This window comes from Ovis aries, chromosome 13 (assembly GCF_016772045.2).
Source record: "Ovis aries strain OAR_USU_Benz2616 breed Rambouillet chromosome 13, ARS-UI_Ramb_v3.0, whole genome shotgun sequence".
Lineage (NCBI taxonomy): Eukaryota > Metazoa > Chordata > Mammalia > Artiodactyla > Bovidae > Ovis > Ovis aries.
Window position 1 is genome coordinate 29,670,651 of NC_056066.1, and position 144,179 is coordinate 29,814,829.

The 144,179-nt window shown below is 37.7% G+C and overlaps 1 protein-coding gene and 1 long non-coding RNA gene across 7 annotated transcripts; one reads left to right on the top strand and one right to left on the bottom strand.

The window, feature by feature from the left end:
- Positions 1-15,218: 15,218 nt before the first annotated feature.
- LOC132657618 (uncharacterized) lies at positions 15,219-21,305 on the top strand. Its single transcript, XR_009596042.1, has 2 exons — positions 15,219-18,929; positions 19,012-21,305. It is a non-coding gene; the product is annotated as an uncharacterized LOC132657618 (long non-coding RNA).
- On the bottom strand, positions 17,536-100,192 carry MINDY3 (MINDY lysine 48 deubiquitinase 3). 6 transcript variants are annotated; one of them, XM_012188433.4, is made up of 15 exons: positions 100,126-100,192; positions 87,999-88,078; positions 84,070-84,130; positions 82,261-82,434; positions 78,977-79,028; positions 77,989-78,103; positions 75,426-75,499; positions 74,475-74,554; positions 61,648-61,718; positions 56,460-56,540; positions 36,333-36,405; positions 25,135-25,207; positions 23,179-23,266; positions 21,026-21,097; positions 17,536-18,518 (listed from the first exon to the last, which is right to left on the bottom strand). In XM_012188433.4, the coding sequence occupies exons 6-15, from the start codon at positions 78,043-78,045 to the stop codon at positions 18,369-18,371; spliced, it is 819 nt and encodes a 272-aa protein (XP_012043823.1). In that variant the 5' UTR covers positions 78,046-78,103; positions 78,977-79,028; positions 82,261-82,434; positions 84,070-84,130; positions 87,999-88,078; positions 100,126-100,192; the 3' UTR covers positions 17,536-18,368. The 6 variants fall into 6 exon arrangements, with proteins under 6 accessions (XP_012043823.1, XP_004014291.1, XP_042086519.1 ...); XM_004014242.5 differs by having other exon boundaries at positions 99,883-100,192; XM_042230585.1 differs by lacking the exon at positions 82,261-82,434 and having other exon boundaries at positions 99,883-100,192.
- Positions 100,193-144,179: the final 43,987 nt, after the last annotated feature.

Here is a 144,179-nt window from a genome sequence, read left to right on the forward strand (position 1 = left end):
ACCAGGCCCCCCTGTCCCTGGGATTCTCCAGGCAAGAACACTGGAGTGGGTTGCCATTTCCTTCTCCAATGCAGGAGAGTGAAAAGTGAAAGGGAAGTTGCTCAGTGTATCTGACTTTTGGCAACCCCATGGACTGCAGCCTACCAGGCTCCTCCATCCATGGGATTTTCCAGGCAAGAGTACTGGAGTGGGGTGCCATTGCCTTCTCCTGTATATATAACTATATATATAAATATATATATATACACACACATTATTTTTTTATTTTATATATTCTTTTCCATTATGGTTTACCATAGGATATTGAATATAGCTCCTTGTGCTATACAATAAGACCTTGTTGTTTATCCATTCTGTGTACAATGGCTTATATCACCCCAGCCTCCCACTCCATCCCTCCCTTAACCTCCCGCTTGGCAGCCATCAGTCTGTTCGCCGTGTTCATAGTCCTGTTTCTGATTTGCATATAGGCTCGTTTGTGACATATGTCAGATTCTACATATAAGTGGAATCATACTGTTTGTCTTTCTGACTTCATGTCGTATGAGAATCTCTGATTGCATCCCCGTTTCTGCAGATGGCATTCTTCTGTTCTTTCTTACGGGTGAGTAGTATTCCGTTGTCTTTATGTACCACATCTTGTTTATCCATTCATGAGTCAGCGGTCATTTAGGCTGCTTCCATCTCTTGGCTATTGCTGTGAACATAGGGGTGCATGGATCTTTTTGATTTATGGTCTTATCTGGATATATGCCCAGGAGTGGGATTCCTGGGCCAAATGGGAATTCTATTTTTAGTTTTCTGAGGTGCCTCTATACTGTTTTCCACACTGGCTGCACAGTGTATGTTTCCAACAGCAGTGTGCGAGGGTTCCCTTTTCTCCACATTTATTATTTGTATACTTTTAAGGATGGCCATTCTGGCAGGTGTGAGGTGCTACCTCACTGTTTTGATTTGTGTGTCTCTGATAAGTAGTGATGATGAGCATATAGTCACGTGCTTGTTGGCCATCTATGTATGTATGTTCTTTGGAGAAATGTCTATTTAAGCCTTCTGCCCGTTTTTTGATTGGGTGGTTTTTTTCTGTTTTTGTTATATGAGCTATTCGTATTTTGAAAGTTAAGCCCTTGTCAGTCGCATCATTTGCCCATATTTTTTCTCACTCTGTATGTTGTCTCTTCATTCTTTAAGACTGTTCCTTTTGGCCTTTTCACCCACCCTGCAACACTGGCCTGTGGCGACCATCAACCTGTGTGTTGCACCTGTGAGCTTGGGTTTTTTACACTCACATATAAGTGAAGTCATATGGTATTTGTATTTCTTGCTTGATTTATTGCAGTTAGCGTGTCCTCAAGATCCAGCCACACTGTCACAATGGCAACATCTTCTTTTTTCATGGCTGAATAATTTTCCCTTTAAATGTATACCATATTTTCATTATTTATTGATGGACACTGAGTAGTTTCCACATCTTGGCTACTGTAATAATGTTATAGTGTGAACACAGGGATGCATATATCCTTTCATTTGGTGGTTTCATAAATACCAGAGAGGAATTGCTAACTCATATGGTACTGTAATTCTATCTTTAATTTTTTGAGGACAGTCCATACTATTTTCTACAATGGCTGCACCAATTTAGGTTCCTCTTGACAGTACACGGGGCTTGCTCTTTTGTATGTGCTCACCTACACTTGTTATTGCTTGTCTTTTGGAGGATAACCTTTTAAACAGCTGTGACGGGCTACTGCATTTGATTTCTGCCTCCCTGATGACTAGTGATCTCGAGCACTTTTTCATGTACTTGTTGGTCATCTGTATGTTTTCTTTGTAAAAATGTCTCTTCAAGTCTTCTGCCTTTTTTAAACAGTTTTATTTATTTTATTTATTTTTGACTGTGCCGAATCTTTGTTGCTGTGCTCCAGCCTTCTCTAGCTGCATTGTTTGGCCTTCTCTCGCGGCGGCTTTTCTTATTGCAGATCATGGACTCTAGGCACACGGGCTTCAGTGGTTGAGACATAGAGGCTTAGTTGCTCCGAGGCATGTGAGATCTTCCTGGTCTAGGGATCAAATCCATGTCCCCTGCATTGGCAGGTGAATTAACCACTGGACCACCGGGGAGGGAGGTCCCTCTTCTGCCTCTTTAAACAGATCAGGTTGTTTGGTCTTTTGCTGTTGAGTTGTATTTTGGATATTAACCTCTAATCAGATATGATTTGCACATATTTTCTCCTGTTCAATAAGTTGCTCTTTGGTTTCCTTTTCTGTACAGAAGATTTTAGTTTTATGTAATCCCATTTTTTGTTGTTGTTGCCTTTGAATTTGGTGCCAAGTCCAAAAAAAAAATCATTGCCAAGTCTGATGTCAAGGTGCTTACTGCCTATGTCTTTTTCCAGGAGTTTTATGGTTTCAGGTCTTATGTGCAAATCTTTCATCTATTGTGAGTTAATTTTTGTGTATGGTATAAAATAGTGATCCAGTTTTGTTCTTTTGCATGTAGTGGTTCAGATTTCTCAATACCATTTATTAAAGAGACTACTCTTTCCCTGTTGTATCAATGTATTCTTGGCCTCTTTGCCATAATTGGTTGATCATATATATGTGAATTTGTTTCTGGGCTCTCTGTTCTGTGCCATTGATCTAAGTGTCTATTTTTATGCAAATACCATACTCTTTTGATTACTGTTGCTTTGTAATACAATTTAAGATCAGGAGGCAGCGCGCCTCCAGTTTTGTTCTTCTTTCTCAAGATTGCTTTGGCTATTTGAGGTCTTTCATTGTTCCATATGTCTTTGAGGATTGTTTCTTCTGTTGTGTCTGTGAATTTTTTGTGGTTGGAATTTTGATAGGAATTACACTGAAGTGTAGATTACTTTGGGTAGTATGGACATTTTAATACTGTTAAGTCTTACAGTTTATGAGCCCAGAACATCTTTTCATTTATTTGCATCTTAGATTTCTTTCATCAATGTCTTAAGGTTTTTAGGGTACCAGTCTTTCACCTTCTGGATTAGATTGGCTCCTGGGTATTTTATTATTTCTGATGTGACTGTAAGTAGGATTGTTGTCTTAGTTTCTCTATTATTAGTATATAGAAGTGCAACATCATTTTGTATACTGATTTTTGTATCCTGCAAATAGTGATAGTTTTACTGCTTCCTTTAGAATTTGAATGCCTTTTATTTCTTGCATAATTGCTCTGACTAGAGCTCACAGTGCTGTGCTGAAGGAAAGCAGTGACAGTAGACATCCTTGTCTTGGTCCTGATCTTAGAGAAAAAACCGTAATTTTCATTTGTTGAGTAAGATGTTAGTTGCAGGCTTGTCATATATGGCTTTTACTATGTTGACGATATATTTCCTCTGTACTCACTTTCTTGAGACTTTCCATCAGGAAAAGATGTTGAATTTTGTCAGATCAATCAACTCCTTTCATATATTTATTATACCCTGATACATAAACGGGCCTAACTGTCTGATGGCCAGTCCCCCTGTCTTCCTTTCCTGTAGACGCTATGGAAAGTGACGTGAAGTCGCTCAGTCATGTCCGACTCTTTGTGACCCCGGGGACTATAGTCTACCAGGCTCCTCCATCCATGGAATTTTCCAGGCAAGAGTACTGGAGTGGGTTGCCATCATGAAAAGCTGTCACCATGCGGACTAGACTCTTGTCTTTCCATATAAGAAGAATCATGTCTCCCTTCTGAAAGAATGTCATTTCTCCCCTCTAGATTTTTAGATTTCTCCTGTAATTGGTTTGGTAGACCATGATTCTCTCTTATAATCACATGAACTCTAGTTTTATTTTCAACAATATTTCAGATATGGACACATTATTATCATAATTGTCTTGGTAAATACGATGCCATGAACCAAGATAAAGTCATAGGACCAATAATATTGCTTCTTGCAATTTCTTTCCTGCTACTGCTAAGTCACTTCAGTCATGTCCGACTCTGTATTACCCCATAGACAGCAGCTACCAGGCTCCCCCGTCCCTGGGATTCTCCAGGCAAGAACACTGGAGTGGGTTGCCATTTCCTTCTCCAGAACATGAAAGTGAAAAGTGAAAGTGAAGTCGCTCAGTCGTGCCCGACTCTTATGACCCCATGGACTGCAGCCTACCAGGCTCCTCCATCTATGGGATTTTCCAGGCAAAGTACTGAAGTGGGGTGCCATTGCCTTCTCCAAATTTCTTTCCTTCACCTGTATAAATCTCAAGGTTGCATATATATATATATACCCAGTTTCACTTTCCCTAGCCATCCTGACCAAAATTCCATATTTTGTTGTAAGTTTTCCAGGATTATAGGTTTTGAATCTCAGTCGTTGTCTTTATCATTGTTTCATCAAGTAATAGCTCTTATTTGGGTATATAGATTGAAATTTTGGTAGAAAATAATCTAAAAAGGTTTAACTTTTGAAATTCTGTCTGCAGGAGGTGGTGTGTCTGAGTTATTGTTAATGTGAAGGAATGTCATTATTTGTTTGAACCCTCATCCTTTTTTAAAAGATTTGTTTATTCTTGGCTGTACTGGGGCTTCATTGCTGCATGCGGGCTTTCTCTACCTGCGGCGACTGGGAGCTGCTCTCTAGTTGCAGTGTGTGGGCTTCTCATTGAGCGGCAGGTGGCAAGTCTACCACATCTGGTTTGAGGTTGACTTTGGTTGGTCTCTAGTTCAAAGGACTCTTTGTGACCCCATGGACTGCAGCACACCAGGCCTCCCTGTCCATCACCAAGTCTTGGAGTTTACTCAAACTCGTGTCCATTGTGGTGCCAGATGGCCTTACACTGGAAGGGGTGATAATCTTACCTCTCTTTTCATTCATATAAGGGTAGATCCTATATATCAAAACATCACATGGTACAGCTTAAATAGAAACAGTTTTTTAGTTTGTCAGTTATACCTCAAGAAAGCTGGGGGGAAATATAGATCTAACTTTCCAGTTCTTTCTCTTTGGTTGGATAGGTTTTCTTGGTTTGGTATCCTTTTTTCCTGAGGGATGGATCCCATGTTCATTATGTTTACACATGATTCCCTTTAATTTTACACATGATGGGCGTTCCCTGGTAGCCTAGTGGTTAGGATTCTGGGCTTTCACTACCATGGTCCCAGGTTCAATCCCTGTTCATGGAACTAAGATCCTGCAAGCTGCATGGCACAGCTAACTAAATAAATAAATATCTTTATTCTTTTTTTAAAAAAATAATAATTTCACACATGAAGATGTTAATATTATCTTTTGCTAGCATAGTGTTCATCATTATTTATTATCATTCTCTGAAAATGTTCTGTATACTTGATGTCAGCAGAATATGCTCTTTGCCTTTCTCTTCAATATGGCAAAAGAATTTCCACTCATGCATCAAGTCCTGTTTGCTCACTATGGCTGTGCAAGATGGTCATTTTTAGGCTTAAGATACAGTGTTGAGTATCAGTTTAATATTTGTTCCTGTGTTCAGGAACTTTGGCCACCAATGCAAAGAGCTGACTCATTTGAAAAGACCCTAATGCTGGGAAAGATTGAAGGTTGGAGGAGAAGGGGACGACAGAGATGAGATGGTTGGATGGCATCACTGACTCAATGGAAACGAGTTTGAGTAAACTCCAGGAGGTGGTGATGGACAGGGAGGCCTGGCGTGCTGCAGTCCATGGGGTCACAAAGAGTTGGAGATGACTGAGGGACTGAACTGAACTGATTAACAAAGTAGGTGGGTCACAAGCCCATTTCTACTGAAAACTGTTGCCCCTTCCCATAAAAAGTTGGTTTGGGAGCTGGAATATTTTAAGTGTAGTTATAGCTTTCTATCTATTCCCAACAGATTTGTGCACTGTCTCCTTTAGAAAGTTAGTATTTTCGGTTGATCAGGATCCTGAATTGTTGGTTGGCAAGTGAGGTAGCTGATTATCAATTAAGAACAATTAGAATACCCATCATTGGAAATTCCTGGTGGTTCAGTGATTAGGACTTGACAATTTCACTGCTGGGGCCCAGGTTGAATCCCCTGTGGGGTAACTAAGATCCTAGAAGCCATGGGATATGGGGGATAAAAAAAAGAATACCCACTACTTATTTAAGCCATAAAATTTATTCATAATGTTTAGTACTCTTACAACACATTTCTTGGATGAAGAAACCAGTATGGAAACCAAGGAACTAATTCAATGATTTGTAGCTAGTTGGTGGTGGACATTGGTCAAGGATCTACACTGCCTTCAGAAGCATCCATTATGTCAACTTCTGGCTCCAGCCTCTTGCAAGGAAATAATCTGTATTTTACTTCTTATTGTTCAGTCTCTAAGTCATGTCCAACTCTTTGCAACCCCATGGACTGCAACACACCAGGCTTCTGTGTCCATCACGAGCTCCCAGAAATTGCTCAAACTCATGTCCATCAGGTTGGTGATGCGATCCAACCATCTCATCCTCTGTTGTCCCCTTCACCTCCTGCCTTCAGTCTTTCTCAGCATCAGGGTCTTTTTCAAAGAGTCAGCTCTTCACATGAGGTGGCCAAAATATTGGAGCTTCAGCATCAATCTTTCCAATGAATATTCAGGACTGATCTCCTTTAGGATGGACTGGTTGGATCTCTTTGCAGTCCAAGGGACTCTTAAGAGTCTTCTCCAACACCACAGCTCAAAGGCATGAATTCTTTGGCACTCAGCCTTCTTTATGGTCCAACTCTCACATCCATACATGACTACTGGAAAAAAATAACAGAGCTTTGACTAGCCGGACCTTTATCGGCAAAGTAACGTCTCTGCTTTCTTTTGGAATTTTGCTACATGAGAAAAACATGGTACTGAATTTCTTTTGTTGTTGTTCAGTTGCTAAGTCATGGCCAACTCTTAGCGACCCAATGGACTGCAGCACGCCAGGTTCCTCTCTCCTCCAGTATCTCCCAGCGTTTGCTTAAATTCAGGTCAATTGAGTTGGTAACGCTATCTAACCACTGACTTTCTAGGATTTGTAAAAGCAAGTAAGTAAGAAGTGTAACAGAAAACAAATACAAGTATATGAGTATTAAGTGAAAAGAAACATTTTCTTCCAGAGCAGTGTGATTTTGACATGGCATATTTCCCTATTAAATTTTAACAAGATTATATGTGTGTTTATAGACAAAATGTTTTAATTTAATTCTATGAGACAGCTGGAAATTGCTCACATTTGCTTTTTTGCTCAAAATATTTGTTTGGAATTAGTCAATTGATTTAATATGTAACATCAGTTAGTGTGAATAAGGAAAAAAGTGCAGTTGACAGGGAAGAAAATATTGTTGTATAATGTGACCATTGTGTTGATAGAATGAGTTAGTGTTCTTCAGTAGAGATGTTTAGTGTTAACTCTGATTTGGAATATAGTGGGAAAAGAAACTGTACTGTCAATCTTACAATCAGATAAAAAACCTGCAGAGGGTAACAGGTTTTTTTTGCTCATGCTTAGAAAATTGTTAAGTCAAATACCCTGATATGATAAGTGTGTTCAATCCCTAAGTCAGTCCAATTTTTATGACACCATGGACTGTAGTACATTCAGCTCCTCTGTCTTCCACTGTCTCCTGGGGTTTGCTCAGATTGGTGTTCATTGAGTTGGGGATGTTATCTAAGTATCTCATCCTCTGCCCCTTTCTCCTTTTGCCTTCAATCTTTCCTATCATCAGAGTCTTTTCCTATGATTCGGTTCTTCGCATCAGGTGGCCAAAGTATTGGAGTTTCAGAATCAGTCCTTGCAATGAATATTCAGGGCTGATTTCCTTTAGGATTGACTGGTTTGATCTCCTTGCAGTCCAGGGGATTCTCAAGAGTCTTCTCTAGCACCACAATTTGAAAGAGTCAGTTCTTTGGTGCTCAGCCTTCTTTCAGGTTCAACTCTCACATCTGTACATGACTGCTGGAGAAAATGTAACTTTGACTCTGCTGACCTTTGTTGCCAAAGTGATGTCTCAGCTCTTTTAATATGCTACAATATCAAAAACATTAGAATGATCTCTGTTCATTTCCAAGGCAAACCATTCAATATCACAGTAATCCAAGTCTATGCCCCGATGAGTAATGCTGAAGAAACTGAAGTTGAACGGTTCTATGAAGACCTACAAGACCTTCTAGAACTAACACCCAAAAAAGATGTCCTTTTCATTATAGGGGACTAGAATGTAAAAGTAGGAAGTCAGGAAACACCTGGAGTAACAGGCAAATTTGGCCTTGGAGTACAGAATGAAGCAGGGCAAAGGCTAATAGAGTTTTGCCAAGAGAACACACTGGTCATAGCAAGCACCCACTTCTAACAACACAAGACTCTACACATTGACATCACCAGATGGTCAATACCAAAATCAGATTGATTATATTCTTTGCAGCCAAAGATGGAGAAGCTCTATACAGCAAAAACAAGACCGGGAGCTGACTGTGGCTCAGATCATGAACTCCTTATTGCCAAATTCAGAGTAAAATTGCAGTAATTAGGGAAAACCACTAGACCATTCAGATATGACCTAAATCAAATCTCTTATGATTATACAGTGGAAGTGAGAAATAGATTCACGGGATTAGATCTGATAGAGTGCCTGGTGAACTATAGATGGAGGTGCGTGACACTGTACAGGGGACAGGGATCAAGACCATCCCCAAGAAAAGAAATGCAAAAAAGCAAAATGGCTGCCTGAGGAGGCCTTACAAATAGCTGTGAAAAGAAGAGAAGCCAAAAGCAAAGAAATCTGAATGCAGAGTTCCAAAGAATAGCAAGGAGAGATAAGAAAGCCTTCCTCAGTGATCAATGCAAAGAAATTGTTTTCCTCTGAAAACAATAGAATGGGAAAGACTAGATCTCTAGAAAGTTAGAGATACCAAGGAAACATTTCATACAAAGATGGGCTCAATAAAAGGACAGAAATGATATGGACTCAACAGAAGCAGAAGATATTAAGAAGAGATGGCAAGAATACACAGAACTGTACAAAAAAGATTTTCATGACCCAGATAATCACGATTGTATGATGATTCACCTAGGGCCAGACATCCTGGAATGTGAACTCAAGTGGGCCTTAGGAAACATCACTACGGTGATGATGGAATTCGAGTTGAGCTATTTCAAATCCTAAAAGATGATGCTGTGAAAGTGCTGCACTCAATATGCCAGCAAATTTGGAAAACTCAGCAGTGGCCACAGGACTGGAAAAGGTCAGTTTTCATTCCAATCCCTAAGAAAGGCAATGCCAAAGAATACTCAAACTATGGCACAGTGGCACTCATCTCACATGCTAGTAAAGTAATGCTCAAAATTCTCCAAGCCATGCTTCAGCAATACGTGAACCATGAACTTCCAGATGTTCAAGCTAGTTTTAGAAAAGGCAGAGGAACCAGAGATCAAATTGCCAACATCCTCTGGAACATCGAAAAAGCAAGAGAGTTCCAGAAAAACATATATTTCTCTTTTATTGACTATGTCAAAGCCTTTGACTGTGTGCTTGCTCCTTGGAAGAAAAGTTATGACCAACCTAGATAGCATATTAAAAAGCAGAAACATTACTTTGCCAACAAAGGTCCGTCTAGTCAAAGCTATGGATTTTCCAGTAGTCATGTATGGATGTGAGAGTTGGACTATAAAGAAAGCTGAGCGCCGAAGAATTGATGCTTTTGAACTGTGGTGCTGGAGAAGACTCTTGAGAGTCCCTTGGACTGCAAGGAGATCCAACCAGTCCATCCTAAAGGAGATCAGTCCTGAATATTCTTTGGAAGGACTGATGTTGAAGCTGAAACTCCAATACTCTGGCCACCTGGTGCGAAGAGCTGACTCATTGAAAAAGACCCTGATGCTGGGAAAGATTGATGGCAGGAGAAGGGGACATCAGAAGATGGGATGGTCAGATGGCATCACTGACTCAATGGACATGAGTTTGAGTCACCTCTAGGAGTGGTGATGGACAGGGAGTCCTGGCGTGTGGCAGTCCATGGGGTCACAGAGTCAGACACAACTGAGTGACTGAACTAACTCTACTGGGTTTGTCAAAGCTTTCCTTCTAAGGAGCAAGCATCTTTTAATTTTGTGGCTGCACTCACCCTCTGTAGTGATTTTTTTTTTTTTTAATTTTAAAATCTTTAATTCTTACATGCATTCCCAAACATGAACCCCCCTCCCACCTCCCTCCCCATAACATCTTTCTGGGTCATCCCCATGCACCAGCCCCAAGCATGCTGCATCCTGCGTCAGACATAGACTGGGGATTCAATTCACATGATAGTATACATGTTAGAATGTCATTCTCCCAAATCATCCCACCCTCTCCCTCTCCCTCTGTGTCCAAAAGTCCGTTATACACATCTGTGTCTCTTTCCCTGTCTTGCATACAGGGTCGTCATTGCCATCTTCCTAAATTCCGTATATATGTGTTAGTATACTGTATTGGTGTTTTTCTTTCTGGCTTACTTCACTCTGTATAATCGGCTCCAGTTTCATCCATCTCATCAGAACTGATTCAAATGAATTCTTTTTAACGGCTGAGTAATACTCCATTGTGTGTATGTACCACAGCTTTCTTATCCATTCATCTGCTGATGGACATCTAGGTTGTTTCCATGTCCTGGCTATTATAAACAGTGCTGCGATGAACATTGGGGTACATGTGTCTCTTTCAATTCTGGTTTCCTCGGTGTGTATGCCCAGTAGTGGAATTGCTGGGTCATAAGGTAGTTCTATTTGCAATTTTTTAAGGAATCGCCACACTGTTCTCCATAGTGGCTGTACTAGTTTGCATTCCCACCAACAGTGTAGGAGGGTTCCCTTTTCTCCACACCCTCTCCAGCATTTATTGCTTGCAGATTTTTGGATCGCAGCCATTCTGACTGGTGTGAAGTGGTACCTCATTGTGGTTTTGATTTGCATTTCTCTAATAATGAGTGATGTTGAGCATCTTTTCATGTGTTTGTTAGCCATCCGTATGTCTTCTTTGGAGAAATGTCTATTTAGTTCTTTGGCCCATTTTTTGATTGGGCCGTTTATTTTTCTGGAGTTGAGCTGCATAAGTTGCTTGTATATTTTTGAGATTAGTTGTTTGTCAGTTGCTTCATTTGCTATTATTTTCTCCCATTCAGAAGGCTGTCTTTTCACCTTGCTTATATTTTCCTTTGTTGTGCAGAAGCTTTTAATTTTAATTAGATCCCATTTGTTTATTTTTGCTTTTATTTCCAGAATTCTGGGAGGTGGATCATAGAGGATCCTGCTGTGATTTATGTCTGAGAGTGTTTTGCCTATGTTCTCCTCTAGGAGTTTTATAGTTTCTGATCTTACATTTAGATCTTTAATCCATTTTGAGTTTATTTTGGTGTGCGGTGTTAGAAAGTGATCTAGTTTCATTCTTTTACAAGTGGTTGACCAGTTTTCCCAGCACCACTTGTTAAAGAGATTGTCTTTACTCCATTGTATATTCTCGCCTCCTTTGTCAAAGATAAGGTGTCCATATGTGTGTGGATTTATCTCTGGGCTTTCTATTTTGTTCCATTGATCTATATGTCTGTCTTTGTGCCAGTACCATACTGTCTTGATGACTGTGGCTTTGTAGTAGAGCCTGAAGTCAGGCAAGTTGATTCCTCCAGTTCCATTCTTCTTTCTCAAGATTGCTTTGGCTATTCGAGGTTTTTTGTATTTCCATACAAATCTTGAAATTATTTGTTCTAGTTCTGTGAAAAATGTGCCTGGTAGCTTGATAGGGATTGCATTGAATTTGTAAATTGCTTTGGGTAGTATACTCATTTTCACTATATTGATTCTTCCAATCCATGAACATGGTATATTTCTCCATCTATTAGTGTCCTCTTTGATTTCTTTCATCAGTGTTTTATAGTTTTCTATATATAGGTCTTTAGTTTCTTTAGGTAGATATATTCCTAAGTATTTTATTCTTTTCGTTGCAATGGTGAATGGAATTGTTTTCTTAATTTCTTTTTCTACCTCTGTAGTGATTTTGGAGCCCAAGAAAATAAAATCTGTCAGTTTCCACTTGCCATGAAGTGATGGGACTGGATGTCATGACCATTGTTTTTCGAATGTTGAGTTTGAAGCCAGCTTTTTCACTCTCTTCTTTCACCCTCATCAAGAGGCTCTTTAGTTCCTCTTCACTTCCTGCCATTAGGGTGGTATCATCTGCATATCTGAGGACGTTGATATTTCTTCCAGCAGTCTTGATTCCAGCTTTTGCTTTTCCAGCCAAGCATTTCACATGATGTACTCTACTCATTTATAAGTTAAATAAGTAGGGTGACAATGTACAGCCTTGACATACTCCTTTCTCAATTTTAAACCAGTCAAATACCATGTTGAGTCATGTATTTTCTTCAATTAAATTAATAGTTATTTTTACATTTTCTGTAAAATCTGGAGGATTTTGTACCAGCTGAGCCACCAGGGAAACCCAAGAATACTGGAGTGGGTAGCCTATCTCTTCTTCAGCGGATCTTCCTGACCCAGGATTGAACCGGTGTCTCCTGCATTGGAGTAAAGAATCTGCTTGCAGTGTGGGACACCTGGGTTTGATCCTGGGTTCAGATGATCCCCTGGAGAAGAGAACGGCTACCCATGCCAGTATTCTCACCTGAAGAATTCCACGGACCATATAGTCCATGGGGTCGCAAAGAGTTGGACGTGACTGAGCAACTTTCACTTACCTTCACTTCATAGCAGAGGAATTAAGATTCAAAATATTAAGTGGACTTTATGTCTAGGAGAGAGCTGATGCTTGCTCAATGAATAAATTTAAGTGGTAGAGCCAGGTTTAAAACTAGATTTTATAAGCTTAAGTTCAGTTTTCTTCTTGCTTTATCGTTTATCTTCCTGGAAGGGGCTTGGGCAAACCTAGAAGAACAATTGTGTATTGTGCGATTTATTCAACAATTAATGTTTGCTTTTGAAAGAAGAGAATTATGGTGCTTTCACCAGCCTTTATTTAATAAAGGAAGTATGTGGTCTTCCCTGGTGGCTCAGACAGTAAAAATCTGCCTGCAATGCAGAAGACCTGGGTTTGATCCCTGGGTGAGGAAGATCCCCTCGAGAAGGGAATGGCAAGCCACTTCAGTGTTCTTGCCTACAGAATTCCATGGAAAGAGGAGCCTGGTGGGCTATAGTCCATGAGGTTGCATAGAGTTGGACATGATTGAGTGCTATCATTTTTACTTTACAAAGGACATGTCTACCTTTTGCTTAGCCTATAATTTATACTTTCCTATCTTAAAATTCTGAGATAAAACTGGCACATAGCATTGAATTAACTTTAGGTATACTGATTTAATCTCCATGGTAGTAATGAAGTTATTCAGATTTTCTCTTTCTTCATGATTCAGTCTTGATAGTTGTATATTTCTAGAAATTTCCATGTCTCCAAAGTTATACAATTTGTTCGCCTAAGATAGTTCATAGTAGAGAAGGCAATGGCACCCCACTCCAGTACTCTTGCCTGGAAAATCCCATGGACGGAGGAGCCTGGTGGGCTGCAGTCCATGGGGTCGCTAAGAGTCGGACACGACTGAGCGACTTTACTTTCACTTTCCACTTTCATGGAGAAGGAAATGGCAACCCACTCCAGTATTCTTGCCTGGAGAATCCCAGGGATGGGGGAGCCCGGTGGGCTGCCGTCTCTGGGGTAGCACAGAGTTGGACACGACTGAAGTGACTTAGCAGCAGCAGCAGCAGCAGCAGCAGCCTTTTATGAGTCTTTGTATTTCTCAGTGCAGTTGTTTCCTCCTCCGTTTCTGATACTGAGTACTGTTATTTTCTTAAGTCAAGTGTTGCCAATTTTCTGTATTTTTTCAAAAAACTAGCTCTTACATTTCAATGACCTTTTGTCTTTTAAGGCTGTTTCTTTTTTTAAAAAAATTTAATTGGAGAACAACTGCTTTACAATGCTGTGTTGGTTTCTGGCATACAACATGAATCAGCCATAAGTATACATATGTCCCCTCCCTCTCACTCCCTACCCCATCCTACTCTATTTCATTTCTACTCTAATCTTTGTTATTTCCCTCCTCGTATGAACTTGAGATTCATTTCTTTTTTGTATCTTTAAGGAAAAAAGTTAGGTCATTTTTTTGAGATCTTGTTTCTTTACATAGGCACTTATCATTATGAGCTTCCCTCTTAGAACTGCTTCTGGTGTCCCATAAATTTTTGTATGTTTTATTTCTATTTTCACTTGTCTTAGTTTTTGATTGCTCATTTCCATACCATTGTAGTCAGAAGGAAAAAAATGCTTGATATGATTTCCGTCTTCTTTGTTGATTTGTTTTGTGCCCTAACATCATATATCCTAGAAAATGTTTCATGTTAATAATAATGTGTATCCTGTTGCTTTTGGATGGAATGTTCTGTATATGTTAATTCCATCTGGTCTGACATGTAGTTTCAGTCCAATGTTTCCTTTCTGGTTTTGTCTGTTTATGGAAGTGGATTATTAAAGTCCCCTAATATTATGATGATGTCTACTTCTCCGTTTAGGAGAGATAATATTTGCTTTATATGTTTAGGTGCTCCTATATTGAGTATAATTCACAAATGTTATATCTTCTCATTGGATTGACTTATCAGTTTATAATTATCTTTTGTCTCTTATTAGTCTTCGTCTGGAAGTCAGTTTTGCTTCAGGTTTTTGTCTTCCATTTGTGCAGAATATCATTGTACATCCCTTCGTTTTCAGTGTGTGTCCTTAAAACCTGTGAGTCTGCTGCAGATGGCATATAGATGGGTCTTGTTTTTAAATTTTTTCAGTCATGCTGTGTATTTTGGAGAATTTAGTCCATGTACATTTTAGGTAATTATTGATAGGTATGTACTTATTGCCATTTTGTTGATTGTTTCCTGGCTGTTTTGTAATTCCTCATTCTTCTCTTGATCTCATCTGTGGTTTGATGATCTTCTGTAGTGATAGGTCTAGATTTCTTTATCTTTTGTGTATCTATTATAGGTTTTTACTTATTGTTTCCATGAGGTTTAAATTTATGTCTCTTTTTAAGATAATAGTAAGTTTGAATGTACTCTTAACTCCTGTCTTTTTAATATCTAGAGAATTGTAAGCAATGTTCCCCTTTCTTTTTGGTGTTAATAATTTGTTTTACTTCTCATTTTGTTTGGTGTTTTTATCCTTTTTATTAGTTCTTTCCTTGCTCCCCCGCCTCAAGAGGTCTTTTGGTGTCGCTTTTTTTCATAGTATATAACTGTTGTTTCATGGATTTCTCCTTTTATATTTTTTCTTTCAATTTTGTGACTTTTAGTATATTGTTATGCAACCATCGCAACTTTATAAAATATTTTTATTACCCCCAAAGAAACCCCTATACATTAGCAGTTATTTCCCAGTTCTGTTGCCCTACTCAATCCCCATTCTAGGCATGGGCAATTGCTAACCCCTTTTCTGCCTCTATGGTTTGCCTACTGTGGCCATTTCACATAAATGGAATCATAATACGTGGCCTTTTACAACAGGCTTCTTAGCAGGTGTTCAAAGTTCATCCATGTTGTAGCACGTTTCAGTAATTCTTAATTTTCATATGATTTTTCATTATATGTATATATACTTGTTTATCCACCCATTAGTAAACATTTAGGCTGTTTCCACTTACGGCTAGTATGAAGAACACCACTATAAATATTTAAAGAAAAGTTTTTGTGGTATATATGTTGTTTCTCTTGGGTGTGTATACCTAGGAGTGGAAACACTGGGTCATACACTAATCCGTGATTTAACTTTCTGAAGAACTGCACTACTGTTTTTCTAAAGTGATTTCACCATTTTATATCCCCACCAACAACTGCAGAATTCCATTTTCTTCACATCTTTGCCAGCAGCTGTTATTGTCTAGCTTTCTAATTTAAACATCCTCGGGTAGGTAAGATGGTATCTCATGACTTTTATTTGAATTTCCCTAATGACTGATTTTGTTAAGCATGGTTTCATGTGTTTACTGGACATTTTTTTTTATCATCTTTGGTAGTATCTCTTCCAGTCTTATGGCCATTAAAATTTTTGTGTTAAGATTTCTTTATTTATTCTGGATACAAATTCCTTATGAGGTAATGAGTCTCAAATATTTTCTCTCATTCTGTGGGTTGTCATCTCATCTTTTTGATGGTGTCCTTTGATACACAATGCTTTTAATTTTGATGAAGTTCAGTTTATCTTTGCTGCTACTGTTGTTTTTGGCATTCTAAGAAACACTGCCTAACCTATTGTGATGAGGAAAATTTCTTCTTTTATAGTTTTAGCTTACAAGTAGATCTCTGATCTTTTAAATTTTTACACAGAACATGAAGTAGAAGTCTGAATTCATTCCTTTGCACGTGAATGATTGTTTTTGCATCGTTATTTGCTTTCAGTTTGTTTTTGAGATGAAAGCTTACCTTTTTAATTTTCCAACTTTCTATAAGGTTACATATTTGCATTTAAGCACTGCTTTATTTCTATCCCACAATTTTGCTATCTGCTATTTTCATTATCATTCAGCAAAAAATACGTTCTAATTCCCACTGCAATTCCACTTTGACCCTTGGCTTTTTTAGAAGTGTGCTGCTTAATCTCCAGACTTTTGGGGATTTTTCTAGGTTTGTTTCATGGTGCAGCCTATGGTCTAGGGTTAAGTATCCCACATGGACGTGAAAAGAAAATGTTATCTGCAGTTGTCTAATGTCATCTTAGACAGTTGTCAGATCAAGCTAAGGTCCCAGTCATGGGAGTTAAGGCACCTACACTCTCCTAGCTGGGCCTCCAGACTAAGAGGCAGACAAGCCACTCCCATTGTATTTTGTTCAAACCGCTGAGCCATAGGCTTTATAAAATGATTATGTCATGAAGTTTTCGAATGGTTTGTTATGAAACAATTCTAAGAATAACATATTGTAGACTCAATGTTTATAAGTAGAATCTATGGTTTTTCATAATCCTTATGGAATTTAGGAGCAGAGTTAGAGAACTAATTCTAGCATAGTATTTTATATCCATTTGGAAATAAGCAAGATTAACCCCAAATACTGACATTTTACAGCTGTAATTGTAGTAGCTAGTATCACACTCCTAATACAGTGCTACTGAAAGTTGTTATATATAAAATTGGGGGTTTTCCTATGCTAAAATCTACTTATCATTGTCAATGTGTACAAAAATATAAATAAAACCCCCAAGAGATTTATAGAGGAAATACATGTTATTGAAGTAAAAGTTTAGTTCTGAAATTCATTATGAGGCTGTCTTGTCTGCCTTAAGTGAAGTATTTTCTGGGTATTCACATTTCAAATTATTGGGCAACAAAACTATTGAAATAACAGTAATTGCTCTCAAAAGTACACAGGACGAGGCTTCTGTAACTTTGTCTACTGACGAAGACAGCTGTCCCCCAGGTTTTGGTGCTTCCGACCATTTGAGTTACTAAGTGCAAGGTTTGGTCTCCCTGTTGAGGTGCTGTGTGAGTCCAACAGGTATTTGTTCTGTGCTCTCAGGCCTACTGAGCAGACTCATTTAAGAGTACGTTATTTTGAGCTATGAATGTAAACAAATCAAGGGTAAAGTTAAAGAAAAAAAGTGTTTATTTAGGCCATCGACTAGGACCATAATAAATAATGCGATATACTAATGTAATAACAGATGTTCTCATGCATTTATCACATTTGTAAATATACAAGAAAGCTGGCTTACAGGGCTGTTGGGACAAATTTGGAAATGTGTAGTTGGCAATACAGTGAAAGTTAACAGTGTTAAGACTATCAAACAGATTCTCTTTCCTATCATTTTTTAAAATACATCCTCTATATATCTGTGAATAAATGGTAATGTTCCCTTATAGTTTCTACTTTTTTATACACATGCCAGAGCTAAGCCAATTGTCAAAGATTCAGGTTGATAATTTGTTATTTATCAATATTTCTAATGGAAACCAGATTTAAGAAATAATGAAGGTAAAAATTCTTTTGCATTTCAATGTAGAGGCTGATGCATTGCATGCCAGAATCACTTAAACAATAAACGGTGCCTGAATGAAATTAAATCCCAAAGTAGAAGTCTATAAATAGTAACCTTGATACTCAATATAAAAATGCTATTATGATGTCTGTAATTTGGCAAATGACCAAATTATCTGACTGCAACAGTGATGAACTTTGATTAAAGCTTAGTTTTGCTAGTAAATTTCACATAAAGAATTTAAATAGGGTAACCTTTAACATAAAGCTTTAAAACAAATAATTTAAACATATCTTAAACACTGAAAATGTGTCTTTAATTGTTATTTACAGATTATCAGTGATACCAGTGTATAGCTTCATTGGGCCACTTGCCAGTCTTGCATCCTTTTTTTCAACATCTGCTATTACAATCTTCTTTATAAATACTTAGGCGAATCAGTTTAGTGAAGGTGAGCGATCTGTGGTCCAGAGTAATTCAATGTATGGCCATTTGGTTTGGAGACAGCGTTTAATGGGCGTGTCATCTGTCTGTAGCAGGGGGTCTTCAAACCCCATAACAACTGCGGTTCCTTCCACATACATTACCTATTGAACAGAAGCAAGCCACTGAGGTCAATCAATCTTAGCAAAGAAAATTCACTCTTCAAATGTTGCCTCATTTCAGATAAAAAGCTGTGATAAAAATACAGCTATATATTCTGAGAAGGACTTATAATGAAAGCAGAAAATAAAGTGCTGAATTTCCAGAGCTGGAAGCAAACTGGATATTTGTCAATGAAATTTTCTGTTATTGCATTAAATACTTCTGAAGTGCTCTTCATTTTGGTTTGGCACAAAAAATCATGGAGAAAAAAAGACTTCAGTCAGAAAGAGAAATCAAATAGCAGGAAAAGGTTGATGGATAAAAAACTAGGTAATTGATATGCAGTGGCAGGTGGACGGACGTCAAAAAAGGTTTCACTCTAATTTAAAAAACTTTTAGACATTATATATGAAGTAACATACTGACAATAAGTTAGCATTTATAAGCACTCACTGTATACATGAAAGCACTGTCATTAATTTCTCTTGATATCAGAATATTCTAATTGCATAATTTGAAAGACAACAGAATAAGCCTGCTGTGTTGAAAAAGTATGTATAATGATTTTCACACTCAGTGGCTGATACACATGATTATAATTATGTTCTTCCAAGATAAAAGCTATAAACTTAGCCTTAAGTTGGAATCTCCTTAAAAAACATTAACTACAGGAGTGGAGTATTTTCTATTACTAGGTCAGGTACTTTGGTTTCTTAATTAGGTTCTAGTTTTGATGGAGTAACTTTACTATTAAAACCCTAAGTAATCATGCTTTTTAGCTCTCTAAAGCAAAACAACTTTTTCTCAAAAATTGTCCACCAAGCATATAACAGGTTATCATAATGAACAAGAAAGACAAGACCTCTCTTCCATGAAAAACTTTCCTTGGCCACAGTGTTAGAGCAGAAGTGCTCAGGGCTGAGTACCATGATCTCCTCTGTGGCCTCACCAGCCTGGGCTGCGCTGGTGGGTCAGGCTCCCTTCCACTTGGCCAGCCTTCTCCTGCTACCTGTTTCCTCAGGTATTTTTAATAGTATCTTCTATGCGGTCTACTACATTTCTAGCTCGTATAACGTAAGTAACTTTATGTTAAACCTTTGCAGCTTAATAGTATAATACATGCTTTGCATTCTAATTCTTATGTCCTGTTGTCAGGTTAATAGGTCATCTTTGATTTCTTTTTGTTAGTCATGTCAGACACTTTTACTTGTTATGAGCGTGACTTAAAAACTTACTATACACATATAGCGTGGGCAGGCAGACCAAGGACAGAACTGGGTTTCAGGAACTCAGTTCCAGTCCCTGCTCCCCTGGGTGAGTCACTAATCTCCCTGTCCCAGAGGCTTCATCTGTAAAATACAGATAACATTTGACTGATCTACTTTGCAGGGATTGTGTAGGCAAGTAACTACTTTGTGACTACAAAGTACCTTCTAGTACAAGGCTACACAGAACTTACAACTAGATGAAGTGCTCATTAATTTACACAGTAGGACCGAACATACAAGTTCTCTTTTCATTGACAATTTCTATTTTTCACAATAGATATCAATTATCCTATGAAAAGATCTTTGGCCCTAACTTAGTAAAAGTTCTAATTTATATTTTGTTATAAACAAAAGTATATTTTAGGGGCAGGTTTAGATGTGCCCTAATGCACATGACGATCTGTTTTCTGTAGCCATCCTCAGTATATCAGATACACATGAAGTCAGCACAGGTACTTCAAATTAAAAAGGCATGTTAGGCCTTAGTCCTTCTAATATGAGCTATATCTACTGTGACTCTTAACTGGAATAAATGCAAACAGAGTAGATCAAGCTCATTAATCAAAGAGGGTGAATTGTCAAGACCAAACTTCTGCTGTAGAGTGGGTGAGTACATCTGGAAGTGAAGCACCCATGGGCCCTTGTCTGAGATTCAAGAAGGCAAGATCAGAGCACAGCAGGTGAACCACAGGCTCAGAGGGAGACACCCTTCGCTCCAGCTCTGCTGTCTCCTTGCTGCCTGACCTTGGTGAACTGCTTCCTTCTCTGTGCCTCAATTTTCTCTACTGTAAACGGAGAATATGCAAGAATACTTAGTTCATGAGGTGGGGTGAAACTTTGGAGAAAACAAAGTGCGATGACAATTCTTGGGACATCCTCAATAAATGCTCGCTGTTATGGTTATTAACTTAAATCCTTTCAAAAATATACATATTTTTAAATAAAAAATCTCCCTCTTGCCCCTTCATTCTTCATTTAAGTGGATCAATAACTTCCGTGGACTAAACTTGATTTTGTAACAACAGGTATGCAGATGAGTTACCTTGTTATAGTGAAACCACTGCTCCAAAATTCCAATGACTCTCTCACTGAGTCCAGGTCTATGATAAGCTGTGACAGTAAAGAGACTCCTAGAATAACTTCCTTGCTTAGGCATCAGGTTTATGGGACTCAGACATTGTAATACATACTCCTGTATTTTATCAACTCAGGTGAAGACAAATTACACTGAGTTATCATACCTTTTCATTGTAATTTGACTGTTTCAATCCATTGTAGTGGTAGACAGTAAAAGACTCTGGACCACTGGAACCCTATATTATAAATAACCAACAATTAAAACTGTATATCAGGCAATTTCTAACTAGCAATTCAAAGTAAAATGGAAGCTTCTTAATTCCACAGCCTTTGATTACGGAATCAGTTGACAAAGCAAGACACTTAGATTTATGTACTTAGTGTTAGATAAAAGACGACCAGGACACCAAAAAAAAAAAACAACTGTCTAACAAGCTTTTTAATGACGAAGCGCTACCCGGCAGGATTCCTGGACCCAAACGAGGCAGGTCGAGGAAGTCCGTGCCCGGCTGTGTTAGAAGCAGCTTATATAAGTTTTTTGCGAGGGATGGTCAGGTTAATGGATGGGGATTTGGATAGGTCATCGGGCCGAGGTGTCACGGGCTGATAGGTCCTTCTACGTGGCTGGGGTGGGGCGGATTTGGCGAACTGTGCTGTCACTGGTCCCCGGGATCTGGGAGGCTCCTTCCTTAGGGACTTCTCCCGCCAGCGGGGAGGGAAGGGGCGGCCCATCATGGCCCCCGGGGTTCGACCTTACACTTAAGTACTATAAAACCTAAAAGCTGAAATAGTTGCATCTGGGGAAGAGACTAGAGATTGGCAAAGCAGTGATTTTTATGATAAGTTCTTCTACAGTAGTTTATGGTTTTAAATATGTGCATGTATGGGGGTGGAGATGAAACTTGGCCCAGTCCCAGAAGCTCTTGGAACCCACCTTCCGGGCACTGCCTACCTCTTCCATCCTTCAAGTATTCTGAGCTACTCCTTCCTGCTCATGTTTAGTTCATGCTGGGATTTGTAACCAAGAATCCTAAAAATGTAGGACCTAAACTGCTTTTCCAGGCTTGTCCCCAACCACTCACCTTTCTCAGTTCTCTGAGACAAGCATATTCCTCATCTTCACATGAAAAGACCTTTTGTTGTCAGCTCTGTGCACATTTGTGATTTTTTTTCAACTTCTCTTCTTTTAGTTCAAATCTTAATAATTTGTGCATCATATTTTAAAAGAGTTCATATTTTTAACTGTTTTTTACTTTTCATGTCTAGAATCTACGCTCTTTTTTGTATCCCACTCAAAAGCTTTAAAAGACATATCAACCATCTTATTTAAACACAAGTCAGTGCAATTACTTAGATAAATGATTTGACTGGATTTTCAGAGTTACTGTATTTTAACTTACAAAATAAATATCTTACTGCAGTTCTGGTAACAAGTGGTATAAAATAAATAGCAACAAAAGGTAATGTAACCGCGCTAAAATGCTTTGTCTCTGGGCTTAGACAACCTACACTGGATCCTGAATTGGCCTCGTGCTAGCAGTATAACCTTAAGCCATTTTTTTAAGTTCTCTAATCTTCAATTTCCTCACTGGCAAAATTGGGGAAAAATAATATGCAATTTAGAAGGTACACAGTATCTCATGCATAGTACATGCTTATTAAATGGTAGCTGCTTCTGCTATTCTTACTGTAAACTATGCTGGTATCTGATGAAATCACAACACACCTTGCTAAATAATTTGAGGGAGTGGTAAAACCCTGCACTCCGACAGGAGGAAAAGTTAAGTGTAGGCTGTAGAATTAGCCAGTGACATAGACATGACCCAACATGAAATAGTACGGTTCCACTCAAAGGGTCTCCTTTAATGCAACTAAAATTCTCCTGGGACACAGGAGCACCGGTAGGAGTTCGCACTACATACAGGATCCTTAACCTTCTTTGCTAGCATTGAGAAAGTTCTAAAGATACATACCAACCTATTGACAATAGTTACCTGAAGTTACCCAGGGGCAGGAGGGGATTAAGAGAATCTTTCTGTTTTTATTCCACGTATTTCTGAATTTGAATCTTTCTTTAGAAAACAGTATCAGAATGTCTATATTGGTGTATATACTGGCTTTCACCACCTCTGTCCTTTAATCAAAATTTTACATTATTGTATTGGAACATACATGCCCTTCTATCCTCTTGGTCTGGGCAAGTATTTACATAATAGTGCTTTCTTAGTCTAATATCTGCATGTCAGAACATGTTTAGTAGGGAAAAATGCTGAAACAATCATAATATGATCATCCCAATAGAACAAAACAATGTTACCTGATCAGGAAAAAATTCTTGAAGAAATGGACCCAATAATATGATTCCTAATCCTTCTGGATCTAATTTATTCTTCATGAGATTTATACTATGGAGAGAGAAAAAAGAAAAACAGTGGATACCACAGGAAAAAAAAGCTTATTTTTCTTCTTTCATGATTAAATTACTGGTACTGCAACACATTTGACTGCCAAAAATCCTGAGAGCTGTTCTTTTTTAGACCCTTAATGACAAATACACAGGAATGACATCTAATTTGCCAAAACTTGGTTATTTTTAAACCAGAGTAATCTGTTACTATTTAGAATTTAAATTATGATGATGACTTTGGAATATTGTTCCTTATTAGGTAAAGTAACTTAAAAACCCAGGCTTATAAAAGCAGGCCTATAGCCTCCCAAAGGCACATTCCCTTTGCTTCATAGGTATGCCTGAATTTAGCTACCAAATGAGGCATTTAGGCTTAAAAATAAACATTTTTTTCTTTTACGTTAGAGAGAAAAAGGAACAGTGTCAAAGGTAGCAGTACATCAGATAATCAAAAACATCTCCTGAAAAGCTCACTTTCAAGAACCAAATGAGATGGAGGCTTAAAATTCTTAGACAGTGTAAACTGAAGGTTATGAAAGGTAAGACAGTTCTCAAAGAGCTAATAAAGTACACTGAATTTCAGGAAGTGGCATGACTGTTGTTCCAGTAGCGGTCTGGAGTAGCGTTTGGCAGAGCCCTTACCATTTGGTGTCACTGAGGTTGCTGAAAGGTATCATGTATAGAAAGAAGGCAGAGAAGAGTGGACTGCAGTTTAAAGAGTTTTAAAAATGAAAATGGTCTTTTTAGAACATCTTTTTTCTCCATATTACCTCTCAGGTTATAAAGATAACTTTTATACAGTTGACCCTTGTATAACATGGGTTTGAATTGCCAGGGTCCACTTACACAAACATACACATGTATTTTTCAATCAATATAAACATATATCATAAATAAATTTCTCTTATGATGTTCCTTATGACCTTTCCTTTAGCTTACTTTAAGAATACAGTAATACATATATATCATGTTATGAAATGAAACAGATGAAGACACAGTCATATTTACTATATTAATCCTTGATACGGTCCAGTTAGCTTATGGCCATCGAACATTATAAATGGACTGGACCAAAGGACCAAGTGAGTAACTGTCCAATCTTTCAGCTATTTCTAGAAAAACAATTCGACTCATCTGTGCTAACTTTAATAACTGTCTTTTTCTTCCTTCCCATCTTAAGACTTCTTAGTAACCAAAATTATCCGAATTCAAGTCTCTTTCGCGTATTAGAGCAATATAAACAAAAAGGTCTCCACTTGGTAATCAGTTGAGAAGAAATATGGTAGTTACTATTATACCATTTATTGGACTGGTTCAACTGTCTCTGAATTTCTCCTCTTTAAGTTGGAATCACCAATTATGTCTACTAAGAAAGGGTAACATCCCAGCTCTAGGTGGTGAGATTGAGACATTATTTCACATGTGGTTAGTTTGCTAATATTTATACATATTTCATACTTTCAAAGAAAATATAGCCAAACTAACTGAAAATAGAATAGTATCAAGTTCTAAAAACTGTATACCAATATGTTTTGGGATGCTTTTGCTGAATCCTTTCCTTAAATGTTTGTTAGCTAAAGCTTTTTCACTGTCAGATATACTTTCGGAAAAAGGAAAAAAAAAAGAAAATGTAGACCAAAGGTGATTTTTAATAACCTATATTTGATCAATATATTATGTATTTGATTAAAAGATGTGTCCACCTAACTAGAGAGAGATTTTCCCATGGATAATAAAGATCCCACATTTATAGAAGTTATAGATGTAATGATATACATTATTAATGAAGACAGTGGCCACGTGGGGCAGTTAAAAGAGTTCTCCCACCCTCCCCCCTCACTAAATAACACTTTGTATGTATCTTACTATTCAGGATCTGAAACAAGGTCCAAGGCTTTCATCACATCTTCTAGAAGTGAGTCAGGTATGAATCCATTATCTGAGAAAATATATTACAGAAACAATTTAGACAGCTTACTTCAAGAAATGCTATTACTGCTGATCACAGACACCAGTGAAGTCAGTAAGAGGGATACAAAGAGTTAAGGAATAGCATATTCAGCTTATTTTGGGCGCAATGTCTATTATTATTAGGTTCTTTTTTTTCCATTAGTGTTCTTGAGCACATAGGCAAAGATTTATTTTCAAGGTTAGTTTTTAATACAAAAATAACCACATGACTTCTACCTGAGAACACCAAAGAAACCTTAAAGCCAAATTACTTCTTAAACAGGCTTACAAATTTAAATGATACAAGTTTTTTCTACTTAAGTTTATAACAACTATTTATTAATTAGGTTTATTTTTCAATAAATAATGTAAACCTTTAAATTCCCTTTAACAAATCCAATTTAAATGATCCTTTACCAATAAATTCCTCTTGTCACAATGTTATGTACTTTTTTGAAAGGATTTTCATGATCAATTGCTATTTAGGTCTCTAATAATATAAGATCAAGAAAAGATACCTCTTGACTTAAATCAACAGACCTGACTTAAATAAAAGCCAAAGATTTAACAGGAAAAAAAAAAAAAGTTGGGACATAGGGTAGACTCAAATGTTGATGAAGACTAGTCAATAGAAAATACTCCTTTTCTAGGGCTCAATGAGGATGGGAAATGGCCCAAACTCAGATGATGCAACAGAGCATGACACACAAAAAAAGCTTCTGGGCTGTCTGAAATCACAGTGCTTTTAAACCAGCAAGTTGTTGATGCCCTTAAATGTCCAACACTCGAGTTCCTCTACCCATTTACTCATTTCTGAAGACTGTCTTGGCTTCCGATCAGCTTCCAACATGATACCCTTTTTCAGGGATTAGGATAATAATAACACCATACCCTTTTCAGGGGTTAGAATAATAAAAATAAAAATCTTGTCTTGGAAAACGAGGTGTCCAAAAGTCCTGCTTCTGTCATCAAACCACAAAATAAAGCATAGCTGCTCTTTCTGGACGTAGTGTGTACTCTGTCTCTACCAGAAAGGAAATAAAGAAGTTATGATTCTTTAAAGTCTTTTCTTAAACCTCCTAAGCACATGCTTATTCATATGAAGACTGATTGGCCTTGACTAAAAGGCTGAGAATCATTTAGGATAATTAAAAATTTTCCTAAACATAATTTTATAAAGTGGGGGTTTAGAATAATTCCAGTTTGTCAAGCTACCAATAATTTACAATATAGAGAATAAAGCACTTGTTTTAAGGCACCTGTGAAAATATTCCAGCTTTGTAAGCCTAACTTGAGTTCGAAAGGTAGAAAAAAATTACTCATTTTGCTTAGTTAGGTCACAGCTAAAAGCTTAGCATCTCATAATGTAAAACAGGCTTTATCAGGTCACTGGCAGACACAAACAGTTCTGTGTTTATGGGTTATCGAATGTATCACTCGACACAGGCAGTGTGTATTACAATATTCTTCAGAAGCACTGAATGGCAGGCAGCCTTATCTCTTCTTACTGTAACTGAGACTCTGCTCCCATCCTCAGAAAAAGCTAATTGGCTGTATAAGATACAAACAACAAGCAGGAAAATAACACAATGACCTCGTTAACTCAAACATAATTTACCTCAAAATGTAACCACTCCAACAGTTTTCAAGCAACCTATGAGATTTACAGCTTGTAAACACGGAGCACAGCAGTGACTATAAGCCAGTGACTCTATTTTTTAATACGTACAGTATAACTAGAGACTGGAGAGCGTTTTTTCAATACCTCACAGACTTTTAATATACCCAAGATCAGAAGAGGAGATTTGGAATTACCTTTCTGAAACACTGATTTTGAAGTTACTTTATTCTTTAGCAGTTATTCGTATCAAGACAAGTTCTTTAGAAAAAGAAGCCTTAAGTCTAAGCAGATGAAACTCATGCCATCTAGGATTTGGTTGGTTCCACAGAGAATATGGAAATAGAGACACAATGATAAGATGACCTCAATATCAACAGCAGAGGAAACCTGAGAGTCAATTTGTTGACTTCTCAAGCTATCCTTGCCTGGAAAATTCCATGTACAGAGGAGCCCAGTGGGCTATAGTCCATGGGCTACAGTGCTGGTGGGTTGTAAAGACTGGGACACGACTGAGTGAGCACGTGTGCACGCACATGCACACACACACACACCCACACCCACACACAGAGGCAGGGCTAAGAAACACAAAAGGAAAAAGGAGAATGTGAATGCATCAGTAATTTAACCACATGAATATAAAACAGACTCGTGCAGGCGTTCCACCTCGGAAGAACAGGGAGGATAAGAGGGGGCACTGTGTGTGTGTGACAGTGAGCTGGTGAGCAGCTACAGAGCCAATGTTCACATACAGTTAAGTTGTGTTTTAAGACATTTGAAAACGAGGGGAAAAGCTGTTTACGAATTTGAAAGAGTTTTGCTTTTTCAAAACAAGTAAACAGATGGTAAGAAGTGCCCAGCTCCTAGAGTGTGAGAGGAGGGACACAGCGCAGAGCAGTGCAAGGAAGGAGTGTTGACAGTGGAGTGAGTTCACAACCTGCTGGGTACGACGAGAATTCATGAGGAAGAAGAAGTCAGAGCTGGACATGAAGGAAAAGGGAGCACCTACTGTGATCCCCACTGGGAAAACCTGGGGAAGACAAGGGGAACCTGGCAGGTCTCTCTTAGCAGAGGCCGCAGTTGATGGAGAGCTGCAGGAGAAGAGCTGTGTCAGGAGTTCAAGCAGGTGAGGGAGAGCTTGAGAAGAGGCAGGACCCAGCATTGGGACTGTAATATATTCAAACCTCTGTAGATGAGAAGAGTAAAGTTTCTTAGGAACAGAGGAGAAAATCGAGAGCTAGTTATTGTTTATTCTTTAGTGGCCAAGTTGTGTCTGACTCTTTGCGACCCCAAGGACTGTAGCCCTCCAAGCTTCCCTGTCCATGGGATTTCCCAGGCAGGAATACTGGAGTGGGTTGCCATTTCCTAGAAGAGATCTAATTGAGGAGAATGTAAACACTGTTGGTCTTAGTCAAGAAAATAATAAATTATTTTTATTAAATGTTGTATCGTACTTTCCCTATTATTATTATCAATACTTTAATAACATAAACAATTTAGTAGAACTCTTAAAGAAAGTGAAAGTGAAGTTGCTCAGTCATGTCCGACTCTTTGCAACCCCGTGGACTGTAGCCCACCAGGCTCCTCCGTCCATGGGATTCTCCAGGCAAGAATATTGGAGTGGGTTGCCACTTCCTTCTCCAGGGGGATCTTCCCGACTCAGGGATCGAATCCACGTCTCCTGCATTGCAGGCAGATGCTTTAACCTCTGTGACTTTGGCCCTGAGGCAGGGTCCAGGCATTTTTGTGGTTGCTTTTGCCCTGGTCTCCTGTCCCATGTCTCCCTGCTGCTTTGCTTCTCTGGCTCCTGGACGGCAGAGAAGACACAGCCCCAGGACCAGCAGAGGGCTTGATACAAGAGGCTGCTCAATCACAGTTCTGACAATTATTCAAGCTAACCCTAACTTTAGACTTACATAAACTGCTCTGTTCAGGCATTATGGTTCAACCAAAAACAGCTTTGTGAACTGTACCTATGAAGTTTGGAAAGAAATGAGAAGTTGATTTCTGGCTTATCTTGCAGAACTACTTCACCTTATGTGATGGGAAAGTTACAAACCAAACCAAACATGGTGCAGAATACAGAAAAGAGTACTATGGTGGGGGTGGGGATCAAATTAGTAATTTAGTTTGTGACTAAAAATGAAGAATTTTCTATTTGGAAAACTCAGCAGTGGCCACAGGACTGGAAAAGGTCAGTTTTCATTCCAATCCCGAAGAAAGGCAATGCCAAAGAATGCTCAATCTACTGCACAATTGCACTCATCTCACACACTAATAAAGTGATGCTTAAAATTCTCCAAGCCAGGCTTCAACAATACGTGAACCATGAATTTCCAGATGTTCAAGCTGGTTTTAGAAAACGCAGAGGAACCAGAGATCAAATTGCCAACATCCGCTGGAACATCAAAAAAGCAAGAGTTCCAGAAAAACATCGATTTCTCCTTTATTGACTATGCCAAAGCCTTTGACTGTGTGGATCACAATAAACTGTGGAAAACTCTGAAAGAGGTGGGAATACCAGACCGCCTGACCTGCCTCTTGAGAAACCTGTATGCAGGTCAGAAAGCAACAGTTAGAACTGGACATGGAACAGACTGGTTCCAAATAGGAAAAGGAGTACGTCAAGGCTGTATATTGTCACCCTGCTTATTTAACTTCTAGGCAGAGTACATCATGAGAAACACAGGGCTGGATGAAGTATAAGCTGTAATCAAGATTGTTGGGAGAAATATCGATAACCTCAGATATGCAGATGACACCACCCTTATGGCAGAAAGTGAGGAAGAACTAAAGAGCCTCTTGATGAAAGTGAAAGTGGAGAGTGAAAGTTGGCTTAGAGCTCGACATTCAGAAAACGAAGATCATGGCATCCAGTCTCATCACTTCATGGCAAATAGATGGGGAGACAGTGGAAACAGTGTCAGACTTTATTTTTTGGGGCTCCAAAATCACTGCAGATGGTGATTGCAGCCATGAAATTAAAAGATGCTTACTCCTTGGAAGGAAAGTTATGACCAACCTAGATGGCATATTAAAAAGCAGAAACATTACTTTGCCAACAAAGGTCCGTCTAGTAAAAGCTGCGGATTTTCCAGTAGTCATGTATGGATGTGAGAGTTGGACTATAAAGAAAGCTGAGTGCCAAAGAATTGATGCTTTTGAACTGTGGTGTTGGAGAAGACTCGTGAGAGTCCCTTGGACTGCAAGGAGATCCAACCAGTCCGTCCTAAAGGAGATCAGTCCTGGGTGTTCATTGGAAGGACTGATGTTGAAGCTGAAACTCCAACACTTTGGCTACCTGATGTGAAGAACTGACTCACTGGAAAAGACCCTGATGCTGGGAAAGATTGAAGGCAGGAGGAGAAGGGTATGACAGAGGATGAGATGGTTGGATGGCATCACCGACTCAATGGACATGGGTTTGGGTGGACTCTGGGAGTTGGTGATGGACGGGGAGGGCTTGCATGCTGCAGTCCATGGGGTTACAAAGAGTGGGACACGACTGAGCAACTGAACTGAACTGAATCCAACTTCCTAGAGTGGACTCTATATAGCTAAACAATAAACAGTGATACTCAAATGAGAAAGTGGAGTTCATTTTCTCCATGGTAAGTAAGCTCCAGGAGTTGGTGATGGACCGGCAAGCCTGGTGTGCTGCAATCCAAAGGGTTGCAAAGAGTTGGACAAGACTGAGCAACTGAACTGAACTAAAGGTTAAGTAATAGAAAGACACAGCTCTAAGATGACTGAACAAGTTTTGTTTACTTCTTAACTATCAGATTATAGTCCTGCTAAGTCGTCCCACATAAAACTATACAGATGAAAACTACTTTATTTAATCAATAATTTTCTCTAATTAAAAACATAACAAATTTATTTTCCTATGTATTCCTGAGGACTCAATTCTGAAAAACTGCCAACAATCATAAATTGTGTTTTCATATTGACAATAAGACAGTCTAATTTTCCTTGTAATTCAGTAAAACCCAATGGAGTCTGCTACCTCATTAATGATGGAAAAACTTGAAATTGTAAAATGCAAACAAATCTACTACTTGCGACTGTAAGATACTAAACATTAGTTTTAGTATCTTTGTATTCCTGATAGTTCCTTTAGAATATAAACCAAAACTCACCTTCTAAATCACATTAGGCTTTTCAAGTCCAGATCTACTCCTTCTTATTCTGAAGGCATTTCTCTACAACTCTGTTCATCGTCTCCTAAAATACTGTGTTCAGTTATCTCCTGAAATATTCTGATACTTTCTGTGCACATTTCTTTTCTCAAACTCATTCACTTATAATTTTAGGTCTCAGTTTCTCACTAAGGAAAGAAATATATAAGTATCCGAAAAGGCGCCGTACAGAAAGGCCATATGTTTGCGTTGAGAGTGGTTTGTGTTGGTGGTTACACTGGGATAAGAGTATGTTTGACATCTCGGACCATCAATTCAAATCAAAATTACACAGCACTATAAAGAGCTGACTGGAAACCCTGGGAAAATACCCAGTTCATCTGTCAAGTCATCTTACCTTACTATAATGCATTCCATTCCAGAAGGAATCTACCTTTCACACAGTGATTACTATCAATATGGGTAGAAACATGTCACCTAATATGTCCTGAAACAGAGCAGGCATTTTACATGTGTATGTGTGTATACCACTCCACACTCACTCTCCACTGGGATGTGAGGTATAGAAAAGGCAAACATCTAGAAGAGGGGTGAGAGATGGAGGGAAAAACAAAACAAACACCTTAAAGCCTTAAGAGGAAGGTACATAACAGAAAACTGCTCGACTCGTTCTCTGAAATATATTCTTTAAAACATAAATCCTCTCGAAGCTCCAAGCTGAGCTTCCTGTGCTATACAGCAGCTCCCCACTAGCTGGCTGTTTTACACATGACAGTGTATATATGTCAATGCTACTCTCTATTCATCCCCTCCAGCTCCTCCCTGCCACCCCTGTATAAAAAGTCCATTCTCATATGTCTGCATCTCTATTCCTGCCCTGGTGCAAGAGCGAGGGGATGTACGTATACATAGCTGAAACAATGACAGCACTGTAAAGCAATTACATCCCAATAAAAGAAAGAGAAGGAAAAAAAAAACAAACCATAAATCCAAGCCTTGACCATTAATTTCTTACCTTTGGCATCACTTCAGTAAATACTACATGATTATTTTTCTTGTGCCCTGTCTTTGCACTCCAGTCAAACACTTAGCTGGCTACTGCCTGCATGTAAATTGCTATTTCCTACCTTATGTTCACAGATATCACATTCTCTTCTTTACGCTATTTGCCAGCATGACCCTCCCCACTCAGGTCTACTTGATGGCTCTCTAGCTAATCTCAGTTCACTTCAATCACATTTCTTTTAACTTTATTTATGTCAATCTTATTTTCATTTTAACTTGCTACAGTTTCCAAAAACTCTTAAGTTTGATCCCAACTCCAAAGATACTAAAAGCATTTAGGAACATAAATTATTTATTTCCCATCTTTTCCATCAAAGGATTCAAAGAGGTAAGAGGACGCTTATTTTTGTCACCCTCCACGACACAGTTCAATGTGCTACACATAACCAGTGATTCCAGTTGAAGCTGTTAACTTATTAATACTATAAAACTGATTTCATTCAGTGGTGGGAAAATATAAAGATGTAAATTACTTTTACTTCTAAAGACTTAGAATGAAATGTTACTGGAAGTTTAAAAGATTATTAATTCCAAGAGGAAAGAAACTTCTTTTTTCAAGTTAATAAAAAGGTACAGTAGAAGAAACTAACTGTAGGTAAACTCACCAGTACCAGCACTAATTAACTTGAGGTGTAGAGAGAAAGGAATCACACTTATAAAATACCTACTACACATTAAGCACTGCAGATGCTTTACACAACATCATTCATTTAATCTTCATAAGGACTCTTAAACAGGCTATTATATGATACATAAGAAAGCAGACTTATAGACTGAAAGGTAACTAAAGTTATATGGGTTACCAAGATTCCTAGAATTTGTGTGACTGAAAGAGTACATCTCCAAGAACAAAAAAATTTCAAGACAGAAGACAATGAATTTATAAAAATAACTGAATGCTTTCAGCAGTTGATAAGGACTTCTCCAACAACATAGGTTCCTACATGGTAATTTACAAGGGAACAGAAGGCACGACTCAGTTTTAAGGTTATCCTGGAAAAGTCAGTGAGTTAGTCGTGACCATCACCTAACTAAAGTACATAAATGCAAAGGTGATCAAAAGCACCTAGTTAGCAATGATACAGTGGACAACAGAGTGATGTCTATCTATCTATGAACTTTTCAAAACAACCTCGGTTAGTGTGGTAGAGAAGCTAAGATCTGGCTCAAAAACAAATCATAAAGTTGGTTTTTCTTCTTATTTTCTTGCACAATATTACACAGAAATATTCTGGGGAGTGGTATCAGCAAGATGGAGGGCTTGGAGACCCCAACTGATGTCTCCTACACAAAAACCCAACAAAACAACAAACAACTACAAACTGAAGAAAACAGTCCAAGGATAGCACCGGGCTATGAAGCAGAAGCAACAAACCCATGGAGTTCCAAAATAGATTGAGGATAGTGGTGGAGAAAAGCACACCACTTTTTAAGAAGTACCTACCCCCAGCCAAGAGCAGCCTGACACCAGGATGGTTGCCCTGGGAGGAAGTTCACCACCTGGGGGAAAAGGAAAACCCGTGCAGGGCCCCCCCCCAACAGTTGCGGGGGGGCACGTGCAGCCCCTGCTGCAATGGTCTCCTACTGTCTTCATCAGCGCTGCTCCTGCACCTCCTCCAAGAAGGTCTACCCCCGGGTGCCCTGCCTTGTTTTTAGGTGCTCACCTAAAACAGCCACACAGATCAATGGAACAAATAGAGTCCAGACATAAACCTACACATAAACAGACAATTAACTTACAACACGGGAGTTGTGACATACAATGAATAAAGACCAGTCTCTTCAACAAGCGGTACTGTGAAAACTGGGCCACTTGTCTTACAACACACACATCATTTGATCCACTTTGAGTTAAGACTTAACTGTAAGACCAGAAACCTTAAAATTTACTTATTAGAAAACACAGGTGGTAAGCTCCAAGACACTCTTGGCATTGATTTTTTTGGATGTGATATCAAAAGCAAAAATAAACATGTGGACTGTATCAAACTAAAAAGCTTCTGTGTAACAAAGGAAAATGAAAAGGCAACCTACTGAATGGGAGGATATATTTGCAAATCTCACTTCTGATAAGGGGTTACTATACAAAATATGCGAAGAACGCACAGAACTCAATACAGAAACCCCAAACACTATGATTACAATAGAGGCAGAAGATCTGAATGCACATTTTCCTATGAAGATATACTGATTATATACAACAGGTACATGAAACAGTACTCAACACTCACTAGTCATCAGGGAAATGCAAATCAAAGTCACAATAAGAAATAGCAAGTGTTCGAGAGGATGTGGAGAAAAGGGAACCCCTGTGCACTGTTAGTGGGGATGTAAACTGGTTCAGCCACTATGGAGTACAGTAGGAAGGTTGCTCAGAAAGTTAAAAAGAGAACTACGACATCATCCAGCAATTCCACTTCTGGGTATTTATTTGAAGGAAGAGAAAACACTACTTGAGATGCATCTTCATGTTCAATGCAGCACTGTTTACAAGCCAAGATACTGAAACACTCTAAATGTCCATCAGTGGATGAATGGATAAAGAAAATGTGGTATATACACTAAATGGAGTATTATTCAGCTAATAAAAAAGGAAGGAAATCTTTCTATTTGCCTCAACATGGATGGAACTTGGGGGTATTATGCTAAATGAAGTAAATCAGACAAAGACAAATACCATATTATCCCAATTATATGTGGAGTGAAAAACATCTATTTCTGCTTTATTGACTATGCCAAAGCCTTTGACTGTGTGGATCATAATAAACTGTGGAAAATTCTGAAAGAGATGGGAATACCAGACCACCTGACCTGCCCCTTGAGAAACCTATATGCAGGTCAGGAAGCAACAGTTAGAACTGGACATGGAACAACAGACTGGTTCCAAATAGGAAAAGGAGTACGTCAAGGCTGTATATTGTCACCCTGCTTATTTAACTTCTAGGCAGAGTACATCATGAGAAACGCTGGGCTGGAAGAAGCACAAGCTAGAATCAAGATTCCTGGGAGAAATATCAATAACCTCAGATATGCAGATGATACCACCCTTATGGCAGAAAGTGAAGAGGAACTAAAGAGCCTCTTGATGAAAGTGAAAGTGGAGAGTGAAAAAGTTGGTTTAAAGCTCAACATTCAGAAAATGAAGATCATGGCATCTGGTCCCATCACTTCATAGAAAGTGGATGTGGAATCAGTGGAAACTGTGTCAGACTTTATTTTGGGGGGCTCCAAAATCACTGCAGATGGTGACTGCAGCCATGAAATTAAAAGATGCTTACTCCTTGGAAGGAAAGTTATGACCAACCTAGATAGGATATTGAAAAGCAGAGACATTACTTTGCCAACAAAGCTCCATCTAGTCAAGGCTATGGTTTTTCCAGTGGTCATGTATGGATGTGAGAGTTGGACTGTGAAGAAAGCTGAGCGCCGAAGAATTGATGCTTTTGAACTGTGGTGTTGGAGAAGAATCTTGAGAGTCCCTTGGACTGCAAGGAGATCCAATCAGTCCATTCTGAAGATTAGCCCAGGGACTTCTTTGGAAGGAATGATGCTAAAGCTGAAACTCGAAAACTTTGGCCATCTCATGGGAAGAGTTGACTCATTGGAAAAGACTCTGATGCTGGGAGGGATTGGGGGCAGCAGGAGAAGGGGATGACGGAGGATGAGATGGCTGGATGGCATCACTGACTCAATGAATGTGAATCTGAGTGAACTCCAGGAGCCGGTGATGGACAGGGAGGCCTGGCGTGCTGCAATTCATGGGGTTACAAAGAGTCGGACATGACTGAGCAACTGAACTGAAGTGAAATAAGACTGAGCTTACAGATACAGGAACAGATTGGTGGCTGCTAGAGGCAAGAGGTAGGGGAGTAGGTGAAAGGAGTAAAAGAGGTCAGAGGTACCACCTTTCAGTTATAATATGAGTCATGGAATGTGATGTACAGCATGGTGACTAGAGTTAATCATACTGTATTGTTTATATGAAAGTTGCTAAGAAAGTTTAATTCAGAAGTAATATTTTTCCCTGTTTAACACCATCAGAAGTCAAGATTCAAGTAACCATAGTTAAGTACCATGTGAAACAAAACCCTTCTACCATGTGAAAATATGATGATCACTTTTTTTTTTTGGTTCTCACTTCCACTGTTTCTTATTTAAAACTTTCAACTAGTACACGATAGATTTCATTCAGTAATCCAACAACTCTTTAAAAATAAAACTCAGGAAAGGATCAATGTATTTTAAATACATAAAGATATAAAACAATATTAATAAAAAATAAAATCTTTTACCTTCTGGATCATAAGTTTGAAAAACTCTTCTGGCTTGTTCTGAGGGAGCCTCAGGGGCAACTAAGGCCATATCCTGAAAACATAAAAAGACATGCTATCAACAAGCTTCAATATCATGACATTAAAAACAAAATAAATACAAGGCTAGAGAAATGAAGACATTTGGAATCAAAATACTGTGTGTTATGTTAATATTTATATCATAGCTGTATGACTCTCTGGGCCTTAACTTTACCTCTGAAAAATGGCAATACCACTTCAACCACAGAGAACTGTTGTTGAGAATGACATATAAAATTTTATATAACTCTTGAAGAGGTCTAATATTGTATAAGTAATTACTATAAAACTGAATCTGTAAAAATTAATGACATTTTTTGTTGTATAGTAATAGCCAATGAAAAATAACAAAATATACTCTAGTTTTCAAATATCTAAAAATTAAATCCAGACATATGATAACAATTACATAAGAATTCATTTGAAATTTTTTTACTTTAGGAAGCACGTTATATCAATGACCTAGGGACAGATCAATAACAACTTTAGCATGTTCAGAATTTTAATTTTTATTAAAGGAAATATCCAAAAGGCAGGGTTTTTTTTTCCCTATAAAACTTATTCTCTATCATGATGAATTTCTTTAAAAGTAAGCCACGTTACAACTTACCAAAAATAAGCACATAATTCAATGTTATCCTGGACTCTTCACAAAGCTTTACTCCACATATTTTAGCCATTATGAAATTCTACACTTAACCAACATGAAACTAGAATATAGGCTCTAACTGTTTTCCTCTATTCATATATCTGGTCCAAGCGTTCACTCAGACAAACCTTATCAGAGCAAGTTTCCCAAGCTTCCCTTTTTACTATCTTGATTCCTTTTTGAGGAGTAGATATAAAGGGAACATATCTCAACATGAAAAATGCTATTTATGACAAACCCTCAACCAACATAAAACTCAATGGTGAAAAGCTGAAAGCTTTCCCACTAAAATCTGAAACAAGACCAGGATGTCCAGTCTCAGCTCTTCTAATCAACATAGTATTGAAAGTCCTAGCCACAGCAATCGAACAAGAAAAATACAGGGATTCAAAATAAAAGGGAAGAAGTAAAATTGTCATTATATGCAGATGACATATATGTAGAAAACCCTAAAGATTTCATATGAAAACTTCTAGAGCTGATAAATAACCAACAATATAGCAGGATACAAAATTAACATACAGAAATCTGTTGCAGTTCTTTACACTAACAATAAAATATCAAAAAGTAAAAAAAAAAAAAAAAATCCCTTCTAAAATCACATCAAAAGCAATAAAATACCTAGGAATAAACCTGGCCAAAGAAGTGAAAGACTCATATGGTGAGAACCATAAAACACTGATGAAGGAATCTGAAAATGATTTAAAGAGACAAAGACATCCCATGCTCCTGGGTTGAAAGAATTATTATTAAAATCTCTATACTACCCAAAGCAATCTATAGATTTAAAGCAGTCCCTATCAAATTACCTATGACATTTTTTACAGGACTAGAATAAAGAATCCTAAAATGTATATGGAACCATTAAAGACCAGAACTGCCAAAGCAATCCTGAGCAAAAAGAACAAAGCTGGAGACATAACCCTCCCAGACTTCAGACAATACTACACAGCTACAGTAATCAAAATAGCATGGTACTGGTACAAAAACAGACATACAGATCAATGGAACAGAATACAGAGTCCAGAAATAAACCCACACACTTGATTTACAGACACATATAAACCAGTGAATTTAGAATACTTACCTCAGTACCACACACAAACTCAAAATGGCTTAATGACTTAAATATAAAGCATGACACCATAAAATTCCTAGAAGAGATCATAGGCAAAACACTCTGACATAAATTGTAGCAATGTTTTCTTCGGTCAGTCTCCCAAGGCAATAGAAATAAAAGTAAAAATAAACAAATGGGACCTAATCAAACTCTTAAGCTTTTGCACAGCAAAGGAAACTATAAACAAAGTAAAAAGACATCCTGAAGAATGGAAGAAAATATTTGCAAATGATGCAATTGACAAGGGCTTAATTTCCAAAATATCCAAATACCTCATAAAATTAAATAAATAAATCAAAACTACAATGAGGTATCACCTCACAAAGGTCAGAATGGCCACTTCATTAAAAAGTCTACAAATAACAAATGCTAGAGAGGGTGCACAGAAAAGGGAACAGTTGTACACTGGTGGCGGGAATGTACATTGGTACAGCCACTATGGAGAACAGTATGGAGAGTCTTTTAAAAGCTAAAAATAGAACTACCATATAATTTAGCAATCCCACTCCTGGGCAGGTATCTGGAGAAAACCATGGTTCAGAAGGATAAATGCACCCCTGTGTTCACAGCAGCACTATCTGAACAGCTAAGACATGAAAGAAAGATGTGGTATACACACACACGAATATTACTCAGCCATAAAAAAGAATAAAATCAAGCCATGTGCAGCAACACAGACTGACCTAGAGATTATCATATTAAGTGAAATACACCAGAAAGTCAAATACTGTATGATATCAATTATATGTGCAATCTAAAATATACAAAAATGAACTTATTTATAAAATGGAAACAGACTCACATAGAAAACAAACCTATGATTACCAAAGCAGGGAGGGGCTGAGGGAGGGATAAATTAGGAGCCTGGGATTAGTACATACAAATAACTATATATAAAATAGATAATCATCATGGTCTACTGTACAGCACAGGGAACCATATACAATATCCTGTAACAAACCAGAAGAGAATATGAAAAAGAGTATATATATTTGTATAACTGAATCACTTTGCTGTATAGCAGAAATACAACACTGTAAATCAACTATTCTTCAATTTTTAAAAAAGTGGGATATAAATGTTAAGTAGAATTTAAATCGCTATTTCTCCATGCAAACAAATTTTTTAAGAAATGCACTAGATAACTTTTGTCCTAATCATCTTGCCCTTATCTCAAAGATGAAGGAATAAACTCTTCAGGGTCAGTTAGAGTAGATCTCACTTGACCATGTCTGAGCACCTTAACAGTATGTTCCATTAAATGGGGAGTAGGTATCAAATGGGTATGGGAGTCAAAACAAGGCAATATATACAAGCCCCTACACAGTTTTAATGTATTAAATGATAAAATAATTTTTAAGAATCTTGTTACTTTATAATGTAGATCTGGTAATGTACAATTATTTCCCTTTTACCTCCCTTGATACCAACTTTTAGGGTGCCCTTTTCTTGCATTTTCAGTGTCATTTTATAGATAATACACATGTCAAGGGCCATGCTTTCATCTGGTTGAACTTTCAATGCCTTTCTGATTTTATGATCCCGTCCTTTACTGCTGGATACTTGGATTGTGCGTAACATTTTACCATACCCACTGCTGTACCAAATAAACTGGAACATGTGATTTCATACGTGAACAGTCATATCTATAGGACATGAACAGTGGTATCTGTAGGACAGAGTTCCAGAGCAGGATCATTGAGCCAAAGGAAAAAGGCATTGCAGTTTGGTACAGATACTACCCGATTCTTGGGTTAAATGTGTTCATTTAACCTAGTCTGAACAGTATTTCTTAAAATGCTTTCTCCTTTCTCTAATACATCCCCAGTACAGCCTTAGCTCTACAATCACCTTTGTATCAAGGCTAGGATTGTAGTGTGGGTTCTCAGATTTAGGGAGCACTTAACAGCATTGAGACTACTGTTATTATTCCTTAGCTTCCTTTACCACTTCCAAACCTTTACTGCAAACGTTTCTACATGTATTGCAGAATAAGCTTTCACCTCCTTAACTGTTTCCAACTCTCCTTTCTTTTTTCAATTGTCCAATTGAGAACACCTGTTGGAATTTGTGGAGGCGCAAAGTCACTGAAACGCTGGTGGAGAAAAAGGTATACAGCTGTAGATGAGCTCTTATGCAAAGGGGAGGGTCTGGAGGCACAAGACGAAGATAAAGTCATTCTTCCTACTCAACACCTGTTGCATTTCAACCTTTGTTTCTAGTAAGTGATCAGGCAGAGCTTGAAATGAGTTTTAACACATTACTTCAAAATTTCTAAATATTAATTAAAACTGTGATCTAAATAGAAGGAATGGGCATAATGTTTTTCTTGGTTAAAAAACAAACAAAAAGAATCTTTTGGGGGAAGAGGTGGCAGAGAATATAAATGAAGCATCTTCTAAATCTTTCTACAAAAGTGAAGTTTTGGGAAACTGCCACCGTTTAAAGTTTGGGGAACAAGGAAGATTCCAGTCTAGCCAGAGGAAAAGGTTGGCATCAAATTCTCTGACATTAAAGATTTCAGAAAATAAGGGAGTGTGAAAAGGATTTATTAACTACCTGATGCCTCATCTCTAAGTTTCAAGTGCTACAAATAAAGAAATACTATGCTTATGTAAAAAAAAAAAAAAAAAGAAAGAAAGAAAATTAAAGTAGACTTAATAAAACATTCACTGCTTATCTCTTGCCTCCGGTTATAAACATATAAACAATTTAGGCTTTAGAAAATGTGTGCTTAATTCTTGTTTGGACAGGCATGGCCTAATATAGAAATATCAGATGAAGCCTGGGCAAAGTCCTGGTGTACTCTGGTTTAACAAGTGTTCATTTGGAGTAAAGGTTGGCAAATTTTTTCTGTGATGGGCCAGACAGTAAATATTTTAGGCTTCACAGGCCATAAGGTAGCAAGATAAGACAATGTGTAACAGCAAGATAATGTAATACATAAACAAGAGCACCTGGTTGTGTTCCAATAAATATTTCACAAAATAGGTGTAGGGCTTGATTTAGCCCGTGAGCCATAGTTTACCGACCCATGATTTAGAGAATATATTATATTTTTCCCCCTCAATGCTCTAAGCTGTAGTAAACATGCCTTCTTTTGACATATCTGGGGACATAATGATGTCTTAATCACCTTAATAAATTTTACAAAGAAGGTACTTTGGCTCTCATGTGGAACAGAAAAGAGGGTAGGAAATTCTCTCTAGCCAGAATGGAATCATCAAAGGCAGAAACGTGAATGAGCACAGCACAAGGGAAACTGAAAGAGCTGAACAGGATGGAGATCTGTGAGAGACAGGGAGTGGTTAGGCAGGGGAATCAGCTCTGATGGAAGAATAAACGAAGTTTGGAGGAGATGGTTAAAAACTCAAGTGGAGCATGTGGCTGTCTTAACACTGTGCCATCCAGCGGTTGCCAGTTGTAGGCCTCTCACAGGCCAGCAGAAAAAGGCGATGAGGACTAAAGGAGATCAAAGCTGGAGAGTCTGCCAGGCAAAATATGGAAACAGGTGAAAGGAGATTATGGCAAAGATGTCAGAATAGAGTATTTCCAAAAAGGAATTTAGAGAATTTCTTGTTTGACGTTTAAAAGTTGAAACAAGTATCTCAAAACGCTATGAGCAGACAATGAAAAACCCTCAGAAGCAAACTACCAAAACAGAAATTCCTTTTTCCTCTTAAAATACAACCCAGTGGCAGTGGTCATGTTCCACACAATAAAACCATCAACTATGACTGTCATTACTAGTGAAGCAAACTGTGTCTTGAACGATTAAGAGAAAAAAATCTTGTTTTGCTCCTTTGGTTTCAGTGATATACTAATACCTAATCTGCCAAACTCCTTAGGAATTAATTGTTCTTAACTCATATCACTGATTTTAAGATGTGTTTATACTACAGGGGGGGAAAGAAAAACACAAAGCCCCCCTACCAAAACCACGAAAGATTACAATAAATTCTAAGGAAAACATTCCAAAAGTTTTCATCCATAAATTAAAAACAGTCTTCTAAATTGATTGTTGCCTTGCTTATTTTGAGTGTTTACAATGCTTTTTAGATTACTATAGAAAAAGATCTCTTAGTTAAAGCTCGTTTAAATTTATGTAAGGTTTACATGTTTATAGATGAAATCAGGACCAGTTACAAAACCACCTTCTATTCCCATTAAAGTGCTTCATGCTGAACTCCAAACTTTTAACTTTCTAATCTGGTTTAAAATTACAAATTCCAACACTCATTTTTACCAATTTATTTAACTTCAACACTTCTAAACAAGGTTCCCTGTGTAAGACCTGGAGTAGGATGGCCTATGTAGTAATTTCAGTGATATGGTAATATTACATATATTTCATATCTGCACAGCAAATCTGAACAGCAAGTGTAGAATTTCATTAATTGAGAAAGGGTCCTTTTCAACCTTTTAGTGAGATCTAACTGCCAAATTTTTTTCACTGCACATAAAGAAAATGATTTAATTAGAAAGGATAATTTAAAATAGAACTCTTATGTAAAAACTGTATAAATGTGAAGAACAATATGACGAGGATCCTACCCTTAGATTTTCTATATCTAAGACAAATGTGGCAATAGTTTTTAGACTACATATTTAACATATTTTCCCCATATAACTACCTACATACCCATAATGTTTTGAATACCTGTCAAGCCTATTAGATGAGATAAAGACATCACAATCTAATAGAAGAGAGAAAAATATGTTCCTATATGTTCCATGAATATTATTAAAATTCTCTTAAAATTACTTTCTAAAATAAAATTCAAACACACATATCCCCCATCCTCAAAAAACTGCTGAGTTGCAAATAAATAGATTCCAATGATGTAATTCCAAATTATCTAAGGCAGCAAGGATAACTGGGAGCATTTTTTTTTCTTCCCCAGTTGCAGTACTTAGGAGAAAATTTCAGTGTGTACTGCATCCAAAACTCTTTAAGGTCCTCCCACAAGAGAATCTAAACCTAAGAGTCAAATATTTTAATTAGCAATACTTTTAAATTCTGATTTATCATCAACATTAACTTTATTTTTAAAGTAGTTCTCTACATTAGTTAAATATCATCAGATGCTTTAATGACAGGAATATTATAGCAAATAACTTCTTAGCCAATTTACTGGTCAACAGAGACTGCTAAACAATATAGCTTTTAAAGTTATCTGGTTTCATCCAACTTTCCTTAACTGGCAAAGTACTATAAGAGAAAAGGGGAAAAAAAACCCAAAACCCTGAGGTGTAATGGGACTATCTAATATCCTAGAGTCATGAAACGAATATCTCTTTTTCGTGTAGCTCTGTCCACCATAAACCTTTTAAAATGTTGTAACATTAGCTATGCTTCTAAAATACCTACAGAAACATAAGGAAGGCCAGTGTTCAGTGTGTTAGCTAGATGTAAGTATGTAGCTCATTACCAGAAAGGTCTTTAAAGCTTATTTATTATACCTTTCATCATTATCAAGAGCAATCTGCTGTCATGAGTAATCAAAGAACCCCTGAGAACCTTATCTATTTTCAGGAATGATCACGCACATATAAATTACATTCTAGCTTGCAGACAACATTTTATAGTGTTATGAGGAGTCCTTCCACACACACACACACACACACACACATACACACAGCTAACTGGGATATAATTTCCCTTTAGACTTTAAGTAAAATTTTGCTTTAAAAATCACTTTATTGTATGTTCCATATTGACTTTGCTCATGAACTACTTAAGGAAAATAATTTGGGAACTACTAAGAAATAAGATTTTAAATCAGTTATCAAATGCTCTCAAGTAGGGAATTCCCTGGTGCTCCAGTGGTTAAGAAACCGCCTTCCAATGAAGAGGACTCGGATTCAATCCCTGGTCAGGGAACTAAGATCCCATATGCGGCGGAGCAACTACTGAGCGCCCACACACTGCAACTATGACAACAAAAGATCCTGCCTGCCACAACCAAGACCCAATGCAGCCCAATAAATATATAATAATTTTCTTTAATGGTCTTTAAAGTAGGTAGGAAAGTGGCCTTTCTTCTCACTCTTCCATGATTGCTCGAATCTGCAGCAGTCCCAGCTACCCCACAATAGCTCACTGCTGTGTGCTGACCTGTGCTGTGTCAGCGGAGAAGTCAGAGTAGGAAATACACAAGCAAAACCCTTCAAGATTCTTTCTGCACAGAAACATAAACTCTAAATGTGTAAACAAAACCAGGCATTGGAAGGAAAGTCTTCGATATGACGCGCTGCAATCCTTATGATGATTATATTAACACTGGTTGGATTCTTTTTCTCCCTATCGTTATGACTGTACCACTCACTGCAGGGATGCCTCGCGCCTTCTCCACTGCTTTATGCCAAAGAATTCATCCCTCAGGCCTAAGGTGTCCTGCTCTCCTGGACATCCAGAATAACTTCTGGTTTCTCTTGTTTACTCTGAAGAACTGAGCCAAGAAAAGCTCTTTGCCCCTTTAACTACCGTATGTCATGAAGAAAACCGCTAATACAAGCTGTTACTCTCTAGGCACAAGGATACCTACAAAACTCAAGAAAAATGATTATCTGGCTTTTTTTAAAATGGTAGATGTTCATATTATATCAAAAATCAATCTGACGGTCAAAAATTCCTCATTTCTAGGCTAAGACTCTTTATATCCTTTAAACAAACTGAAACTCTGTGACATTACCTGGCCCCACAGTAGCCCAGGGTGGTAGACAGTACAGTCGATGTCAATTCCTTGCTCTTCCCTGTGAGAGTATAATCACTGCTTGTTGTCATGGGCTCTGCAGTACCTCTCTGTGGCAGAGATCTACTCCTGAGCCCCACTGACATCATGATTTGGTTAGGTGCCATTGTTGGCCAAAGAAACAGAAGCAGAAGTGACATCCTGCCAGCTCCTGGAAGAAGCTGTGAGGGCCACCTGTGGCTGTGCCAGGAGAACTGCTAAGTCCTCACGGCAGGAGGCAGGCACCTGCGGGACATGTGTAGCCACCCTGCAAATTAAGAGAAGCATCAGGGTGTGTGTCTGGGGAGACGGTTAGAGTGTGCCTCAGCACAGCAAAAAGAGGGGACACTGTCCGCAGAGTTTAAACATAATAAAATGGACTTGGTCAAATTCCTCTTTATTATTGTCATATGCAGGCAGTTCTAGACGATTTCAGTAGCCAAATGCCTGCTCTGGCCTGAGGTGACTGTTCTCACTGCCCCCACCCCACCCTTCTTGAATACTGCTGTGTGAACTGTTCAAACTTTAGGATTAGCTATGACTTCAGGAAGCTGGCAAAAGGAATTAAACCCTAACATTCTGGCTGAGGTTTTAGTTTATGTCACATGTATAATATCTGCTCGTCCTGTTCATCCTTGACCTGCTTCTTCCTCTTCTATTCCTCCATGCTACCCATCGACGTGAATTTTAACCATATAAGCAGCACAGAAGGAATCTCCATATACATATATATACACTTCCTATGTTTCTTGTGAAAACAGAAGCCTAGAAAGATGACTGACACTATAGTCCACACAACACTACACTGGTTATTTAAACTTCGTAGTCCTGGATTAGTGTGTAAGTGCAAAGTAAGGGACATCCCTGATCCTAGATCCTCCCACATCCTCCTTCCTTTTCTACTATTTTAAACAAGGTTTAAACTGTGAAAAATACTGACAGTACTCAACTTCTAATACTCTGTAAGTTTCATCACAGCTTCAGAGAGAAAGTTCTTAAGAAGGCTGTTCCACTTCCATGAACAGGCTTTACATTCATGACCTGGATGCTCATGTTTAGCCTTTCGTATCAAGAAAGCATGCACAGCTTATCAAGATAAGCATAGTACAGTGAGATGTCAGAGGAGAAATGATTATGCCAGCTGGTACTGATTCTAATCCCAATTTTTGCTTCCATCTTATCTCTTAGCACAATGAATATAGTTAAGCCATCATGAGCCAACTATTATTCTCCAAATACAGCACAGAGCTTCATATCCCACATCTCTTTCTGCTTACTCTTTTCCCAAGCCTAGAGCACATTCCTCTTTTCATCTAATATACATTATGTCCTTTAATTCCAATGCCATCTCCTCTGCACACCTCTCCCCTCTTTCAGTCTCTAGTTCACCCTAGTCTAATAATTTGTTTTCCTAAGGAACAGAAGTATTTAAAAGCTCAGTGAACAGAATTCATGCTTTAGCCAGGAGGTGTTATTTCTCACTGGTCCCAGACTCTAAAATGTAGATGAAACCAGTACTTATTTCACAGGGTTGCATAGAGGCCTGAATGAGGAGTGCACATAAGATGCTGACCATATAGTTCTCATGGGGTTGCAAAGAGTCGACATGACCGAGCAACCTTCAATTTCACTTTCATCATACATTAAATATATGCTAAGGCCTTTTCTGCAACCCACTCTATTTGCCACAATTATTTTCATCAATTCTAGATGGACAGGTAGAGGTACAGACTTATCAATGCTGATTCTAAATGAAAACTCATAGACTTTACTCATAACAGAATGCCTTTAGGCATATATCAGCAGTACTGTATCTTGTATGGACAATTATCTGGGTTCTAATGTAACAAAAAGCTACAAGACACAAATTCAAATGGAAAGAGTTTACTAGTTTCAGTAAACTGCAAAATACCACTGACATGACTGAGATAATAGAAAAAAATTCATAAAAAACAATACTAAAATATGACACAAAATTATGATTTATGGACTTAAACTACAAACAGTAATGATTATGATTTAAACTACAAACAATAATATTTTATGATTTAAACTACAAACAGTAATATTTTAGCTCTTAAATCCATTATCCTTTCTCAGGCAAATAAGGCATGAAATTTAAACAAATGCACAAAACTCTAATATTTATTTAGGATAAATGGATGACTAAACCATATTAATACATAGGAAAACCATATTTAAAAATGCCCAACTGTGAATCTGATTATATTGCAAGTCCTAAGACTTTTATCAGTAATGAAAGATACATAGAAGTGAATTTTCTTTATGAGAAATAAAATCTATAAAGCATCATTTTGCTTCTTTTCCTTAAAACTGTGTTAATACACGTAGAGGAATATATTCATGATAAAGTAGAACTGTTCAACTTTTGAACGCCCTAAAAAGGGTTCTAACATGTAACTGCAGTAGTCCTGCTAATGTTACACCAAAGAGTAGGAACACAAAAAGAGCATGCTCTGTATAAAGAATTCTATCTCAATTCCCAGTAACAGATACCACTGTAAGAAGAGTCAGCTCATGCAGGAACAATTCAATGTTTTGTTTCTCCTTTGCATTAAATTCAGTTTCTCCATATACTTTGCATTTAAACAGAGATGTGTTTTCATGTGTACTTATCTAAAAGGAAACCTGTTTTATCATAGGAAAGGTCAAAGGCAACACTCTGTACACAGTATACAAGGAGTCCTTTTATAACCACAAAAGAGAACAAAAAGGAATGTAAAACTCATCTTCCTGGCTTCAAAAGAAAGTTGGAAATGGATTATCAAGGAAATTAGTCACTGATCTTCTGAAGATGAAGCTAGATGTCACAGGTAGGTTCCAACTATTTTTATGTTCAATCAACAGTTTCCATTCCAAAGATTTAAATGCACAATGAAAACAAAAACACTAAATTTATTTGTCTATCCTTTTATAAACATAATTCTAATACTATTAAAGTATCATATTGTCAAATTTAGAGCATCATCTTGAATCCGCATTGAAAATTAGCTCCATAATTCGTTCCAATTCAAGAAGAAAATATGAAAGTGAGCTAAATAATTTTAATCTGTGACCACCAAATGTAAAAAAGGAAGTTAATGAGCCAAAGGGAAAACTGATGATTAAAGAGAAGAAAAAGCAAGAAAGTTCCAGAAAAACATCTATTTCTGCTTTATTGACTATGCCAAAGCCTCTGACTCTGTGGATCACAATAAACTGTGGAAAATTCTGAAGGAGATGGGAATACCAGACCACCTGACCTGCCTCTTGAGAAACCTATGCAGGTCAGGAAGCAACAGTTAGAACTGGACATGGAACAACAGACTGGTTCCAAAAAGGTAAAGGAGTATGTCAAGGCTGTATACTGTCACCCTGCTTAGTTAACTTCTATGCAGAGTACATACTTCATGAGAAACGCGGGGCTGCATGAAGTACAAGCTGGAATCAAGTTTGCCAGGAGAAATATCAATAAGCTCAGATATGTAGATGACACCACCCTTATGGCAGAAAGTGAACAACTAAAGAACTTTTCGATGAAAGTGAAAGTGGAGAGTGAAAAAGTTGGCTTAAAGCTCAACATTCAGAAAATGAAGATCATGGCATTCAGTCTCATCACTTCATGGCAAATAGATGGGGAAACAGTAGCTAACTTTATTTTTTGGGGCTCCAAAATCACTGCAGATGGTGATTGCAGCCATGAAATTAAAAGATGCTTACTCCTTGGAAGGAAAGTTATGACCAACCTAGACAGCATATTAAAAAGCAGAGACATTACTTTGTCAACAAAGGTCTGTCTAGTCAAGGTTATGGTTTTTCCAGTAGTCATGTATGGATGTGAGAGTCCTAAAAATATACTGTTCATCTCAAAAAGAAAAAGAAGTTATTTCACTGAATAGAAACAATTTTCTTATCCATCCTCAAACCATGAAGACAGACTTTTAAATGATTATTTATGAATACCCCAAGTTTTTTTATTCACTCATCTGGAGAAAGAATCTGTGTATGTATGTGTGTGTATTTAAGTTGATCAGGCCAAAGAGTAAAAGTAAGTTCTATTTTTGTCTCCATATAGGATACTGCAAGCATTAACAATTATTTCTTGATTTCAAGCTTAGGGATCTATTGAATTCTTATGATAAAAAACAATTTAGCATATTCAGCTCCATTTTCCCCCTTTATCAAGTATCAACATGGTTACATCGCAATGTGAAATAAATCTTCAGTGTATTCTGCTAATTTCTTTCTTCATCTGTTTAACAAAAATCTATAGAGCATGAACACTGAACCTGGCACTGTTCTAGGTGCTAGAAACAGGAAGAGACAAAGTGGACAAGAATTCTGCCATCTTTGAGCTTACTAGTGAGATAATACCTAAAACAAGTAAGTAAAATATATGTTATGTGCCTAGTAATCAGAATATATTAAAAAACCTTACAATTCAATAAAAAGACAAACAGCCCGATTCAAAATCAGGCAAGGGACATGAATAGACAGTTCCTCAAAGAAGACATACAAATGGCCAAAGAGCACAAAAAAAGATGATCAACATCATCAGTCACTAGGAAAATGTAAATCAAGCCACAACCACGACTGTACACCCACGAGGATGGCAATACTAATAATGGGACAGTAACAAGTGCTGGCAAAGATGTGGAGAACTGGGAACCCTTGTTTACTCCTGGTAGGAATGTAAAATGGTATAGTTGCTGGGAAGCAGCTTGGCATTTCTCCAAAAATTAAAACATGAAACTGCCATACGACCCAGCAATTCCAGTTCTAGATTGATACCAAATTCCCAAAAGAATTGAGAACAGGGACTCACACAGGTCCTTGTGTAGGAATGTTCACTACAGTACTATTCGCAGTAACCACAGGAAGAAACGAACCACACATCCACTGATGACTGGACACCCTGTGTTACATGCACACAGTGGAGTATCATTCTTTCAGAAAAGGGGCTGAAGCACTGAGACAGGCTGAAATAAGGATGAGCCTCAAGACACAAAAGGTGATACGCTGTATGATTCATTTACATGAAATATCCAGTATAGGTAAACTCATCGTGACTGAAAGCAAACTGGTGGTTGCTAGGATTCCAGGCAGGAAGAATAGGGAGTAACTGCTAAGTAGGTTTGGGGTTTTACTTCAGGGTGATGAATATGTTTTAGTACTAGATACAGGTGATGGCTACACAATATTGTGAAAAGTGCCAAATGCTACAAACGTGTTCATTAAAAATGGTTAATTTTGTTACATGAATTTTACCTCAATTAAAAAATATCTATTTTGAAAATAAGTGGGAGAGAGACTGTTAATGAAAAGGGAGGAGGGACTGAGATTTTTATAAAGGGTCCCAGGGAAGGCCTCACTAAGAAACTAAGACTTGAATCCTGATCTGAAGTATAGAGTTCCATACCAAGGTCACAGGTGTGAGGCCTTGTACTAAGGCCACAGAGTCCCCCACCAAGGTCATCTCCCAGAACTGACTGAGCCCCATAGCAACCATTGCCATGAGTTCCCACATCCTTACCAGCCAGTTCCCTGACTCCGTATTAGGTAAAAATGCCCACTTGAGTCCTCAGCCTATAGCACCCTAACCAATCACCTAATGCCACCCTTTCAGCAAGAATTTTGTCTTGAGGCTATAGAAATTGACTACTAATCCACGAAAGGGGTCAGCTTTCTCTTGAACAGGCCCACAGTTCTAAGTCAGCTCTCCCTGATCTGCCAGGTGGTCAGCCCGCTGTGCTCACAGTGCCCTCATTATCTCAGCTCTTTGTTCTTAATAATAAAATCACTCCCTTCTGAAATGCTCTGTCTGGAGATTCTTTTCCAGCCTGCGCTCGGATTGCCATGCACGACATGAAGGTAGGGAGGAATCCTCGATACAGACGTCTGCTCAAGATCCTAAAGGCAAGAGCAGGGGTGGAGGGCTTGCTTCCCGTTGGGAGGTACAGGAAAAGCCACTGTGGCCAAGCAGGGCAGGAGGGGAGAGGAGCAAGAAACGCGCTTACAGGGTGATGGGGAGTCTGATGAGCCGAGGAAGGGCCGAGGGGGGTCACTCTAAGGACACTGGCTTCTACTCTTAGCGAAAAGGGAGCCAGTGACATGAAGCGACTCCATGTAATGGGCTCATTCTATTGCTGAACTGAGAAGCTATCAGGCTCCATGAAGGGCCACAGCACGGTCGTCAGGAGGCTACTGCCACGACCTAGGGCAGGCATTCTCCAATCTGTCTTTCAGCTCTTTCAGGAAGTTTCCGGTTTCTCTTCTGTCCTTCAAATGTCCTTTCCTCACGGCTTCCACAGTTTCATGGAATTCATCACAAATTCTCTTATGGTTCTTGGTTTTTTGAAATTTTCTTTTGATGCCTTCATTGTCCTACACTGTCTCTAATCTTGTGAGCTCCTTTTCCCTATTTGTTCTGATTTCTGTTCTTCACATTAACATTTCTCAAATGTCTCATGATCCTTGGTGGTCTTTTAATATGTGAGAGACTAAAACGCACTGTCTGTGTGGGCAGGCCTTGTAAACCTCACTGTGGAGTTATTTTGGCTGGGCCGTTTCACTGCTATATCTTGACCTTGTCAATGTAGCCAAAGAAAAATAAATGGCCTTAATCATGAGTAGGTGCATTCGACAAGCACAAAGCTGTGGAGTTTTCTGAGGGTCTACGGTCTAATTAAAAACACACATCTCAAAAAAAAACCAAAACACAAAAAAACAAAAAAAAAACACACACATCTCATTAGACTTCTCACTCCTCACCTATCTCAATCTATCACCAAGTTCTGTCAACTCAGGAATAAATCTCTCGAATTTATATACAGTTGATCCTTGAACAATGCAGGGGTTGGGGACACGGATGCTCAGCACAGTCAAAAACTCACAGGAAACTTATAATTGGCCCTCTGTATTCACAGTTCCTCCGTATCTGTGGTTCTGTATCCACAGATTCAACCAACTGGAGATCCACCCAACCAAAAATTGTGTAGCATTTACTAATGAAAAAAAATCTATGTAAAATCAGTTCAAACGCATGTTGTTCAAAGGTCAGCTGTACTTCTATCCATGTCTACAGTTGTTACCTTGGATCAAACTACCCTTTGCTCACCAGAAGACTACAGGAGTCTTGTTTATCTAATCCCTAGGCTACCCTTCAATGTCTGCTTTCTACAGTTAGCCAGAGTGATTTTTTTCAAAATGTACTTTTAGTCCTGTTCCCTTCCTTCCTATCTCTCCCTCAAACTCCTCCCAACGCTGACTTTTAAACTCTCGCGGCTGCCCTTACTCTTAGAAAAGAGCCGCACAGGCTGTCTGCCTTTGCAGCTTCCTCCTGCCTGCACCTCCAAGTCTCAGGGCTCCCCTTCTTCTCTCAGCTGTTCGCAGCACAGTCCTTTCTTCTGCAGTAATTTGCTTGCTCCAACTATTTCCCTTGTAGGAACTGCTTTTTTCCCTCTCCCTGCAGCTTAATTTTACTGATGCCTCAGGGCTCATTTTCAACATCAATTTCTCAAGGAGACATCCCTAATCTTCCTCTAATCCACCTTTAGAGACCTGTGCTTTGTCAGCACCCATCACAGCTTTAATTTTTTAAGTGTGACTCTTTGATTAATGCCTCCTCCATGAGAATGCACACATCCATAACAGGCGCCTAATCTATTTTTTCCTCACCACTGTATTCACAGCACCTTGCACAATGCCAGGCGCATAGTAAATAAACCCTGTAAATATGTAAGAAATGGGTACATACATAAATGAAGAGAACTGCAACTATAATCACTTCCAGTGTATAAGTCACATGAGAAAGTCTATTGCTTTTCAAAGGCATTTTATTGTGTTGGCCAAAAAATTCATTTGGGTTTCCTGTAACAGCTTATGGAAAACCCTATCGAACTTTCTGGCCAACCCAACATAATGCCAAATTATAGACTGCCTTTAAAATCATGACCTTAAAACATGCTTTTTAAATATTTCATCATAATCAGTACAAAGAAGGCAGCATACACAAAATACTTTTCCTGACAAACACACAAGTTTTGTAGAAAAAGGTATCAATATTCACTTTAAGTTTTGGGGGAGGGAGAGATAGGGGAAATTGTTCAGGTCAGGAACATATGAGTGGGTAAACCTACCAAAAACAAATAAAAAATAATTACAAAAATAAATTCACTGCCAAAATCACTTACTCAAATATATAAATATCCAAGAAAGTGTGACCAAATAACAGATCTTACTGTAATGTAAAAACCAACAAAGTTTACAATATTATCTAAATGGCAAACGCTACATGAATAAAATTTTGAAAAATTTAAATTTGAACCCAGTAAATATTATCAAGTATTATTAATACTGGACTTCCCTGGTGGCTCAGATGGTAAAGAATCTACCTATAATGCAGGAGACCTGGGTTCGTTCCATCCCTAGGTTGGGAAGATCCCCTGGAAGAGGGCATGGTAACCGACTCCAGTATTCTTGCCTGGAGAATCCCCATGGAGAGAGGAGCTGGCGGGCTGCAGTCCATGGGGTTGCAAGGAGTAGGACACAACAGAGACTGAGCACATTATTAATGTCATTTACCATTTACATGTTCTTCCAGCTTTGTAACAGTTTATTTCAAAGGGAAAAATTCTTTACATGTTTAAAGATACCATGCACAAGCAACCCAAATTCAATTGCTCTAAAATTCACTGAAAAAGAAGTATCCATGCTTTTAAGAAGCTTCAGAGTGAGTCATGAAAAAACATTTTTTAGAAGATATAAATGTCACTGGAACCTAAATGTGGAAAATTTGTGCAAAGGCTTTATTCATGAAACTAATGAATTCCCTATACGTTGATGGACAGGGAAGCCTGGAGTGCTGCAGTCCATGAGGTCGCAAAGAGTCGGACATGACTGAGCGACTAAACTACACAGAGGTAACTGTCAAAACAACTAGCACACAATTTAAGAGTTCTAAAAGCAAGATAAGGTATTTGAAATATACAAATTTTATAATTTATAACAGCAGAAGAACCTAAAATCTTAACATAAACTTCTATAATCACTTTAAATTTATATGTACTTTCCTATTAGGATTATTAGTAGTTTTGAGGATGCATATAAATGAAGACAGATTTAAAAACCTTGACTGGACTTCCCTGGTGGTGCAGTGGTTAAGAATCCACCTGCCAATGCAGGGGACATGGGTTGAATCCCTGATCCAGGAAGATCCCACATGCTGTGGGGCAACTAAGCCCATGCGCCTCAACTATCGAGCCTGTGCTCCACAACAAGAGAAGCCACTGCAATGAGAAGCTGGCGTACCCCAACGAAGGGTGACCCCAACTCATCCCAACTAGAAAAAGCCAACATGCAGCAACGAAGACCCAATGCAGCCAAAAACAAACATTTAAAAGTCTTGACTGATCTCCACAGTGCACACTGAGTGTGTTTTGAGGCCTACATGCAACTGGTGTTGCAAGGTCTCTGTGTTTTCTCTATGTATGTACCTCATGGCTCCAATTCAACTTTTCACTGCATGTGGCTGAGGTCTGTGGATAAGAAAATCAGTGAGTCCCTGCCCTACACAAGGCTCACTACTGACCAGGAATCAAGCGACAAAAGGCCTGAGAGGAAGAATTGTGCATCTTGGGAACAACGAAGGGAACTTCATTGGGAACAATGAAGCAAACCAGGACAGGTAGGGGGCAGTGTGTATTTCACAGAAAGGTGCATACTCCCATGACACTCTCGACATACCTATTATCAATGCTTGAAAACAGAATTTCTGCACTGTTACATAGCTCAACTGACACTGTTGCTTGTATTAATCTCCCATGAAATCTTTTCTGCTGTTTTGACAACAAAATCATTTCTTAAATATCACTCATAAAACTTAAGATTTAAAACAGTTTTATCTTCAAGGTCCTACTGTAGGGCCTTGGTCCTACAGGAAACTCTGTAGGTCCATAGGAAACTCTGCTCAATGCTATGAGGCAGCCTGGATGGGAGGGGAGTTTGAGGGAGAATGGATACATGTCCCTTTGCTGCACCCCTGAAACTATCACAACATTGTTAATCAGCTATATACTCCAATACAAAATAAAAAGTTAAAATTAAAAAACACATTTTATCTATTTCATAGAATTTAATAGTTTTCCTAATGCTAAAGAATAGGGCTGTGATAAAAATAATTAATAATTGGCTTGATAACACATTTCTGTATGTGAACTGGAACTGATTTCCTTTTCTGGAAATTTATAACACTTGACACTAAAATTAGTCAAATGATGAAATCTTCAGTCAGGGAATTAGGTGTTTAGTTTCTGCAGGTTACACTTGCTTTTGACTTCCTCCTCTCTACTTCAGGAGGGAAATGAACAGCAAAAACTGTCAGATGAAATACAACAAATCAGTAAGGCCTGTACTTTTCAACTGTATTTATAGCTTTCCCTGTAAGGAAAGGTTAAGCCTGTATCTGCCACTAAACCCACTTGCTGGATGTTTGCCAGCACAATAAAAGTAAATACAGTAATAAATAATGAAACAGATCCACTAAAACTCACACTGTCACTTTAGTCTTTAGTACAATTTATATAATTCATACTTCTTACAACAGACACAAATAAAAAACAGTAACAAGTACAAGCTGAAAGAGCACGCTGAGTAATCAGCAAAGTGCAACAGGATTAAAAAACATCAAAAATAGAATTATTTATTTTCTCCTTTTAGTCCAACATCTAGCACGTCTACACAGGCATACCAGAATAATGAAAAAGGCAATGATGATGATGATGACGACGACAGCTAAGATTTACTGGGCATTTAACATGTACTAGGTTCTGCTAAATGTTTTATATTTAAGCCTGACAACAATCCTAAGAACAAGATCCTATTACTAAACCCTATTTTAAAGACATGGGCGAAGAGGCTGAGCCATGTTAGGAAGTGGCAAGGCTGGGATGCTAACAAAGGCTTCTGAGTTCAAAGCTCTAAACCACTCAATTGTGGAAAGAGAAAGATTATAAAACCTTTGATTTAGCAACAGTTTTCTGGGGGCAAACATTTTAAACACATTCAAATGTATTTAACCTAGTTCGATATTGTTATACTATATACACTAAAACTGTGGAAATATTCCATTCTGAAAGAGCAACTGACTTCTAAATCATTGAACTATTAATAAATTTCAAAATATTTTCCTAGATGTTGTAACTAAAACTATTTTATATCACGTAAATTCAATTTTTATCCTCTAGAAAATAGTAACTCAAAACATTTAATTTCAATTATTTTCATCATAACACAGTGATTTCTAAAAAAAATCAGAAGTCAAACTTGTATAGTTGGTAAAGATAAAGAAATTATAACTAAATCATGACAGACTTGACTGAAATGACTCCAAAGCTAGAGCAGGACAATCATGGAAGCAGTACGATCTTTAGTATCGCCTTTTTAGATTTTGAAACAATCCACTGAACTCTGTATAAAAGATTTAAACTAAATATGGACGTAATATTACCTGTTTGTCTGATGTCAAACTTAACAACAACAACAACAAGAGATCTTGCAAAGCATACCTTGGCAAAAAATACGGTGAGGTGAGTTTCACTGCCAACAATCCAAATAGGGAATTTTGGAGATTTCAAGTAAGAGCCAACCTAGAACAAAGGTAGTAAAATAAGAAAATGAAAATTTTATATTGCCTGTTAAGTATTTACCAGCAAATCCTTGAAGCATCACTAAAGTGCCTAATTCATATTTAAATGGAATAATGGATTATGCCAGAATGCCTTACCCATAAAGGTCAAATGCTAAATGTAAAAATGAGTGTTATAAAGACTGTCAGGGCAAAGCTTATACTGCATCTTTCCACCATAATAATAATAATACAGAGTTAACAAAGCAAAAAAGAAATTAGTGTAACCCTAAGAATCATTCTCATGTTTCACTGAAGATCCTAGATAAAATGGCCACTTCTAGAATTTCAGCTTGGTACTTCAAACTCTAAAACTATAAATCTGAAGGTAATTACTTTATCAGGAAAATAATCATAAATTAACGAGTGAGTAGATACATGAATAAATAAGAGAAAAAGCCTTAAGAACATCTTGTCTTTAAAGAACCTAGAGCAATATAATAATCTCTCTAAAGCAAAATATATACTTCCATCTAGGAATATTAAAGAATCTTTCACTTGACTATGGCAGGAAGTAAACTCAAAGTTACACAATATTAATTCTAAAATATATTAAAAAGTTGTACCTTATAGCCTGCCTTCAAGGTTACACACTTAACCTATAAAAGCAACAGCACCGAAAATTTAAGGGTATCATTTTTGTGTGACAGAGAAAAAGCAAGCTTAAAATTCAACAGGTTAAAAACTGACTTGTGAAATCTGACCATGTTCACATCAGTCATTCACACTGTTAGATGGACAAGGACTCTTAAAAAACAAGTAACCTTACCAATAACATTTGCTGAGTTTTCTTTTCTCACAAAGACCTTCACCCATGCCCCAACCCCCACTGGAGCTGGGAAATCCCAAGTGGCTACTTGCAACAGTCAGGGTCAACTATTCATCACTAGGCAGCCAAAAGCCTTGCTATGGTGTCCTGCTTTCAACCACCTTTGAAATTTATTGTGATCATTAGGAGGGCAGTGGGATAGTAAAACTATCTTTTGACCTGTGATGGGAGACATGAGCTGGATGTGCTAATCGCAATGACCAACCAGTAGAGGAGGAAGGGTGATCTGAGGACAACAAAGAAGATAACAGCAAAAGGGCAAAGGAGAAGACAAAGCTTAGCAGAGATTCAGAATCGAGGGATTTTAGAGGTTTTCGGCCAAGTCCTTCCATTCTACATAAGGAAACCAGAAGACACACAGGATCAGTGCCTGGTCTGAATTCAAACAGCTAACTAGTATAGAGTCAGAATTAAAACTCATGTTTTCTGACACATAATGTGGCAGCTCTCCATTACATCATGCTGCCTCTTGTGATGGGAAGTTCAGACATCGTTTAATTCCTCTTCTAGAAAAAGTGTGCATGTATCCGTGTGTAGGCGTGTGTGTGTGTTTAGTTAAGGTAGAAGTAAAAAAATGAGGATAAAAGCATATACAGTGGGATCAAAGGGTAAATGAGTGCTGAACTCATGCAGTGTTTTGTAATAATAAAAATAAATAAATAAATCGAAAGGCCATAAATAGTGCACCCACTTTGGAAAACAGTTTGCCAGTTCCTCCAAAACTTATGTAGATACCACATGATCAAGTAATTTCATTCCTGGGTACACACCCAAGAGAAATAGAACCATGTCCACAAAACACTAATGTTCACAGTAGTATTATACATTATTATGTTAATATTATATATTAATGTTTATAGCAGTATTATTCATAAGAGTCAAAAATCAGAAACAATTAAATGTCCATCAACTACTAAAGAGAAAAACAAAATTGATATAAATTGATAAATCATACAAAAGAATATTATTTGGTCATAAAAAAGAAGTACTAATACACAGGAATGAACAATGGAAACATTATGCTAAGTGAAAGAAGAAGCCAGACACGAAAGGCCACATACTGTACGATTCCATTTAGATGAACTATCCAGAAGAGGCAAAGCTTCAGACACAAAAAGGCGCCAGGGGCTGACAAGGAATGAGGAAGTGACAGCTAAAGGGTGTAGAGGATCTTCTCGGAGTGAGGAAATGTATTGAAATTAGATAGTGGTCATGATGGCAGAGGCTTGTGAATACACAAAAAACCCCACTGAATTATATACTTTAAAATGGTGAATTTTATGGCACTGGAGTTCTATATTTTTTTTTTTTGAAGTGCACACCCCAAAGCATTCAGAGTCAACCTTTCATCTCAGTACAGTCTGATAGACACATGCACACATGGAGATAGGGGGAGAGAAAGAGAGCCAGAGAGCCCATGAGAGAGACTGTTTCCTTTGTCTTAATGAGTACGTATGATAAACGTAATATGAAATGGATCATTTTAAGTCTAAAGGGCAATTTGCTACACTATCAAAGAAAAGCAAAATGTTCAGACTCACAAAATCCATTAACAACACAATTATTTCCTTACTGCTGTTTCTCTAAATGTTTGATAAAAAGTATATAATTCCAAGTATATATATATTTTCAGAAGGACAGCTATAATTATATACAGATGAGCACCACAGTGTAAGAGTTTTATCTTTCTTCCTTTTTAAATACTTGTCTTCACTTAGTTTTGAGGTCCTCACTAGGGGCTGGTCAGCTTCCTTTAAAAAAGGCAGCTGACAAAGTCCAAACCTCCCTGATACGTCTCTCACCCTCCAGGCCACCATGCATGGCCCTAATCGCCCTGGAGCCCGGTACCAGACAACAAGGACAACTCCCAAGCCCAGAGCCCACTCAATCTATTCAAACCAGCCAGCCCACAGCGGGGCCAGGCATGGGTTGCACAGCCCCTCAGCCAACTCCACCCCAGTTCCCATAGGAAGCTGCCCCTCAGGGCTGCAGCCTACTGGTGCCTTGTCCACAGGTCTCCTTCTCTTCCTATCTTGGAGCTTTCTCTTGTTTAGAGATGTAAGTAACAAAAGTGTTCTGCCTTTCATCTATCTGAGCATCTGTGTGCTGTATCCTACCATAAGAAATATCTTTTAAACCCTAGAAAACACCACAATTACTGCTACAACACTAGACGGGTAATACTAGGGTAGTACTAAGGCAGTAATACTGGGATAACAGGAGAATATACAGCAGCTAATGACTTCCCACTATGATCGTAGGCAGAAAACAAACATTCCTCTGTTCTACCTAACAGTTAAAGAAAAGCAAATGCACGTATTTAGAAGAGCTCACCATTCTGGTGAAACTGTCTGCTCATTCATTCAACAAATGTTTACTGAGCATCTAATATGTAACCAGAAAGACAATGGGACTGCTTTCATAGAGTTAATATTCCATTAAGGACAACAGAAAAATTCAAGATTAAAAAAAAAAGATAACTAAGCCAACAAAAAAAGGTCATTACAAAGTGATTATTCCTACAAAATAATGTGAAAAAGAGTCAGTGGGAAATGGTCCAGGAAAAGGCCTCTGAGGTACCTTCTGAGTTAGGGCTTGAAGGAGAGAGGAGTGATCCATTCAGCTGCAGTATTCCAGGCAGAAATGAAAGAAGTATAAAGATTCATCAGGTACGGGCTTGTTGTCTGTTGTTTAGTAGCTAAGTCATGACTGACTCTCTGTGATCCCATGGACTGTAGCCCACCTAGGTCCCTCTGTCCATGGGATTTCGCGGCAAGAAAACTGGAGTGGGTTGCCATTTCCTTCTCCAGGGGATCTTTCCAACCCAGGGAAGTAAGGGCTTGGCATGTATGAAGAACTGACAGGAGACAGTATGGCTGGAGGACAGAGAATCCAGACCATTAGGGCCTTAAGGCCACAGGGTGAGGATTTCAGAACATTATCACCTTCACTCTCTATCTTCCTGCAAAACACACTCCAGGCACTTTTTAGAAAACAGCTTCACTGAAATATCTTTGACATACAAAAACTAAATATATTTAAGGTAGACAACTTGATGTTTTGATACATGTATATACTGTAAAAAGATCACCACAATCAAGCTAATTAACACCCATTAACTCTATCCAGTCACCATTTTTTAATGTGCATACACAGTCACACTTTTTGGAATAGGAATGGTTGTTTGTGGGTGTGTTGGAGAGGAGACACAGCTTTATTCCCTGGTCGCTAGACTGCCTCAGAATAGCTTTAGCTTGTGTAATTAAAGTCACTAAAAATGTAAGAGTTACTACTGTTTGACAGCACAATTACTATTAATGAGTAAAGGCAGGATGAAATCATCTGATCATCATGCCCATACCATCCCTGTGCAAGTGTCGTCACGAAAGACGAATGTTGTCTGGTAAAAAAGAAAGGAAACAGAGGAAGGAGAGGGAGGGAGGGGAAGGAGGATGAGGAAGGGGAGGCAGGCAGGCAAGCAAGGACTGTTACTGTTACTAAAAATAATCACCACCATTCGAACCACTGCTATGAAACCACCATTCTAAACTGGAAAAGAAGAGGAGATCTACTTCTTTTTCCAAAATCAGAACATTTTATTAAATGCAAATCATTAATGATTTAAACTCCATTTAAAACTATTTGGAATATCCATTGTAATTTCAGACTATGCAGGAAAAGTGATGAGATACATATCAAAAAACGAGAGCTTCATGGCAGCTCCTAATCCTAGCACATGTGTTAAGAGTTTAATGCTGTGAAATGCTTAGGTCTTTCTTCTTTCAGTGTGAAATCATTTTTCAGATGAAATAGACAAAAGTTGGAATTTCAGGCATTTAACAAATTGTTTTACTATGCCTGACAAAATATTTATTACCAGTTGTTTCAGTGAACCATACTGTTAGTATGGAAGATCAAATAGGATATTCTCTCCCCTCAGTTTATAAAAAACTTTATTTATATTCAATAATGGATATCTGTTTTCATAAATTATTTCAAAGTGGGTTCTGTCTCTGACCCTCAAAAGGAATGAGCCTAAAAAAATAGGAAACTCAGCATGATTGGCCAGCTTAACTCTATCCTTGATAAGCCTGTCAGTTCAGAAAGGGTGATGAAAAAGGAATTGAGAGTATACACTATCAGCAGTGAAGTAAAATATGCTGTCATAGGAGAAAAATGCTCTCTGTAACAGGGGACAAGAGAATAAAAATCATTTGAAGTACCTTAAAAATCAACTTACCTTACAGTATCTTAAAGCTTCCATGAGGGTTAAGAATCCTACAGCAGCTTGTTCATGTATACCAAGAAGTTCTGCAACAAGAAAGTCAGCAATGCATTAGCATACAGATCTGAAAAGCACTTCAATATAAATATATTTGTACACATACATATATACATATTCTACACCAAAATGTTTACTTTCACCCAAAATTGTACTTTAAAAGTCTAGCATATATTTACTGTTAAGAGATCACATCAAGTCATCATGACAGTCCTGTTCATTACAAAATACCATTAGATTAGGTAATAGAGCCTTTATATGTACATTAAATGCATTTATAAAACTTTATATTCAATGTTAACTTTTGATAGCCATTTGATATCATCCCTTTCTCCTCTAAATAAACACAAGCAGCAGCTTAAGACTGGGGAAATGATGAAGAACAGAACACAGTACCTGTTTTACAAAGCCTAGTGTTAGTCACTCAGTCGTGTCTGACTTTTTGCAACCTGATGGGCTGTAGTCCACCAGGCTCCTCTGTCCATGGGATTCTCCAGGCAAGAATACTGGAGTGGGTTACCGTTTCCTTCATCAGGGGATCTTCCAAGCCAGGGATCGAACCCACGCCTCCTGCATTGCAGGCAGATTCTTTACCCACTGAGCTACAAGGGAAACCCTTACAAAGGCTAAGAGCTTACCAAAGGAGATAGATGAGAAAACCTGTGCTCTTTATTTAGATGAACACACACACCTTACAGTGGTGTTAAGGGCATCTGTTTACTGTGTTAGGGTAGGTACATGCAAGTGTTAACATCTGAGTTGAATCCTGAAGCATATGTAGGAATTTTCCAGGCCAAGAAGAGGATAAGAAGAAAATTTAAAGAGAAGAAATGGCAAAGAAGTATGAAAAATCAATGTATTCAAGGGGTGAAAAATTTGTCAAAGCTTCCTTAAAGGTTGCTAGCCTGGGGAACCTGATAAATGGTGACTGACCGAGAGAGAGAATAAAGAATTAGGTTCTAAAGTGGTATGAAGAGAGAGCATGAGTTTGGTTTTAGACAAGTCGAATTGAGTGACCTTGAGGACTTCTAGAGAGAGATGGGTACATTACTAGAAGTAAGGTTCAGGAACACAGAAAAAAAGGTCAGAACTGGATGCAAAGCTTTAGGGAATCACCAACATGATCATGGAAATGGATAAGAAAGAGCAAAAAAAGCAAAGAAAATGAAAAGACAGACTATTCCACATCAGAAATGTAACTGTAATGGTAATAAAGTCTTTTCATAGACTACAGCTTTCAGCTAACGTACATTAAGTATCAGGATAATAGTAATTTGGGTAACAGTAATTTGTAATTATTTTTTTTGCATTTCTTTTCCATGGGGATGGTCTTGATCCCTGTCTCCTGTACAATGTCACGAACCTCATTCCATAGTTCATCAGGCACTCTTATCTATCAGATCTAGGCCCTTAAATCTATTTTTCACTTCCAATCATAAGGGATTTGATTTAGGTCATGCCTGAATGGTCTACCGGTTTTGGCATCCGGTCCCATCACTTCATGGGAAAGAGATGGGGAAACAGTGGAAACAGTGTCAGACTTTATTTTGGGGGGCTCCAAAATCACTGCAGATGGTGACTGCAGCCATGAAACTATAAGACACTTATTCATTGGAAGAAAAGTTATGACCAACCTAGATAGCATATTTAAAAGCAGAGACATTACTTTGCTGACTAAGGTCTGTCTAGTCAAGGCTATGGTTTTCCCAGTGGTCATGTATGGATGTGAGAGTTGGACTGTGAAGAAGGCTGAGTGCCGAAGAATTGATGCTTTTGAACTGTGGTGTTGGAGAAGACTCTTGAGAGTCCCTTGGACTGCAAGGAGATCCAACCAGTCCATTCTGAAGGAAATCAGCCCTGGGATTTCTTTGGAAGGAATGATGCTAAAGCTGAAACTCCAGTACTTTTGGCCACCTCATTCAAAGAGTTGACTCACTGGGAAAGACTTTGATGCTGGGAGGGATTGGGGGCAGGAGGAGAAGGGGATGACAGAGGATGAGATGGCTGGATGGCATCACTGACTCGATGGACATGAGTCTGAGTGAACTCCGGGAGTTGGTGATGAACAGGGAGGCCTGGTGTGCTGCGATTCATGGAGTCGGAAAGAGTCGCACACGACTGAGCAACTGAACTGAACTTGTAATACTAATTTGGGACCATACATATTTCTAAAAAGAATCTTTTTTCTAGTTAAAAATTATATCCACTATAAACACAACATATATATAATTCTACATCCTTTTTACTATTTGGTTATGTATCGTCCATTTTCCAGTAGGATATCATGTTTTTATCAATTAATGTAATAATATCAACTTATTTGCTTTATTGTAAATATTAAGCACAATATCTAGATGGTGTAAACCAAGAGTTGGTTGTTTAAGCTTTAATTTTTGTAAATTCAAAATTAATGGAAGACATGTATACACATAGTTTGTATTTTTCACTAGCTTCTTATAGGCACAGAAGAGACATAGCTAGTTTCCAAGTTTTGCTTAGAATTCTCAGGGATGTCTAAGTTCCTTTTAGACTTATTTCTCTGTCTTAATTTTTAACAACCCAAAAAACAGTGATTATTTTCTTATAAACCAAGTAAGCAAAAGCTTTTTTGGATCCTCAATAATGTTTAATAGTATAAAGGTCATGAGACCAAGAAATCTGAAAATCATTGGCATAGCATTCAGATCAAAAAGAGAAAGTGAGGGTGAGCAACCCAGATAGGAAGAGATGGTACCCCACAGCCTTTCAAACTTTTTCTTCCTCTTCATTCTTAAAATTAAGGAATACTAAATATTCTCTGCTGCTAAGTCGCTTCAGTCATGTCCGACTCTGTGCGACCCCATAGACGGCAGCCCACCAGGCTCCGCCATCCCTGGGATTCTCCAGGCAAGAACACTGGAGTGGGCTGCCATTTCCTTCTCCAATGCATGAAAGTGAAAAGTGAAAGTGAAGTCGTTCAGTCGTGTCCGACTCTTCGCGATCCCATGGACTGCAGCCTACCAGGCTCCCAGTCCATGGGATTTTCCAGGCAAGAGTACTGGAGTGGGTTGCCGTTGCCTTCTCTGCTAAATATTCCCAAGCTCAAATAATACATCTTGATGAAAGTGAAAGAGGAGAGTGAAAAAGTTGGCTTAAAGCTCAACATTCAAAAAACAAAGATCATGGCATCCGGTCCCATCACTTCATGGGAAATAGATGGGGAAACAGTAGAAACAGTGGCAGACTTTATTTTTGGGGGCTCCAAAATCACTGCAGATGGTGACTGCAGCCATGAAATGAAAAGATGCTTACTCCTTGGAAGAAAAGTTATGACCAGCGTAGATAGCATACTGAAGAGCAGAGACATTACTTTGCCAACAAAGGTCTGTCTAGTCAAGGCTATGGTTTTTCCTGTGGTCATGTATGGATGTGAGAGTTGGACTGTGAAGAAGGCTAAGTGCCGAAGAACTGATGCTTTTGAACTGTGGTGTTGGAGAAGACTCTTGGGAGTCCCTTGGACTGCAAGGAGATCCAACCAGTCCATTCTGAAGGAAATCAGCCCTGGGATTTCTTTGGAAGGAGTGATGCTAAAGCTGAAACTCCAGTACTTTGGCCACCTCATGTGAAGAGTTGACTCGGTGGAAAAGACTGTGATGCTGGGAGGGATTGGGGGCAGGAGAAGAAGGGGACGACAGAGGATGAGATGGCTGGATGGCATCACTGACTTGATGGACGTAAGTCTGAGTGAACTCCGGGAGTTGGTGATGGACAGGGAGGCCTGGCGTGCTGCGATTCATGGAGTCGCAAAGAGTCGGACACGACTGAGCGACTGAACTGAACTAAACTGAAGAAACAGTTTCACATTTTAATTTCTAAAATCACTTACCACCACCTAGTGTTATGACTTGATTACTACATCACCTATTTCCTTACAGATGTCTGGAATACTATATCTATAATATCATGCTACTAAATACACCAAATCAGCTTTCAAAACTCTTGAATAATGAATTATTCAGATGCAGTCAGTAATCACATGGTTAGCCATGTTGTTTGAATGGTAATATTTTGAAAATGTATCACTCCTATGTACTTAAAATTTTTATCTTATTTTGATAGCTAAAGTGCATCATTAATAATATTTATTATTGTACCATGTTATAATTACAGTGAAGACATACTATTCTCACATATTAAAATTTAAAGAATTTAGTTACACTAACTACACTTTTCTCACTAAGTCTCCAAGAAATCTGTTTAAGTTTGCAGAAAATTCTAATAATTCTGTCATTACATTTCAGAATTTTATTCTTGTTTTTAGCCTAGCAATTAAGACTAACCATGATTAAGTGTCTATCCACCTTTGTGTTCAGTCAGTCAGACTGTATCAAAGTGTAGAGTTTCATATATTCACGAGTTTGCTTCTCTATACCCTTTTCTGCTCCCAACTATCACTTCTCACTACTGTCAGGGTGTCTACAGAAGTCCTTGTTAGGCCTTTCAAACTTGATATTGACTTGGAAAGCACATACCTGCACTATATTTATTTAACAAACACCCCGAGGGCCAAGTATTGAAAAGAACAATGTTAAGCACAATGTGGGAATACAAAGGCATCACCTGGAGTATGAAAACAGAAGAACCTCTCTGCAAACTATGTATCTGATGAGGGGTTAACACCTAAAACATATAAGAAATTCCGAAAACTCACTGTTTAAAAAAAAAAAAAAGTAACTCCCCAAACCAAACAAAATGCTAAACAAAAAAATCTGGGCTAAAGACTTAAGACATTTCTCTAAAGAATACATACAAATGGCCAACAGTATATGAAAAGATGCTGAAGATCAACATCCCCAATCATCAGAGAGGAGTAAATCAAAACCATAATGTTAGGATAACCATTCTCAAAAAACAGAAAAGATTATAAATAAGTGTTGTGGAGGATGTGTAGAATCCTTGTTCACTGTTGGTGGGAATCTAACATGAAAAACAGGATGGAGTTTCCCCCCTAAAATTAAAAATAGAACCACTGTATGATCCATCAGTTCCACCTCTGTGTATTTAATTGAAAAGAGTGAAGTGAGCATCTCAAAGAGATATCCACATTCCCATGTTCACTGCTGCACTGTTCACAACAGCTGAGAAACAGACAAACTAAATGTCTAGCAACGAATGAATGAAGAAAGCGTGCAACATCCATGCAAAGGATTACCATTCAGGCTTACAAAAGAAGGAAATCTTATCATATGTGCACATACATGAACCGTGAGGACCTTAGGCTAACTGACATATGCCAGTCATAGAAGGAGAAACACTGCATGATTCCACTGAGATGAGGTATCTAAGACAAACTCAGAGAAGCAGAAAGTAGAATGGTGGTTGATAGGAGCTAGAGAAGGAGGAAAAGGGGAGAAGCTATTCTACAGATAGAAGAGTTTCAGTTTCAGTTATATAAGACAAGTAAGATTTGCTGTACAATCTCATACCTATAATTAATACCATACTCTAAAACTTCATTGCAGGGGTAGACTCATGTTAAACATTCTTACTACAATTTTAAAAAACTCAAATCCCTCCCCAACAACAATGTAGAATGTGGTAAGTATGATGAAGGCAAAATGCTCAGAGACCAGACAGATGACCAGCAGTTGTGGGACTCTGGGGACTCCTGGAGACAGCACAAGCAGTGGCAGCTGAAGGGCTGGCCAAGCAGAGATGGGAGGGATAGAGGTCTTCAGGCACAAGGAACAGCATGCACGAAGAAATGAAGGTAAGTAGCAGGATTCTGTTCAAGCATTGATAAGTTCACGATGGCTGAAAATATAAGCTGGGGTGAAATTATGTAAGGTCACTGAGTAAAGAATCTACACATAATGGAATATTACTCAGCCACAGAAACGAATGAAACTGTACCATTTACAGAGATGTGGATGGAACCAGAGTCTGTCATACAGAGTGAAGTCAGTCAGAAAAAGAAAAACATCATATAGTAATGCATATATGTGGAATCTAGAAAAATGGTACACCTGTGTCTTTTCTGAAAGCACAACGAGAGACACAGAAGTAGAGAACAAACTTATGGTTACGACGGGGGGAAGGAGGGTGGGATGAATTGAGAGATTGGGATAGACATATACACTACTATGCATAAAATAGATAACTAACTTAATGAGAACCTACTGTATAGCACAGGGAACTCTGTTTGATGCTCTGTGGTGATCTAAAAGAAGGAAATCTAAAAAACAGGGGATACATGTATACGTACGGCTGATTATGATATAGCAGAAACTAACATCACTGTAAAGCAACTATACGCCAATGAAAATTTTAAAAAGAATCTGTTGTTTAAAAATGGAGGGGGGAGGGCTTTTTTAATAAGAATGCTAGAATACCTAAAATTTTAAAAAATACAAAAAAAAGCTTGATTCGTCTCATTTACAGGTAAAGGTACATGCACTTTGAGCCATGAACTTTGTGAAATCTATTTTTGAAGTGAAGAGCTTTATAAAAACCCACTAACTGGTTGTTATATTCCTGAGAAGTCAGGTTGCTACGGAGTTGGCATCTAGCCAGAGTTGCCAATTTCAGCCAATAAGAACACAATATGCCCAGTTATATTTGAATTTCAGATACAAAATAAAAATTTTCAGTATAAGTATAGTCCAAATACTAAACAAAACATACTTCCGCTAAAAAGGACTGCTTATTTGAAATTCAGATTTAACTGGGAGCTCTGCATTTTATCTAGCAACGTGTGTGTGTGTGTGTGTGTGTGTGTATGTGTTAGTCCCTCAGTAGTGTCCAACTCTTTGCAACCCCATGGACTGTAGCCTGCCAGACATCTCTGGAAATTCTCCAGGCAAGAATACTGGAGTGGCTTGCCCTTTCTCCAGGGGATCTTACCGACCCAGGGATCGAACCTAGGTCTTCTGCATTGCAAGCAGATTTTTTTACCATCTGAGCCACTAGGGAAGTTAGAATTGGGATATTAGGTAATCCTTCAGGGAAAAGTAAAACGGTAGATCCCTATCTCATACCACTCATGAATAAATAAAACCCAGATGGGTTAACCGGATAAACATTAAAAAGAAATAAAGCCTACCAAAGCATTTTAAGAAAATACTAGGCAGTGCTAGCTTTAACCTTGAGGTGGGAAAAACACAGAATGGATACAAAGAAAAAAATGTAAACAAAAGAAGCAAAACCCAGAAGCCCTAAAAGAAGAGATCAAATGATTTAATTTCATCAAAAATGAAAGCTTTGGTATATAAAAGATAGCAGTGGCAAAGTTAAAGAAGACAGAAATGGCTGAGAGACAGTATCTACAACACAGATTTAATACATAAAGAATTAAGAATTTATAAAGTACCCCTAGAAATTACAGGTAAAATAACCTCTCCTTCTAAAATGCCAAAAGACAGACAATTAGCAGAAGAAGAAAACACTAAAAGTTGGCAAACATATGAAAAGATGATTAGGTGCAGGTTCAGTAGGAATCAGGGAAATGTGAATCAAAATAGGCTACCAAGTGTCAATAAACTGATGATAAAAATACTAAAGAGTGAAAGTTGTGAGTGCTGGTTAGGATATAGAAAAACAGAAACTACACACTGCAAGAGTAAGTTTATACTTCTCCAGTTGGTAAAGCAAATTTCCAAAGGTAATTTGGCATATGAACGTTTAACAGGTATTCCTCAAAAGGTTAAATAAACAGTTATCATATGACCCAGGATTTTCACTCCTGGGTAGATGCTAAAGAAAAATAAAAACATCTTCTCAGTAACATTTGTACATAAATGTTACTAACCACATCACTCATCACAGCCAAGTGGAAACAAAGCAAATGTCCATCAACTGATGAATGAAAAAAGAAAATGAGAAAATGTGCTATAAGCTATACAATGAAATAGTTTTCAGTAAAATGGAGTGAAGTGCTCTTTCATGCTAAAATATGGATGAACCTTGAAAATACTACACTAAGTGAAATAAACTGGTACAGAGGCTTATATATTACATGATTCTATTAAATGTCCAGAATAGGCAAATCAACAGAGATAGAAAGCAGATTAATGGTGGCTGAGGTGACTACTTACGGGTTTAAGGGTTCTTTTGGAGATGATACAGATGTTTTGAAACTGATATGGTGATGGCTGCACAACTCAAGAACATATTAAAAACCAGTGACCTATACATTTTAAATGGCAGATGTGTAAATTATGTGAATTATATCTCAATAAATCTATTAGTTTAAAAAAAGAAAAAGAACAGAAGCCTAACTGTAACCTTTATTGGTTGGATCCACTCTAATAAATAATCCTATGTAAACTTCATCTCAGCTCTTAATTCTGATTGCACATTTACACATTCCTTCCATAATTCATCTTTATACTCCTTCTTAAAGCAGTGGATGTAAACTCTTTCTCCTTTACATGCCTCTAACTTTGTCCATTCATTGTCAGTGGACAAATTCAAACTCTCAAAAGTTATCCCAATTTAAATATTTGATACCTCAAAATGCCTTTTTCTTTTCTCAATACATTCTTTCTTCTTGTTTTAGAAGAACTGTGTATCTTTCCAATGTCACTGTTACTATCAACTCCATTTACTATCTCTTCTATTAAAAGCAGTTTTCCTCCTAACAGATAATTTAGGAGACTTCTATCCCTTAAAACAAAACTGGTGTATACCATCCCTTGGTCTTATGACCAGGCAACGAACTCCCCTCTTTCCATCCTTTCACCAGCAAAATGTCCTTGTCTACATTCCTAAAATATTTATTCCTTATGCTATGGATTCTATCTCAGTTGCTCTTTTAAGGGAAAGCCCTCATTAACTGCTAAATTCATAGCCTATTCTTAGTCCTCATTCTCCTTGATTGAGAGATTCAGCATGGCTCATTCACTTAACTCTGTATCACACACACACACACAAATCTTTGGATAAAATTCTCAATCTCTGCTTCTCTCTATAAATGAGGCAAAAAATTACCTCTTAGGGCTATTGTGAAATTAAATAAAATGAAATTCTTCTATATCATCTTATATATTTATTTTCACACTGAAAACTCTATTAAGTATGGTTTAAGAGGCTATCATGATGATTAAGTATGCTGGTTGTAAGAGAACCAGACAACTGTGGTTTAAACTCCAGCTCTGTTTGCATGAAATAAGATACTTAATTTGATGCCTTAGTTTCCTTTATTCTATGACCTTCATAGAGTAGTTTTAAGAAAAGAAGTGAGTAAAATGGGAGAAAAGAAAGAGAATCATTAAATATTAAGAACAGAGGTCGGCATTGCTAAGATGATGCTTGTCACTGCTGGATAATGGGCTTTTTGTTGTTATTATTATTTATTATTTATTTATTTACTTGGCTGTGCCAGGTCTTAGCTGCGGCACACAGGATCAGCATTCTTAATAAGTGTCAACAGTTGTTAATGGCCCTTTAAAGAAAATGAAATACCTGAGGACAAGAATTGTTCTCTGGACCCAAACAGTGACTTAAAGCTGACTTCCTATAATGTTTCTTGCACATATTCATTCACTCAATAAACTTCATTTGAAAACCTATTGGTGATTTGTACCTTACTCTTATCCGTCTAATTCACAGCTGAGTTCTACAGATTCTACTTTCCTGGAGGCTCTTTCACAGAAGCAGGGGTCCAGCAGGAGAACATGCTATGGTGGACTGAGCACAGGCCTGGGCTGTGGTCAGAAGCCATGGACGCCTGCTGTTGGACGTGGGGTGAATTACAAATGACCTAAGCCTCGGTTTTCTTAACTATAAATTGAGGTTGAGAAGATATACATCCAAAACATATTGTTTGGCACAAAGTACATAATCCTAGCAGCTCTCTTTCTCTTCCTTTGCCACACCTATTTCATCTTGTTACTTCCCACCCATTGACTAGTTTGTGACCTGTCATCCTGTCCCATTCCTATGCATACAAGCTGACAGGTTCAAGTTCTTTAGTCTTATGTTACTGCTCTGCTTAAATGCCTTCAATGACTCTCTTCCTAACGCTTGACAACTAAGGTTTAAACTTCTCAGTATCAAGATCCTCTGGTTTCTTACTCAACCTTATCTTTATGATCTTTTCTGTCTTCTTCACAGTCAATGCTTTTATCTCCTCAAATCTGGCTGTACATTCTAATTATGTACAGGTAATTTTTAAATTATCATGTCCAGAGCCCACGACCTAGAAATTCTAATTTGTTTATTCGTTCTCAGCTGGGGCCTGAGCACTGACTTACTCTTAAGCTTCCTAAGTGACAACGCATAGTCGGGATTAAGATACACTGCTCTAATGAGACTGGTCTGTCTCCCTGTCTCTAGACACAAACCTGTTATTTTTCCCTCTCTCTCCTTCCATGTGGCCTCATTAAAATGGCCACTCCTACTTAATGGCTCCCCACTCGTCCAAAGGCAAACAGAGTAGGAAAGGCTTCCTCCTTTCCTTGAACTTCTATCACACTTTACTTCAACTTGTGTTCATTTTGCCTTGAATTATAATTATCTGTGTGCATGTTCTTGTTTTCCTCTTTTGAGGGAAGGCCAAGTATTCCCATGGGCTGGTTGAGGCATTTTAGAAATTTAATCTTAATCTTCATAATCTAACATTTCTTTAAGGATGGTATTACCTCCCTGAGTTATAAATAAGGAAACTGCAGACAAGAGAAGTAAAGCAGCTTGCCTAAAGATTTGCAAAACTAGTAATTCTTTAATTATAATTTTTCTTTGTATAATACATTTATCAGAATTTCCCCCCCATGTTGTCAGACAGAAAAATATCCAATAAATGCTGGATGAATGTATGGATTTTCATTTTAATTTTGGTGAATGAAAACAGATTCAACCTTAAGTCAACATTCATAACAATTAAGGGAGAATGTAAGAAATATACCATGTCTATTTTCTTTTCCAAGATAATATTTTAAAGTCATTGCTTAGTTTTGATATTTAAACTATACTTAAAAAAAAAAAACTGGGCTTCCCTAGTGGCTCAGACGGTAAAGCATCTGTCTGCAATGCAGGAGACCCAGGTTCGATCCCTGGGTTGGGAAGATCCCCTGGAAAAGGAAATGGCAGCCCATTCCAGTATTCTTGCCTGGAAAATCCCATGGATCACGGAGCCTGGTAGGCTACCATCAATGGGGTCGCAAAGAGTCGGACACGACTGAGTGACTTCACTTCAAAACAAAAAACACTGCAAGACAATAGCTTTGAAAGCTAGTATTTCAAGAAATAGAAAAGGATGAATTAGTACATATCAACAACTGGATAGCTGACCAATATTCTGTAAATATTGGGTTGGCCAAGAAGTTTTTCATAAGATGTAATGGAAAAACCCAAATGAACTTTTTGGCCAACCCATATATAGCATGAAGAAAAGCCTATGGAAGAGTTCAGAATCTGACCTGCCTTTGACTAGCAGGGTTGAATACTTTCAGCTCTCAATCAGAATGAGGGCTCAAGAACAGGATGGGCTCAACTACAAAAATATAGAGCAAGTTCACCTCACTGCTTTTTTTGTCAGTGCATTTTACTGTTTGAACTTTGACCTTTACCAGAAATCACCTGAACTAAGTTCTCATTTTCACCTCATCACTGAGATAATTTTGTATACATTAGCTAATGTAGGATGGAAGGGTACCTCTTAGATTTCTTAAATAGTTAAGGTTGGATGGTGTTAAGGTACTTTTCAATTTTGAAATTCATTCATTTTTACTGATTTTTTCCCCCTAATATTGTATTCTTTTATGTTTCTATTAACTCTATGTATTTCTAAAATTTGAGAAAATTTAAATATAAGATCAAGATTCATTCATTTAAGTGGGAGCAGAAAGCAGTAATTATTATTTTCTCAGTCATAATATTTGCTTCTGTCATTTGTTGACAGTTTTATTCAATTTTAGGAGAAAAATTAAACTTCCCTGTGAACTATAGGAGTCATGATGATTTCTGTTCTATATTACACACTTCAAGGATTACATACTTGAGAGTCTGACATGCCTTTAACTAGCAGGATTGAATATGTGGTAGTTATTCAATGTATGTTGAAAGAACAAATAAATGAATTCAAACTGACCAAATAACAATAAGCTACAGGTAATCTTTTTCAGAGCTGTATATCAGCTCTCCTTAACTAGATGGATTGGCCAAAGGTACTTGACTTCAACGTTCCTGGCAACATATGAAGGTATATGAAAGAAATAATTGAGACCAGAGATGGAGGTGATGGTGGTTTAAAATTCTCAGACAACCTTAAATTTACCCAGCATTTTAAAGGAAATTACAAACCTTAAAAGTAATACAGGGAAAAAAACCACTAGACTCTTAAAGTAAATACTCCAAATCACGATACTCATAATTTTTCAGTTTTAAGCAAAATTCAATAGTGTTCTCGACTTACAGACAGATATCACTGGATATGTACAAACTTTATATACATTTTAACTTTACATATATACAAAACATTTTAACTTTACATATATACAAAGACCTATTACTTTTTCTAAGCAAGTTAGTCCTATAATCCTAATTTTATATTAGAGAAAGCTAAAGGCTTAAGTAACTTGACTCAAGTCATATACTTGGGATTTGAACTCAAGTTTGTCAGCCTCCAAAGTCTATGCTCTTCATGTTATAGTGCTGTGAAAACTGTAAAGGATTCCTCTATACTAAAGCATTTATCTTAACCTCTAAGTAACACAAGGCCATTAAACAGATGAATTAACAATCAACTGTATTTTAGTGGAATATTCATCATAAACAAAATAAACACAACAAAGAATAAATACACTTACTCATTCCTGAGCATTCTCTATCACCATCCCATACATTAGAAACAGCATGTCCTGTCAGCAGGAGGTTAATTAAACTTTGGCTATTAATAAAGATTAAAAAGTAATTAAAGTATGAATATACTAATTTTCAAAAAAAAATATTCTTATGACAAAGCATAAAATCATGACTTTTTACATTAAATTATGTTGTTTAAAAAACAGAAAAACCTTACAGTTCTCATTTTATACACAACCTTGCTAAATGTATCACTTCCTGTGTCACCACAATGGTGCTTGTTCTATATAATCATATCAATTTAACAACTTTATTCAAGACATCATATTTAAATAGATTAAAAGAATGATACTTAGACTGCTAATTTATTTATAATCACCTTAAAAATACATATATAATTTTTATTATTTTGTGTTTGATGCAAGACATGTGAATTTAACCTCTGGGCCAGAAAGATCTAAAGGAAATATGTTTTGGAGTGAGTTAACAATCAGTCACTGTGTCATCAATTTTTTGCATAAATAGCTATAAAAAGCTTGAGAGGCACGGTTTCTCAGAGAAAAATTAAGAAAAAAAAAAATTTTCCCCTAAACAGGGAAAACATTCACAAATACACACGGGTATACTTATTTCTAAATTAAAGTGAGCAAACTTCATCTATTAGAAAATTTCATGAATGCACTATCAAGCAAACATTGTTAAAATATTACCACTGTCATCCTAAAAGAAACTATTTGCTACAATAAACCCAGTGCATACATAGATCTAAAGTGAAAGTTAATACTTCATACCTAAAAGCAATGTATAAAGCTTAAGACTGCTCATACTCAGAGACTTTAAGCTATAAGTACCGACAAACAAAATTATCTGACTCAGTAGTGTTTTATCTTATGTGCATATTATCAGTCCTAAAACCTAAAGTCCATATGAGGAAATAACAGATTTTAGTCAATTACCTGCCATGTCCATACACAGGATCTATCAAAGGCTCACTCGAATCTTCAATTTCATTTTTTATGTTTTCAATGCCCTAAAGAAACCAAGAATTCATTGGCTTATTTTTAAAAAAACTAAAAATGAAAATTACGGTAGTTTAAAAACTAACCAGTTTATACTATGAATTAATAAAACACCATTATATAAGTAACTTTTCTCCCAAAGAATTACCCAGATTTGAAATGGGGGGGTGCGTTTGAAATGAAAATAGTGAGAAGCAGTTAATTCTTAGAATCTTTTCTTCTGTGTACTCAACATCAGAACAGGTAACAGATCCAATGTGGGTATGTGAGTTAAAGGGGTGGTGGGGAGGGCCAGAGAGGGGGAGACAGAGAGACTGTTTAAGTTTCAAGAGAAGTGAGGAGAAAATTATTTTATCTGAAAGTTAATACTCATTTAACTTTAGGTGAAATTAAATTTGAACCCAATATACCTACTGAGGTACCTGATATATTTTCTTAGATCATTAAAACACTAAATATATACACACATGATAAAGATATAAATTTAAATACACAACAGGTATTTCTCGTACATAAGAAAATGGAAGGTTCTCTTCTGATTGTGCATTCTTACATATTGGTCATTCAAATGTGCACTGACAAAATGAAAACTAGGAGGGCAGGAGTTTCTTATTTTCTTGAAAGCCAATTTTCTGGTTTTTTAATCGCCCAAAAGATTACCCAAATCCCTAAAGGTCTAGTTACTAGATAAGTACAAGAAGGCCTAGGCATTTTATCTCCATCAATTCCAAAATGACAAAGATAAACTGCCATTCTTTGTGCTATTCACCTAACTTTAACCATTGATTCCACTTGATTATAGGCCATTTCTAAAAATTAAAGAGATGATAATCAACAATCAAAATAGTAATATTGTGGAAATACTACAGAATGATACAAACAAGTTTAAGATCTCACACTGGCCTTCCTTGTGGACAACTATACAAAATGGACTATCATAAAGTCACAATGAATAACATAGTCAAGCGCCAAAAATCACTAGGGAGAGAGGGGATCTTATTTCAAAGACCAGGTCAAGGAAGAACTAGACATGACAGTTTTCTTGGCTGTGAACGACTAGACAGAGAGGAGGTATCAAAAGTTTTGAGCGTAAGAACTGGAAGAGTACTGAACAGTCACGATGAACTCATTAGAAACCAGGCATCCTCGGGACCTCCATCACTGCCAGTCCCCATTGCTAATCGACTACTAACTACTTTTCATTCTTTCTCTTAAATATGCTCCTAAATGATTTAAAATTTCTAAGTTTAAAATATGTTTCTAAAAAATATGCTCCTTTTCTTTCCATTTCCATGATCACTGCTCTGGCTTTAGGGTCACCTATTTCAGTAACTACTTTTCCAGTTTCCCTGACTCTAGTCTTACTATCCACATACCAACTCCCTCCAGCATAACTCTGATACCAATTTAAAGAACCTTTTAGCAACAGAAAGATCTCATTACTTCATTGCTCACAATTTTTGATTTGTTCCAATTTTGGCCACATAAAATGAGATTGTAAGTATTTCTGCACAAGAATTCTTACATATATGCCATTCTCATCTTCCACAGTTGCCTTTCTGGTATATTATGCTACACTAAGATAATGTCTTTATACCTGTTGTTCCCACAGCTTGGAATTTCTTCCCATAGTTATTCTGTCCAGAAAACTTCTCCCCATCCATCAAATGATGCCTACAAGGTCTGCCCTTGATTCCACCATATGAACTAAGGCAAGCCTTCTATTGTCCCACTACGCTTTGTGCATGAAACAAACAAACACCAAAAACACTGCCAAAATGGAAGTAACTATTAAGGTGTCTACCTTTTTGTTTACAACATTGGAGAGGAATGATTAAACAAAAATTGTATCCCACATTGTAAGTTTAGTCCCTAATAAACAGTCAGTGCTCAATAAACATTTATCAAGTGAATGAAGTCTGATTCCAGATATGGCAAATCCAGCAGGATAACTCAGACCAAACAGGTCGCTGGAGATGTGAGGCTGGCACTTGCAGAAAAGGGCAGGACCAGAAGTATACAAGTCAGAATGAACCATATAAAGGTAAGCTGAGAGGATACAAAGGTAACTAACAGGAAAAGATGGAAATGAAGCTATAAGCAGAAAAGTAATTATGAGGCATTACAGAAAGAGAACCAGTATAGTGATTTATCAGGTAAGCTAAGAAGAGACCGGTGTTAGATACAGCTGTTCCAGAAGGGGCTACGGGGTCAAGTGCTTCCACTATGATCCAAGAAAATAAAATACCAAAGACCTCACTGCACTTCATAATTAGAATATTACTGATAAATCTCTGCAGTCTAGAAGATCATGGGTAAAGCTTGAAATGTGGTTAAGTAACAGGTGAATGAAGAAAGAGAGACTGATTCTTCATTACTGGCACAAGAGATTTCAATTCTGAGATTTAGAAACAACATCAGAAGTAAAATTTCTCTCTGCAGTAGGAAAAATACTAAACTCAAATGAATAAAAATCAGAAAAACATCTTCTTTAACCAACCTTTGTCAGTAACATAGAATACAGAAAAAGCAATACTCCAAATTTGTTTCCCCACATTGAATACTGGTCCAAGACAGCATCTCTTAATTCTGCTAAACTTCTGAATGATCTTTTTCTGGGGGAAAAAAAGAATTAAGTATTAGTATGATATGAGATTGACCACATTCATAAATGGGAACATTTTTTAATTGTCTTCTATATTAAAATGCATATATACATAGAGGAGATTTTTGTGTCTCAAATTTTCAAATATAAATTTAGCCATTAACAGCCGAAGCTACTGCTGACAATTGTCATTATACGTAATAGGTACCATTAAAATAGAAAGCCTACTTGGTAGGGAACCTCTTCATCTCTTAGGTGAACTGTCTGACATCAATCACTTGTTTAATGATCATACAGTTATTTAAGGAATTAGGTGGTCCTCTTCTAGGATATGGTTAAGAACAAAGAAAACTGACTTTTTAAAGCTTGAAAATTATTTAACAAATATCTGAACACCAAGGATAAGGTGTACCTTTGTGGCTTCTTTTAAAATAACGTTGCATTTCAAATCAAATGCCACTCGCAATTCTACCAACATAGCTATCCTTACCTTTTATTTCACAACAAAAAATTTAAAACTCTAATGAAAATATGGCACTTTTAATGAAAATTATAGAAAGCATATTTTGACAATAAGCAATAACACAAATATTTATCATACTAGAAATCTTTATTTTCACTTGGAGAAACATTACTAAGCTAAAATGATTTTTCATTATAATGATGAAAAAGCCTTTAATGTTACAAAAGGATGTATTTCCAAAGTTAATTTGGGAATCAGAATATTAAGAACATATTGACAAAGTATTCTTTTTTTAAAAAAATCTGAAAACAAATTAATCCTCAAGCATACAAATCTAAGTACCTTTCCACAGTATGAACAGACTTAAAATGGCAAATGTGTCCACAAGGTAAGTATTTTAAATGTTCCAATGTTACTTACTGAATTAATGCATGAAATCGCTCAAAGCCAAGCTCTTCGACAGCCAAGGCAGCTATACATAAAAGACACTTTTCAGCACTACACATGGCAAATAAATGACACAAGATACACACAGCAGGCTGTAAATACTTTTAAGCAATCAAAAGTTTCCCTCTTTCCTTACTCCTTAGAATTCTCAGTTTATTTTCCACTTTACTGTAACATAAATTTATATTTCAACATCTTAGGTATCATGAATAGAACTAAAATGGATTTAATACTGAAATGTAGAAAGGTGATTAAATAATAAACATTTTCTTTAAATTCAGTTGTGCTGGAAAAGTTAATAGCATGTGAGAAAGCATTGACAATCATAGTGCTTCACACATAACTGCAATGTGTCCTGCACTTCTAAATCATCTTTCATTTCTTAGAGCCAAGTCAAATCTTCACTGCTAATCTTCCTCTAATATAAAATCTTTAGACTTGATGTTTCATTATTAAACAAATGCGTATAAAAAGGCAGAGAACTTTGAAAGTACACAGGTTCAACGACAGCTTTAAGTCTGTTTCCTCATTTACTTGTATAACTGGTGACAAGTTTTCAGTGTCTTATTTAGATTATATTTACTAATAAAATTATAAAATTTTAAGAAATCAAAGGAAATCAAAGAAAGCATTTAAATGAAAAGTAATGCTTACTTAGCACAGTTCTAAGTTCCAGGCCCTTTTTTAAATGCTCTATGGGCCTTAACCTCATTTAATCCACAAACAACCCTATTACCCCGTTTTATAGTAGATGAACCCAAGGCCCAAAGAAGAATCCTTCCAAGAGCAAAAAGCTATAAACAGCAGAACTGAGATCTGAACCTGGATAGTCTCAGCTCCACAAAGAAATCCTGTCTTTAAAGAAATCCTACACAGATCAAAATGCTCACTCTCATTAATCACAAGGAACAATTTCATATATACCTTATTAAATAAATAAATAAATGTTAGTACTTTCAAATACTAATCCTCACTAGAGAACTGAAGAAACTATGTATTCAAAAGTGAAATTTTTATTTACAATTTTAAAAAGTCGCACTATTTTAGCCTTTCAAAGTCCAGATTTAATTTTCAAACGTTTTGAATTACTTTTTAACATCTGTAAAGTCCAAACTGATTCATTTAAATAATCTTTTGATTTGTGTGTGGGAAACAAACTGAAATTGAACCTGAGTATTCACTACTGCAAACAAGTGTGCATTACCAAAAGCCAAAACTACACACCACAAAAGCCAATGAAATTAATGTTTGTACACAATGTAATATTGACAAGGGGAAAAACACTTCACATTTAAAATTTCAAGAGAAAATAAAACTTCTACCTAATCTTTCCCAAACTGTACTAACTTCTATGTGGTACCTGATTATCTAAATAATTTTACTGAGTGTACAATATGAAAGTTGACATAAAGATAGTAATTTAGAGTAAAGAGGCAAGCAAAATAAAAAGCTTAGCAGGCAGGATGGTAGAAAAATATAAAACACAAGAAAAAGAACATAGCTGGGAATAAAGGAAAAAAACAGGTAAAACAGATTGTTATATGGAATAAATTTTAATATAAGCTCATTTCATTGTCAACATCTAATGTGAATTTTCAAATTTTCAATTACTAAAACTTCTCAAATTTATATAACATTAAAAATCAATTTATAATAGTTTCATTTCATGTCTATTTTAAAAATGAGACAACGTAAATTGGAAAATTACTAAAAAATGTTTTTTGGAGGGGGAGTCAATATAATATGTCCAAATAGGTTACTGAAGTGCCAAAGTTAACATCATGAGGCCATTTAACCCATCAACACAGAAATGTACAGCACATCCAGTGAGCACACAGTTTACTAAGATACTAATGAAAAATGTTAGCAAAAAACTATTTTCTTATAATATTAATACATGGAGTAGTTTTAACCACATATTCTTTAAAACAACTTCTAACCTCTTCAACTATTCCTATTAAGATTTTAATATCCTAAACAAAACTATTAAACATGCTTTTATGCAATCCAGTAAAATCTGGAAAATATTTTAAGACCAGCCTTAATGACATTTTTTGATTATCAACCTTGTGAGTATTTTCCACTTGTTTTCTTTAACTCTAAAAATATATTAAATTCTTTTTGAAATGCTATGTTTGAAAGGCCTAAAAGGAAATGTCATTCAACTGTTTAAATGTGAAAAATTATTCCTTGCAAATGTACTATTAGAAGAATTTGCCATTGTAACTGCAAAGGTGAGAGAGAGAAGATGCTGACATCCTAGAGACATGTTGGCTCAAAGAGATAACTTGCCTCATAGAAAATCCTATAGGGAGAGCAAGATGTGTACCATAGCAACTGAAATTTACTTTTTAGAAATTGGGTGTCTACAGTTTCCACAAAGACGATAGTTAATGGATTGCACTATAAGCAGAACAAGTCACTTATTTAATAAAGGCACTTAGAACTATCAATTACCAAAAGCAACCTATGAAAAAGTCCATTTCTAAAAAGAAAACCAGAAAAGCAACTCTATCTGTAGTACAATCTTACTAGTTCATTCTGGCAGTTTGTAGGTCAACTAGGTAAGAATATTTAAAAACTAAAGACCATAGAATATATAATTCTTCTGAGTGAGAAGAGCTGTTATTTTTCTTTAAGAGAAATCTTCAAGGTATGAAAAACTTAAATGAACGCAAAATTAAAACTCATAATAAAAAAAACTATCTCAAAAAAATTCATCTATAGTAACCATGTCCAAAAAGTTCAGGAGGAAAAAAAACAACACAGGGAAGAAAAATGTCCCCATCTTTGCTTTAGGAAACAGCTGAAGATAATTAAGACATTTCCTAATGTAAAAAACAGTTGTAATAATATAATTTCCCTGTTTTTTCCAATACCAAGGAAAACACTGAAGTATCTGAAGCAAAGAAAACAGAAATATGTTCTTTCAGCTTTCTAAATGAGAGTTCCAAAGCTGAAAAGAGACTGTCATCAAGTAGAAGTTAACTAGAACTTTTACTAAGTTTACTTTAAGAGATGCAGTTCCTATGTTTTTTCCCCAAAAATCAAAGAAAAAATAAACAAATGTAATATCCTCCAGCAATTAAAATCATCATGTGAGAAATGAAAACTAACAAAGCTCAAGGATTAAGTAAGCTTAGGCTAAAAAACAGATCTTACACAATGTTTAAATCGTGTTCTCTCTTTAAAATTTTCAATAGTTTATTCAAACACACAGACAAGAAATTACTTCATGAAATAAAAGTGTGTCTTACAAGAATGTTCCACTTGGCAACTAGACTGTGCAGGGCTCCCAGAAAGACTAGCGGTTTCCTCAGTTGTTTTTCCTCTTAACCAAGAAACCAAGCAGTAGGATCCCGAGTTGTCACAACCAGCACTTTCTAAAATATCACACAAGGTATGACAAAGGAGTTCCTTCCGCTCTTCCTCTAAAAATAACCGAAGCATAAGTTACAATGGTTTTCTCTGTGGGGGACAAAAAAATCCTGTCAAATAACAATGTTAAGAATGTGTTAATTTAGTGACCAAAATCAAGCATTTTTTAGAGGGGCAGAAATCCATAAGCCACTGATCTTCAATTACAGTTTAGAAAAACAATGTGCTTGAGGGTTAAAATGTCACTTCTATTGAATATTTCCATTCAGGAGAAAAAGAATCCTGGAAAATGCAGAATTAAACATCAGAGGAAGGAATATGCTGCGTGGAGTAAGCTGATACTGATCATTCCTTTCTTAGGCTGCAAACGGAAGCTTTCAGCCTTCTTATAGAACCAGGTCTTGTAAGGGCCTGTGGAGACCTCTGTTTTTCCCCATTTCTGAATGAGTCTCATGTCTTTGATCTCCCAGTCCCACGGGGGAAGGATAATGAGATAATATACCATCAGCACATACGACACAATCCATTACATTAGCAGAGGCCGCTGCGGTTATGCCGCATAGTACACAAACCACTGATACTGTACTGTGGTGATCTCAGCCTCAGACATTTATAAAAAATAGCACAAATGCTCCACTCTGTCCTGAACCTTAGCCACCCTCCCCTTTTCGAGTAGTGTTCGTCTCCAGAAGTAGTACCACTTTCTGAAGCTTTCAAACAAAGGGGACAAGATGGCTATCTAACACATGTAAAATTTTATGCTAGAGGGAGGTTTCTCTCCCTAGATAGACTAAGAGTTCTTTAAAGACTGGAACTGTCCTATTCACTTTCTAGCCACCACAGCATTTACGACACTTACAACAACGCTACAAAAATTTCTTATCAATATGAATGTTTCTACGCAAGAAATTTTAGAAATTTAATAAAATGTTCATGCTAATAACAGTCTCTTTTGAATAGTTTCTTTCTTCTCTACTGAAACTTATTTTGCCTTTCAGTTATTAATTAAAAATACATGACAGTGACACTTTATCTCTTAAATTCAAAACCACTAGTAGAATGTAACTGCATGGTTTGGAATGGAAGCTGCTCTGCCCTTATATACAAAACTGCAACTCACATTGTGAGTTCACATAAAATAGTGTAAGTGAAGAAAATATCTTTGTAAACTGTCAAGGATGCAAATGTTTGTTATTATCAGGTAGCACATACAGTTCTCTGATTTAACCATATTGCAGAAGCCACGAAAGCTTCATTTGTGATTTAACTCAGAATTACCTGCAGTAGTATTGGTATTGTGTAAAGTATTATACTAAAAGAGTTAGCAATACAAAGATAATCTTGAGTTTTTGCTCAAAGCTAAATCAGACAATCAAACATAAATGATTCTTCCTTATGGTATGCTATCATTTAACAGTGCACCAAAAGATTTTTTCCCTAAGTAGTAAAAACCTGTCTTACCCCTCTCAGTTAGGAAAACCACATTACAAAATACACATTTTAAAGACCTAGAGTCACTGTTCATGAAACTTCTGGGAATATTTAAAAAGTCAACCTCACAAAAAAGTAACTGATAGTTTACTTTTTAAAAACAGGTAATAGCAACTGAATTACTGCCAATGAATGCTGCAGGAATCACTTATAAAATAAAAGATGGAGTAGAAGTTGATAAAAGACAGCTATCATACCTGGGCAATCCCTCCAAGAAGACTTCTCAGATGAAAACAGGAGCTTCTTCAAAAGAAATGCCTTTATACAATTAAAGCAATAATTATTAGAATTTATTATAAACATACCTTATATCATTCTTTTATTCTAAAATGGAAAAAAACACCACCTAATTTGCACCTCCTTTCTGATCTTTTGAATAGTGCTACAGAATTTCAAATCATTTTCCTCACATTCACCAGTAACTGAACATACTTATTTACTTAGAATATATTACTATAAACTTGATTCTAGATCCATACAATTCTTCTCTTATAGTACATATTTTTTGGCAAATAGAAGAACTGACTCAAAATAATAACTGCGCAACTGGAAAAGAAATTTACTGCTTCATTCACAGAGTGAAAGCTCTATCGACCAGGAAAAAAAAAATCTATGTTTCTCTTTGATTCCTTTGAGGAAAGAAAGCTAAATACAAAAGTGGTTCTGTACTAGATCTCATTTGTGACACAGGAATACCACTGTGTGGATCACTGATAAGGAGTTCTGATTTAACTCAAAAAGCTTTAAGATCCCAAGGAAAAAACAAACCCATTTTTAACCTTTTCTTAAGTGTGCCAACTATGTTACATTAGTGTTTCCATGGATAGCAGTTCTGAGTATAATACTGTTTCCTTCTCAAAGTGTAGTTAACCTGACTTGTTTATTTCAGAGGCAGATCCTGATGCTCCACCTACTTTATCTCCAGGGGGCAGATTCAAGAAAAAGTAGTTACTATGGTGATTCTTACTCATCAGTGTCTGAAAACAGTAGTATATAGATAAGAAAACTACTTTTAGTTGCTGCTGCTGCTAAGTCGCTTCAGTCGCGTCCGATTCTGTGCGACCCATAGACGGCAGCCCACCAGGCTCCCCTATCCCTGGGATTTTCTAGGCAAGAATACTGGAGTGGGTTGCCATTTCATTCTTACTCATCAGTGTCTGAAAACAGTAGTATACAGATAAGAGAACTACTTCTAGTTAGACAGACCTAAACTTGAATTCTGGTTCCATTATTTTACTAATCAAAAATAATAGCACAAACTTTAAAAGGTTGATTACATGAGATGATCTAGTAATACACTTAGCATAATACCTGGCACCTAATAAACTATCAATTCTAAACATCTAAACAAAAAAATAAGTAATATTCTCACAGTAATAAAATCTACAAATACTACAACCAAGCGCTTCTGACTTTTCCCCAAATAACAAAAACCATAAAATTGAGTGACATAACTATATTGCAAAACTGGAAAAGTGAGGTGGGACAACCATTATTTCACCACTAATAGAACCACCATTCGCATTCTGATATACTTCCTTCCAGTCTTTCTTTCATACCTGTTTCAGATTTTAAGTGAGAAGCCTAATGGGTATGTGATTGTTTTCCACTTTTCTGTTTTCCCACGTAGTTCATAACTATAAGTCAACCTCTAACTGTCTACCAAGCTATTAAAGTTTACTTCAACATTATTCCATGTTTACATGACGTTACTGTGCATCAGGTTATTTGCAATTTTTTAAAACTACTATAAATAGAAAACATATTTGGAATTGCTGTAAAAAAGCTAATTCTTGAATACAATCTTTCAATTTTTAGGATTATTTCTTCAGGGAAGATTCATAGAAGTAAAATTATTCTCAAAGAATCTGCATTATTTTATTATGGTTTCAATTATAATGTAAAATTCCTTCCCTAGGTCATAGTACAAATTTATACTATATAGAGTTATCTGTAGCTACAGTGTGTGCCAGCATCACCCTACCCTTATATGTACTGGCAAGTATTTTATGTATAAAGATTAGGAAGAGTAAGCTTTCGGGCAATTATTTTATATCTAAAGATAGGGAAGAGTAAGCAAAATAATCTATTTAAAAGTTTTATTTGTACTTTGGTGGATTCCTAGTGAGCTTGGGCATCTTGATTTTTTGGCTGTGCAGCATAATTCTACCTGCCATGATTGCATATACTTGCCCATTTCACCTCTGAGGTTGAAGTGTTTTTCTAACCAATGTGTATGAGTTCTTTGTCTAAGAAAGATATTCACTTATTGCTAACATTACCTGCAGATATTTTCCTGAGCCTGGAACTCATCTATTCTCTTAGAAGGTTGGTAACCCGTTATTTTCAACTTCCCGTGGTTAAGTGTTATATCAAGAATAAACTTGGTACATGGTATGAGACGACCCAGATTCAGTTTTCCCCCTCAAATTATCAAACTGTCATATCAGTAGCATTCACTAAACTACATTGTATTTCATCATTGATTTGCATTCCTTATTATGGTATGCGATTAGAACTGTTGTATGTAACATGGTCTACTACTGTATTTTTTACTTGGTTCCATAATGTTTATTCTTCTAGCAGAAGTGCCATGTTCTAGAGTTCAGTTTTAAAAAGTTCAACATCCAACTCGCACACTTCATTACTCTCAGTAATTTAGTTTTGATTTTTACATTGAAATATTAATACAAACAAAATTCTATAATCAAAAACATTTATGTGACTACGAAGCTAAGTTACTACCTCAAAGATATATCTTGATTTTGAATATTACAATTATTTCCTGTTACATAACAGCTCCACTTGCAAAAATAACTACCATTTTGGAAATATAGTGAATTTTATACAACATGAAATTCCTGCTATTTATCTTTCATTTAAGTATATTCATAGACTGGCAATAGACTCTAAGGTACTATCATGGTCCAAGAGGGTCAGTGGTAATAAAATCTATCTTGTATATAAACAAGACACAGAATCCTCAAATTCTGATAAGATTCCTGCTAGCAAACCAAAATCTACCTCAGTTGTTCAACAGCTCTAATAACTAATTTATAGTTAAATTTATTTGTACTCCAAAATCCCTAGGCAAAGCTCATTCAAATTTTTCTTAATTAAAAAAAATCTACTAATGAAAAAATGTATCAACTTTACTTTTTAAAGAGGAAACAATGACCTACAAAGAATATATTTTAGAACCAACCATAAAGGAAAACATTTCTTCTTCAAAAAAAAGCACTTTAAATTTAACAGTGTAAGTGTATGGAGTTTGAGAGACAAATTTATTTTGCAACTAACAGTCAGGAAAGCATTTTTCACGCTCAATGAATAATAAATGCCACATTAAAAATGCATTTTCAAAATGTGCTGATTAAAACAAGCAATAAATTCAAGTTTCTTTTTAACAGTTCTGAAGTTATACTGCTGTTTAGACATCGTAAATATCACAGCAAACTGAAAATTCAATTCTCCGTTTTAATAATTTAATAGTTCATGGCAAATCAGCCTTTGAATTTCAAACAATGCAACACATAAAAATTCAAAATCAAATACACATATTGAAATTCACCCTATCTCATGTGCAAAGAAAAAAAAAAATATTTTTTTTTTTTAAATTTTGGGAATTGTTTGAAATCTGCTGTTACTGATTTTATTTTAAAGACCCAAAAGATACACCCTAAAACAGTATATATTGTCAACTTACTTTAAAATCTGATTGAGTTTTAGGCCATGAAAATATTAACCCGTCTTCAACTTTTTTGAAGAGTCATTTTAAGAGACAGAACAAATACAAATGATACCATGATTACGGTATAACTACCTCTGGCATAAATTATTATTACTCAATAGGATCACTGTGTAAGATGTCATGGTCATTATTTTCAACAACACATAATAGAAAACTTGGAGTTAAAGTCAGCCAAATGGCTACTGCTGTGTAAGCTACTCATATTCTGAATTCATTTTTATTTCAGACATTTAAAGCAATTTACATGAACAAAAGTTAAGAGGTAACTGATTATGCTTCATGATTACACAGAGTACAGGTATTAGAAAACACAAAGTCAAGGAGGGAACGTTTGAACACGTCCCTCTAAGGAGTTGGTAAAGTAGTCTATGTTACCTGAACAGGTGCAATAACAGCACAGGGGCCACCTTCAAACTGTTCTAATGCAGATCCCTCTGATTCACTAAACACAAACCCTAAAAATGAAAGCAAGCAGCAAAGATTAAACATGTCGTTCAAGTAGTAGCTGAAAGAATTTTTAATGTACTTTGTTTTGAGAGAGAATCACTTATCACAACAGCAAATTATCTTTAAGTCAGTCCATTGCTATAGTTCTTAGCTTTCTGGAGGATAAAAGAACCCTTTGAAAAAAGATACGGAACCTAGGCTCCCTGCCAAGTGCACATGTGCGCGCGCACACACACCCACACAAACACAATTTTGCACTCAGGGCCCCCTATTAAGTGGACTAAAGAGATACAGTGTAGACCTCAGTAAAAGGACACTAAATCTGATTTTTTAAAGTAATTTAATATACTGGAAGAAAGACTAGTTTACTGAATTTAAACAGAAATTTTAGGACTCTTTAAATTAAAAAGCATTATACACACTGACAGCTTCCTTGATGGCTCAGACGGTACAGAATCTGCCCACAAAGTGGTGAGACCCCGGTATGATCTCTGAGTTGGGAAGATCCCCTGGAGGAGGATATGGCAACCCACTCCAGGATTCTTGCCTGGAGAATCCCATGGACAGAGGAGCCTGGCAGGCTACAGTCCAAGGGGTTGCAAACAGTTGGACATGACTGAGTGGCTAAGCCCAGCACATACACACCAAACGTGCTCATACTGGCTCCATCTCAGTTTAAGTATTACCAAGTCGCACTGACTGAAAGCAGCCAGGACAAGCTCCCACAGAGATCACGGCACACTGTGGAGATATTGCAGCCAAAGTCAGGAGAGGTGAGTTACAATCTGTACAACCTTCAGGAAATCATTTCCCCTCCCTAGGCCTCGGGGTACTTAGCTTTAAAACAATCATTTCCAATTCCAACATACCTAATGGTTATAATTCAGTCATTTATCCAATGAACATTTCATGACCCTCAGACACGACACCAAACATCCAGGATATACAAATGACATGCATGACAAAGTCCCTCGTCTGGAGAAGCCAACAGTCCAGATGAAGACAGACATACGAATAAATCACTAAAATAAAGGGATAAATGAGTGTTTTAACAGAAGTATGAAGAGAGTGTTGAGGAAACTGAAAGGAATGACTTTGCCTAAATCAAGTCGTAACAGGTGACTTGAAAGCTGACCTTGAATGGAACCTTAACAGAGGCAAGGGTGGGAGAATGACTTTCAGGTAAAGAAAACATCTTCAGGAAAGGAAAAAGGTGTGGTAAGAACAGGACAAGTTCATGGATCAGAGGGAAATGTCATGCAGTTGAAGAGCTGTATGGGGGCAGGATGGTGAGAAAGAAGAGATGACAGGACATTCATACTGGGAAGGGCCACATCACGACAAGTACTAATTAAAGTAGTAACACAACCATACTGGAATTTTGTTTCTTTCTTTAAAGGACCAGAATGGGGAGGAGACCATTTCAACAGACCTATAGAGACAGTGCCAGACTAATACAAACAACACTAATGTTGAGAGAAAACACTATATACAAACAGTATTTCTAAGGTAAAAATTAAGATTTGATGAATATATGCAAGTGCAGCACAGGCTGGGTACGTAAGAAATTAGATCTAACTCTGTTTCTACCTTGAGACACTCGGTAGCAAGTGAGTTAACAAATAGTATGGAGGTCGCCATTCCAGTCCACCTCTTCTCTCTTTACCTTTCAATCTCTTTCAAACAGGATTTAAACATGTACCTCCTATTTAAAAACAAAAATTCTCCTTAAGAGTCTACCAGAAGGTCCTTGTTTACCCAAAGGAGTTGAAAATTTAGCACCACCCCCCCCAACAAAAACCTGCACACACTGTTTACTGCGCCTTTCATAACTGCCACAACTTGGAAGCAGCCAAGATATCCTTCAGTAGGGGAATGGATAAATAGCACATACAGAAAATGAAATATTATTCGGTGTTTATAAAAAATAATGGCTTGCAAGCTGTGAAAAAACAAGGGGGAAAACAGTTATATGCCATATGATTCCAACTATATGACATTCTGGAAAAGGCAAAACTATGCAGAGAGTAAAAAAAGATCAGAGGCTGCCAAGGGGAGGGGAGAGGGGGATTGGGTTAACAGATAGAGCACAGAGGATTTTTACAGCAGTGAAAATACTCTATGATACTATAATGATGGATACATTCCATTATATTTTTGTCACCACCCATAGGATGTATAGAACCAAGAATAAAAACTGTGGACTTCGGGTGATAATGATGAATCAATGTAGGTTCAAAATTGTAACAAACACTCTGGTGGGAGATATTGACATTGGAGGAGGTTGTGCACGTCATGGGAGCACGAGGTATGTGGGGAAATCTCTGTATCTTGCTTGCAATTTTGCTGTGAACCTAAATAACATTGTTCTAAAAGGAAAAGTCTTATTAAAAAATCGTTTGACCATTAAAAAGAAAAATTTCCATCCAAGACTCCAAACACCACTCGCTCAAAGCATACCTAATTTCTGTATGTACTGTCTCAATTTCCTCAATTAACTCAACCCACAATAATTTGGTTTTCAACCTGTGATTGCATCAAACTCACTCTCACCAAATTCACCAATGACCCCTCAGAGAACCATCTGAAACGCTCATCAGTGACTTGTGAAAGCCTTCTGGCCCTTGGCTTTAGCGGTCCCTCTTGTTCCAGATTTTCCTTTTTTGTTTCTACTCTGTATCAATGTTGATCAGCGACTAAATGCTAATGTTCTTCAGGTCTTGGCTTTAGAGTCTCTGTTCTTTTCGTTCTACATGTTCTCCCTGTGTAACTCATCTACTCCCAAGGTTTCCATTATGGGTTATGATCAGGTAATCTCCAAACAGAGCCCTGAATGGAACTCCAGTCGCTGACAGAATCTAAATTCTTTAACATGGTCTTGTATGGTCTGGCTTCTGCCTGTGTCTCCTATCTCATCCTTTGACACTTTCCTTCTTTAGCCTCCAGGTGCACAGACTTTCTTTCAGACCATCAAATATCCATTCTCTCTCTGGTTTCTCATGCTTTGAACATGTTCCCTCCACTTGAAACACATTCTCCAAAAAACTCCCACTTAACTTTAAGGCTTCACCTTATAAGAACTTCTTGGTTCAAGGGCCCCAAACACATCTGTATCTGCCCATCTCCATTCCATTTCTGGTTCGCCTTTAGGTCCTAACCACCATCATCTTTCATCTAGAACACTGTTAGGAACTTCCAATCAGGATCCCCCTGCCCCATTTCACCCACATCCCAACTCCCAACTCACCCCTTACCTATTCACCATAAATTTACCAGAGAAACAGTCTAGAAACGGAAACCAGTTTTTCTCACAGACTGCTTAAAACATTCAAATGGTTTCTTACTGCAATTAAAATAAAATTCAAACTCCTTTTTCATTGCCTAAAAAAGACCCTATATGATCTATCAATCCCAACTTCCCTCAGTTCACTCTTACCTTCATCATATACAGTGGTCTTAGTCCTCAGAACATCTTAAGATCTTTACCTGGGGCCTTGGTGTCGGCTGTTCTCTCTGCATGAAATGGTCTTTACCCTTCTCATAGCTGAATCCTTCTCATCCTAAAAGACTCAGTGGAGGTATTAACTCATCAGAGAGATGGTCCCTGACAAATCTAGCTAAGTAGATCCTTCCTACCATTCCCCAGCCCAACCAGGACTTATCACCATCTGTAATTATGTTATTGTTCATTTGTTTATTGTGTCTTGCCTTGCAAGTATCCTGCCTCTCTTATTGATCAGTTTTCCTAGTGTGTTGTTATTAATACAGTTAATACTCAATGAATACTTGCTGAAGTTTTGGGAAGAAAGATAATGGGGGTGAGCTCATTCACATCCAACTCTTTGTGAGCCCATGGACTGTAGTTCTCCAGGCTCCTCTAAGGGGTTCTTCAGGCAAGAATATTGGAGTGGGTTGCCATTTCCTTCTCCAGGGGATCTTCCCGACCCAGGGATCAAACCCACGTCTCCTGTGTCTCTTGCATTGGCAGGTGGGTTCTTTTCCACTGAGCCATCTGGGAAGCCTGATAATGGAGATTTTTGTTTCTCAATTCAGTCTCTAAAATGTGGTGGGGGCGGATATGGGTCTGGAGCTCACGGCAGGGATGAAGATTAAAGATAGCAACTTGCATCACCCTAAACATGGCAGTTAAAGTGAATGAGAACACAGAACAAAGATAATGAAGGCAGTTAACATAAAAAAAAAAGAAAGAAAGAAACAAGCCGATGCTGAGTCAGCAAAGACGACTGACAAAGACTTGAAAGGTAAGAGAAAAAACACAGTGAGGCCCCAAAAAGGAAAAGCAGGCAGTCACCTGTTTCAAATGCTGAGTGGAATAAAAACATACATGAAAACCCTGGATTAAGCATGTCATCACTGGGAATACTAAAAAAAGCAAACTTAGAATACTAGGAAGAGCAGTCAAATTTTAGAGGGTTGAGGTGTGATTCAGAACACAAGCAGAAGGAGAGACTGCAAACTATGTTAAACAAGTGAAGGGACAAAGGATGACAGCTTGAAGGGTAGCTGGATAAAGAATTATTATTTTATAGAACAAAGGGCATGAGTTTCCAAGAAGGAAAAGAGTGATCAAATGGAAAAAGAGAAAGTTAAAGGACGCTGAGTTCTGAGAAAGCTGAGATGGTACAGAGTGGCGGTGGACTAGATAAAGAGGTTCTCAAAGTGTGGTCTACCGAACCCTGGAAATTTTAGTAACCTTTTAGGGAACCTGCTAGAGGTGAAAATCATTTTTACTATAATACAGAGATATCTGCCCTTTTCTCGGTTTGATATTCACAGTGATGGTACAAAACAAAAAGTGGATTACGTTACTGGTGCCTTAGCACACATCAAGGCAATGCCATTAAGCTATACCAGCAGTCACTGTACTAGGAAACACCCTGATATGCTCTCAAACAAACAGAAAAAGCCAATTTAACTTAAGAAAGCTCTTGCTAATGCTAATCTTATTAAATCTTGACTTTGAATACAAAGTACTTAAAAAAAAATTGTATGACGTAACGGCAACTACCTATGAAGCACCCCTGCCACGCACCCTGTACAGGTAGGTAGCTCAAAGAAAAGCAGATGTGCCATTTTTTGAACTGTGAGCTGAACTAACAGCTTGTCTGTGAATGTTATTTTTACTTTGAAGAGCTAGTAACAAACTATGATTATTTAGACTTTTTCTCAGAAGTAAATGTAGTGAGCCTGATAATTCAAGGAAAAAAAAAACTGACAGTACTTTTGCCAGCAATAAAATTTCAAGCTTTCAAGTGATTAACTAAAATTCTGGAAAACTCAGGGCCACCACTGTGAGCTTGAAGCTTCCCAATACTCAAAGAGATTTTTCTGACAGGATCAGTGAGATAATAATAAATATGACTTTCAGTTCAGTTGAGTTCAGTCGCTCAGTCGTGTCCTACTCTTTGTGACCCCATGAATGCAGCACGCCAAGCCTCCCTGTCCATCACCAACTCCCAGAGTTCACTCAAATTCACGTCCATCGAGTCGGTGATGCCATCCAGCCATCTCATCCTTGGTCGTCCCCTTCTCCTCCTGCCCCCAATCCCTCCCAGCATCAGAGTTTTTTCCAATGAGTCAACTCTTCACATGAGGTGGCCAAAGTACTGGAGCTTCAGCTTTAGCATCATTCCTTCCAAAGAAATCCCAGGGTTGATCTCCTTCAGAATGGACTGGTTGGATCTCCTTGCAGTCCAAGGGACTCTCTAGAGTCTTCTAGATATTGTTTAATAATATGTGTTAACATTTGGAAGATTTGCATAAACCAGCAGACCAATAATTTCCAAACAACAAATGGTTACAAATTAATTCACAGGTAGAAGATCCACTCAAAGTACAAGACAAACCAATGGATTTCAATTTAATACAGTACAAAATGTTCATCAATGTGGCTTCAGATTTCATATCTCAACTAACCTCTAAGAAGCTACCATTTGCTGAGTTTCAGTGTAGTATCAAAGAAGAATATCCACAATTATTTGAAAATGCTATTATGATACTCCTATATTACCAATTGCTTAAATGTATGAAGATGGATTTTCTGCATACACTTCAACCAAAACAACAGACTGAATGTAACAGGCTGGAGAAGCAAGTGAGCGAATCCAGCTATCTTCTAATGAGCTAGACACTGAAGAGATTTTTTTAATGTAAAATAATGCCACAGGTCTCAATTTTTTTTCATAGTGAAGTCTTTAATAATTTTTAAGAGTGTAATGGGGCCCTGAGTTTATAAACTAGAGAAAATGAAAACTTTAGCAGGTTTTCAACTTAGAAATATGGGCAAAGAGGAAGTGATGTTACTGACTGAGAGCAACAGAATGAGGGGCATAGAAAACAGAATATTAATTCCAAAAAAACATAAGAGTCGACAGGATAAAGAACTAAGAGAAATACTGAGGGCTCAGCTAAGGTTTAGTTAGTACATCTGTACTGATGCCCACCACAATTTGCTCCAGCAACACGCAACACTTTGGGAGAAACAGAATAGAGGACAGGCTAAATGTAGGCTAAAAAACAGGCATGATGGGGCAACCTTAATAAGGACAAATGAGAACTAAGGGTGCTGGTGATCACATCAAGACAAGCAAAACTGAGATCCAACCTGGAAACAAGAGGTGAAGCCAAGGGACCTCTACTCTTCATCCACCTCTTTTCCTAGTGGCAAGAAAGGGTCACTGGTGTTGGGGCTAAGTGCAGAGGTGAAACTAAGCTCTTCCAAACTTTCAGGGTATGTGATAAATAAGTTTCAGTAATGGATTCTTGCCTTTCTTAAAATCACTGATAATGTAATTCAATTTTCAAGGTCCATGGGTGGGGCTTTTAGACTGAAATACATTATGATGAGTTGCTTTCATATTTTAGAGATAAAAACCCCAGGGAGAGAATTCTAGACAGATATGCTTTATACCAAATTCTGTTTAATTGCAGCATATATGCTTGAGGGTGTTATCTGATAATGAACAAAGGCTCTTACAGCTTAAAATGTAGTAACAGTCAAATAAATGGAAATGAACTTTTCTGTCCTAAAACAGGACTATGCTATGTAGGCAGCTCCTTTTATAATAAGGTTTCACTTGAGTTGGAATTTTTTAGGATACAGTTATTTTTCTTGTCAAGTGTTCTCATATTTGTATTATTTCCTAGTTTTAAGAGGAATTGACTTATCACAAAATGACTGCTTTACTAATTAGATCTGAAATTAGCCATCTAACTTAGCATCTGATCCTAAGCATATGATTTTGTATCACACTGGACAGCACTAGACTAGACATAGAAGTCTTTCTCAATTTTATAGCTCATAACTAATTTAAACCTAAGCCATGAACCTCTTTGCAATTTCCTAGTCTTTTATTTTCATATGACTTACTTATTCAAACCAGTTTGACAACTATTGCCTAGTTAGTTCTAGTCTTCCATGTAAACAAAAGTCTTCATTTGTCATTATAAGTTAGATAATATTAAGTGGAATCTGAACTGAGCCTTAGTCTCCTCATCTATAAACAGGAGAATAACTACATTTATCTCTTGCTGTCTCTTGGGGTTCTTGCAAAGATTAAGCAAGATTTTAAAAAACTGTAAAGCATAATACAAATGTAAGGTATTATCATAAATATTTTGAACTTAAGATCTTTGAAATTATATGATCCATAATACTGACTTACCTTCACATCACACTTTTGGATTTTAACCCAAATTGATCCCTCAATTTTTCAAAAGTTATTTAGAATCTTTTTTTTAAATCATACAGTAAATACTGTCCTACACAGAAAGTGCAAAACTAATTTCAAACAACCACAGCTCCAAACACTCCACCTCCACCCTAAAACACACTGAACTGCAATAAACAGCAAAACTGGGTTTCTCTTCTGGCTAATCTTTAGGTGAAACAATGAAGTAACTTAAAGCTGGAAGGAACTGGGTAGAAAAAAGGAAAAGATGGGTTCTCAGAGTTTATAATGTACATCAAGGTTGACTTGTTTTTTAAATGGAGATTTGAAACACAGCCACACCCATCTTATCAAGGGCTGCTTCTGCTGCAATGCCAGACAATAAAGTCACTGGCCCTTTAAAGAAAATATTTGCCAAACACTGGCTAGACAATCAATACTGAAAAGAAAACAAAGTCTCAACCAGCCAAAATGTTTCCCTTTGTAATAAGATTAATATTTACTTTTGTTAGATCATGGTGACTCTTATTCTGGTTCTGCTGGGTTGAGGTCAACCTGACCACTTCCAACCATCTCCTCTACCACTCTCCCGGTCTAAGTCACAGTCTTTTACCCCCTGGATTACTGCAATTCTCTCTCATTTGGTCTTGTTGTCTCACTCTAGGACTACAGTCCATCCTCAAATTTAGTAGTCAGGTCAGTCCTTTAGAAATTGTCATGTTATGTCTCTCCTTTGTTCCAAAACTCCCAATGACCTGTCATCTCATTTAGAATATAAACCAAAGTCCTTACAATGGCCTATAAAATCTTAGTGATCTGGGCCACATTGTTTCTTATATCATCTTTACTGGTGCCCTCTTCCTTCATTCTGTCTCCAGCCAAACTAACCTCCTTCCCGTTCCTTAACCAGACGTACTCTGCATTAAGTCTTTATGATGGCTATCCTCGCTGCCTGGAATATTCCTCAGATACCTGCATGACTAATGCAGTTACTTCAAGGGTCTGTTCAAACCTCATCTTAAAATGAGGCCTTTCCAGGCAACTTCACCCTATAATTCCTATTTCTTTACCTTCTAGTATATATACTATGCCATATTTGTTATTCGTCTTCCCTTGTGCCCTATCAAGTAAGTCTGGAACATTTCAGTTTGAGAGAAAGGAAGAATAAATGATATTTACAAATAATGAAGTAGAAAAAAAAATTTTTTTCCTTTAAAAAGCATTAGTGACAACTGAGCAGGAGGGAAGTAGGCAGGAGTAGGGAGTAAACGTCCAAGTTAAACAACAAAACAACTTCAAATCTTTAAATTATGTGACTTATTGACTTTAAAATAAAAACTACAAAAAATAAAAAAATAAAAATAAAACCTCACACCAAAACCCTACTTTTCTCTCTTTTTAAAAAAAGTATTTGCAAAAGAGAATTATCTTAAACTGCCAAATGAATTTTAAAAGAACACACACACACACACAAAACCTATGTGCTACTCCTGCACTTACTGCTTTAACATATTATCTAAAGAGGCCAAATCAATTAAAGGGGGGAGAGGGAAACTCCTAAAGCTGTTTAACATATCACAGGAATTTAACAGGACCAATCAGTATAGTCTCATAAATGGAATATTCCTGGACATAGTTCTATAAATATTTACACCAAAGACCTTACATCTATAACCTGCTTCCAAAAGATAATGAGGTTACAGTTGTCAATTCAAAGCACAGCTACAGAGGATGAAATAAAGCCAAAGCTGATGTCACATTACGAATGCAGTAAGTGCAGCAAAGCAGTGTCTTGTGTCATTCCCAAATCATTGCCACAGCAACCTTCAGCAATTTCTGTCTCCTCTGAGAAAGAATAAATGAATACAAAGTCAACAGAGCAAAACCAGTAACAACACCCCTCTGATTCAGAAGTGATAACTTAAAAATACATATTCGGTTGCCTTAAAACCATGATCAACTTAAAACCTTGAAGAATCAGCCACAATATAGCTGCACTCTGTAAAGAGCAAAAAGTAACCTTTTATTTTCAAATGATATTGAACACGTTTTGTTAAGGAACTTCTGACTACAAGATGGTAGAGCATTCTAATGTGCCATTTCAAAGTGATCTAATTAACAATAATTTCTTGCAACTGAGTGATCTTTGGCTTGATCTATCCTACAATTAAGCACTTTCTAAATTAAGCTATCATTTTCTGAGTGTTTATGTCAGATATTGTGTTAAGTACTTGCCTTTAATCCTCACAACAAACCTGTAAGATCGGCACTAGTATTATCTGTTCTCCACAGAGAAGGAAACCGAGGTTTAAGTTAAAAAACTTGAACCCAGAACCAAAGAATGCCTATTCCAAAGACTGCTCCTGCTCCTAACCATTATTAGAACAGCCTCTGAATTCTCCTTGTATCTGCAACACAGTACTAAAATAAACGAGGCCAAATATCACCCTATTCTGTGCTATATTACTGCTTAATTAACAAAAAGTAAAACCTTTCTCAATCTTACAATCTTGTGTACTTTAGGGCTATTCATTACTAGAATAAATAAGACAAATAGGAAAATAAGTTTTAAAACAGAACTTGCAAATGTGAATGCCCATAATTTCTGAGAAATATTAGTTAAGTGACAAAATTAGGTGTGTGAAGTGAAAAGTGAAGTCGCTCAGTCGTGTCCAACTCTATGACCCCATGGACTGTAGCCTACCAGGCTCCTCTGTCCATGGGACTTTCCAGGCAATAGTCCTAGAGTGGATTGCCATTTCCTTCTCCAGGGGATCTTTGCAGCCCAGGGACAGAACCCGGGTCTCCCAAATTGTAGACAGATGCTTTACCATCAGGGAAGTCCAAAAAGAGCCAAACTAATTACATGTCTGGTTAAAAACAGAAAGGAAAACAAGACAGAGCTGTGACTTGTAATTCACTCCCAGTTCTATCAATTCGTGCAACTTTGGCCTGGTCATTTAGCCTTCAGGACTCATTTTTCTCATTTTCAAACAAAGAGTAATGGACTAAATAACCTAACTAGCTGTTACACATTATGATTCTGTTTTTACCAGGTCTTAGAAGTATCTGAGAGGGAAGAAGACATGATTTAAACCCTAAATGTTTGTTACTAAGTAAACATTATGAAGTAAAGACATGTATCTACTATGCTAAATTTACCCCCAAATCCTTTGAGAATCAGTATTTTCTAAATACATGTTTTCATAACAAAATATTTTAATAATAGTACTAAATAGCTACTATTCATTGGCTTGTGATGTTTAACATACATACATTACCCACCCTTCTGATTTCAAAGACTATGCTGTTAACTTCACTTTCTTATCACCTTAACCAATGTGTTCGTTTCGTTTTAATATTAAAACGCGCGAGACAGGGATGATTACTAGCATGAAGTGCCCAACGCAGAGCCTGGGACAGCTCTGGAATTAAATCTGTGTGTGTGTGTTTTCTATTTCACAATTATTCGTAGTATTAACAAAACTTCTTATATAATTCAAAATCCTGTCTGAATTATCAGATCGGCGCAGGAGGTTCTACGAGCCACGGAACAGATACTAAATCACCTCAAAATCAGGCATATTGGGGTGTAGAAAACACTTTGCAGCAGCGTCTTATTTTTGCACCGAGTACCACGCCTAACCGCCTAATTAAAATACAAACTGCACAATCGTTTCGTGGAATTTGCCACAGTGAGTTTCACGTGGACTTCCCTTCTCCAAAATTAGACCAAACACCAAGATGAAGCCTCGTTAGAGGGTAAAGACCCAGGAGGCCAGAGCAAGTCTTGAGAAATGGATACCAAAGGCACAGGGCACACCTTCAGTGTCACACCCTGCAGCCCGACTGCCGCCCCCTTCTCCTTTCCAGCCCAAGAGGCAGCCCAGGGAGCGGCAGAGGCACTTCGGGTCTTTAGCTGCCAGCTGGAACCATTCTCCTACCCAACCTCTACCCCCTGGAAGGGCAGGGCGTTTCTAGAAAGTCCAGTGTCAGTGCAGAGCAGGGGAATTGGGACAGACTACAGGGCACGGGAGGGGACTGGCGCGAGAGGCGTCACGGCTCGACTCTCTCGGGGCAAAAGGAAGCGGGGGCTGGAAGCCAGAGTCCAGCCGGGGTACCTTGCGTCCAGCGGCAGAAGATGGTGTCAGAGAGACCGGGGCTGCTGTTGGTGCCCCACACCAGCTCCATCAGCTCTTTAGTCAGTTCGGACATGATGGGATGCCGGCGAGCTGGTCTTGGCTTTCAGGACTCCTGCCCCGGCACATGGGGAAGGGGCGGCTTCCGAGACCAGAGTGGCGGGACGGCGGCGGTAAACGAGCTTGAAGGTCAGACGGGAGGGAGGCAAAAGGAGAGAGACCTACTTGCAGAGACCCCGCCTGTCAAGCCCGGTCGAAGCGGCAGCAAGGAGTTTCCCGTACCGGAAGTACCGGAGCCACTTCCGGCTTCTCTTTCACTGCGGACCCCACGGCCGGAGGGGCAGGCGGCACCTCCCCGGAAGCGGAAGTGGGGGTGGGGCGAGAAGAGCTGCAGGGGTCTCTTCAGGCCTTTCTGAACTCAGTGCAAGGGGACTGTCGTGTGGTGGCTGCCTTTGTGTTGGCAGGAGCATCGCGTCCCATGGGTGTTGGCATATTCCTCAGTTCAGTTCAGTTCAGTCGCTCAGTCGTGTCCGACTCTGCGACCCCATGAATCGCAGCACGCCAGGCCTCCCTGTCCATCACCAACTCCCGGAGTTCACTCAGACTCGCGTCCATCGAGTCCGTGATGCCATCCAGCCATCTCATCCTCTGTCGTCCCCTTCTCCTCCTGCCCCCAATCCCTCCCAACATCAAAGTCTTTTCCAATGAGTCAGCTCTTCGCATGAGGTGACCAAAGTACTGGAGCTTGTAGAATACCTCTTTCTCCGCACTGCTTTGGGCTTAGCCGTAGGACCCCAGGCCTAAGCCCTGGACTCGAAACATAACCTATAACCTTAAAATTTGTAATATTAATTTTGCCAAACTACAGCTTTAAAAGTATGGTTGAGTCTCCTTGAGGAAACATTCATGTCTGTGCCCATAAATTGAAGGCTCTCAATCTCTTGGTAAGTCACCTAAAGTTAAACCAACTATCAACATAACTGAAGAATGTGACCGAATGAATGTTAGAAATGCCTGACCCAAGCGTAACGCAGAATTACAAAGCTCTTTACAGGAAAACAGATTCAAAGCTGCCCGTTTGTAAATGGTAGAGCAATTTTACCTGCAATTTTGAAGACTGTAGGTTGTATGGGCAACACGTGAGCTTAAAGATCGGGTTTCAATCATTGACAAGCATTCAGTTAAATTTAGTGGCTTCTCTGAGTTGGTGATGCATAGGGAATCTTGGTATGCTGCAGTCCATGGGGGTCACAGAGTTGGACACGACTGAGCATCTGAACTGAATTGAACTGAAAAATTTCTGTTTGTGACACTTACAAAGAAGAAAACTTATTCTGGCCGAATTTGGAAAACAAATAGGCAAAAATCTGTTGGGCTCCTTCCAGGCAGCAAATAACAGAGTTTGTTAATTTATACTCTATTTTTGATTTAAGCAACCTTTGCTGTTGTTAAAAGGAATTGCTCAAAGTACCTGAACCCTATCCATAGCCTTCTTCCCAATATTTATTCCTTGTGAAATATCCTTTATCCTATTTTTCAAACAAAATCTTATTCATTCTTCAAGATGTATGTTGACTTAAAAAATACAGCCTAATAATTCAAAGTTTTTTTTTTTTTAAATTCAGTGAGAATTTTTAGGACTTTAAGCCTAGGAGACAGCATTTGTAGTAACCTTGAGACAACTGCTCTGAGGAGCAGAGGGGAGGAGCCAGGTTAATAGAAGTTTTGCAACAAAGGGCAGGTAGTCTGAACATCAAAAGATTATTGTTAATTAAAGGAAGCCAGATATCCCACAATCCAATATTCTTGGGCTTCACTGGTGGCTGGAATGGTAAAGGATACATCTGCAATGCAGGAGACTTCAGTTCGATCCCTGGGTGGGGAAGATTCCCCTGGAGGAGGACATTGCAACCCACTTCAGTATTCTTGCCTGGAGAATCCCCCTGGACAGAGGAGCCTGGCAGGCTAAAGAGCTGAACACAACTGAGCGACTAAGCACAGCACAGATATCCCAAATTAAAGAAATTAGCACTTTTTTATGTACGGGAAGATGCAAGAGTCTGGGATCACTGAAATCATTTCTTTCATATGTATCTCAGCTATCCTGGGCCAGTAGCCTGTGTTTTTTCACATCCTGAGCTCCACTGGGGCTCACCTTAGGGAGTAGCTACAGTCCTAGTGGCTGCTAGTCCACAGGTACCCTTCTTCCTGAGTGCCCTTAGGGCTCAGGAATTCACAATGGAGTTCTATAGTCACTGATGACTGTGATATCCCTGTTTACTGATGTGGCAGGAAATACTCCATTTCTTGGTACTTCCCTGGTGGCTCAAATGGTAAAGAATCTGCCTGCAATGCAGGATCCAGGGTTGGGCTGATCCCTTGGCAAAGGAAATGGCTACCCACTCCAGTATTCTTGCCTGGGAAATTCCATGGACACAGGAGCCTGGTGGGCTACAGTCCATGGGGTCACAAAGAGTTGGACACAATTGAACAACTAACACTTCGACTTTTCACTCTACTACTCACAAAGTAGAAGTGGTACTTTGAATAAAGCGTTCTCCTGTTGTTACAATACAAAAGAAAATTTTTAGCTTCTGAGATTGCGTGAAAGTGAAGTTGCTTGGTCATGTACAACTCTTTGTGACCCTATGGACTATAGCCTATTAGCCTCCTCCATCCATGGGATTTGCCAGGCAAGAATACTGGAGTGGGTTGCCATTTTGTAACTTGCTTATGACAATCACTGTCATTTGTAATTTGCAAATAATTATTTACTCTTCTGCTGTGGTAGATGTTTAAGGAAGATGAGGACCTGTCTTATTCATAGTAACTAATAGAGAGCCTTGAACATAGCTGGATCTCAGTATTAGAATGAAACTTGCCTTTATGGAACTTGAGAATTCACTTATGGAACTTAAGAATTCAAGAAGTAAGGAAATGAGGGAAAGTACCAGTGACTGGTCCAAGTAAATGTCTATTATTTGTACAGGTGATTTATAATTTGCACAATTATTTCACTTCCTAAAAGACATAGAAGGGCCAATATTCATAGATCCTGTAAGTGGCAGAACTCTAATGTCAACTACAAATTGGCACTTGCCATGGGAGCTTGCCATCTACCTGTAATCTACAAGGATTAAATCATGTGCTGCTGCAGCTGCTGATTTTTAACCCCCCTGAAAGGCCTTCAGGGTGAAGAACAGAAATGTAGCACTCTGTGCTCTGGAAAAAATGGGCAGAACAGGTCTTCAGATAGTTAGATATTTTGAGGAGCTAATTTTATGAGCCCAATTCTAGTATCTTGTCATATCTAGAAAAGCGCTAAAATCCTTCATGGTGACAACTGCTTGTTGTGACTAGCAGAAACCTTCCAAAAATATATGCTTGATTGCATGTACACCCCCTTCACCAAAATCACATATATACTGACCTTCACCACTACCTCTTTAGAGCAGTTTCTCAGAGCTTTCTGAAATGCTGTCTCTCAGGCTATAGTCCTCATTTTGCCACAAATAAAACTTAACTCACAACTCTCACACTGCATTTTTTAAAAGTCAGCAATAAGTTCAGAGGTGTTTGCCACATTTTCCTCTTTTCATTATTATAGAGACATAATTATAGATATAATTGTCCATGAATAGAAAGAAATACTTTCCAAAAAATTTTAATGAAATATTTCTTGATCCATGATTTTTCTTAGTTTTCAGCTGTGATGAAACTGGCAAAATCTTGGGTAGATGTTAATATGCATGATCTTTCTACCTTTAGGTTGTATTCTCTATTTGCAACATGCTTTAAATTTTTAAATTAGCTGGACATATTTTTAACAAGGAATATTTGATTGTTAAATTATTTATGTTGCTTAATTATTCATTACTTCCTACATTTGAATTGTGAAGTTACTTATGCTACATTAGAAATGCAAATTAATGTTCATTTAACATTTTTCTAGTTAGTAATCATTTAGAAAAATAACAATAATTGTAACAGTCAAGTTTGTTGCATGTATTTCTGGTACAGGAGGATAATGCCTTTTTTGTTTTTATAATGACTTGAAAATTATGTAATTTTTCTTTGGCATATTTATCTTGTTCCATATTTACCATAATATTTTTTCCTTAGGACCATCTATTAGTCTTTGTCTAAGTAGCTAACTCATGTCCGACTCTTGCAACCCCATTGACTGTAGTCTGCCAGGCTCCTCTGTTCATTGGATTCTCCAGGCAAGAATATTGGAGTGGGTTGCCATTTCCTTCTCCAGATTGCCATTTCCCAACCTGGGGAATCAAACCCAGGTTTCCTGCATTGCAGACTGATTCTTTACCACTGAGCTATGAGGAAAGCCCAGGACCATCTATAGTTTTGATTAAATTGCTGTGTCATTAAGATGCACATATACATGAATGCCCAGTGGCTCAGTCATGTCAGACTCTTTGTGACCCCATGGACTATAGTCCACTAGGCTCCTCTGTTCATGGAATTTTCCAGGCAAGAACAGTGGAGCAGGTTGACATATAGGTTGCATAAATGATTTTTAATCCTAAAAGAGAGTCTAAAAATATCAGAAAATTCCTGTTAACATGTTAACTTTTATTTTTAGTATTCCTCTTTCAAACTCAAGTCAGGGTACCTCTATAAAACTGGGCTTAGATTACCAGAATCATCAATTCTCTTTAGCCAAATCCACTAAGAAACAGAATCACTCATTATCAAATGCTAACTCCATGCTGAATTATTCTGTTATCTTTCCCCAAATTTCCCTGTCAAAAAAGAGCAAAACAGCTTCATGACCTTGTTCCTAGCAACTACCATGAAAGGACATTTCTCCAACTAGAAGCCCTCAGATTCTAATTTAGTATATTTGCACCACTTGTTTAAGAGGAATCAATCTTTCAGAAATCCACTCTACAATAAGATAAGTTCTAAGCAGGTTACTAAAACAATCCTCTCTGTATTTATTAATAAAAACTATTTCATGTATATGTCCCTTGGCTTCCAATAACAGTGTAAATCTGTCGAGCACATGAAATTCTTTTCTTTGCATCAAACTAAACATGTCTCAGTTCCTTATAAATCCACCACTGTCATGCTCAGGTATGACATAAAATGTCATTTCCTACAAACACGTGGTGGAAAAGGGGTTCTGTCATTAAATGCTGAGTTAAATAAAGTCAAGCAAGAGATGCTCAAAATTCTCCAAGCGAGGCTTCAACAGTACGTGACCAAGAACTTCCAGATGTTCAAGCTGAATTTAGAAAAGGTAGAGGAACCAGAAGTCAAATTGCCAACATCCATTGGATCATTGAAAAAGCAAGAGAGTTCCAGAAAAACATCTGCTTTATTGACTACACCAAAGCCTTTGACTGTGTGGATCACAACAAACTGGAAAATTATTCAAGGGATGGGAATACCAGACCACTTTACCTGCCTTCTGAGGAATCTGTATGCAGATCAAGAAGCAACAGTTTCAAAGAACTGGACATGGAACAATGGACTGGTTCCAAATTGGGAAAGGAGTGCATCAAAGCTGTATATTGTCACCCTGCTTATTTAAATTATATGCAGAGTAAATCATGCAAAATGCCAGGCTGGATGAAGCACAAGTTGAAATCAAGATTGCTGGGAAAAATACCAGTAACCTCAGATATGCAGATGACACCACCCTTATGGCAGAAAGCGAAATGGAGCTGAGGAGCCTCTTGATGAAAGTGAAAGAGGAGAGTGAAAAAGCTGCCTTAAAACTCAACATTCAAAAAATGAAGATCATGGCATCTGGTTCCATCACTTCATGGCAAATAGATGGGGAAACAATGGAAACAGTGACAGACGGTATTTTCTTGGGCTCCAAAATTACTGCAGATGGTGACTGAATCCATGAAATTAAAAGACACTTGCTCCTTGGAAGAAAAGTTATGACCAAACTAGACAGTATATTAAAAAGCAGAGACATTACTTTGCCAACAAAGGTCCATCTAGTCAAAGCTATGGTTTTTCCAGTAGTCATGTATGGATGTGAGAGTTGGACTACAAAGAAAGCTGAGCACCAAAGAACTGATGCCTTTGAGCTGTGGTGTTGGAGAAGACTCTTGAAAGTCCCTTGGACTGCAAGGAGATCAAACCAGTCCATCCTAAAGGAAATCAATTCTGAATATTCATTGAAAGGACTGATGCTGAAGGTGATACTTTAATACTTTGGCCACCTGATGCAAAAAACTGACTCGCTTGAAAAGACCCTGATGCTGGGAAAGATTGAAGGAGGGAGAAGAAGGGGATGACAGAGGATGAGATGATTGGATGGCATCACCCACTTGATGGACATGAGGTTGAGTAAGCTCGGGAATTGGTGATAGGGAAACCTGGTGTGGTACAGCCCATGGGGTCGCAAAGAGTCAGATACAACTGAACAACTGAACTGAACTGAGCAAGAGATGGAATTATATTTGAATCATATTGTTCACTGAGTTTCTCACAGTTTATTTCTACAGATAACTGTTTGGAAATCATTGGCCACAGTATAATGGAATAGATTTTTTTTTTTAACTTTTCTTAGGTTATTTGGATGTAGACCATCTTTAAAGTCTTTACTGAATTTGTTACAGTATTGCTTCTGTTTTTTGTTTTTTGGCCACAAGGCATGTGAGATCTTAGCTTTCTGACTAGGGATTGAACACACACCCTATGCGTTGGAAGGGGAGGTCTTAACCACTGGACCACTAGGAAAGTCCCTAATGGAATAGATTTTTTATAGGAATTAGAAAAGCTGGATGTTAGTTTTTATTTGGGTACCATGACCTTGGATGAATCACTTAACTGTGCTTTCTCTGTTCATAGTAAGGACTAAATTTAAATCATCTCTTAATATCCCATTTACTTTAGATCATGCCCAGTTCTGATTTTAAAAACTGGCTGATTAGAAGTTAAGATGTATAGATGGAGTGAGAAGAAAAAGAATGTTGAGCAAGTATAAAGAGTAAACAGTTTAGCACTATTCTTCACTAACACATAGAATTAAAGAGGTTGGTAATTTGCCACTTGTCATTTAGCTGTGCTATCATTTTAACTACGATCAAATTCAAACTTGCATATTAATCCAGAACTAACTATATTAAATGAGTATATACGATATACACACTTGGATGTGTCACAAGTACTCAAACTTAGCATGTGCTAAATCAAATATCTTGCCCCAGAAAACCTTCTCCTCTTTCATGTTTCATTATCAGTGAATGGTGCCATTCTGTATAAACATGCACATATTTAAATGTTCTCTATTTTGATATAATAAGTAAGCACTTTGAGACTCAGATGCCACATACAGAAAATAAACACTAATAATTACATCATACAGGGATTATGGGATTTAACAGAGTACACAAAAAAATGCATAATGAAAAATGCTATTCTTGTGTTAGCTATATTGATGGTTTGAACCAGGAACCTTGGGGAGAAAGATGAAAAATGGGAGTTATTGCTGCAATTGATCTGAAGAAAACATCAGAGAAGTTTGAACTGGACAGAATTTAGTATTTTGGCCACACTGTGTGGCATATGGGATCTTAGTTCTCCAACCAGGGATCAAACCTGCGTCCTCTGCATTAGAAGCAACCGTCTTAAACACTGGACCACCAGGGAACTCCCCTGAACTGGAGAGAATTTTGACTAGCAAAGACAGGGAGGATGTGCGTTTAGGTATGAAATATTGCAGCAGGAGCCTGGCATTAGTGTCACTAGAGAGATAAGTGAAGAATGTCAGATTTAAGGAGGTGCCATAGACTGAATTGTGCCTCTTCCAGATTCATATGCTGAAGCCTTAGCCTCAATGTGACTTGCAAATAATGCCTTTAAAGAGGTAATTAAGCTTAAATGACATCATATATGTGGGATTCTAATCCAATAGAACTGGTGGGCTAATAAGAAAAGGAAGAGATACCGGACATCTCCCTCTTTCTCTCTCTTTCCTCTCTCTTCTCATTCTCCCTCATCTTTATCTTTGGTTTTCTACTGTTCTACTGTGTTATATGGTAAGGGTCATTTTTATTTATCCTGCTTGGTATTTGTTGTACTTTTTCAAATTGTAAATTTACGTCTTTTATCAACTTGGAAAATATTTCAGCCATTTAATTTTTAATATTTTTTTCTCAGTCATTATTATCCATCTCTGGAAATCCTAACAGACATATATTGGGTTTAGTCACTCAGGCCCCCATGCTCAACTTGTCTTCCATATATGCCATTTATTTTTCTCTACATAATATATATGTAAAATAAAGTCTTCATCTTTTAATCTCCGCTCACCTCTGTCTTTACTGCTTTTAGCAAATTTAATTGAAAATTTAAATCTCAATTGTTTCATTTTTATTTATACAAATCAAAATCTTTGATTGTTTTCCAGATTTTCCAGAAGTTTTATAATAGTATTTTCTAACTCATTTATTATGAAATGTTTTGTTAGTTCTATGGTTTGGATTATAAGCTTTTTTTCCTGTTTCGGATGTACTGTACAGTTTGTGGGATCTCAGTTCCCTGACCAAGCACTGACCCTAGGTCACTGCACTGAAATCCCAGAATCCTAACCACTAGACCACCAGGGACTCTGAAACTTGTTTTTAAATTAAGTTTGGTTTGTGGGAATCTCGTATGACTGTATTATGTAGATTGAGTATTTGTCCCTCAAAGACAGTTTGAATTTGCATATTATGCTGCCATAGATCAATTTTATGTTGCTTTCTGAGACGAAATTTTCCTGGACCACACAGAGAGTGAAAATGATAACTGCAGCCTATGCGAGGAAGATACATCATTACAGATTCTCAAATGTGGCTCTTTATTGATCCATCTAGATTCTAAGTCAAGACAGAGACCTTTACTTGTCATTTTTTGGACAAGTTTTCCACAAACTTTTGCACAGCAAAGGAAACCATAAGCAAAATAAAAAGAAAACCTACAGAATGGGAGAAAATATTTGCAAATGATGCAAGTGACAAGGGCTTTATTTCCAAAATACATAAATGGCTCATACCACTCAACAACAACAAAAAATAACCCAATCAAAAAATGGGCAGAAGACATTTATCCAAAGAAGAAATACACATGACCAAGAGACACATGAACATTGCTAGTTATTCAGTTCAGTTCAGTTGCTCAGTCGTGTCCAACTCTTTGCAACCCCATGAACTGCAGCACGCCAGGCCTAGCTGACCATCACCAACTCCCGGAGTCCACCCAAACCCATGTCCTTTGAGTCGGTGATGCCATCCAGCCATCTCATCCTCTCTCGGCCCCTTCTCCTCCTGCCCTCAATCTTTCCCAGCATCAGGGTCTTTTCAAATGAGTCAGCTCTCCACATCAGGTGGTCAAAGTATTGGAGCTTCAGCTTCAACATCAGTCCCTCCAATGAATACCCAGGACTGATCTCCCTTAGGATGGACTGGTTGGATCTCCTTGCAGTCCAAGGGACTCTCAAGAGTCTTCTCCAACACAACAGTTCAAAAGCATCAATGCTTCTGCGCTCAGCTTTCTTTATAGAAATGCAAATTAAAACTGCAGTGTGGGCCCACTTCACACTGATCAGAATGGCCATCATTAAAAAGTCTACAAATAACAAACTCTGGTGGGGTGTGGTGAATACAAACTCTGGTGGGGTGTGGTGAATACAAACTCTGGTGGGGTGTGGTGAATATAACATAATAATACACACACATAATATTACACTGTTGGTGGGAATATAAGTTGGTATAGCCCCTCTGAAAAACAGTATGAAGTTTCCTCAGAAACTGAAGCAGAATTATCATATGATCTACCAACTTTACTCCTGAACATATATCCAGACAAAACTATAATTCAAAAAGATAAATGCACCACTATGTTCATAGCATCACTATTCACATTAACCAAGACGTAGATACATTTATACTCAGCCATAAAAAAGAATGTAATACTGTCATTACCGCAACGTGGATGCAGCTAGAGCTTATCATACTAAGTAAGTCAGAAAGAGAAAGACAAATACCATATGACGTCACTTATATTTGTAATCTAAAATATGACACAAGTGACCTATCTATGAAAAAAAAAACAGAATCACAGATATAGAGAACAGACTGGTGATTGCCAAGAGGAAAGGGGTTTGGGGAAGGATGGAATGGGAGATGAGGGTTAGCAGATGTAAGCTTTTTAAATATAGAATGGATAAACAGCAAGGTCCTATTGTATAGCATAAAGAGCTATATTCAATATCCTATTGTAAACCATAATGGAAAAGAATACCTAAAAAAGAATATGTGTGTGTATATATATATAACTGAATTTGTCCAACTTTTTGAAATCCCATGGACTGTAGCCTGTTAGGCTCCTCTGTCCATGGAAATCTCCAGGCAAGAATACCGGAGTGGGTAGCCATTCTCTTCTCCAGGGTATCTTCTCAACCCAGGGATCAAAACCAGTTTTCAGTCAGATTCTTTACCAGCTGAACCACCAGGGATGCCCCAAACAGAACTTAATACCCATTGTAAATCAACTATATACTTCAATTAAAAATATTGAAAACTAATTGTAAGTATATACTTTCTTTTGTTCAAGAAATGATTAGCCCTTAAAGGAATGCTGTGCCATTCCACAGAATGCCAGAAAGTCAAAGAACAATTGATGTAAGCCAGTCAATTACCACCTAACCATCTCACTGATAGATTTCATCTAATCAGTAGTCAATGATGTGTATATCTGTACCTTGATTTGTAATTCCAATAAATATTTGAGATTGTATCTGTAATTTTAGCATTTCAATTCTGCAGTTCCATCAACAGGTGGTGCCATTGTATTATAGTTTGAATTTTGTAAACAAAAAACCTTTTTGGAGTAGTTGCACCTATAGGCATCTTCCTTTTTCCAAAGACTTCGGTCATTGCTTTTGTACCTTAGGAACCTTGATTTTATGATTTTGTTTAAAACATGTATATTGTTGAAAATTATGTCCTGGAATAAACTTGGCTGGATTCTTCTACTTTATATAATACTTCTAGAAATTTCAGGATATAATGTGTGCCATTTTGTTGACAAAGCAACTAGTAACCAAAAATAATAACTATGTATTCTGATATCTACAGGACCAATGTATGCTTTATAATTTCAGATTATCACAAGTTCTCATTTTATACAGAAAATTACAGGCCAATGTCCCTGATGAATATAGATGCAAAATCACTCTAAAACAGAATTCAGAAGCACATGAAAAGCATCATTCACCATGAGCAAGTGAGATTTATCCTTAGGATGTGAGGATGGTTCAACATACAGAAATCAATGTGATCAACCATATTATTAGAATAAAAAAATTATATATTCTCAGTAAACACACAAAAAAACCATGTGGTGAAAAACAATGATTCATGATAAAAGTTTGTAAGTTAGGTATAGAAGGAACATATTTCAACATAATAAAGGCCATATACGACAAGGCAACAGAAAATTTTATAATTTTTAAAATACTCCTTTGCAACCCACTCCAGTATTCTTATCTGGAGAATTCCATGGACATAAGAGCCTGGTGGGCTATACAGTCCATGGGGTCTCAAAGAGTAGGACATGACTGAGTAACTAACTAACAACACTTGCATTTGTAACAGAACACCTCTGCATTCTTTCTCTTTTGTGTTGAGAAAAGCAAGACAACACTCATTGTCTATTTGTGTATAGATTATTTTTTTTTAAGATGCTATTAAATATTAACATTGGTCACACCTCTGTCAAGAGATCTCTTTATAGTTCAGTATTCCCAGAAATAACACCACTGGGCGATCTCTCCATGTTGCAGCAAATTGTACAGGGTCAGCTTGGAATGGAATGGGTGAACCCCATATGCACTGGCATGAAGAAAGTGAATGGAGGATACCCGGCTCTGACCCTTTCCGAGTTCTGCCTTTGGTTCACTGTGTAAACTGGCAAAGCTATTTCCCTCAAAAGTACTTGTCAAAGTCACAGCATAAACACAGAAGGTGGTAATAAGAAGTTGTGACTCACCAAAAGAACTTACTTTGAGGTTTCTTGTAATTCTTCTCAGTGATTTGAGGAACCCATAGCTTGTCTAAGCTAATTAGTCCTGCATTGTTGGTGTGGATGATCTGAGAAAAAGAAATTGAAAATAATACAGTTCTTTACCAATACTAAAAATATATACACACACACAAATCTAAAAATGTACACAACACAAATGTCAAGAAATGAAACAAGCCTACTTAAAATCCTTTGCATCAATTTGATGAGCAGATCAGCAGATGGAAAACTCAGCTCAGAGTAGACAAAATACAATTTATTTGGCAGCAGAAATCCAAGTTAGGGTCTACATGTTAAATGATACAGTTATCAACAATACTGGACACATTTTATTTCATTATAAAATCACTGCAGATGGTGACTGCAGCCATGAAATTAAAAGACGCTTACTCCTTGGAAGAAAAGTTATGACCAACCTCAATAATATATTCAAAAGCAGAGACATTACTTTGCCAACTAAGGTCCATCTAGTCAAGGCTATGGTTTTTCCTGTGGTCATGTATGGATGTGAGAGTTGGACTGTGAAGAAGGCTGAGTGCCGAAGAACTGATGCTTTTGAAGTGTGGTGTTGGAGAAGGTTCTTGAGAGTCCCTTGGACTGCAAGGAGATCCAACCAGTCCATTCTGAAGGAGATCAACCCTGGGATTTCTTTGGAAGGAATGATGCTAAAGCTGAAGCTCCAGTACTTTGGACACCTCACACGAAGAGTTGACTCATTGGAAAAGACTTTGATGCTGGGAGGGATTGGGGGCAGGAGGAGAAGGGGACGACCCAGGAGGAGATGGCTGGATGGCATCACTGACTCGATGGACGTGAGTCTGAGTGAACTCTGGGAGTTGGTGATGGACAGGGAGGCCTGGCATGCTGCGATTCATGGGGTCGCAAAGAGTCGGACATGACTGAGCGACTGAACTGAACTGAAGAAATGTTAACATAATTCTTCAGTATAAGTTTTAATATACAGTTCTCATTTATTATCACACCTCTATGGTTCAGAGGCACATTTTCAAATTTGTTATCAGATTTACTCTCGTTGATTCTTATGATACAACTCTAACAATCGCCATTTCATAATCAAGATTAGTTTTCAAAAATTACACTGAAATAAGTATTGGAGCCCACAGTAAGTCAGATCCTTTTAAGTTATGTGTTCTTTCCATTACACAATGAGGAGTGAAAAGAGTAAATTTTAACAACTGAAGTTGCTCTGTAGTACAGTAAAGTGAATAAGTTTAGAGGAAAAAGATACAGAATAATCCAAATGTTATTTTTATTAAATTGTGATAAATGATATGCATCTCATCCTCTCCATGAATTGTCCTAACACACTGCAATTCTGTCTTTACTAGGGTTTAAAATGGGCAGGGAGGATCTCTTTGATTTTCAGATCTGGAGCTTTTTCCGGTTGGAGTGGTAAGTGAAGAGTGGGCAATATTTTTCTTGGCACAAAAATAGAGTGAGGGCATATCCCAGACATATTGTGTTAATATTCACTTCCTCTCTGCCATTATGCTTTTTCAAAGTTTGGTTGTAGATCCTTATCCATTCTGCGAAAAATCATAAGATTTTACATTTGCACTTTTTCCTTTATGTCCAGAAAGTAAATTTCTGATTTTTCAACAAGGGCGCACTTTTTATCTTCTTTGAGATTTTGTTTTCCTTGAGAGTAGAAAGTGTCCTTTATATTTATTGGAAATTTTGCTGCTCAATTTTTTTCAGAGAAATTTTATACAAAGTGACTATCTATTGCATATAACATGCATTATACATAACAATAAGTTTATATAAGTTACGACATTGAAGAAAATCAAGAATATTTTGTTGTTAAAAGTCGCAGAAAACAGTTGAAGCTACAAGGATGACAAGATGCTTCTAGGGGAAGATACTTTTGGAAGTGAATTTCAAGATGTTGTTTGCATCCTTCATAGTATAAAGAAAAAATACCCTTGATCCAGAAAAGATTATAAGGATAGAAATATGAAATAAAATGTTAATAGGTAAGGAAGAAAATAGAAATGACTGTTACAAAAGGGATATATAGGGATTTCCCTGGCTGTCTCGTGATTAAGATTCCTTGCTCCCAATATAGGGGGCTGGAGTTCAATTCCTGGTCGGGGAACTAAGATCCTTCATGCTGCCTGGTCCAACCAAAAACGACAACAACAACAAAATGAATATACATGGGAGAAAGGTTGTGAAAAAAACCAAAAACACAGAAGAAAGATTTGAGATGGAGGCAACAAAGAGCGTAATTAGTGATGCAGGTAATCAGGTTGGCACTAAAGTACACAAATTTGGATAACTCTTCCAGAATGCATAGGAAAGATTAAAGCCATGCATAAAGTTATGATAGAATAAATTACGAAGAGGATGGAGACTCAAAATAAAGAGAGTTGGATGGAATTAACTCTCTGAGGGGAAGGACACTGTTTCTGCTTTGTTCATCGAATTTGGGGGAGTGCCTGTGTCATAGTAGGCATTCATTATATATTTACTGAAAAAATAATTAATTGGTTACTGCATCAATTAAGATGCTTTTAGGTTTATGTCTTAGGAAACTCAACTGAAAGGGACTTAGACATTAAAGAAAGTGGTCCACATAATTAATAGTCCAAAAGTAGGATAAAGGTCAAGATTGGTTAATCAGTGGTTCAACAATATCATCAAGCACCAATATTCTTACAATTCCTCAGTATACACTGTACTTTATTGTAGGTTTCACTTGGAGTTTTGGGATAATGGCTACTTCCTCATTCATGTTCAGTGGAATAAAGAGAACATTTCTTCAACTTTTGCTCAAGTGTTCTTCCTCAGTTTCGCTAATTCAGTTACTAAATCCAGCTCTGTTGCCAGGGGATCACTGTGCTTAAGCTTAAAGTTAGAAACCAGTCCATAAGAAGAGTGATGTGACTGCAATGATTAGTTAATACCAACCAGAGACCATTCCTGGAACTTAGGCTAAGGTCTGTCTAGTCAAGGCTATGGTTTTCCAGTAGTCACGTACGGATGTGAGAGTTGGACTGTGAAGAAGGCTGAGTGCTGAAGAATTGATGCTTTTGAACTGTGGTGTTGGAGAAGACTCTTGAGAGTCCCTTGGACTGCAAGGAGATCCAACCAGTCCATTCTGAAGGAGATCAGCCCTGGGATTTCTTTGGAAGGAATGATGCTAAAGCTGAAGCTCCAGTACTTTGGCCACCTCATGTGAAGAGTTGACTCATTGGAAAAGACTTTGATTGGAAAAGCTGGGAGGGATTGGAGGCAGGAGGAGACAGGGACGACTGAGGATGAGATGGCTGGATGGCATCACTGACTCGATGGACGTGAATCTGAGTGAACTCCGGGAGTTGGTGATGGACAGGGAGGCCTGGCGTGCTGCGATTCATGGGGTCGCAAAGAGTCGGACACGACTGAGCGACTGAACTGAACTGAACTGAACTGATTGCTGCTACATAGTAACAGAAGGATAAAATCGGACAGTGAGGCTTTCACCACACATTCTTTACAAAATTTATAAAGAAGACATTTGAGGCAAATAATGTAGCAGATACAATATTAAAAAGTCTTTTGCTGAAGAAAGATTCATGTATACATATTAGAAAGGCAGTGCTGGGGCTGCCATACAAAATATCACAGATTGTGTGGCTTAAACAAAAAAAGCCTGTGTTTTCTAACACAGTTCTGGATGCTAAAGGCCCAAGGCCAAAGTGACAGCCGAGTTGGTTTCTGGTGAGACCTGTCTTCCCAGCTTGTACACGAGCACCTTCTCATTGTGTTCTCGTATGATCATTCCTCTGTGCAGTTCAGTTTAGTTCAGTTGCTCAGTTGTGTCCGACTCTTTGCAACCCCATGAACTGGAGCACGCCAGGCCTCCCTGTCCATCGCCAACTCCCAGAGTTCACCCAAACCCACGTCCATCGAGTCAGTGATGCCATCCAACCATCTCATCCTCTGTCGGCCCCTTCTCCTCCTGCCCTCAATCTTTCCCAGCATTAGGGTCTTTTCAAATGAGTCAGCTCTTCGCATCAGGTGGCCAAAGTACTGGAGCATCAGCTTCAACATCAGTCCCTCCAATGAACACCCAGGGCTGATCTCCTTTAGAATGGACTGGTTGGATCTCCTTGCAGTCCAAGGGACTCTCAAGAGTCTTCTCCAACACCACAGTTCAAAGCATCAATTCTTCTGTGCTCAGCTTTCATTATAGTCCAACTCTTACACCCATACATGACCACTGGAAAAAGCATAGCCCTGACTAGACGGACCTTTGTTGACAAAGTAATGTCTCTGTTTTTTAATATGCTATCTAGGTGGGTCATAACTTGCCTTCCAAGGAGTAAGCAACTTTTAATTTCATGGCTGCAATCACCATCTGCAGTGATTTTGGAGCCCAGAAAAATAAAGTCAGCCACTGTTTCCACTGTTTCCCCATCTATTTCCCATGAAGTGATGGGACTAGATGCCATGATCTTTGTTTTCTGAATGTTGAGCTTTAAGCTAACTTTTTCACTCTCCTCTTTCACTTTCATTAAGAGGCTCTTTAGCTCCTCTTCACTTTCTGCCATAAGGCTGGTGTCATCTGCATATCTGAAGTTATTGATATTTCTTCTGGCAATCTTGATTCCAGCCTGTGCTTCATCCAGCCCAGTGTTTCTCATGATGTACTCTGCATATAAGTTAACTAAGCAGGGTGACAATATATAGCCTTGACATACTCCTTTCCTATTTGGAACCAGTCTGTTGTTCCATGGCATCAGTTCTAACTGTTACTTCCTGACATGCACACAGGTTTCTCAAGAAGCAGGTCAGGTGGTCTGGTATTCCCATCTCTTTCAGAATTTTCCACAGTTTATTGTGATCCACACAGTCAAAGGCTTTGGCATAGTCAATAAAGCAGAAATAGATGTTTTTCTGGAACTCTCTTGCTTTTTTGATGACCCAGGGGATGTTGGCAATTTGATCTCTGGTTCCTCTGCCTTTTCCTCTGTGCACAGGCATGAGAAAAGAAAGAGAGGGAGAGAGGGAGGGAGAGATAGAGAGATCTCTTCTTTTAAGACACCAGACTTACTAGATCAGGGTCCCACCCTCATGATGTCATGTAACATTGTGGTGGTGGTTTAGTCCCTAGGTCATGTCTTTTGATCACATGGACTATAGTCTGCCAGGCCCCTCTGTCCATGGGATTTTCCAGGCAAGAATACTGGAGTGGGTTTCCATTTCCTTCTCCAGGAAATCTTCCCAACGCAGGGATCGAACCCTTGTCTCCTGCATTGCAAGTGGATTCTTTACTGACGGGGCTACCAGGGAAGCCTCAAGGCCCCATCTCTGTGACATTTCAGGTCTCTGGGCATCAGTGTCCACTTGGACACTGTGTTTCACAGAATTCAAGAAATGCTGGAAACTTCCCTTTCTCCAGTGCACAGTTACCTGAGTAAAAACCTGTAGGTCCTGTTGGGAATGCACTAAGGGAATCGTGACTGTGTGTACATCTGGTACATTCTTGCAAGGTCTTTTTTTTTCCTGGGGACCCTATCACAAGTTAATAAATTCCATGTCTAAAACCTGGATTAGGTCTGGAAGCTGGCCTAGGGATCATATTTTATTTAAAGGGGCAACTGTCTTCATTCTCCATCCTTTATTTTGTTTTTGCAAATTGGGAGGTACCTTTGTTGTCTGCCCATCCATTTTGCCCTTAGGGGATGCCATGTTCTTTAAACCATCTCCAACCTTGCTATCCACTACAATTGCATCTACTTAGCTTCCTGTGATTATGTGCATTCACCTCAATTCTAAAATCTAGAGGGAACTGTTATCCCCACAGTGACCAGGAGCCCTGGTCTTTAATGAACACTTCTGCTGTCATCCTAAAACACAGGAGATCTAACACTGAAGTTCTTAATGATGCTGGTGATCTCTCAACAGTGCATTTCCCATGGAACATAATCGTTTGACAGATTTTCTGGTCTAGCAGGCACATCTCTCTTAGCCTTTGGATCCCTTTTGGTACCATCATCCATGGCAACTCTGGAATTTCAAACTCCTTTTGTGTGGACCCATTGCTTTTCCATGCTTCTAGGAGTAAACTGTACCACCCTCCTGGAGTCTTTGCCAGGATATTAAATCTTGCATGTTTGGATTGTATATTCAACATTACGGGGCTTCCCAGGTGGCTCAGTGGTAAAGAATCTGCCTGCCATGCAGGAGATACAGGTCAGTCTCTGAGTCTGGAAGATCCCCTGGAGAAGCAAATGGCAGCCTGCTCCAATATTCTTGACTAGGAAACCCCATGGATAGAGGAGCCTGGTGGGCTAGAGTCCATGGGGTTGTAAAGAGTCTGAGGCAACTCAGCCACTAAACAACAATAACAAATTCAACCTTACACACTTGCCTCCTTCATCAGAATCTCTCAGAATCTAATCTTACGCAAATTTGCCTGGTTCTTTCTAGTATAAATGAGCTATATCTTGCAGCTCATTTGAAGCACAGGTCTTTTCTTCCTGATTGCCTTATATTGTGACTTTCCCTAATTATGGGCCTGGTCACTTGGTGAGGAGATGGGGCAGCTTTTGGTAAGGTACCAAAAACTTAGTAACTAAGGGAAAAATAAAATGACCCTCATGAACACATACCCTATTGCTCTAGAGATTAAAGGACTGCATCTTGAAATAAGATACTGTTTCCTTTCCTACTGATCATTTAAAATCTTTATAGATATTTTGATAAATAATCACATACATTTTTGGATATTTTGTCTACATCTCTCAAAAGGCTCACAAAAAGTACCTACCCTTTGATCCACCATATATATTACTGTGTTACTGTAAATTCATCCTAAGGCAATTATCAAATAAATGTGCAAAACTATATGTGTAAGGATTTTCTTTTAAGGGTAAAAATTACACAAAATAGTTATTGGTTAAATAAATTATGGAACTATAACAGAAGACTATGCAGTAATGAATGTTGATGAGGTAAAACCATATTTATTAATATAAATATACTCTTGGTATTACTGAAAAAGAACAAGTAGGCTATTAAATGTGGGTGTACAAGTGCCTGCATGTGTTTGCAAAGGAAATAAACCAATGTGAGCTATAGCCAAAGCAAAAGAAAGGGAATTTATTATAAAAATAAAGAGATGTCTCAAAGATTCCAAAGTTCCATTTTTAGGAGAAACTTCTTAGGAAAAGACTAAACCACATATTAAAAACTTACAAGCATTCTTCATCTTTTATCTCTGTTTCGCTATTTGTATTTGCTTATTCTATGATTCATGTGATGAATTTGCCTATCCTAAAACTCACAGTTTCATATATTATAGTCCAGCTATACCTAGAAACTGCCTGACATTCTGCAAATCTGAGCTCCAAATTCCTGGAGAGACTCTGGGATAAGAATACATGAATATATGATGTCTATCCTTAGTGTATTAACTATGGACAGAGGAATAAAATTGTGTCAGACAAATGTGACTGCCAGGAACCCACTAGGTTTAGAAAGTTGATGTCATCATTTAAAAAGTGGAATGATTATGGCTGGGCAGAAAACCCACAGCTATCATAAACTATGTAGATGTATTATTCCTATAAAGCTGAATCACCTATTGGTCTTCATTCAAATAAATGACAGTATAAAATTCTCCAAAAATTTGAGAATACATTTTAAAGTTTATAGTGGTATACTCAGCACACATTTCTTAAAGTTCCCTGTGATACCTACAGCCCACATCTGATACTATTAATAGAAACTTTATTCTTTCTCTTTCCTGATTACATAAATACTCTCTCATTACAATCTTCTTTTCACCCTTCTTTTCATATCCCAGATCTAGTTCATTCTCTTCCAATGTTTTTTCTTATGTAAATCATTCAAATCAATCTTGCTTCCTTTTTAAAAAACAACAACAACAACAACTGTGTTAGAACATAACACAAGATCTACTCTCAACAAACATTTGGTGCACAATATATAATTTTTAACTACAGGCACAGTGTTGTACAGCGGATCTCTAGAACTTATTCATCTTGTGTAACTGAAATTTTATACTCATTAAACAGCAACCCTTTATTATTCTTTCCCTGCACACTCTGGCAACCACCATTCTACTTTCTGTTGCTGAGTTTGACTGTTTTAGATACTTCATATAAGTGGACTCATGCAGTATTTCTCCTCCTGTGAGTGGCTAATACATGGAGATAACTACGGTTGTGGATTGAAACACTTAATATTGTTAAAATATCCATGCAGCCCAGAGAGATCTACAGATTCAATGCAATCACTATCAAAATTTCAATGACATTTTTACAGGAAAAAAAACCCACCTCTAAAATTATATGGAACTGCAAAAGACAATGAAAAACCAAAAGAATCTTGAAAAAGAACAAAGCTGGATAGATCACATTTCCTAATTTCAGAATACCTTAAAAACTATAGTAATTAAAACAGTATGATACTAGTATAAAAATAGACTTATCAACCATTAGCAGGGAATGCATACACAGTCAACTGATTTTCTACCGGGTGTCAAAAATACAATTGGAAAAGGATAGTCTCTAAAACAAATAATGTTGGAGAAACTGAATATCCACAAGAAAAAGAATGAAGTTGGGCCCTTACCTTACACTATATACAAAAATAACTCAAAATGGATTAAAGATGAAATTAAGATATGAATCTGTAAAACTCCTAGGGAAAAAAAATAAGGGAAAAGCTTCATGATAGTGCTCTAAGGTAATGAATTTTTGAATATGATAAAAGCACAAGCAACAAAAGGAAAAATAGGTAAGTGATATGACACTGCAGATGGTGACTGCAGCCATGAAATTAAAAGACGCTTACTCCTTGGAAGAAAAGTTATGACCAACCTAGATGGCATATTCAAAAGCAGAGACATTAATTTGCCAACTAAGGTCTGTCTAGTCAAGGCTATGGTTTTTCCTGTGGTCATGTATGGATGTGAGGTTGGACTGTGAAGAAAGCTGAGCGCCGAAGAATTGATGCTTTTGAACTGTGGTGTTGCAGAAGATTCTTGAGAGTCCCTTGGACTGCAAGGAGATCCAACCAGTCCATTATAAAGTAGTTCAGCCCTGGGTGTTCTTTGGAAGGAATGATGCTAAAGCTGAAGCTCCAGTGCTTTGGCCACCTCATGCGAAGAGTTAACTCATTGGAAAAGACTCTGATGCTAGGAGGGATTGGGGGCAGGAGGAGAAGGGGACGACAGAGAATGAGATGGCTGGATGGCATCACCGACTCGATGGACATGGTTTGAGTGAACTCCGGGAGATGGTGATGGACAGGGAGGCCTGGCGTGCTGCAATTCATGGGGTCACAAAGAGTTGGACACGACTGAGCGACTGAACTGAACTGAACTGATGACAATCTTGCTTTCTTTGTGTCTCCCTGTCTCCTACAACTGCATTCTATACCAAGCAACTCCTTTGGCACAGTTCCATTTTGATTGAGAACAGAACTACTGATATCTTATTTTTGCCCTGCCCAATATGTATTGGGGGAAAATAGAAAGATATAAAGTATTAATACTGTTTATCACCAGAAGGTGAAATTATGGATAATTAAAAAATGCATTTTATTTTTCTTATCTGTTTTTCTACTTTCTTAAAATGATAAGTATGCATTAGTTGTAAAATAATTTAAAATCCATATATGGAAAATATATGTGCCAATGATTCTCATTAATATTGTTAACATATTTTAATTTCATCTCTATTTTATCTCAAGCAGATCAAAGCCTTCAAATCAAACACTTAGCAAAACTCTACTTATAATAATGGTTTAATAAATAATTTATTTTAAAAATGAAGAAGTAAATACACGAATGCATAAAATAAAACTTAATCCTGTAGCTTACATGGCAGCTGAAAGAGAAATACCTATAAAAATCACATAACCAGGGCTAATACTGCTTTAAGTCACAAAAAGATTACAGATTACCTAGTGTAATCAATATATAAAATTGATTTCTACCAAGAAGCAACTTCATCATTTTGCAAAACATTGTCAAAAATTAATATTCTATACTCAGCTGGAGTTGGATAAGAGTTTAATAAAATCCATCACTAGAAGTTATATAATGTATCAAGTTAGAAGCTATCCCCTTACTGTGGAGTTTTTTATTGTATGTTGTTAAAAAGTTGAATTTCGGGCTTCCCCGGTGGCCCTGTAGTTAAGAATCTGCCTGCCAATGCAAGGGACATGGGTTCAGTCCTTGGCCTGGGAAGATCCCATATGCTGCAGGGCAATTAAGCCTGTGTGCCACAATTACTGAAGCCCGCACTCCCCAGAGCCCATGCTCTGCAATAAAAGAGCTATACGATGAGTAGTTCTGAGGATCTAAAGTACAGCATGGTGATCATAGTTAACAATACTGCTTTGTACATGTGAAGGTTGTTAGAGGAGTAAATCTTAAATGCTCTCACCACAAAAAGATATAATTTGTGATGTGATGGAAGTGGTGATTATGGCAGTCATAATTTTTAATATATAAGTGTATCACATCAACACATTGTAATACTGGTACATTATAGGTTCTCAGGAAATATTATTTTGTTGAATAAAATAAAACATTTTTTGAGAAATTTAGATGTGTCAGAAATTAATTTTTAGAAGCTGGAAATTTTTCAACTTCTAGTGATATGAATTTCTCGAATTATATCTACAGGAAAGGTAATACTATGCTTCTTTAAATTTTTAGTAATATTTTGATTTAAAACATTTTTATTGGAATATAGTTACTTTACAATGTTGCATTATTTTCTGCTGTTCAGCAAAGCAAATCAGTTATATGTGTACATATATCCTCTCTTTTTGGATTTCCTTCCCATTTAGATCACCACAGAACACTGAATAGAGTTTCCTGTGCTATACGATAGGCTATCATTAGTTATCTGTTTTATACATAGTAGTATTTATATTGGAGAAGGCAATGGCACCCCACTCCAGTACTCTTGCCTGGAAAATCCCATGGACGGAGGAGCCTCGTAGGCTGCAGTCCACGGGGTCACTAAGAGTCAGACACGACTGAGCGACTTCACTTTCATTTTTCACATTCATGCATTGGAGAAGGAAACGGCAACCCACTTCAGTGTTCTTGCCTGGAGAATCCCAGGGACAGGGGAACTTGGTGGGGTGTCATCTATGGGGTCGCACAGACTCAGACACGACTGAAGCGACTTAGCAGCAGCAGCAGCAGCGGTATATATATATCAATTCCAATTTCCAGTTGATCCTACCCTTCACCGTCCTTGGTGTTTATACATTTGCTCTCTACATCTGTGTCTCTAATATTTTGATTTTTGATCTTTCCTATTTAAAGGGGATCTTCATGAACCAGGGATCGAACCCAGGTCTCCTGCATCGCAGGCAGATTCTTTACTGCTGAGCCACCAGGGAAGCCCATTTAAAAATGTTCACCTTTTTTCTTGTATGTCAGGAAGCGTGAATGCTCAGGCTCCTCTGTTTCTCTGCTTCATGGATTTTGATGGAAAACTCCATACTGGGGAAAGAATAGTTGAGCTGAAACTTCAAATAGAATCTCATGAGTCATACACATGTCTGCTAACAGGAGGAGACAGGCAAAGATGCACAAGTACAGAAGATAATGGGAAGGGAGTTGCTTGATTTTTTTCTTCTCCTCTTAATCAGGAAATAGTTGTTTCTTCCCCACTTTCATTGTTTTGAACAATGCATTTCACCAACAAGAAGAAACTTAATGATGAGCCAATTGCAGGAAGCAGGAATTTGATTTTCTAAATTCTTAGTTCTTTAGAGTAAGCAGAGATCCAACAGTGACATTTAAAAATGATTCTGTTTCTGTAACTTGGCTAGTCTTTAAAATAAAAGGACGATGTATGTGGAATTCTGTACACCTACATGATAATTCATGTCAACCATGCACTTACTGCACACTCTCAAATGCTTCCCCACATAAATCAATTCTGAGACCTATAAGAGTTTCCCTCATTAAAATTTACTTGAGATTCCTATAACCTTTTCTCAGGAAGCAACAGCAGGTATAAAATGTGCAGCTTTGCGCGCGCGCGCGCGCGCGTGTGTGTGTGTGCATGCGTGTGCAAAGCTTTAATTCCAATCTATAAAAGAAAACCTTTTTTTGGTGGGTAGTTGAAAGCCTGGCAAAGGTGGGCGAGAAAGTCATAGAATTTTGGAAGTATAACATAATAGATTATAGAAATTAGAAATTTGTCACAGAATACTGATGGAGGAGATGCCAGGCTGAGTCAGATTTTCCCAGTGCTTAAGCAAGGATCTGGTTATAAATTGGACTCCCTTGAAAATTGCACTAACATTTCTGGCCGCTAGATCAGTCTGAATTCTCTTCTCCCAGATGCAGCCATGATAAGAGTCAGTTTGCATATGGTATAGCTGGTGGTGTACTATTTATTGCAAGTGACAGTTTCATAAGCTGGGTGTTAAGTGTTTGCAGGAATCATTCTCTTGCTTAATGGCTACCAATGACTGTTTCTGCTGCAGAATAAAGTACAAATCCTGAAGTGTGGCATGCAAAGCTCTCTGGGTCTGGTATGTTGCTTAGATCTCATCATCTGGTTCTACTATCCACCTAGCTTCTATGTCAAGATTTAGACCCATCTCTTCTTTCTTTGGAAGGACTGATGCTAAAGCTGAAATTCCAATAATTTGGCCACCTGATGTGAAGAGTTGACTCATTGGAAAAGACTCTGATGCTGGGAGGGATTGGGGGCAGGAGGAGAAGGGGACGACAGAGGATGAGATGGCTGGATGGCATCACTGACTCGATGGACATGAGTTTGAGTGAACTCTGGGAGTTGGTGATGGACAGGGAGGCCTGGCGTGCTGCAATTCATGGGGTTGCAAAGAGTCGGACATGACTGAGTGACTGAACTGAACTGAATTTCCTTCTTTATGCCATCACTGTACATTTTAGAGCCTTATAACAGTAAATACTTATTCATAAGTTTATCTCCTTGAAGGAAGGAACTATGGTTTATTAATCTTTTAAAAAATTATTTATTTTATTTTTGTCTTCTTTGGGTCTTAGTTGTGGCATGTGGGTTCTTCACTGCTATATGGGCTTAATTGTCCCAAGGCATGTGGGATCTTAGTTCCTGGACCAGGAATCAAACATCTGTCCCCTGCATTGGAGGGCAGATTCTTGACATTAGACCACCAGTGAAGCCCCCAGCTTATTAATCTTTGTATCAGCAGTACCTAGTATATAGATATAGTATCATCATTGTTTGTTGAATTGATGGATTTATGCTCAATCTTTAAAAAAAAATACTTATTGTCATTCACTTGACATGAAGTAGGCAAATTCTAAGAATGACTCTAATGACACTCATCTAATGATAATAATCCCCCTGTCTTTTGAATGAGGTCATATCTCTGCATATCATGAGACACCACTCCCATGATTGTATTATTGTGACTATATCAACTTACAAGGAAAAAGGAGGTGATCTGGTTGGGCATAATTTAAGCTAACAAGCTCTTTAAAAGCAGAGTTTCAACTGACTGATGGGGGAAAATGAAGTCAAACATTTCACGTTTGACGGACATTTGATGCATCATTACTGGCTTTGAAGATGGAGGGGGTCATGTGCCAAGGAATGCTGGTGACCTTTGAGAACTAACAGTGCCTTGCAGCCAGCCAGGAAATGGGGATCTCAGTCCTCCACCCACAAAGGAACTAGATTCTGCCAACAATCTGAGTGAATTCTAGATTTTTCAGATAACAGATCAGTCTGCTGACATGTGGATTTCAGCCTTGTAAGAATCTAAGTAGAGAACCGGATCTCATTATCCCAGAGTTCTGACCTACCCAGTTAAGGGATAACCAATGGTATTGTCAAAAGGCAGTTAAGTTTGTAGCAATTTTCTCTGCTGCAACAGAAAACAAGTTTAGCTAGTGTGCAACCTCACCAGAGAGAATGGATACATATGCTCTCCTCTGTCTTGGGTTTATTAATTCAATTAATGCAAAATAGGTGTACCCATGTCCAATTGATGCCTGTTAGCTATGTAAGAACACTTAGGCCAAGGCAGTATGGTCATTTCAAATAAAGTAACAAACTGTTATTGGACACATTCCACATTTCATGCACTAGATGGGGTTCTGGCTGGGATTCAGTCCTGAATATAATACACTTAGTCAGAACAGCTTGATGTTCTAGCTCACAATAGCAGGGACATAACTGCAGACAAACACTTTATGTCAAAGAAGTCAACACAATAGCATTAAAAGTTTGAATATTCGGGGGCTACTGTTGTAGCAAGTATATTAGTTTTCTAGTTACTGAAGTTCTGTTTGGTTCCGTGTCAAATATGCCTGGTATTTAAATTTTAAAAAAATTTTTGGATAATATCTTCTCTTATTTTTAAGAAACCAGCCCTGAATGTTTCTAATATTAAAAAAACCTTCACTTATGTCAATTATAAGACAACTGGAAATTTGAATACTAGATATTTAATAATATTAAGGAATGTTTTAGATGCAATATTACATTTTTTTTTTTTAAAGAGAGTCATTCCCTTTAGAAATTCATACGGAAATATGTATGGTTGTTGTAAGGGATTTACTTTCAAATAATCTTGGATGGAGGAAAGTGGATGGCAGTTTAGATGAGGCCATGGATTGGTTATGGGTTGATGGCTATTGGGATAGGTGATAGGTCCATGGGAGGTTATTTTTAAAAATGTTGTCGTTGATGTATTCAAAAGGATGCTTGCTAATTTTTACATATCATTTATAATGCTTTACTGTTGGTATTTTCAGGTTAACTAGTTAGTTATATAGCTAGAAATGGAAGTATTAATGAATTTTTTAGGTTTGGAATTGGTGAAGATGTGACTTTATGTTAAGTATACTTCTACTGAAGTCATACCCCCCCCCCCCACACACACATATGGCTTCAATAGAAGCATACTTTACTTAACATAAAGTCACTTCACCAATTCCAAACCTAAATTACACACACACACACATACTGTACTATATATATATAATCATATGCAATATATAGTGTATACACTTATAAATTATATATACAGTATCTTGTACATCTATGCATACTGTACCCTAGCATCCTAAAATCATCAATATAATATTATGAAAATGCTGAATTTATAGTCCCTTTAATATCTTTGGACTAGAGCTAGTAGGTGACAGATGTTGATGGCTCATGACTGTGGTACACTCCCCCAGTATTTATCACAGACCTGTAGATCAATTATGATAGGTCCCATAATGTACACAAAAAGTTACAATATCTGAACATCTCAGTTGGGTAGTCAAGATCTCTATCTCTAATACGCATAGCCTTGGCCATGAAGTAGGTTGGCCCTACATCTGTACTCTCACATCTGTAGGTTGTGCAGAGCATCAGAAGAAAATGATTAAAACTGAGAAGATCTTATTACAAAGATTTTTGGAGACTATGCACTGTGTGTGGTCAGAATAAATACTTTCAAGTAGCTTGATGGTGAGGGCAGAGATGAGTCCCCTAGAGGGCATGCCATACTGCAGGGCTTGTGTTTTGGGGAGCAGGATGGGAAGGTTCTGGGAATAGCAGAACAGTAGCTGGGCTTTGTGCTCCTCCTGTGTTCTTCCCCCATACCACGTTAGCCTCTCCTTTACAAAATGGTTAAACTAATATTTAACTAGAATGAATTAGAAGGCAGCCAAAGTATTAGCCTGTTGGGTGTAGGCATGCACGTTGGCCCATAAATTCATAAGAAAACAAATACAGCAACGGCCCCCAACCTTTTTGGCACCAGGGGCCAGTTTTGTGGGAGACAATTTTTCCACAGACCAGGGTGGGGAGGGATGATTTCAGGATGATTCAAATGCATTGCATTTATTATGTGGCTGCTGATCTGACAGGAGGCGGAGCCCAGGCGGTAATGTGAGTGATGGGGAGCGGTTGTAAATACAGATAAAGCTGCTGCTCACCTCCTACTGTGTGGCCCAGATGCTAACAGGACTCAGACCCATATTAGTCTGTAGCCCAGGGGCTGGGGACTCCTGCTCTATGGCATTTTGGAGTGAGTCTAAAACATGAAGATCATATAGGATTCAGAGAATTAAGACCATGAGAGGCCACAAAAGTCAGTCCAGGAGATGTTAAGACTTGAGATAGATATCGAAACAGTGAAGAAGTAACATTTTCCTGCAGGGGTAATTGTTCTGTGGGGAGATGCACGGCAGAGTGGGGACCAATGAAAGAGAAGCCCAGCTGGCATCGGGGCTTTGGAAGGGGATGTGAGCAAATGAGACGAGACCAGCTGGTGGAGAGCCTGAGTTCCTGCCAGAGAGAGGTTTTAGACTTGATCTAATAGACAATAGGGAACCATTCACTTTTGTTAAACAGGTGGTGCTAATTAATTGAGGATAATCAGGAGTCAGCTGTTCAGCAACAAGTTAGTAGTGGAAGAGTTTTAGTTTATTAAAGAAGATTTGCATTGGAAGAGTGTTTCCCAAACTGGTCTGAGAAGAATCCCTCAGGGGCAATTGTTAAAAGTGCAGACTGGCAAACCCTTCTTTGGATGCTGGTGTTTTAGCAGATTGGGGATAAAAACAGTGCTTTTATAAGCTTGCAAAGTGAGTCATTTATGCATAACTCTCTTCTAGGTAGTTGGAAAGTGTGTGTGATGACAGATTTAGTGTTTGCTGTGACTTTCAGTGGGATTGGACTTCCCAGGTGACATTAGTGGTAAAGAACCTGCCTGCCAAAGCAGGAGACTAAGAGATGTGGGTTCAATCCCTGTGTCAGGAAGATCCCCTGGAGAAGGGCATGCCAACCCACTCCAGTATTCTTGCCTGGAAAATTCCATGATCTGAGGAGCCTGGCAGGATACAGTCCATGGGGTCGCAAAGAGTGGACACGGCTGAAGAGCCTAAGCACACGCAGATCAGCGGAATTAGGCAGAAGAGACAAGGATGCTGAGGAAGAAAAAGCTTTGGGGAGCTTCATTTAAGAATTGTGATACTTTCCAATTCACGGCTTTAAGGGTTTCCTTCGACTTTTGGAGTCTTTTCTCTTACTAACAAAGCTTCTGAATTGTGGTATATAGAAAAAAAGAAAACACGTGTTTAGATTAAAAGAATAAATTCCAAGACATTGCTGTTTTACGAGGCAGTAACGTTCAGTCTTTGTTCTAACCATTTATTTCTGAAATCAACTGAAGATTTTCTAGTTTCGGCCTGTAGAGGGAGCTGTAACTCTTGCTATAAATAACAGTCTTCTTTTCCCAGGCAGACATAACATCACCAACCTATAGTATATTACTGAACTATTATATTCTAGAATTTATAATGAATATCCTAGAAATGAAATGTGGTATTTCCTTCATAATTTATAACTCAGGATTTGTACATACTTTGTTTATGACACTCCTTTTTACATATCTCCCAGCACGAACTCCTTTGGCAGTCAAAATGGATTGCACTATAGGGATATTTTTGGCCCTTTCTTTTCCATCCCCATTTACACAGGCTTTCTCTTTCTTTTTGGAACAAAAATTGTTGTCATTTGTCTAAATATGACTTCCTTGCTTGGAACCTAATTAAGAAATAATTCTTTAATGAATCCTTCTCTGATCTCCCATCTCTCAGCTTATATTACATGGTATCTTGTAACCCTAACCATAAGCACCTTGACTGCAGAGCTTCTGTCTGGTTCATATTCATAACCATAGAATATAGTGTCAGCTCATAGTGGTTGTTCAATCAATGAAATGGTCAAAATGTAATATGTGGTTACATTATTACCATATAAAGGATCACTACTTTTGAACACCATGACTACTGGCTTTGAAATTATTTACATCAGTCTTGCACTAATGTGTTGACAGTGAATTTTTACCCATTCTAAAATAGAAAATAGTTTTAAGAAAGAACTATGTGCTCACTAGAAACTTCAGGATTTAAAAATAAAAATTGGAGGGAACACTTGAAAGATATTTAAGTGTCTTAAAATAACTCTTTGAGTAGTTAAGAAACATTATGTGGTTAAGAAAATTCTCTTGCAGAATGATCATGCATCCCTTACAAGGAAGTATGTGTATTATCATAAAAGATGCACTGTGATTGAAGCAAGAAATAAGTTCCACCTATACTACTCACTGTTTAGAATAATAAGCTAATCCCCACACTTTGCCTTTGAAAAGGACAGAAAAGTGTTGGGAACTGCATTGTTTGAAGAAATGAGCTGCCTGTACTTAAATAGCTATAGGATTGTTTTACCTTAAAGAAAACCTAGGGTATTTCTCCACAAATTTAAGTTCTTTGACTTACCATCTTAGAAAAGGTAGAGCAAACATTCTTATTTTTTTCTCTCTCAAAATGTGAATACTGTGTAGTTCTAAAGCCTCCTTCAAACAGCTTAAAGTCATATGTTGGAAAAATCTCATGACCAAGTTCTATTATACTCAGTGTGAGATGATATTAGTATGTGTAGAGATTGCAGTCCATTTAAAAGCATACTAGTCTAAAACAATTGATTCACACATACACACACGCACACGTGACAGAAAGTTGAAAACAATTTAAATCTCATTCAGTTCCGTTCAGCTGCTCAGTCGTGTCCGACTCTTTGCGACCCCATGAACCCCAGCACGCCAGGCCTCCCTGTCCATCAACTCCCGGAATCCACCCAAACCCATGGACATTGTGTCAGTGATGCCATCCAACCATCTCATCCTCTGTCGGCCCCTTCTTCTCCTGCCCCCAATCCCTCCCAGCATCAGGGTCTTTTCAAATGAGTCGGCTCTTCGCATCAGGTGGCCAAAGTATTGGAGTTTCAGCTTCAACATCAGTCCTTCCAATGAACACCCAGGACTGATCTCCTTTAGGATGGACTGGTTGGATCTCCTTGCAGTCCAAGGGACTCTCAGGAGTCTTCTCCAACACCACAGTTCAAAAGCATCAATTCTTCAGTGCTCAGCTTTCTTTATAGTCCAACTCTCATATCCATACATGACTACTGGAAAAACCATAGCCTTGACTAGATGGACCTTTGTTGGCAAAGTAATATCTCTGCTTTTGAATATGCTGTCTAGGTTGGTCATAACTTTCCTTCCAAGGAGTAAGCATCTTTTAATTTCATGGCTACAATCACCATCTGCAGTGATTTTGGAGCCCAGAAAAATAAAGTCAGCCACCGTTTCCACTGTTTCCCCATCTATTTCCCATGAAGTGATGGGACTAGATGCCATGATCTTCGTTCTCTGAATGTTGAGCTTTCAGCCAACTTTTTCACGCTCCTCTTTGACTTTCAAGAGGCTCTTTAGTTCCTCTTCACTTTCTGCCATAAGGATGGTATCATCTGCATATCTGAGGTTATTGATATTTCTCCCGGCAATCTTGATTCCAGCTTGTGCTTTATCCAGCCCAGCATTTCTCATGATGTACTCTGCATATAAGTTAAACAAGCAGGGTGACAATATACAGCCTTGACGTACTCCTTTTCCTATTTGGAACCAGTCTGTTGTTCCATGTCCGGTTCTAACTGTTGCTTCCTGACCTGCATACAGGTTTCTCAAGAGGCAGGTCAGGTGGTCTGGTATGCCCATCTTCAGAATTTTCCACGGTTTACTATGATCCACACAGTCAAAGGCTTTGGCATAGTCAATAAAGCAGAAATAGATGTTTTTCTGGAACTCTCTTGCTTTTTCCATGATCCAGCGGATGTTGGCAATTTGATCTCTCATTTGTCTGTCTTTTCTAAAACCACCTTGAATGTCTGGAATTTCATGGTTCACATATTGCTGAAGCCTGGCTTGGAGAATTTTGAGCATCACTTTACTAGCATGTGAGATGAGTGCAATTGTGCAGTAGTTTGAGCATTTTTTGGCATTGCCTTTCTTTGGGATTGGAATGAAAACTGACCTTTTCCAGTCCTGTGGCCACTGCTGAGTTTTCCAAATTTGCTGGCATATTGAGTGCAGCACTTTCACAGCATCATCTTTCAGGATTTGAAAGAGGTCAACTGGAATTCCATCACCTCCACTAGCTTTGTTCATAGTGATGCTTTCTGAGGCCCACTTGACTTCACATTCCAGGATGTCTGGCTCTAGGTGAGTGATCACACAATTGTGATTATGTGGGTCGTGAAGATCTTTTTTGTACAGTTCTTCTTTGTATTTTTTCCACCTTTTCTTAATATCTTCTGCTTTGTTAGGTCCATACCATTTCTGTCCTTTATCGAGCCCTTCTTTGCATGAAATGTTCCCTTGGTATCTTTAATTTTCTTGAAGAGATCTCTAGTCTTTCCCATTCCATTGTTTTACTCTATTTCTTTGTACTGATCGCTGCGGAAGGCTTTCTTATCTCTCCTTGCTATTCTTTGGAACTCTACATTCAAATGGGTATATCTTTCTTTTTCTCCTTTGCTTTTCGCTTCCTTTCTTTTCACAGCTATTTGTAAGGTCTCCTCAGACAGCCATTTTGCTTTTTTGCATTTCTTTTTCTTGGGGATGGTCTTGATCCCTGTCTCCTGTACAATGTCACGAACCTCTGTCCATAGTTCATCAGGCACTCTATCAGATCTAATCCCTTAAATCTATTTCTCACTTCCTTGTTAATAACATTTAAAAGCACTTTATAATAATATGATAAAACTCTTCATCTATTTGTTACCCCTTACTATTTAAAAAAATTGTACTGCTGACAATTGGCTATACATCATAGACTCTTGGTGAGTGTGAGAACTGATATGCACTCTCTCTAGGAGAGATCTTGGCTATGGGTATGTATATTACCTTTAAAAGTTCTACACTTACCCAGTAAGAGCCCTTTAATAAATTCTTGCTAAGAGAATATACAGAAATTCATGGGCTTCCCTGGTAGCTCAATTGGTAAAGAATTCACCTGCCATGCAGGAGACCCTGGTTTAATTCCTTGGTTTGGAAGATCTGTTGGAGAAGGGATAGGCTACCCACTCCAGTATTCTTGGGCTTCCCTGGTGGCTCAGCTGGTAAAGAATCTGTCTGCAATGCAGGAGACCTATGTTTTATCCCTGGTTTGGGAAGATGCCCTGGAGAAGGGAATGGCTACCACTCCAGTATTCTGGCCTGGAGAATTCCATGGACTGTATAGTCCATGGGGTCACAAAGAGTCAGACAGAATTGGGCAACTTTTACTTTCAAGAGAAAATACAGAAACTCATACAAAATCCATGTGCAGATAATCCCATTATGTTTTTAAAATTGGAGTATAATTGCTTTACAATGTTATGTTACTTTCTGCTGTACAATGAAGTGAATCAGCTATAGGTATACATACATCCTGTCCCTCTTAAGCCTCCATCCCACTGTCTCCCTATCCCGTCCCTCTAGGTCATCACAGAGCTGAGCACCCTGTGCTATATAGGAGCTCCCCACTAGCCATTTTACACATAGCAATGTATATATGTCAGTGGCTATTATCTTAATTTGCCCTCTGCTCTCCTTCCCCTCTGCGTCTACAAGTCTTTTCTCTATGTCTGTGCCTCTATTCCTGCCCTGCAACTAGGTTCATCAGTATTATTTTTCTAGATTCCATATGTATGTGTTAACATACAATGTTTGTTTTTCTGATGCACACTTTGAGGAAGGAAGGGATATGCACAGTTATTGGTGAGGGTGCCAGAAGTGACTCTCAGAGCTCCCCGACCCCCAGCCGCACTGGTCTGCTTCTGCTCTTGGTCAATAAGCAACATGGGCCAGGATTTGCCTTTTCCTGTGGGATTCTTCATTTCTAGCCATGCTATTGCCTCCCGTTGAGATCTACTCCCTCCATTGCATATTAACCCCTAGTTCTCCTGTGTGGATGACCTCATGGGTCATAGTACTCCTGGCTGGCTTATAAACAAGATGCATTGATTTCTCACAGTTCTGGAGACTAAGAATCTGCGCATTCTACGTCTGGTGAGGACCCTCTTCTCCATAGAGGGTAGCTTCTCACTCTATCCTCATGTGGTAGGAAGTGTGAGGGAGCTCCATGGAGTCTTGAACCTTTTTTTTTTTTTTGACTGTGCAGCATACACAATCTCAGTTCTCTGACCAGAGATCAAACCTGTGCCCCTTGTAGTGGGTCTTAACCACTGAACCATCAGGCAAGTTCCTATGGAATCGCTTTTTAAAAGGGCACTGATCATACTCGTGTGGGTTCCACCTTCATGACATAATCATCTCCCAATTGCCCCTCTCCAGATGCCATCACATTCAGGGGTAGGTTTCAACATGTGACATTTGTGATGACACCAATATTCAGTCTCTAGTCCCTGGGCAGGAAGTGGCCTTGAGACCAGTTTGGCTTCTGTTCTCGTGGCCTGGGCAGAAGGATGTTGTCCTTCATCCCTTTTCTGGGTGACAGCTGAGGCAGATTGGAGGTTTCAAGATTAGGAACCACATGTCCGTCCCTACTGAGCCCTATAGTGGACTGGAGGAAGCACAAAGGGCCTGTGGAAAAGTGGACATCAAAGTGCATTTTCTTAGTGTTCAAGACAAATGGCAGTCGATTCAACCTGGTGCTTCTGACAACTCTTACACTCCTAGGTCCTTGATCTAAGAGAGACTGTAGTTAAAGATTTTTCTGCAATTATATTGTTCTCTGAGAATGAGGCCGACTCCACTCCTTTGCCCACCATATCATATGCAGACTATCTAACAGGTAGACATTCAAATTTGAAATGCGTTTTCAGGAAAATCTTTAAAATGACTAATCTTTCAATTTAAACAAAATTTGGGCCTAGGAATCCTAAATTAAACAATTTCTCCGCACCCTCACAGCCTACTGTTTTCAAATAAATCTTCCCAGTTGTATCTGACAATTTTGTAGACCTTTCAGTATTCCAACCACTTTTAGCATTCTACCAACATCTTAATTTTTTCTACTGTATTACAATAGAATAATTTATTTCCATATTATTCCTTATTGTCATCAGAAATTTAAAATATCATTTATCTGATTCTTACCTGTTTCAAATGAATCCAGATGTTCACCTACTGAAAGGGAGCCAGTTTTTTTTTTTTTTTTTTTTTTTTTGCTACCATAGATTTAACTTTGGAGAATAAATTTGGAACAATTCTGTAGGGACTATTGGTCACAGATGGCTGAGTGATAATAAATCCTCAGGTTGAGACACAGTCCTTCTGGATTGTAGCACTCGAACTGATTTTAATAATTCAAATTACTCTGCATCATCCAAGTAAACAAAATATATCTCTGGCCTAAGCCCTTCTTTTTTCCCCCCAAAAGATATATAATTAACTTATGACATATTAACTTTTTCTTACTCTTACTCTTAATTTCTTTCTTACTCTTAATTTCTTTCTTACTCTTAATTCAGTTCTTCAACATCTCCTCCAGGAGTGCTTTTCCTTTCTCCCAAGCCATAAAGAGTTCAATCTCTTTCATCTTTTAAAATTATCCCCTTTCTTGTAGGAAACTTCCATTTGTATACCCAGGCTGAGTTTTTGTAATTCTCTTTCTTACTCATCATCATATTTGCCACATGGCTTACATATCTGAGCTCCTTAGAGGCAGGAACTGGTTTCTTAACAATTTTTGCATCTCTACAGCTTAGCAGAGTACCTGGTATACAATAGATGCTCAATAAAGAATGAAGTATAGTCCTTTCAGTGAGAGGTTGATATCAAGTCATTTACATCATCCAGTGAAGGACCCAATCACCTTCCCAAATCTCACCTAATACCATCACCTTTGGGGGTTAGGATTTCAACATATGAATTTTGCAGGGCGGGGAGACATAAACATTCAAACCATAGAATTAAGAGATTATTTAACAGATTACCCTGTAACAGATTACCTCTTAAGAAAACACCAATATTAAAATCTTGACTTTGTGATCTACCCCTGTGTAGCTTTGGGATATATTTTGCCCTATTTACATAGCTTTTGCTGATTAATTTCCACTACCATATTTTGCCTTTGGGGATAAATCCTATGTTCCTTTTATTCTTTGTAGTCTCAGCTTCTAACATACTGTGTGGCAAGTAGTTAAATCTCAATATATATTTGTTGACTAGATGAGGTTACTATAGCTGGGGGAAAGATAGATTTCACATCTCATTATTGACTATATCCTATTCTAAGCATTTCCATGCTTCTTCTTATGGTCTTCCCCTTCAGTGACAACTAAGCAGAATTCTGGTTGTAAGAAATTGTAACCTGGTAAAAACATGGTCATGCAACAGTGCTTTTCTGTTGCTATGACAGTATCTGTAATGCTTATCTCTATGTTTTGATTAGAGTAAGAGATACAGAATAAGCCATTAGACATGTCACCTAGTGCAGGGGTCACCAACCCCTGGGCCGTGAATCAGTACTTCCTGTCAGCTCAGCAGCAGCTACATTAGATCAGAAATAAAGTGCACAATAAATGTAATGTGCTTGATCAATGTTATATGGCAGCCTGGATGGGAGGGGAGTTTGGGGGAGAATGGATACACGTACATGTATGGCTGAGTCCGTTTGCTGTCCACCTGAAACTATCTCAACATTGTTAATTGGCTATACTCCAATATAAAATAAAAAGTTAAAAAAAGTGCAATGTGTTTGAATCATCCCCAATCCATCCCCTCTGCCACCCCCTGGTCCATGGAAGAATTATCTTCCACAAAATTGTTCCCAGGTGCCAAAAAGGTTGGGGACCTCTGACCTAGTGGACTTTTTGGGTGGCCTTCATTATCTAAGGCAGATTCAATGTCAAGTCATAAAATGACGAGCATATGGTCTTATTATTAGTTCTCTCTGGAATTCAGTCTCTTTATATATGACAAAAATCTGTTACTAGTATTTCTCGAGCCAAAGAGTCTCTGTAACCTATAAATTTAAATCGGATCTTGACTGTAATATATGCCTCCTGTAGGTAGAAAAGATGTTCCTATTCACACTGGTACAGTTTCTTTGGATTATGATTCTCACTGTCACATTTTTTTAAATAAAATGTTTTAATTTTCTTTCATCAGAGCACTGCAAGCTTTATTTTTAGGACTAAAGATTTAATTCCAACAGGATATGTTTAGAACGCTCATGTACTGGCTTTCCGAAAACATCGAGTTTCATCTTATTATGAAAAGTGTAAACAGGTTATAGCTCAGAAACAGGTGCTAGAGCACTCAGGTTTTTGAACTTCACAGGGATGTCTTCCAGCAGCGCACAGCAGACTGTTCACATGTGATTTCACATAACTCTGCACTTAAATCTCATATCTTTCTGTCATTTTACCCTCTTTGTTAGCTGGCAGGACACAACATAAACTGAATTCATATGTTAAATCAAAAAGCAGCCTCTTCCCAATTTTGTCAACATTTTCCAAAGGAAACCGCATGTCAAACTAAGCAGAGTGAAAACTGAAAGTGTTAGTCACTCAGTGGGGACTGACTCTTTGTGACCCCATGGACTGTAGCTTGCCAGGTTCCCCTGTCCACGGGAATTCTCCAAGCAAGAACACTAGAATGGGTTGCCATGCCCTCCTCCAGGGTATCTTCCTGACCCAGGGATTGAACCTGGGTCTCCTGCATTGCAGGCGGATTCTTTACCATCTGAGCCAGGGAAGGCCATGCAAAGGAAATCTTCAAAGGAAAATTTTCACCAGCAATGGCGATTCAGTATAATAAAAGTGTGCCCTCCTCATTTTAAAATTTACATGCCATTAATTTTTTTATTGGCCAATCAGCGTGTGATAACCCAGTTCCCAGACCAGGGATCGAACTCTGCGCCCTGGCATTGGGAGCTCGGAGTCTTAACCACTGGACACCAGGCAAGTCCCCACCCCCTCTTCTGTAATAACATTTACTGAGCATCTACTAAGTGCTACATACTATTCAAAGGCTAAGAGTGCAATTGTAAATACTATAGGCAAGATCCCACAACTCATAACACTTGCATTTTGAAGGAAGGATATGAGTAAGTAACCAACCAAACAAATAATGAAACACCAAACAACAAGTCTTTATTGCTAATGACAACATAACACGTGCCAGATAGAGAATGATCTAGGGCTGGGTGCATAGTGAATGTGTGGTAGTTAGTGTAATGACATTCTGTTTTTAATGCTTGTTATTCAAAAGCATTTAAAAGAGACTTACTGATATTATAACATTCCACACATAAAAATGAATATGCATTTCTAAAAAGTAGGGACATTATACCATATAGGCAAAACAATATAACATTATCATACATAATAAAATTAATAATTATTCCCTAGTGCTATCTAATAGTCAATCCACATTTAAATTTACCCAATCATTTCCTGAATGTCCTTTACAGTTGGTTTGTATGAACATTATTGAATTCAGGGCCACATATTGAATTTCATAAGTCTCTTTTGATCAAAAAAATATTTCTTGACACAGGAACCTAACTTTACCTAGTTGAATATTCTACCATTTGGACATTGCCTCATTTCTCTCACATGGTGCCATTTAATTTTACAGTTTAACACCTTGTATTTCTGAAAACCTAGAATTTTGTTTCCAAAGTTTTGATTAGACCAGGTTAAACATTTTTGTATAATGCACCATAAGTGATGTTGTCTATTTCATAATGCATTATATCTAGAAACACATAATATCTGGTTGTCCTACTATTTTCTAAACTAAAAGTTGGCCATCAGATTAGGGAGAATACAGCCTTGTCCCTTTACTGCACATTAAATTTTCCTTTTGCAATCAGGAAATAATCTGTGTGGTACACTTTGGCACCATATACACATCCATTTATTTATTTATTTTTTTAAATTTATTTTTACTTTATTTTACTTTTACAATACTGTATTGGTTTTGCCATACATTGACATGAATCCACCACGGGTGTACATGAGTTCCCAATCAACGCTTTGTGTAATGGTTTTAAAATAAATTTGCAGTCCTCGTCTGAATACATAATTTCATTGGACTCTGAAAAATGGTGATTCTTCTTTAATTTTATCCTTCCTTCTGTGATTATTTGCTGGTCATTTTAAGTAAAGTAAAGGTTTTCCTCATGAACTGGGGTCATAGGGTAACTTCAAAATACAGATCCTATTGAAAAGGCCAAGGTACATGCATGTAAGTTTTCTCTTTGATTTCTAATTTTCAAAGAAAAAACTGGCTTAATAGCCAATGTAGAAGGCAGCAATGAGGTATTCCCTCCATTTTTTCCTTTTTTGGGGGTATTATTACAGAGTAATGGATTTTTACTGATTTAATATTTTATCAAATATTCAACAATCATGTTATCTTATTCTTCTCAATGCTCAAAACTGTAACAGTTTTGGCTTAAAACTGGCTTTTGAGTTCTTTCACCATAGCTTCATCGTGGGATTGCTTAGGAAAAATTTTCATAGAGAAGAGAAAGAAATCACATCCTTAAAACGAAAAAAATTGGTAAGATGGACTTCTTTAAAAAAAACTAACAAATCTTTGCTTAGGAAGAAAAAGTCAACAAAATACAACATCCTTTCATGATAAAAGCCTTGAACACATTGGAAGGAACATAATCACAAAGGCCATATATGACTGATGCCCAGCTAACATTATATGCAATGGAGAGAAATTGAAAGCTTTTCCTTCTAAGATTAGGAAAAAGACAAAGACGTCACTCTTACCACTCTTATTCTATACAGTATGGGAAATCATCGCTAAGAGAAGTTATGCACACAAAGAAATACAAAGCATACAAATGGGTAAAGAAGTAGTAAAATTGTTGCTATTTGCAGGTGATATAATTTGTATACAGAAAATCCCAAAGAATCAACCAAAAAAGTTTTGGAACTAATCAATGATTTCTGTAAAGTTGCAGCATATAAAATCAACATACACAAATCAGTTGCATTTCTATACACTAATAACGAAACATCTGAATAAATAATTTAAGACTCTTTCTTTCACAACGCCATTAAAATCAATGAAATACCTCTGAATACATTTAACCAAGGAAGTGAAATATCTGCAGAATAAAACTACAAGACTTTGATGAAAGAAACTGATGACACAAAAAATCGGAAAGATGTTCTGTTCATGGCTTGGAAGAATGTTGATAAAATGTTTACACTACCTAAAGCCACCTATAGATTCAACCTAATCCCTACAAAAATACCCATGACATTCTTCACAGAAGTAGAAGAAAAATTCTAAAGTTTTTATGGAACGCAAAAGGCCCAGAGAGCCAAAGCAGACCTGAGGAAAAAGAACAAAGCCAGAGGCATCACACTTTCTGACTTCAAGTTAGACCACAAAGTCATAAACAGTATGGGACTAGCAAAAATAGACACGAAGATCAATAGAACAGAATAGAGAGCCCAGAATCAAACCTCCACATATTCAGTCAACTAATGTTTGACAAGAAAGCCAAGAACGCACAGTGAGGAAGAACCAATGGTTCTGGAAAAATAGGATAAACACATGAAGAACAATGATACTGCACCCTTATCTTAAAACACTCACAAAAATTAACTCCAAGTGGATCCCAGATTTAAACATAAGATGAAATACCATAAAGTTCCAAGAACAAAACATGGGGAAGAAGCTCCTTGACACTGGTCTTGGCAATGATTTTCTGGACATGACACCAAAAGCACAAACAAGAAGAATAAAAATCAACAAATGAGATTACATCAAACTTAAAATGTTCGACATAGCAAAAGAATCAAAATGAAAAGGTAAGCCACAGAATGAGAGAAAAGTTTTGTGAGCCATGTATTAAATAAAGGGTTAATAACCAAAATTATATAAAGAACTCATGTAACTCAATAACAACAAAACACAAAAACAATCTATTTTAAAAATGGGCTGAGGAACTAAACAGACATCTTTCCAAAGGAGATATCCAATGACCAAGAGGTATTTGAAGAGATACCCAACATCACTAATCATTAGGGAGTGTAAATCAATACCACTATGATATATCACCTCACATGTTAGAAGAGGTAGCATCAGGAAGACAGATTATAACAGGTGCTGGTGAGGGTGTAGAGAAAAGGGAACCCTTGTACTCTGTTGGTAGGAATGTAAATTGATCCAACCATTATGGACAACAGTAGAGAGGACTTTCACAAAATTAAAAATAGAATTGCCATATGATGTATCAGTTCCTCTTCTGGGTATGTGTGTGTGTGTGTGTATCCAAAGGAAATGAAGAAAGGATATTGAAGAGATATATGCACTCCTGTGTTTAGTGCATTATTATTTACAAGAGTCAAGATATGGAAACAAGTGCTGTTGAATGAATGAATGGATAAAAAAATACATATACAATGGAATATTATTTAGCTATGAAAAGGAAAGACATCTTGCCATTTGCATCAACAAGGAGGGACCTTGGGCATTTCATGCTGAGTGAGGTAAGTCAGATGGAGAAAGACAAATACTGTCTAGTATCACTTTAATACAAAAAACCAAATTTGTAAAAGCAGAAAGTAACATGCTGGTTACCAGGGAATAGGGGAGGGAGATCAGACAGATGTAGTTTAAGGGTACACTCTTACAATGAGCAGTAAATAAGCACTAGATTATAGACAATAATACAGTATTATTATCATCAAACTTAAGAGACTAGAACGTAATGATTCCAAATACTTGAAAGAAAGGATAATTATGTAATATGCTAGGAGGTGTTAATTATTGCTACAATGGTAATTGTATTATATAAATGTATCAAATTAACATATATACCTGAAAGCTATACCTTATTCTATATCAATATTTCAATAAAAAATAAATACAAATTTATAAGAGAAAAATCTTGTTCCCCCTAAGACATCAACATAATGTAAACATCCTTACTGAATGGACCTAGAGTCAGAAATTGGCCCACCACCTGCTTTTAATCAATAAAGTTTTACTGAAACACTGACACACTCATCATTTAGGATTATCTCTGCTACACCAGCAGAGTTAAGTAATCTTGATGGAGACCTTATGTTTCCTTAAAATTAACGTATTTGCTACCTATGCTTTTGCAGGTTTGCTGAACTGTGGCTGGGACTAAGAAATGTTCAAGCAACCTGATATTTTTTGTTTGATATTGTTTCAGGCATTCGTCTTGTTTTTTCCTAACCAAAACTTTAGCTGCTATTTAAAAGCAGGAACCATGACTTACGTTTTGTCTGTATCTTTCATAATCCCCAGCACATAGCTGAACATAGAGCAGGTACTCTTAAATACTTGATTGCTTTGTCTGCTGAAAGTGTACTTTCACAGAATTTTTTTGGTTTGCTTGTAACAAAGAATATCTATTGACTCAAAGTAATGAAGTGTCTAGATACATGTGTTTATTCACCGCATTGGAATGATATGTGAATGTACTGGAATTACTGCTGTGAGTGAAAGAAATCAATTTTCTATACCCTTTATATTACATTACAGAGATGACCCTACATTTCTACCTATTCTGCACATTTGCTTTTTAGAAGAAAATAATTTTTTTTTCACCAACTCACTGAAGTCATTGTTATTTCATGACTAGGTAATATGAGGTTACTTTACTCTTTAGAATGAACTTCCTGTGTTGGAAAAGCCTCTTACTATGCAGGGGGAAACATTAAGGTCAGTGTCTGTGGCTCTCAGGGGATTTTGCTCACCTTGACACAGAAAGAAATTAAAAAGAAACAAATTCATATTGGAATGAGCAATAAAAATTAGTGCACAATTTAGCTCTAAGGAAGACTCACTGGGCATAGACAGAGAATTTGCTGAAAGGTGAATTCACTGAAATTCACTTGAATTCACTGAAATCTACTATCGACTGTAAACAACACACTTTATCTTTCCTTTGTGCAGAGTGCCTGCAGATTTATACATGAACACTTTTGCTAAAATTCAGTGCAAGGATGGGCTGTGCCTATTTGCCATGGGAATGTTGGGAGAACTTGAATTTATTTCTGTTGGCCCTTCTGTGTCTAATGCCTTATGGTTCTTGTCATCTTGTTTGGCAAAAAGGACAGCCAAGCATTCACTGATGTACATTCAAATTTTTCCCACATCTTGGCAAATGTGATTAGTGCTGCACTGACCATATGACTATGGGACCACTGGTGTATCTTGGAGATCCTGATTTTGGTTCTTTTGGATGAATACCCAGAAGTGGGATTGCTTGATTATCTCATAGTTCTATTTTTAATTTTTTGAGGCATCTCTATACTGTTTTCCATAGTGGCTGTGCCATTTTCTGTTTCCACCAGCAGTGTACAAGGTCCCAATTTCTCCATATCTTTACCAGTACTTATTTTGAGTATTTGTGGGGATAGTACTGCATTGTACAATTAAATTTCTTAAAGGTGTAGATTCCATCTTAAGTGCTCTTATCACAATAAAATAAAGCTTAAAAGAAGTAACCAATATTGGGTGTCTATCACTGTGGTTAATATTTGTAGTATTTGTTTTGCATGTATATTACAATTAATGTTTGGCTCTGTGAAAATAGCAATTTAGCTTCCATTCTTGAAATAGTAAAATCTGCATGGAACTAAGATCTATTAAACAAATACAGTTTCTGTGCAGCAAGCAAATTATTTCTTGTGCTACTGTTCATAAATAATGGAGCATTGTGAAATGAATACTTAAAGAAATACAAACCTATTAAAATAATGCACCATTTGCCTAAGTTTATGCAGTTAGCAGGATTTACTATAGCTGCAAATTATTTCAAAATCGACTGCAGTATTCTATAAATTTAATGTGTGGCTAATTCGGCAAGCAGCCCATTAACAAAACAAAATGGGAGAAGCACTGACTTGTTTTCATCTAGTAATACTTTCCCTAAGGTAGAAGTAGAAACCATTTTTGTCATTTTTGTAATGTTATAGACTTCTGTAGACAGACTAATGTATTTGATACTTCTTAACCTTTCTGTCGGAGAAGGCAATGGCATCCCACTCCAGTACTCTTGCCTGGAAAATCCCATGGATGGAGGAGCCTGGTAGGCTGCAGTCCATGGGGTCAATAAGAGTTGGATATGACTGAGCGACTTCACTTTCACTTTGTACTTTCATGCATTGGAGAAGGAAATGGCAATCCACTCCAGTGTTCTTGCCTGGAGAATCCCAGGGATGGGGGAGCCTGGTGGGCTGCCATCTATGGGGTCACACAGAGTCAGACACAACTGAAGTGACTTAGCAGCAACCTTTCTGTAGAATTATATCTAAGCACTATACATTTCTGTGTGTGTGTATACACACAGACACACAGACACACATACACACACACACACATACACACACACATGGGTCAGGAAG

Bases quoted from the DNA above. Each gene is read 5' to 3' on its own strand.
- MINDY3 (XM_004014242.5), bottom strand. From the start codon at position 99,976: ATGTCCGAACTGACTAAAGAGCTGATGGAGCTGGTGTGGGGCACCAAC. The intron at 82,435-84,069 runs GTATGATAGCTG...GGTTATTTTTAG, and splicing joins TTCTTGGAGGGATTGCCCAG to AGGAAGAGCGGAAGGAACTC. The intron at 78,104-78,976 runs GTAAGTAACATT...TTTTTCCCCCAG, and splicing joins CGATTTCATGCATTAATTCA to AAAAAGATCATTCAGAAGTT.